Source organism: Staurois parvus, unplaced genomic scaffold (assembly GCF_062004578.1).
Source record: "Staurois parvus isolate SC_StPar_1 unplaced genomic scaffold, SC_StPar_1.0 ptg000684l, whole genome shotgun sequence".
Taxonomy (NCBI): Eukaryota; Metazoa; Chordata; class Amphibia; order Anura; family Ranidae; genus Staurois; species Staurois parvus.
In genome coordinates this window covers 466,270-610,448 of record NW_028318480.1, presented here as the reverse complement: position 1 = coordinate 610,448, position 144,179 = coordinate 466,270, and the positions used below count along the sequence as shown (strand labels likewise).

Here is a 144,179-nt window from a genome sequence, read left to right as displayed (position 1 = left end):
TGCTCTCCAAAACTTAGACTGTGAACACACTGCAAAATATATTGCCATGGGTAACAAGTTTAAAAGACTAAAAATCTAACCTATGTGGCTTACGGTCAAAGTTAGAAAAGCTATAAATAATAAGAAAAGTGCTTTTATTAAATATAAAAATGAAGGAACGCTATCATCGTTTAAACATTACAAAGAATCTAACAGAATATGTCAAAAGGAAATCAAGGTCACAAAAATTGAAAACGAATGACAGATTGCAAAAAATAGTAGGACAAACCCCCAAAAATTCTTCAACTATATTGATAGTAAAAAACACCAGTTTGAGCATGTAGGCCCTTCACAAAATAATCTGAATACCTTCTTCAGCTCTGCATATACAAAGGACTTTGACACAGTTCCCCACACATGGCTAATGTGTAAGGTAAAGTCTACTGGCTTGGAAAAAACTGTATGTAAATGGATAGAAAACTGGCTAAAAGATTGTATTCAGAGAGTAGTGGTTAATGATTCATACTCTGAATGGTGTAAGGTTGTCAGTGGTGTACCCCAAGGTTCAGTGTTGGGACCCTTACCTTTTTAATATATTTATAAACGGTATAGGGTCTGGGATTAAAAATACCATTTCAGTCTTTGCAGATGACACCAAGCTGTGCAATGGAATAACGTCCTTACAGGATGTCTTCAACTTACAAGCCGACCTCAATGCACTGTTTAATTGGGCAACTATGTGGCAAATGAGGTTTAATGTGGATAAATGTAAGGTTCTGCACTTGGGAGCTAAGAATATGCGTGCATCATACATACTAGGGGGGGTACAACTGGGGGAATCAATGGTGGAGAAGGATCTGGGTGTTCTGGTAGATCACAAGCTTAATAATGGCATGCAATGCCAAGCTGCGGTTTCTAAAGTGAGCAAAATCCTCTCTTGTATTAAAAGAGGTATAGACTTCAGAGAGAGAGATATAATTTTACTGCTGTACAAATCAATAGTAAGACTTCATGTGGAATATGCAGTTCAGTTTTGGGCACCAATTCACAAAAAGAAGATTGGGGAACTGTAGAAAGATCAACCAAACTGATAAGAGGCATGGAGGAGCTCAGCTATGAGGAAAGATTAGAGGAACTGAATTTATTCTCTCTTGAGAAGAGAAGATTAAGGGGAGATATGATCAACATGTATAAATACATCAGTGGTTCATATAGTAAACTCTGTGTAGAGCTATTCACCCTGAGGTCATCACAGAGGACAAGGGGGCACTCTTTACTTCTGGAGGAAAAGAGATTTAATCTCCAAATACGGAAAGGTTTCTTCACAGTAAGAGCTGTGAAAATGTGGAATAGACTCCCTCAAGAGTTGGTTCTGGCCAGCTCAGTGGATTGTTTAAAAAAGGCCTGGAGTCTTTCCTAGATACACAGAATATAACTGGATACCAACATTTATAGGTAAAGTTGATCCAGGGAATATCCAATTGCCTCTTGGGGGATCAGGAAGGAATTTTTTCCCCTGCAGGAGCAAATTGGATCATGCTTTGCTGGGTCTTTTTTGTCTTCCTCTGGATCAACTGTGGGTATAGGATTATAACTTTTTTTTTTTTTTGAACTGGATGGACTTTGGTCTTTTTGCAGGTAGACTAACTATGTAACTATGATGTTTAAAATGGAACTCCATGGCTTTCCTTCCCCCCAGATGTCCCCTATATATAAAGTTTATACATATCTTTTTTTCTTCAAGTCTTCTTGCAAGTCCAGTGCTTCCACTTTCTTCCAGGACTAAGCAGGACTCACATAATGTCGGGTGAGCGCTGTTGAGTCCTGGAATGCTGTGAGTCTAGCTTGCATGATGATGACCTGTGTAGCCATTTTCACACACAGCCTGACACTAAATAACTTTCACCTGTCCAGTAAACCTGCCTTTTACAGAGCAACAGAGCCACATAGCCACTATTTCTTAAGATGAATAGAGTTGGAATATTCAATACTAAACTATTAGGGTGTATTCGAATCAATTTGCTGCAAAACATCTATTTCCAGTTAAAGTTTGTTCCTAATTATCACAGATTTTGCTTGCCCAATGCCCATGGGTCATTGTGACACTCAATATATTTAATATTAGGTTTCCATGTCATTGCAGGCATATTTAGTGTTTAGAGCTTAATTAAAATGACCTGAGAATTAAGTAGCTGAGGTGACCTTTTGTTGCTGTATTAGCACAAATGTACACTTACTGTCATTAGGTTTGTATTGTTAAAGGAAAATGTGTGTACTGTGTCACTTAGTCCACAGTGGGACATAATCACTTTCTCAGGCAAGTGGAACTGTGCAGTTTCACAACCACAATGAAACATGCTGTTTGATAGAATAGAAATGTGTATGAGTATTGTAATTTAAGTACCTTGCTTTAACCAGACCTTGGCATAGAGCTTTCATTATATGTCCTTCTGCTGTGCCCTGTTTGGGTGAAAAAGATTCACCCAACTTACAAATTAAATTGTAATTGCAACATGTGAATAACCTGACTGGTGAGGTCTTTTAGCTTATACCCTCTTTAATCATCTGCATTACATGTACCACTATATGTGTAGCTGCTTGGCTTTTTTTCAAGAGCCTCTGGCTCCATGACTAGTAGCAGCTTGGAAATCATTTATGAGGGCATTGAGGACATTCTAGATGAAAGTGGATATCCCCTATAATCGGCAGAGAGATGAGAGGCATTGATGATAATGATGATGATTATTATTATGAATAATGACATTATTATGATTATTATTATTATTATTATTATTATTATTAATAATAATAATAATAATAATAATAACAACAACAGTAATACAATGTTCTTGCTACTACTACTACACTACTACTACTACTACTACTACTACTACTACTACTACTACTACTACTACTACTATTAATATCAATAGCAGATTTTCAGAAATGTACTTATAAACCTGCAGAAAGAATGATTACAGATCCCTACTTGTTACATTTTATGAGGAATTAAAGCTGATAATGTATGCCTGCAATTTGGCAATACAATAAACCAAAAAAGATTTCTCCTGCGCTCCGGGACCCAGGCCGGTGGCGAGTAGATGGAATTAAAACCTCCAGAGAAGCAACCACCGGAGTATCCAAGGTCGTGCAGCTCCAAACCAAGGCTGGGGGAGCCCGAACAAACTGCAAAGTAAAACAACAAGAAGCGCACCAACCTTGTGCATTACCTCAGTAACAAAAATTTATTAAATGAAGGAAAGGTACTCACAAACAGCGAATAAAAATAGGCATGTAAGTCCACCAAGGGACTTCAAAGGTACGAGGTCAGAGCTCTGAGGAAGAAGGCAAGACCTTCGAAACGCGTCAGCTGGACTGAGTACCTATACCCATGATGGGATTCGCGCTGGCCTCGTACCTTTGAAGTCCCTTGGTGGACATACATGCCTATTTTTATTCGCTGTTTGTGAGTTTTTTGTTGTTTTACTTTGCAGTGCAATTTGGCAATGCCTGGGCTTCAATCTTATTCTTTAATATGTAGCCTCATAAAAAACAATATGCAACAATGTCTACTGATGCCAAATACAAAAGAAAAGAAAATTATGAACAAGAATCATAGTCTCACCCAAAGCTGTATGCTATTCACCTATATGGAAATTAGCACGTCTGCTCTATGCCAGATTGACTTGGCATTTTATTATTTTCTGTTTTTAACTACTGTTGTTGTTGGAAATGTTCACATTAGGATTTTAGGGTTAATCTGACAATATTACTGTTCTATTTATACCCAACAAACAGAAACAAATAGTTATTCTAGAATAGTTCAATATATTGGTGCTTGAGCTATTGAACTACAGCCTTCTTTAGCTCAGAAGGTAAGGCTAGTCTGGCAAGGTAGCCCAGAGCACCAAATACTGTAAAGCCCTCTCACCAGTTGGCTAACGTTGAGAAAGAATGGAAGGCTAATGAAGGAAGGAAGGCTAATAAGCTGAAGCTCAAAATGTCAACAACTAGTAACAACCAAGGAACCATGTTGAAAGCAGCTGAATAAGAAGATTCCAGAGTCCGTTCATTATTGATGGCACTATCCGTCATTATCACAGAACCCTTTTATTTCAAAGATCCTATTGTTGTTTGGCAATACCTCTCGACTGATGTTAGGCACATGTGCCCACACACAAGGCAACACTAGCTACTAATTGTGGCTTATGCCAATGTTTGTCAACTTTTTTTCAGTCAAGGCACCCTTTAGAATGATGGACAGTCCCGGGACACCCTTTAAAATTATGAACAATCTTGAGGCACCCCATTCTAAAATTTAAAAAAATATTCTAATAGTTGTTTTATAATGCAGCTGTGACGGAACGCGGCGCCTGACCCCTGTCCTTCTCTCCAACTCATGACCAAAGGACCAGCCGATCTCGCACGGTGCTGTCATTTGCATAACAATGCCACTCTCAGCTGCACCCTGCACAAAGATTTTCCAGCTTGCGGGACCACAATCTATGTGCCAGCAGCCTGAGAGTGATTGTTACTGGGTCAGGTTAATTATGCAATTAACCCTTCACACTGCCACCACCACCTTTTTACAGAGAAGGAGGAAACTCACAAATCTTAGCAGTAACACTATGCTATTAGTATTAGCAACTGTAATACACAGTGTCGCCACAGACAGATATATTCAGAGGATTATTACATACAGTAGCACTCTTCTAGAGACAGGGATTCTTTAGTTTACATTAAAAGCTTTAGAGACAGTTTCAACACTTTTCAAAATAAGATTTATTACTAAAAAGGTCAAAATGGTGCAATTAAAATATTTACAGAAAAAGATGTTAAAAGATATAAAGAGAGCAATAAAACAACAGAAAAATAAAATAAAGGAGTTAAGAAGGCAGAATACTTGCAATGTCCTTGGTTTGAGCAGAGTCCAATTGTCCAAACAAAAAGGTTGCCTTGGCTCTCAAGTCCATTAGATGTTTCCTGATTGATGTTAAATGAGAGCTGTCTTTCTCCAGGCTGTCAGTCTTTTTCTATCATATTAAAGGGGTGTCGCCTGAGAACAAATGACCAATCATCCAGTTTGGGGATGGGTGTTAGGCGGTAACCAAGGTTATGACCAAGTCGCCTTACACTTTCATACTAAGGTTAATAACCTCCAATAGGTACAGGAAGCATCCTAGCAACTGGCAGATTAATATTCAGAATTATATTCCAAATGCAAAGATACCAAACATACCGTACCCTTGTCACCCAGGATAAAAGAGATTGATTTCTTCTCTCTTGTAGGTAGTAATATAGTGATGTAAGGTCTTGTGTGACTCATTAAAATGATCTATCCGAATATATACTTCATATTAATGTGCCCAGTTCCTGCTGAAGTTTATGAATTGTATGAAAAATTTCTCATACGGAATGTACGTTTTATGGCACGCTCTAGCACTAATGGCCTAACAGGTCATGAAGGACTGAGTTATTGTTTTAGGATCGGGCAGAGGAAAGTGGCTTCAAAGCAGACCCCTTGAACCAGACTAATTAGCGGTTTACAGCCCTGGAGCTTTATCTAGCTGTGTTTTATTTAGGATAAGAGGACCTTTTGACCTCCGTTCAACTTACAGCTATACATTCCATTCAAAAAGGAGGAGGTAGGACAGGAGAGAACATGGCTGAAACCTAACAAAATGGCTGTCACGTACAGCGTCCATGTCTCTATTGTGCACAATCATCACAGCAGCAACAACCACACATGTAGGACACCCAACAACAGAGGCGATTTATTCTTCCAAAGCAAATACACTTTTCCACACTGGTACTGACTAGTATTCCAGTGTTTCTCTTCTCCCTCCCTCTCCCTTTTCTCCATCACTGAGCTAATGTGACCTCAGTGCTGACAGAGAGGAGCAGGGGAGGGTCAATCAAGGATGCTGTGCTGACCTCTTCCTTATCAACTAATGATGTAATTGGTTGTCAGGATGCCAGCGGCTAGAAGGTCATAACGGTGCACAATGAAAACCTGTGGCTTTGTGTAGCTAAAAGGCAGGCTTGTTCCACTTGCTTGCTTGTATACAAGTTTTGGGCAATTTTTAGATATTTTGCCAAGGCACCCCTGCAGAAACCTCAAAGGACCCCAGGGTGCCTGGGCACAGTGGTTGAAAAAGGATGGCTTATTCTACATTTTGAATTATGGATGAGATTTATTTTTGGAATTCCTTAGAACTGTGAGGTATTATGTCAGAAATCTGACCTAATTTTTTGAGATATCTCAAAATGTTTACATATAAACTATTTTTTATTGTTTGGTTCCAGAGTACTTCTATATTACACCAATAAATACAGTATATGATACATTTATATTGTGTTGAGACATTTTTACCCTCTAATATGTTGGTGTTCTAAAAATAATTATACTACAAATTTCCATTTAAAGAAAGTGCTTTCACTCTGGGTGTTTATAGAAAGGAACATTTCAGCTAGGATTTTTGATCTTCTTCAAAGGAAATCAGCCAGACATCTTATCAGCATAATAATAAATAACCCAAAGTACAACAGATTTATAACTGGAATACATTACAGTGCTCTGGGATATACTCCAGAAGGGAAAAATAAATCTACCAAAAAGTAGTCTATGTAATCATAAAAGGTACAGTCTACACAAGCTTTTCAAGGCTACAAAAAGGCCCATGGAAATGAGGAAGCATACCTTATAAAACAATTCAACATATATTACTTATTTTTCTACTTTGTAATTTTGCCCTTCATGAGAAATGCAGTATTGTTTATATAACTTTACATTGTGAGGATCCATTTACAAAATCATCATGAAGCCTCTTGGCTCCGTAACCCCTATCTTAAAGGCAACATCATTATGGAGAGGTGTGACATACTACAATAATAACTATTTCTAGAAGAAGTGGCTGAAGCACAAAGCATATTTCTAGAAGTAGCAGAATGCATTTTTACTAAATAATGTTCTGTTATCTGTTTCGGTAGATCCTGCAGCCAGGGAGTACTGGGCCCAAAATCTGGTGTCTCCAACTGTCCCCCATTAGAAGCAATGACTCTTAAAGGTATGAAATTCGTGTAGTTCTATTTTCCCATTGTCGTCAGTGTGCAAACTAAAAATTATGCAGATCACCAGCTGTACAATGTATGTGCCACCCTACACAAGCCTGATAATATTTAATATAAGTATTTTACTTTTATTTTAACCACTTGCCCTCCAGAGAATTTACCCCCCTTCCTGACCAGGCCATTTTTTGCATTACTTTAACTGATAATTGTGAGGTCATGCAATGCTGTATATAAATGATGTTTATGTCATTTTGTCCCCTCAAATAGAACTTTCTTTCAGTGGTAATTGATAACCTGTGCATTTTTTTTATTTTTTTGCACTATAAACAAAAAAAAAACAATATTTTTGACTTTTTGCTTTAAAAAATATCCAGTAAAAAATTAAAAAAATCAACTTTTGTCATAAATTTAGACCAAAATGTATTCTGCTACATGTCTTTATTAACAAAAATCCCAATACATATAAATTAATTAGTTTACATGAAAGTTATAGTGTCTTCAAATGGTGGTATATATAATGGAAATTTTTTTTATACTAGTAATGGCGGCAATCAGCGACTTATAGCGAGACCTGGGGGGGGGGGGGGGGGGGGGGGGGGCTGGCTAACTTCCACTGACATCCCAATGACACTAATACAGTGATCAGTGCTAAGAAAAAGCACTGACACTGTACTAATGACACTGGGCAGAATGGGGTTAACATCTAGGGCAATCAAAGGGTTAACCATGTGCTGTGTGCTGTTTTGCTATGTGTGCTATGTGTGTTTTACTAGGGAAACATGTTGCTGTGTATTTCTATGCTGTGCAGAGAAGTACACAGCAGCATGTTATTGCTGGCAGGAGAGAGACCTTTGTTGTTTACACACAGGTCTCTCCCCTATCAGTGATACTCGACAATCGCTGGGTGCTGGGGGGGAAGCTCTGGTTGGGACCCGGTGATCGACAACTGTAGATACCAATGGGAAATGCAAAATTACGCATATATATTTATATATACGTGATTTTGCACAGCTCTGCTGCCCCATAGCAGTATTTCTGCTATAGGGTGGTCGGGAAGTGGTTAAATTGTAAGTTGGTGAACCATTAAACCCAACCCTGATCTGCTACGACTATATATCAATGTAGTGTTCCAATCACCACCATGACCACAGTTGTGTAAAATCAAGCACCTAGGCATGCAGACTGCTTCTACAAACATTTGTGAAAGAATGGGTCGCTTTCAGGAGCTCAGTGAATTCAAGTGTGGTGGTACCATGATAGCTGTGCAATAAGTTAATCTGTGAAATTTCCTTGCTACTAAATATTCCACGGTCAACTGTTATAGGTATTATAACAAAGTGGAAGCAACTGGGAACAACAGCAATTCAGCCACGAAGTGGTAGGCCATGTAAGATGACAGAGACTTTTTGGGTCACCCGCTGGCACTCCTGGCCCCTGCCAAGTGCCCTCAGAGCAAGAAGCTTGCTATGGGGGCACCCAAGCAGGCCCACTCTTGAGTAGCTGATCTGTGTGTCCATTCACACAAAAAGCAGCTGCACAGCCTTGTCCTTTCTCTCTCTTCATTGGCTCAATGGCTGTGATTGACAGCCAATGAGGAGGGAGAGTCCACAGCCGGTCGAGGCTCTCATGCACATCACAGGATTGTGATGGGGCTTAGGTAAGTATTTTTTTTCTTCCATAATGGTTATTAGAAACAAGAACACAACACAAGTCAAGCATACAGCATAAAAGAGATTTCATATAGATCACAATGGTCAAGGCATGTATAAAGGCACAAGCTTTTAGGCAATACAATTAGTCTGAAACACTCAATCAATATACAATGTGGAAAGAGGGTGTAGATTGCAAGAGTTTACATCCAGACTAGAGGAAGAGCAAATCCAAACCAAGGTTTGGGTGTAGGACACTGCGTAAGGGCATAGACATCTATCTGATCTGAAAGCCTATTAAAATATCCTGGAATCACATGATGATCAATGGGGGATGAAGCGTGGCAAGAAACCAGGTAAGTCTACATAGGAGGGGAATGCAGATCGGAATTTCTAGAAACTGTTTGTCAAGCCAAGGGGTACATATTGTGTTCAGAAATTATATATGTGCCTGGCAATATGAAAGTGAAGAAACTTTAAAAAGGTGTATACGGGTGGAAGCTAAAGATGGTGTGACTTGTACGGCAAGAAAAAGAGAAGAGAAGAAGAAGAAAAGGGAAATAACAAAGAGAGGGAGATGGGGGTAAGGATCACAAACAGGAGGCAAGTGGGGGGGGGGGGTAGGGGGAGAAAGCGGGGGCAAAAGTAGGGGAGGGGTGAGAGAGCAGGGGAGGGGGATAAGGTGAGGAAGAGGGAATGGCAAGGGTACAGAGAGAAAGAAAAGACACAAAAAAAAGGGGGGGGGGGAGAAGAACCCCTGGGAGGGTGTTGGGGGGGGTGGACAAAGCCTAGGGAACAACTCAAGTGGGTCTAGACTGGGATACAGTCATCAGGGGTCTGGTGATAAGGCAAATCACAATTCCCCTGAGTATGAAGAGAGGGGCGTGCAGATCCAAGGGGGAAGATCGGGTAGAACATGCACTCAAGCAAGTGACAATGTGCTTCAGGAGCTATGGCTGTCAGGGACAGAGGCCCATGATGGAGCGATACTCAGGAGTTGTTTTGAAGTGGATCCAACAGGCCCAAGTATGCAAGAATTTAGTCAGATTATCACGGGTAGATTCAATGAGTTCCTCCATCTCTGCCACTCTATTCAAACAGATCATCCAATCTCGAATCGATGGGGTCGGGATGATCTCCAGAGGACAGGTATGCATAATTTGGCTGCATTTAGCATATGCATAGCTAGCAATTTGGAATAGAGGTGCCTAGGGATAGAGGTATGGTGGAGTAGACATTGGGCTGGGGAAAAATCGAGAGGTAGCAAGGAGACTGACGAGGTTATGCAATGAACTTCTTTCCAGAAGGGTTGGATGTCCGGGCAGGACCACCAAATATAAAGAAGGGAACCCACCTCAGAGTCACATCTCCAACATTAATTGGGTAGGCTCGGGTTAAAACGATGAAGTCTGGAGGGGTCCTATACCAGCAGGAAGCCAATTTATAAGCATTTTCTTGGGTTGAAACGTTTAAAGAACCTTTATGCACAAAAGTTAATATCTGGTCCCAATCCAAAGAGGATAAATCAAGCTCCAAATCTCTCTTCCATGCTCGGCAGGCAGGTAGTGCGGAAGGGATTCGGTCACCAAAAACAAGAAGATACGTGGTGGAAACCAAGTGCCGTTGGGGTTCCGTTTTGTAACAAAGGGCTTCAAAGTGGATGAGAGGACAAGTCCAATTGTTGTGGTCGGCTTTTGAGCGGAGAAAATGTCTTATTTGGAGATATGCCCAAAAGGGAAAGGTGCGATCCTTCATGGAGGGGATGAGTAAGGCTAGGATCTTCAGTTGGCCTTTACAAAAGAAGTGTTCTGTATGCACATGTTAGTGAGGCCAATGCTCAGCTAGAAAAGATGGGTGCAAGCCCAGTGGGAAATTTAGATTCATTTGTAGGGAGGTAAGAGGATTAGGGGCATCTGAAATGCAAGCGGACTTGGACACCAACCATAAGATCTTCAAGGTCGCTCTTATCAATGGGTGTGTATGGAGCATCATGGGGGTATGTTTCGCTGGGAGCCAAGGAATCAGTGTCAAAGAAGAGGGAGAGAAAGAGTCCTCGAGGCGAACCCATGCTTTAGTTGATGGATGCCCATTCCAATCTATAATTCTGGTGAGATGACAGGCCCAATGATATCGGGAAGCCCGATACTCCCTTTGGATTTGGGGAGAGTCAATTGCGAGAAGGAGATTCATGGACGTTTATGGCTCCAAAGGAACTGTGAACAGATTTTCTTGCAATAAGCAAAGAAGGCCAGTGGCATGTGGATAGGAATGGTCTGGAAGAAGTAGAGTAAGCGGTGGGAGAATATTCATTTAAGGATTGCAGCCCTTCCGAACCAGGAAAAACAAGGGCGATGCCATTTCGAGAGGTTTTCCTGAATAGTTCGAAGGGCAGGGATAAAGTTTTTAGCATATAAATCCAGGAGAGTACTAGGGAGCTGTATTCCAAAGTAAGAAAGGGCCTCCGATTCCCATTTGAATGGGAAGTGTGACTTACACGTAATGACTACATCAGGAGGGAGGGTAATGTTCAGAGCAGAGGATTTGGAGAATTTTTTTTTTTTGTTCCGAAAATACTTTATTAGAAAAAGTAAGGTATTGCAATATACATACAAATACGGATCCGGACATAGACACAGCATGTAGCATCCTGTTTCGCAGAAGGGCTGTGGGTTTAAACTGTAGTACAAATCGAGGTGAGATATATCATGTCAAATATATATAACAAACCAGCAGATACGCAAAGTATAATAGATAAATCGATGTAGGTATATTGATTACCGATCTATTGACTTGTCAGTCTGCATATTAAGGGAATGTGAAGTGTTAGGTAAGGGAAGCACAGGATGGTGTGTATGTTATGATTTGTGTTTCAACTTCAGAAGCGTGTGAGCCATGTGAAAATCAGTCACACCCTTATACGAGATTAAATGCTATATTTGTTGGGAATATATGAATACGTATAAACGGTGTGAGATAAAGAGAAGTCAGAAAGGAGAATAGTTAGAGAAGAAGATAAAAAGTGGGGTAGTGGGGGGGGGGGGGGGATAAGAGAAAAAAAAGAGGGGGGAGGGGGGAGAAGGAGGAGAACGAGTATGGAGTAAAGGGGATGTTGAAGTGAGTAATTGTGGATAAAATAAATGTCATCATTGTGTACAAGCCAGAAAGATAGTCATATAGCTTAGGATGTAAGACGTGCAAGATCATTCAATGAGGCAACACGTGGGCCAAGAACCCGAAAGGCAGGCCACTATGCTGTGCATCAAATGCGTCTTCGGTGGACAGGGCGCTCTCTAGTACAACATTGTGTCTAATCATTCAGTCAGGTGGTATAGGCTGTTCATGCACTAGGAGGTGATAGGTAGTGGTGGTTTTGAAATGACTCCAACAAGCCCATGTCTTCCTGAATCTCTCGGGATGTTCTTTTGCTACAGAGATCAATTCCTCCATTTCCTCCATTTTGTTGATCCTAGCAAACCATTCTTGAATAGTGGTAACGTGTTGAGCGACAGTGGACTGGGATACATTGTTTTGCCGCGTTGACCATGTGCATGGCGAGTGATTTACAGTACGTCCTAAATGGAAGTGTGGAATGGTGGAGCAAGAATTGTGCGGGGGAGAGGTCCAGTACGTAGTTACTTGCGTGATTATGGGTTGGATTTTCTCCCAGAAAGGCTGCAGCAATGGGCAGTCCCACCAGATATGCAAGAGTGTACCTGTTGCCTGGTGACATCTCCAACACAAATCTGAGATGTTAGGGTCAAATTTGTGAAGCAGGGATGGAACGCTGTACCATCGAGAATATAGTTAAACATTGTTTTCTTGTGTAGAGACACATATGGACCCTTTGTGTATATGTACGTAAATGTGATCCCAGTCTTCTGGCGATAGCTGGAATTGTAAGTCAGAGCTTCAGGCCTTGCAAGCTTTCCTAGATGGAAGGTCGGTGGGGTTTTCGAGCCACGTGTAGAGCTTAGATAGAACATGTCTCTGGGGAGAGTCTGTTGAGCAAAGATTTTCAAAAGGGGTGAGTGGTCTAGTATAATCTTTTAGATGGGAGGAGCTATGTATAAAGTGGTGGAGCTGTCTGTACATCCACGGCATCAGGGTTAGGGATGGCCATTTGTTCAGAAGAAAGTCTCTGGGTAAGAGCGTCTCATCTTGGAAAAGTTGATGCAAATGCAAATTATCTGTGGGGTTAGACCCGGCGAGAAAGGCACGAGACATACCAGGTGGAAAGTCTGGGTTCATTTTAATAGGAGTGAGTGGGCCAGGGGTGGAAGAGAGACCTGTTTTCTGACTTATCTGATGATAACACGATAGAGTGGGGCCGAAGGTGCTCCCTGAACTCAGATGGAATGTGGGAATTTTGCAGCCAAGGGGAGGTGGCAAGCGGGGTTCCCGAAAATGCAGCTTCCAAATTAACCCAAGCCTTGCAGTTTGTAGGCCAATCTACTATTCTTGCCATGTGGCAGGCTGTATAGTAGCGGGTGATATCAGGTAATCCAATAACTCCGCTCGTCTTAGGCATGGTAAGTTGTTCAAAACCGATTCTAGGGTGTTTATTACACCATAGAAATGAGGTGCATAATGTTTTATAAGACTTGAAGAAGGAGTTAGGCAGTCTGCCAAACCAAGAGAAAAAAGGCTTGTCCCATGTCTGTAGATCCTTGGTGATACTACGTAGGATGGGTAAAATGTTTTTGGCATAGAGTTCTGTAAGGTTAGTCGGCAATTGAATTCCTAAGTAAGTGATGGCCTCGGACTGCCATGCGAAAGGAAAGTTCGTTTTCGCCTGTCTGACTGTGTCTTGAGTTAGGGAAACATTGAGGGCTTGGGATTTATTGAAGTTAATTTTTAAACTGGCCAAATACTGAAACAATTTGAAATCGTATTGTAGTAATTGTAGTAAATTAGGAAGTGTAATATGTGGGTCTGTCAGGAAAAGTAAAATGTCGTCAGCAAAGGCCGCTATTTTGAGAATTTTGCCATTGATTAAAATTCCTTTGATGTTGTCATTCTGTTTAATGCAGTTCAAAAAAGGTTCCAACGTAAGAATGAATAGGAGGGGGGATAATGAACAACCCTGTCTGGTCCTGGAGAAACTAATTTTGAGATTGGATAGGAATTGAAAAGAATTAAAGTCTTGAAGAAGGTTGGGCAGGGTAGTTCTGGGTTCTGAAAGGAAGAGTAAAATATCATCTGCGTAAGCGGCGATTTTATGCATGTGTCCATCAACAGGGACTCCCTTGATATTGGGGTTCGCCTGGAGTTTACGCAGCAAGGCCTCCAACATTAGGACGAAAAGAAGCGTTGAAAGGGGTCAGCCTTGACGTGTGCCATTTTTGAGAGGGTAGGGTCTTGACAAATGACCATTTACCTGAACTTGGGCCGTGGGACATGAGTACAAGGCCATGATGAAGTTAAGCATATTCTCTTTTATACCCAAAGCAGTCAGGGAGGCCTTTAGATAGTCCCAAGTCACCCTGTCGAAGGCCTTCTCGGTGTCCAAGGAAAGAAGGAAACTAGGTTGTTGGGAATAGCGGAGGTAGTGAAGGATATTCAGGGCCTTTGTAGTATTGTCCCTTGCCTCCCTCCCTGGGATGAAACCGACTTGGTCCAAGTTCACCAAAGATGGGAGCAACCATCGGAATCCATTGGCCAAGATTTTAGCATAAAGTTTGACATCGACATTCAGGAATGAAATAGGCCTATAACTAGTAACTGAGGTCTCATCCTTTCCCCCTTTGGGTATTACAGTGATATGGGCTTCCAGGAAACGGTTTGGAGGGGCAGAAGGGGAGCTAAGAGAATTGAAAGCCTCAAGACAGGGATCACGCAGGATGTCGATGAATGTCTTGTAGTATGCAACAGGGAGGCCATCCGGGCCTGGGCTTTTGCCAGGTTTCATTTGTTTGAGGGCGAGAAGTAATTAATCAGAGGAAAAGTTCCGTTCCAGATCCTGTGCGAGGTCTTCTGAAATTGCGGGAGGGCTGTAAAGTTGTAGGAACTCCGAGATCAGAGTGGTTCTGGATTTGTCTGATTTAGTTGGGGGGACGTTCTGGAGGAAGGTTATAGAGAGAGGAGTAATACCTTTCAAGCAATATCAGTGTTTGAGGTGGCCAAAGAGACCCTTATTTTGTGGACTGTCAAATTGGCTTTTTTGACTCGGAGAGCTCTCGCCAAGAATCTACTGCTCTTGTTTGCGTACTCATAGAAAAGCTTTTGGGAGAAAATAAATCTGCGTTTGACTGCCTTGCCAAGTTCTGACATCAGCTGTGAATGGGTGGTCGTGAGTTTTAAGGTCGTTTTGTGCTTATGAGCCTTTTTGAGGTAACTGATTCGGTCCATTAGAAGGTTTATGAACGCCTGTCTGTCCCATTTACGCTTGGTTGCCATTGCAATGAGAGTCCCTCAAATTACACATTTGTGTGCTTCCCACTGGGTAAAGGGAGAGGTGTCGGGAGCAGGGGCGGACTGACAACTCATGGGGCCCCTGGGCAATAGGGGATCATGGGGCCCCTCTGTCCTTGCCCAAACTCAAAAAAGCTTATGAAAAAGGTACCAGGGGCATCTCATGGGGCCCCCTACTGACCCTGGACCCTCAGGCGGTGCCCAAGTTTCCAAATGGTCAGTCCGCCCCTGGTCAGGAGTATGTTTGATCAGAAAGTACTCCCTTAGTTTGGAGTGCAGATCAGCCTCATTTACTACGTCAGCAAGGAAAGACGTGTCAAGCCGCCACACTTTAGTACGGGAATGTTTATCAGGGAAGCTTAGAGTCATGGAGATAGGATGATGATCTATGATGGAGTTGTGAAGAAACGGAAAGTCCACTTGGGAAAGGAAAAGGCAGTCGATTCTAGAGTATTTGTTGTGGGGGGGGCGAAAAGAACGTATAGTCTTTGGCATTCGGATTAAGCACTCACCAAGAATCAAGTTGGAGATCTTGGCATTGGCTATGAATCTGTAAAGCAGAAACGAGGAACCTGAGGAAGAATCTAGTAGAGGGCAAAGAGGGACATTGAGGTCCCCCCCCCAGGATCAGCATTACCGATTGAAAGGAGAGTAAAGAGGTGATCTCATGAAAAAAGGGTACCTGCTTAGAGTTTGGCATGTATAAATTTGCAAGAGTGATGGGTCTGCCAGCTAATGTGCCTTTAAGGAATAGCTATATGCCTTCTGGGTCGATTAATGAATCCAAGACAGTCAAAGGAAGGTGTTTGGCAATTAAAATGGCGACTCCTTTGGATTTGGCTAAGGCATTTGGAGCATGAAAGACCGTGGGAAAGCGTACATCGTAAAGTTTGGGGACCGCATCCTGACGGAAATGTGTCTCCTGGAGAAAAAACAAGTCCGCCTGATGCTTGCGCATGTAAGAAAGCAAGAGGGATCTTCTTTCTGGATTATTTAATCCCTTCACATTAAGGGAGATGACTTTTAAGGTCGAGCGACCTGATGAGGTTCAGGGTGATGGTGGTAGTGGGAGGAGGAAGGAAGCCCGGGGGGAGAGAAAGGGGGAAAAAAAGGGGGGGAGGGGAGAGACCAGGAATGGGGGAGAAGGGTAAAGGGGATGGAAGGGAGAGGGAGGGGGGTGGGTGAGCAAGGGGGAGAAAAGGGGTAACAAGAGGGCGGGGGGGAGAAAAGCGCGATGTGGGAGGGAAGGATATCCGGAGGGGGGAAGTAGACCAGCTCTATCCCCTAAAAGAAAAGACAAGAAAAGAAGGCAAAAGAGGGGAGGAGAGGGTGAGAAAGAGGAAAAGCAAAGGGGGAAATGAAGGAGATAATATCCGGAGTGAGCCCACTGTGTGGGGAATGCGGATACCGAGAAACCAACAGTAGGGAATTTGTCGGCCGGGAGATCCAGTTGAGTGCTTTAAATGAAGAGGATAGGAGATAGCAGTGTCCAAATGGCTACAAGCGCATGATGTAGGTGGTGCAGATGATGCTGAGGTGATTCAGTCAGCAGAGGAAGAAGTTTCCCTAACGTGTGAGTGTACTAGGAGCATACTACGAGCATGAGAAAATGGTCAGGGTGGTCTATATAGCTATAAAATCCGGTGTCAGATAAGTTTTGGCTGAGAGAACAGACAAGGAGAAAAAAAAAGGGGGGGGGGGCAGAGTGATTTGTCGGGAGAGCAAGGTTCAAGGGTGTGGTGTGAGATATGACTTCAGAAGTGTATGTATGGTCCCAAAAGGAGAGAGCCTAACCATGAAGGCCTGCTATGGCTGGGCCACGCTGTGTAGAGCCTTGAGGAGCCTTGGTCGGTGGGCAAAAGGGGCCCATACCCACCCAAGTGAGGGCAAGCGGAGGGCCCAGGAGAGAATGAGGCTTCAAATACTAATAATATTTTAACAACAGTGTGAGCAAATAACGTAAGCATTTCAACAAGAAAAACCAAACAACGGAACAAATATGCAATTCACATAAACCTGAAAACCTCGGGAGACCCAAAGGTGAGCAGCACTTCAGTTCAGAAGGGGCAATATATCTCAATTATAGAATGGGGAAGAAGGGGTGGGGGGGAATCCACGGACCATCCCGTGAGCCCAAAAACATGGGAGTCAACAGTGGGATTACATAATCAGTTAAGATATGAGTCAGATGGCTTTGTCATGTGAGAAGGACACCAGTGACACTTGTTTCTTCTTACCCCAAACATGTTAGCCAAACCCCCTCCTAATTTGAAACAGCTTGATGGAGATTTTGATGGCACTGCACACCAGGAAATTTCAGGATCATCTGTTTTTAGAGATAATCGTTGAAAATTTAAAGTGTAAATTTAATATTTGCTGGCTAGCTAGTAAGCGTGCTAGAAAATGTTTGTATTGTGTTTTCAGTGGTTACCATATGGTTTTGCTTGCTAGATTTGGCACTGGTTTCTCCTTGCACCTTTAGGGAGGAATGGGCTACCTCCAAGCATATCTTCCCTCAAAAAAAAATGATATATGTTCCAAGATGGAGGCTCCTGTAGATTGACATTAGGAACCACACGTCAAAGAGGCAGTGTGGGTCCCACATATGCAGTTGTGTTCAAAATAATAGCAGTCAGACATCACTAACCTGATCAATCACTATTTTTGGTAGATATGATATTTCTACATGGCAAATAATTTACTAGCAGGTGTAGTAGAGTAATAGAAATCCAACAGACCCAGCAGTCATGACATGCATGCTGCTGATTCTGTGTAATTGAATCACTATTTGAAAGGGGCATGTTCAAAATAATAGCAGTGCGGAGTTTTATTAGTGAGGTCACTCATTCTTTGAAAAACAGGTGGCAATTATTGCTCTTATTTAAGGAAGGAAGGCAGCAAATGTTGTACATGCTGGTTACAGTGCATTTCTCTCTGAAATTCTGAGGAAAATGGGTTGTTCCCGACATTTTTCAGAAGAACAGCGTAGCTTGATTAAAAAGTTGATTGGAGTGGGGAAAACATATAAAGAAGTGCAGAAAATGATAGGCCGCTTAGCTAAAATGATCGCAAATGCTTTAAAATGGCAACCAAAACCTGAAAGACGTGGAAGAAAGCGAAAAACTACCATTCGAATGGATATAAGAATAGCCAAAATGGCAAGGACTCAGCCAACAATCAGCTCCAGGAAGATCAAAGAAGGTCTAAGGTTACCTTTGAGTACTGTTACAATTAGAAGATGCCTATGTGAAGCCAAGCTATCTGCAAGAAGCCCCCGCAAAGTTCCACTGTTGAAAAAAAGACATGTGCTGAATTTGCCAAAGAGCACATTGACTGCCCTAAAGAGAAATGGTGCAACATTTTGTGGACTGATGAAAGTAAGATTGTTCTTTTTGGGTCTAGAGGCCGGAGACAGTTTGTCAGACGACCCCCAAACACTGAATTCAAGCCACAGTACACTGTGAAGACAGTGAAGCATGGTTGTGCAAGCATCATAATATGGGGATGTTTCTCATACTACAGTGTTGGGCCTATTTATCGCATACCAGGGATCATGGATCAGTTTGAATACATCATAATACTTGAAGAGGTCATACTGCCTTATGCTGAAAAGGAAATGCCCTTGAAATGGGTGTTCCAACAAGACAACGACCCCAAACACACCAGTAAACGTGCAACATCTTGGTTCCAGACCAACAAGATTGACGTTATGGAGTGGCCAGCCCAATCCCCGGATCTTAATCCAATAGAAAACTTGTGGGGTGACATCAAAAATGCAGTTTCTGAGGCAAAACCAAGAAATAGAGAAGAACTGTGGAATGTAGTCCAATCATCCTGGGCTGGAATACCTGTTCACAGGTGCCAGAAGTTGGTTGACTCCATGCAACACAGATGTACAGCAGTTCTCAGAAACAGTGCTTATACAACTAAATATTAAGTGATTCAAAGGAAAGCAAAATCTTCAAACATTTTTCAGTTTCTATAGTGAATGTTTGAGTTTGTAAAGAAGAATATTTTTTTGAACAGTCTAATATTCACTTTTCTTCAATTTTTTTAGAGAAACAACACAAATTTGATATCTTTTTCGTCATGTTTTGATTTGGAATAGAATGTGTAGTGTTTCCAATGCATTTGTGTGTATGGAAATAAAAGCTATTAGAAGGATTTTGAGCTTTATTCACTTTTTTCAACACACTGCTATTATTTTGAACACAACTGTATATACAAGTGTATGCAACTAAAACCTCTGTTTTAATGAAAATAGTTAGGACAAGTGTGGGATTACTATTTTTAAAAATATCATACTTACGTAAATGGATGCAGCATCGGTCCAACGATGTATCTGTCCCCTGCTGGCTTTAAGGATGAGAACTCAGCGATCACATGCTGAGTTCTCACAGCCATTCACTGAGTTCTCACAGCCATTCTGGGCTGTGGAGGGGGACGGAGCGGCTAGGTCAGGATCTCAGCAGATCAGTGAGAGGCTGAACTGGGTGCTGCTCCAGACACTGGGGTGAATCTTGACTTTAAAGTTGGGATCTTTCCCCAACCTGGACTGGCTACGTGATGTTAGCTGACAGTAAGCTTCAGCCTGCTTCAGCCTGCTGTCAGCTGAAAACAGGTCACAATAGAGCAGAACAAACTGCTCTCCAATGATCAACAGGAGAAGTACAGCCAAAAGAGCTTTGGCTGTACTTCTTCTTTAAACAATCTACAATTTTTGTTCTGGCTAATTGGTAAGTGTGCTTGAAAATATTTGTGTTGCGTTTGCCATTGGAGGATTGGCCTAGTGTATGGTTGCAGATGAGGTTTGGAGCATAACAGAGCCTTGTTGCAGCATTCTTGGACCAAAGGAAAGTTGTGCATTTTAACTCATTAGGCCCCAAGTGAGTGCATGGGCAATGGCTGGTGTGTTTATCATGGAATGTGACCTACTCATGGATTCTTTGACTGTGCTGTATCAACTGTTGGAAGTTTTGGCTAGCTGTGGAATCATTTTCTATGAATGTGGACTAAACAATTCACATTTTTTGGGGATTTGTTTCATGTTTTGAAATATTTTCTTAAATTTTAAGAGTCATTGCAGTCTTGTTTGATTTTGGGATTTGTTTTTTTTTTGTTTATTTAACCAAACTGTATATCACAGTATTAAGACATACGTGTATCTTTTTCAGTATGGAAAAGCTTACTAATGGCTAAGCAAATATGGTTACTTAGACAATCAATGAAGATTCTGAATAGAAAATCTTAAAGGATTGCATTTAAAAGCAACATTTATCCCAATTTTTCAGAATTGTCAGAGCTGGCCTGTTTACCTCTGACATTCAGGAACAACCAGTCTTATAGGATCTAAACATCCCAATAACAGAAACAAGATAGCCAAGAGGAACGTATGGTAAAAGGATGAATTGCAATGATTAGGAAAAATATAGAAGTACAAACATCATTGCATTTTTTAAAATTTGAAGTCATCTTTGAACTGCATAAGTCAATGTTATGAACTTTTTACAATGATTGTTATAGAGAACAAGGTATCTGTTATTAGTAATTTCTCATTTTTGCTTTCAATAATAGATGGAGTGAGTAAAGGTACAATTTTTGAGCTGGGAGAGTTCTATTGCTGTTAAGATGCTGCAATACTTTTGATGTTGTGAGTCTATGCTTTTTCCATTCTGAGCAAAGTAACAGGTTAACCCTCTCCACCACCAAGTATACTCATTACCTTTTTGTTTAATTTGACCATTAAATTCAACAATTCAACAAAAGTGACATTGCTTGCATATGTTAATTGCTTTCTCAAGCACTCAGCAATATAATATGTATGGAGGGAAAAGTGGTATAACCATCTAAACCTTCAAAGGCAGAGTAATTCACCATACTCACTTGAGCAAATGAATTGCAGGGCGGTGAATGGAAGGTCTGCATAAACAGAGAATGTGAGAATGGCAGTCAATTAAATCTACATATTAGGCCCCTTTCACACAGAAGGACTCCACTAGAGAATCCACCTTCTCAGCAGGATATCTGTCCACTGATTCCCACTGACCAGGAAGGTGACATGTCCACGTCCGCTCCACTTATGCAGAGTGGACATGGACATAGTCCACTTTTCTCTATGGGAATGGGTAGATGGATGTAAACAAACATCCGACTGTCATCCGATCCGGATGTCTGTTTGCATCCACTGCTCCATAGAGGGCAATAGATAGTCCAATCAGGTTCACCTGAAAAACTGACAAGTGGACCCAATCGTTCTATCTGTGTGAAAGAGGCCTAAGGGTCAATGCACACTGGCTTAAAAAAATGCTGCTTCTACAGGAGTTTTGCCTGTAGAATTAGTTTTATCTTGCTCAGTATTATCCTATGTGTCCATGATGCTTAGGACGTTATGAGGCATATTTTAAGCTCAGCGTTTAGCGGCAGTAAAGAATAACCTGTCTGTTTAGCGTTTTTGAGAGCAGAAAAAATTGCTGAATGCTCCTAAACTCTCCTATAAGGTCCTAAACTCTTATACAAAAAAGCTCTATATGAGAGTTTTTTTTTTCTGCCAAGGGAACTAACTTTTTGTTAAGCCCAGTGCTCATGAACCCAAAGGGGTTCTCCTAAGATTTCCCGTTCTCTCCCACTGTAGAGGTCTTGTTCTCTGATTGGTGTATATTTGGTGCCACAATCATATAAAAGTCTACCTGGCTCTTCCTAATGGTTCAAGGTCATTCTGCTGAAGATGTAAAGAAAAACCAAATGGTCCAAAAAAGTAGAGGTAAAATAGTCCTTACATGAGTTTTTGCTTTGGCTCATTGATGGTGACAGGAAATGCTTTGTGATAGTAGCAATGCCTGTAATTTGTTCACTTTATTATTCTTATATAGATATGAAGGATAAAATAAGCAGGTGACTGTGAATAGTGCTTTGACTGTTAAATAACTGCCTGTTACTTAGCATGGGCAAAGTACAATTGTATAGAGATGTAAAAATGTATTACTAGTATTAGTGTTCATATCTTTTTTTCTTCAATTTATGTAGTATATTATTTAATGAAAATACTACAATCTAATACTAAGTTTGGAAATGCAGTGCCAAACATTGTAATCCTCTGTCAAGTTTGGACTAAGCATTTTTTCAAGTACTAAATAAATAAATTACATTTCTCGTTCTTGATTCCATAATAAATTTGTATATGCATCAGTTATTGCCAAAGTATCATAAAGTATGAAAATGGCAGCAGTCATTCATAACAGCTTATATGTAGCATTCAGGATATATAAATACATTCCCTGGTAAATCTTTAAAATTAAAAAAAGGACATTGGATGGAATTGGATGATTTTAGTGGATGTAGTTTCAGCAGATTCACCAAGAAAACTGAGCTTTCCCTAAGCTTTAACCAGTTGCCCACTGCCCTATAGCAGAAATACTGCTACAGGGTGGGAGGACTGTGCAAACTCACGTATATACACGTGATTTAAATTTCTGGTTAAGGGGCACATGGCCCTACCCGCACCGCCATTGGCTGCTTCGGATGTCATTCACTGGGTCTCGGCCGGAGATTCTCCACCGGCACCCGGCGATCGACAAGTAACACTGACAGGGGAGAGACCTGTGTGTGAACAATACAGGTCTCTCTCCTGCAAGCAAGGACATGTATTTCTCTGCACAGCATTTTTCCCAAGTAAAACATACACAGCACATGTTGTAAAACACAGTTAGCTCATTGATTGCGCCAGATGTTATCCCCTTCCTGCCCAGTGTCATTAGTAGAGTGTCAGTGCTTTTTATTAGCACTAATCACTGTGTTAGTTTCCTTGGGATGTCAGTAGCAGTTAGTCAGTTCCCACCCAGTTTCAGATTGCCCGCCGCAGTCCCACGGTCCCGCTATAAGTCGCTGATCGCCGCCATTACTAGTATAAAAAAAAATTTCAGTATATATACCACCATTTGTGGACGCTATAACTTTCACGTAAACCAATTAATTTACAATTACCAATTAATTACTAATTTAATTAGTTCCTGATGTTACAAGGGAGAGTCTCTTCATCTTACTTCTCTAGGGCCTGACAGCCTCTTTTCTAGTCCCCCAGTAGGGGGTGTCTCTGAAGCCAAGGGCCAATCACCTCATGTGGGGAAGGGGTGTAGGCGGAGACCCAGGCTAGTAGCAAAAATCCCTCTCAAGTTATACCATGGTCAATCACCTTCTATAGGTACATGTAGCATTCTATCCACTGGTAGGATAATATGCAGAAAGATATTCTGAACGTCCAGACACCAAATATGACATATTTGCTTGAGACGGTTAAGGAGATATCATTTTCTGATCTCGGGTAGACGTAATCTAGGGATGTAAGGTATCAGGTGACTCGCAGTAAACTGACCAATCTGAATATATGCTTTGTGTTATTGTATGTATTTCCTACAAGAAGTTATGAAAGTGTATGAAAAAGTGGTTTCCCAAGTGAGATATATGTTTTACTGCTATTTCGGAATGCTTTTCAAGTCCAGTGACTGAGGGGTTTATAGCTTTACGATCAGCTCAAAGCAAGAGTCTGGCAGACTTCATGGAACCAGCTAATTGGGTTTATAACCATGAAGCGTATCGAGCTGGGCCCTGTGCACTCCTGAACTCAGCACACACACAGACCACCGGCCACTCAACAGAAAAAGAGGGGGTCTGATTTTGGAGTGAGAATGACACAAGATGGAGGATCTTTAGCAAAATGGATGTTCGCATCCATATTTTTATGTACAATTGCTACATTGTCAAATATAAAATGAAGGTTGCACAGAGGTGCCTCTTGTCCCCACTGTTAGTATTTATTGTGATTAGGCAATGCACCTTATAGTAGTGTTAAAACCCCTTGCTGCTTTCCACCTCCTCTATTTTTTAAAGATTCCCGCACTTAGATGGGACAACAAGGACTGGAGCTGGAGGTTTACAGAACAAGAACAATAAGGCAAAAGATGTCTGCTATTGCCTTCCTGAGGCAAGAAATTATAACCAGTGTTTTACTATGATATTTGTCATATAGGAACTATCACAGTTTAAATGCTTAGTAGTATTCTAAGTGGACTAGGTTGTTGTTGCCATTTCAGCTACTTTATTATAAACTGAATGAAATATAATACTTAAGAAAATAAAAAATGAGCAAAGAACAATCTTTCTTGATTAATGATTACATCCCAACTCTACTTTTCTATTAAATAGCTCAGCACTAGTTAACACTGAAAAAAAACAGCTTTCACCTAAGCACGACCCCGCAACAGACTCATTGTTTTGTGGTTAACCTTTAATCGCAGGAGATTGATGCTGCATATTTTTTTGCAGGCCCATGAACAGATAGCACATAGTGTCCCCTCACACTAACTCTTCCTCCACCCCAGGTTTTCCTAACCTTGGGTTCATGGACCCCTATGGGCTTCATGTATGGGCTTCAGGGGTCCGTGAAGGTGAGATAAAAAATAACATTAACAATTGCGATATAGTCCTCCGCCATCTACCAATCAATGGTTTCCCATTGAAGGAAATAGAAAAAAAAATGCACCCTATCACTGCTTATAGCGCTGAACGTTAAGCTTGCTGGCCCATATTTACCATTTTAGTTTGTATCATTTTTCTCTGCACAGCCGCTATCTTGTGCCACTCTGTAATAGCAAATGCTAATTCTCATTTTCTAGTAGTATAAGTAGTAATAGTAGTAAAAGCTAATGGCCACTATTCAGTGCTCCTACTCCTTGACCTCTCCGTGGCCTTCGACACAGTTGACCACCCCCTCCTCCTCAAAAAAACTACACTCCCTCGGCCTCAGAAATTCCGCTCTCTCCTGGCTCTCATCCTACCTATCAAAACACTTTTTCAGCGTTATTTATAACGCTACCACCTCCCCCTCACTCCCCCTCTCTGTTGGGGTCCCTCAAGGCTCCGTCCTCGGGCCCCTTCTCTTCTCCATCTACACCTCCTCCCTTAGCCAACTCATACACTCTCACGGCTTCAACTACCACCTCTATGCCGACGACACACAAATCTATCTCTCAACCCCTCGTCTCACCCCCTCAGTCTCCGCCCGAATCACAAACCTACTGAACGACATATCAGACTGGATGTTGCTCCACTTCCTTAAACTGAACCTCTCCAAAACCAAGCTCCTTGTCTCCCCCCCCAGCCCGCACACCACCCCCCATTGACTTCTCCATCAAGTCCAACAATGCCACTATCAGGCCCGCCCCGCAGGCCAGAGTACTTGGTGTCATTCTGGACTCCAACCTATCCTTCCAGCCCCAAGTCCAATCATTAACAAACTCATGCAGACTCCACCTCCGCAACATCGCCAAAATCCGCACGTTCCTAACCCTAGAAACCACTAAACAGCTCATCCACTCCCTCATCATATCACGACTCGATTACTGCAACTCCCTCCTCACTGGCCTGCCTCGCCACAGGCTATCCCCACTTCAGTCGATCCTGAATACAGCAGCCAGACTCATTCACCTTACCAACCGCTCTGTTTCCGCCACTTCCCTCTGCCAATCCCTCCACTGGCTTCCGATTGCCCAACGGATCAAATTCAAAATCCTAACACTGCTGTACAATGCTGTCCACCATACTGCCCCAAATTTCATCACCGACCTAATATCCAAGTACCACCCAACACGCACACTCTGATCCTCACAAGACCTCCTTCTCTCTAGATCCCTAGTCTCCTCCTCCCATGCCCACCTCCAGGACTTCTCCAGGGCGTCACTCATCCACTGGAACTCCCTACCCCAATCCATCAGACTATCACCTACTCTTCCCTCCTTTAGGCATACCCTGAAAACCCACCTCTTCAGGGAAGCCTACCCCACCCCCTGCTAATTTGCTGACCTCCTCCCCTCTTCCTACCACTCCATCCCCCACAGCTATCTCCTCCTGTACCACTATCCCCTCCCTCCTAGATTGTAACCTCGAAAGAGCAGGGCCCTCGAACCACTTGTGTATCGCATTGTATTGTTACTGTACTGTTGCATGTTCTGTCCCCCATTGTAATGTACAGCGCTGAGTGAACTGTTGGCGCTTTATAATACTGTATAATAATAATAATAATAATAGTAGTAGATTTGAGTAGAATCAAAATCGTTTTATTTAATTTGCGCAAGATGATTGTATTTGTTTTCTTGCAATGAGCAGCCATTACATTTTGCATGAAAATGAGAGAGGTTTTTGTATTTAAACTTTGTGTATCTCATATATGTATGAGAAATCACATTTCAATACAATAAAGTACATATATTCAATGAATGCAAAGTTGTGTTTATGAAAATCTTTCTGGGGAGGGGTCCATAGCTTTCATCAGATTCTTAAAGGTTAAGAATCACTGCTCTAGCCTAACTCTTCATTAATATGAATCTATGATTTGTTTATACAATGTTTGCAAAGCAAAAAGTTAATTCAAAGTAACTGTATGCTCTGCGTTTCTCCCCACTGAAGACAACACCATCCTGTCTTTGAGGTCTCCACTGACAGTATGTTAGGATTTTTTATTTTACATTTTTAATCTTTTTTCTTTTGTATTTTTAGCAGCCACGTGAAATGCTGGGTTATCTTTTTCTCTCGTCTTCAGAGAGAGGCACAGGCATGATGACACCAATCATTTATTTCTACTTCAATACATTGTAAGTGTAGGGTGCAATGTTCAGAGATCCTCAATCTGCCTGGTCAAGCAACGTTGGGTGATATTCACCCCAGAAGATTGAGGACATCTTGTAGAAAATAAGGGGTACATGAAAGATAGCTCCATATTACAGTTTTTTAGAGTGACATTTAAAAATAATTCAACTGGATTTTGGCTTTAAATGTCACCACCCATGCCCCCACCCGCCTGCTCATTATTACCTCCTCTTCACGAACTAGCCATTTTGTTCACATGTAGACCAAGGAGAAAACCTTTTCAATCTACAAGTATTTTTTGTCAAGCTTTTATAATGGTAAGAACTTTTTCCTTACATCTATGTGACACAAGGATAGAGAATCACATATTTCCGATACCTGAAACTACTCTTTACTCCAAACATTTAAACAAATTTGCAGAGAAATGAATGAGGTTTAGTGTAATGCAAGTGGGAGGTGAGGATTTTAAATAGAAAAATAGAAACAGAAAAAGACCGTGTGGTCCATTGAGTCGGCTTGTTTTCTTTTGTGTGTGCGTTTTTTTTGTGTGTTTTGTTTTTGTAGAGTTTTTTGTTTTTGTTTTTTTGTTAACTTTTTGTGATTTTTTTTTTGAGTATAGATCTATGCGTGTCCCAAGCATGTTTGAAACTATTTACTGTTGACTGGCTCACTACCTCTGCTGAAAGTTTATTCCAACAATCAACTACTCTTTCAGTAAAATAGTACTTTCTGAGATTAGTTGTGAACTTTCCTGCAGTTAGTTTAAGGTCTTGTCCTTGGGTTCATGATTAGAGATGAGCGAATCGAACCAGGCGAAGTGGAATTCGTTTCGAATTTCAGGAAAAATTTGATTCGTGCCGAATCCGAATATTAGCCAACTTCGGGTGCGCGAATCGGATTTTTCCCGATCAGCCGGCAAAAAGTGTCCCTGCAGAGAGCTCCGCTATTTCTGACAGTTCTCTGACAGTTCCTTCACATTTACAGCGGTTGAAACATTGTATCTATTTGTTTCCATTTAGGATACAGATGTTTTTATTCCGAAACAGAAACAATGTTTCAACCGCTGTAAATGTGAAGGAACTGTCAGAGAACTGTCAGAAATAGCGGAGCTCTCTGCAGATACACTTTTTGCTGTACTGGAATACTTCTTCTTTTCATTCTTCTTTTCATTCTTCTCATTCTTCTTTTCATTCTTCTTTTCATTCTTCTTCTCATTCTTCTTTTCATTCTTCTTCTTCTTTTCATTCTTCTTTTCATTCTTCTCATTCTTCTTTTCATTCTTCTTTTCATTCTTCTTCTTTTCATTCTTCTTCTTCTTCTTTTCATTCTTCTTCTTCTTCTTCTTCTTTTCATTCTTCTTCTTTTCATTCTTCTTTTCATTCTTCTTTTCATTCTTCTTCTTCTTCTTTTCATTCTTCTTCTTCTTCTTTTCATTCTTCTTCTTCTTCTTTTCATTCTTCTTTTCATTCTTCTTCTTCTTCTTTTCATTCTTCTCATTCTTCTTTTCATTCTTCTTCTCATTCTTCTTCCTCTTCTTTTCATTCTTCTTCTTCTTCTTTTCATTCTTCTTCTTCTTTTCATTCTTCTTCTTTTCATTCTTCTCATTCTTCTTTTCATTCTTCTCATTCTTCTTCTCATTCTTCTTTTCATTCTTCTTCTCATTCTTCTTTTCATTCTTCTTCTTCTTTTCATTCTTCTTTTCATTCTTCTCATTCTTCTTTTCATTCTTCTTCTTCTTTTCATTCTTCTTTTCATTCTTCTTCTACTTCTTTTCATTCTTCTCATTCTTCTTTTCATTCTTCTTCTTCTTCTTCTTTTCATTTTTCTTCTTCTTCTTTTCATTCTTCTCATTCTTCTTTTCATTCTTGTTTTCATTCTTCTTCTTCTTCTTTTCATTCTTCTTCCTCTTCTTTTCATTCTTCTTCTTCTTCTTTTCATTCTTCTTTTCATTCTTCTTCTTCTTTTCATTCTTGTTCTTCTTCTTTTCATTCTTCTTTTCATTCTTCTCATTCTTCTTTTCATTCTTCTCCTTCTTCTTTTCATTCTTCTTTTCATTCTTCTCATTCTTCTTTTCATTCTTCTTCTTCGTTTCATTCTTCTTTTCATTCTTCTCATTCTTCTTTTCATTCTTCTTTTCATTCTTCTTCTTCTTCTTTTCATTCTTCTTCTTCTTCTTTTCATTCTTCTTCTTCGTTTCATTCTTCTTTTCATTCTTCTTCTTCTTCTTTTCATTCTTCTCATTCTTCTTTTCATTCTTCTCATTCTTCTTTTCATTCTTCTTCTTCTTCTTTTCATTCTTCTTTTCATTCTTCTTCTTCTTCTTTTCATTCTTCTTCTTCTTCTTTTCATTCTTCTTTTCATTCTTCTTCTTCTTCTTCTTTTCTTCTTCTTATTCTTCTTCTTCTGGCAACTCCACCACGCAGCTCATTTTTGTTCCAGTATTACTGTATTTTGCTCCTTCAAAATCCTGAAACTTTCTTTTGGCAGGTGTACAGACTCAGGTACTCAGTGCAGGAATGGTGGGAATCCCTCACAATGGACACAGCAGGTGTACATACAGACCCAGGAATTCAACACAGGGACAGTGGGAACCCCTAATAATGGGTAAAGCAGGTGGGCAGACCCGGAATCTCAGCACATGGATGGTAGGAACCCCTCATAATGGGCACAGCAGGTGTGCATACCCAGAACCTCAGCACAGGGATGGTGGGAACCCCTAGTAATGGGCGCAGCAGGTGTGCAGACCTGGGACCTCAGCACAGGGATGGTAGAAACCCCTCATAATGGGAACAGCAGGTGTACAGACCCAATAATGTAGCACAGGGATGGTGGGAACTCCTCCTAATGGGCAGAGCAGGTGTACAGGCCCAGGAACTCAGCACAGGGATGGTGGGAACTTCTCATAATGGGCGCAGCAGGTGTGCAGACCTGGAACCTCAGCACAGGGATGGTGGGAACCCCTCATAATGGGCACAGCAGGTGTGCATACCCAGAACCTCAGCACAGGGATGGTGGGAACCCCTAGTAATGGGCGCAGCAGGTGTGCAGACCTGGGACCTCAGCACAGGGATGGTAGAAACCCCTCATAATGGGAACAGCAGGTGTACAGACCCAGGAATTTAGCACAGGGATGGTGGGAACTCCTCCTAATGGGCAGAGCAGGTGTACAGACCCAGGAACTCAGCACAGGGATGGTGGGAACTTCTCATAATGGGCGCAGCAGGTGTGCAGACCTGGAACCTCAGCACAGGGATGGTGGGAACCCCTCATAATGGGCACAGCAGGTGTGCATACCCAGAACCTCAGCACAGGGATGGTGGGAACCCCTCATAATGGGCACAGCAGGTGTTAGGGGGTTTAACTCTCCAGCATCCATTAGAGACTGATATAGTAATATAGTTCATTCTTCTTTTCATTCTTCTTTTCATTCTTCTTCTTCTTCTTTTCATTCTTCTTCTTCTTTTCATTCTTCTTTTCATTCTTCTTCTTCTTTTCATTCTTCTTTTCATTCTTCTTCTTCTTCTTCTTTTCATTCTTCTTCTTCTTCTTTTCATTCTTCTTTTCATTCTTCTTCTTCTTTTCATTCTTCTTTTCATTCTTCTCATTCTTCTTTTCATTCTTCTCATTCTTCTTCTCATTCTTCTTTTCATTCTACTTCTTCTTTTCATTCTTCTCATTCTTCTTTTCATTCTTCTTTTCATTCTTCTTCTTCTTCTTCTTCTTCTTTTCATTCTTCTTCTTCTTTTCATTCTTCTCATTCTTCTTTTCATTGTTCTTCTTCTTCTTTTCATTCTTCTTCTTCTCATTCTTCTTTTCATTCTTCTTCTTTTCATTCTTCTTCTTCTTCTTTTCATTCTTCTTCTTCTTCTTTTCATTCTTCTTCTTCTTCTTTTCATTCTTCTTCTTCTTCGTGCCCCGTGACTGCCCAAATGAGTGAAGTGTGCGGTGATTCTAAGATCGACGGCACTCATCTGCATGTCATACTGACTGACAGTATTATTTCTCTTCCCCAGCAGACTCCAAGGGCATTTAAATTAAAGGTACAGTGTTCTGCACTAATATAAAGGCTCTCTGAAGCCTAGAAACCCTTTTAATTAGTTAAATTCGCAGCGAATAAATTCGCATCGAATCGAATTTCTCCCGCAAATTCGGCGAATCAGCCGAATCGAATTTTTGAATAATTCGCTCATCTCTATTCATGATTTTGATTTTGTGTTGAAAATACTGCTCTTCTGAACCTTATTCACCCCCTTGATGTTTTTAAAGGTTTCAATCATGTCTCCTCTTTCCCTTCTTTCCTCCATACTGTACATGATAAGTTCCTGAAGTTGCTCTTGATATGTTTTATCCCCCAGACTTTTCAACATTTTTGTTAACATTCTCTGGACTCATTCTGGACTCATTCTATCTTATCAATATCTTTTTGTAAGTAAGGTCTCCAGAACTGGACACAGTATTCTAAATGAGGTCTAGCTAAAGATCTATATAGGAGAATCAGGACCTCCTTCCTCCTGCTGGTGACCCCTCTAGTGATGCATCCTAAAACTCTATTCGTTTTCCCCACTGCCTGGCCACACTGCTCATTTTGCAACCATCTGAAATAAATACCCCCAAGTCCTTTTCCTCTGAAGTGCTGGCCCCCAATGTTGTATTCTCTCAAGGGATTCTTTTTCCCAAGGTGCATTATTTTACATTTATAAACATTGAACTGCAATTTTCACTTTTTTGACCAATCTTCCAGCAATGCCACACCTTACCCAACAAACCTTTAGTTATATCACTTACATATACAGTAGATTAAATAGAACAGGACCTAGTAGTGAGCCTTGTGGTAAACCATTAGTGACTGGCTCTGTACTGAAGTGAACCCCATTTACAACCACACTCTGGTATCTATCCTCTAGCCAGCTGCATATCCACTAAACCACCCAAGGGATAAGTCCTAGCTTGTACAACGTTTGTATTAGATCATTATGCGGAATTGTATCAAATGCCTTGCTGAAATCAAGATATGCTATGTCCACAGCACCACCCTGGTCCAAAACATTGGTAATATAGTAAAAAAATACAATCAGATTAGTCTGACATGATCTGCCCTCCATAAAGCCATGCTGCTTTGGATCCAGCAAGTCCTGTTTTTAAGTGATCAATACCTCTTTTATTGTTCGTGCTTATGTACTGATAATTACAGCAATGTAGCTGCCTACCACTCCTCTTATATCCTCAAATGGATAAAGATGACAAAATTACAAACATTTTATTGTGGCGTTACTAAATAGTGCTATAAAACACCTTCCTCCCTTATGTGTGCAACACTTGTATGCTATGTGTGCTTACTCCTCAAATAAATCCAATAATGTGATATTAAAAATTTAAACTAAGTTATGATGTATTACAATACACCCTCCACAGAAATATGAATATGCTACTGTGTGGATTTATGCAACAGTGATTATTTGTGACATCCTCAAAATACAATATGCAAGAAATAAAAAAAATACATTGATAGTGTGAGCTGTGTACTATGTACTACAAGACACATCCCCCCACTGAAAAATTGAATTTGTTCCTATGCAGTCTATACAATGACAAACATTGTGACACCCACAATATGCAATTCCTCCCACAAAGTGCTATAGTTCAGTCCACTTTAAAGTGCTCTTGGTTTTAATGCAGTGTTACATTCCTTCATGTGACACTTATGCTCCCCCCTGTTGGGTCCTCACTCACCAAAAATTTAGACTCCCTTTTTACAGGCGAGTCATATGCACTTTGTATAGCTTCCACCTTCAATTTCTCCGCACCTCTCTTATTGAACCTCTTGTATCCCCAAATCTCATTCTCCTCCACTCCATCAATGATTGACCAAGAGAACCAAAAAGCAGAACTCCAGTGGTGCAATGCTGTTTATTAAAAACTTCATGTACACACAAACTGCACTTACATAAAAGATGTGCAAAGAACGCTTATCTAGTTTCATCCAGATGATGTCATGCTGATGAAACTAGTTGGGAGGAGCCTTTTGCGGCACTTCCAGTTGCCTATTTCTGGTCCGTGGAATGCAGGAGCATCCCAGAGCCACGTGATAAGAGTCCAACTACTATATCTTGAAGTTCTCTTAATGGTCCAACAACTATACCTCAAAGTTCTCTTAGAACTCTGAGATGAATACCATCAGGGCCCATTGCTTTATTAATCTTTAACTGAGCCAGTTCCTAGGCTACCTATGCCTCTGGAAATCCTAAAAATGAACCATCATTACTAGAACCAATATGATTTCCCAACTTATTATTGTTATAATTTATTTCTGAGAAGACTGAACAAAAGTACTTGTTTAAGTGGTTTGCTACATCCAGGTAACTCTTAACATAAGTGTTGTTCCCAGTTTTTATTTTAATGATCCTATCACATTTTTTCTTTCTATCACTAATGTACTTAAAAAAGGTTTTATCTCCTGTCTTAATAGATTTAGCATTGGGATTTTCCTCCTCTTTCTGTGATTTGGCAGCACTGATAATGTGTTTGGCCTCCTTTTGTCTATTCTTTAGTGGACCATAATGTTTTTTTCTTCTATTTATTCTTATTAACTTGCCTGACATATAATCTATAAACGTGCCTCCAGGACGATAGACGTTAACAGTGCCCACTGATTACTTACTCCTGTCGTTTTACTTCACCATTTTTTAGAAATTCACCAATTTCAGCAAAATTTGTCTTTTTGAAATCTAAAACTTTTATTTTTGTATATGATTTTCTGTTCATATTTTAATATCAAACCAAAGACATTGGTGATCACTAGAACCAAAATTTTCTCCCACCTCAACATTAGACAGTCAATCCCCATTTGTCAGTTCTAGAATATGATTGCCTTGAGTTGGACTTTTTACTGTTTTATAGAAAGCCCATTCAGTGCTTCCATTATATCCCTGCTCTTGCTTGTAATAGCAGTTTGAGAATCACAGTTAATGTCAGGCATGTTGAAGTCACCCATAATCAAAACCTCCCCCTTCATTGCCATTTGAGTTATCTCATCAATCAACAAGTTATCATAACCTTCAGTCTGTCCTGGGGGTCTGTATATTATACCAATTGTAATGGAAGATCCCTCTCTGGTTGAAAGGCAGACCCAAAGGATTTAGAGTATCTCATTTGTTTTTTGAATTAAGCCTTATGGTATTTGTGACATATATGGTAACTCCGCCTCTCCTCTTCCCTACTCTGTCTTTCCTGTATAGTACAAAAAATGGCCACTGTCCCAGTCTATGACTGTCCTTCACTACAAAGATCACATGAAAGGGCAACGCATGTCAAACAACAAAAGAGAAAAATTCCTGGATCAACTTTCCAGCCAGCCAGCAAATAAACCGAATTAAACTGTCTAACAGTATGCGTTAAAAACAGGGGTTTAGTTAGCACACATTTGCAAACACATACAGTACGCCTCATCCTGGCACCCTGATATTCTGTAGTCCTAACCAGGGGCGGACTGACCATTTGGAAACCCGGGCACTGCCTGAGGGCCCAGGGTCAGTAGGGGGCCCCATGAGATCCCCTGGTACCTTTTTCATAGGCTTTTTTGAGTTTGGGCAAGGACACAGGGGCCCCATGATCCCCTATTGCCCGGGGGCCCCATGAGTTGTCAGTCCGCCCCTGGTCCTAACTCTACAGAATAGAGTTTGAGAGCCGCCATAGTAGAGACACATGCATTTAATGGATAAACCAAGGGCAGGTGGACCTGAGTGATCTCACCCCTTCTTAAAGGTACAGGAGTGCACTGGACACCCAGCATATTGCACAATGGCAGCCAAGCTGTCCAGTTCGCCCCCTCACCAACAGGGTATAGTATATACCCTGGTATAGCTATTTCCCAGTCATTTGAATCCTTGAGCCACGTCTCTGTAATTGCGACAAGGTCCAAGTTGTCCATGGACATAAGAGCTGTCAGTTCACAAAGCTTGTTGCCTAAACTACGAGGATTAGTGCACATGACATGACAAACACTGCCATCTACTGCTTTATTTTTACCACCAGAAACTTTAACTGAAGTGAACCCATCAGCCCAGTCCTTAGCAACACAACCCCTCACATTTGTTTCAACCTGCTGGGGACATAAATGCTCCTCAACAATTACATCTCTGCCCCCATTTCTCAGTTTAAATGAATGTCCAAAAAGCTCCTAAATTCCATACTAAGAAGCTCAGCGCCCTTGTGTGAGGGATGCAGACCATCTCTTTTGTACAGCTCAATGTCAGACTCCCTGGTAGCACCATAACTAACATAACCAAAACCTTCAGTTTTGCATAAATTCTTTAACTTGGACTTGTTGCCTTGCGCTTCATGAGCATCTGAGATGAAATATGCTGAAGACTAACTTTCCCAAATCTATTAACATGGAAAAGTTAGTCTTCAGCATAGTTGTTCTCAGATGCCCATGTACAGCAAAGCAACAAGTCCATTTAAAATGCTCACTTCCCACCTGCATAACCCTCATTCGAATCTGTAGATATAAAACTCTCAGGACCAAACCCTTCTGCTTCACTGGATTATTGATTATAAATAGAGATGAGCGAAGAAATGAAAAATTCGATTCGACTGATTCGGCGAATTCGTGGACAATATTCGATTCGAGTCGAATAAATTCGCTGTGAATTTAACTTAAAAAAGGGTGTTTCTAGGCTTCAGAGAGACTTAATATTAGTGCAGAACACTGTACCTTTAATGTAAATGCCCTTGGAGTCTGCTGGGGAAGAGAAATAATACTGTCTGTCAGTATGACATGCAGATGAGTGCCGTCGATCTTAGAATCACTGCACACTTCACTCCTTTGGCCAGTCACGGGGCCAAAACCAGTGTTTGGAGCCACAGTGTGGCGGTGGAGGCAGCAGCAATGGGAGGCCATACAGCAACCTATGACAAAATGGAAACCAGCAGGAGCGTGAGGAGACCTGAAAGTGGCACATGGCAGAGTGGGAGCAATGGGAGGCGGTACAGGGACCCAGGTCACACTGTGGGCCCAGCAGCAGCGTGACCAGGCGGTACGGGGGCCCATGGCCGATATGGGGCTTGGTGGCACCTATGGAAGGCCTGTAATCTGCCAGCAACCTATGACAAAATGGACAACCGCAGGAGTGTGAGGAGATTTCAAAGTGGCACATGGCAGAGTGGAAGCAATGGGAGGCCGTACAGGGACCCAGGTCACACTGTGGGACCAGCATCAGCGTGAACAGGCGGTACGGGGGCCCATGGCCGATTTGACCTCATTCATCCCATAGTCCTGCCGACTCACGAATAGCGTGGCCTCCTCAAAGGGCCTGAGCAAGCGCAGGTGTCACACATGAGCTGACAATGGCTGACATCTAAGTTACACAGGGAGTACCTTTATCCGCTTTTAACATCAGGAAATCTGTGATGGCCTTTAGCTGTTCGTAAAGGCGGTCTAACATATGTAGGGTTGAATTACACCTTGTTGCAACGTCACAGCATGAGGAGTCGGTACGGGGGCCCATGGCAGATTACATGTCTGGCAGCAGCAATGGGAGGCCCGTAATCTGCCAGCACCCTATGTCAAAAAATTTAACACACCAGCAGTGTGAAGAGACCTGAAAGTGGCACATGGCAGCAGAGTGTGGCGATGGAGACAGCAGCAATGGGAGGCCGTACAGGGACCCATGAGAGACTCTGGACTTGGCAGCAGCATGAGGAGGCGGTATATAGGGGCCCATGGCAGATTAGGGGCCTGGCAGCAGCTATGTGAGGCCCGTAATCTACCTGCACCCTATGTCAAAAAATTAAACACACCAGCAGTGTGAAGAGACCTGAAAGTGGCACATGGCAGCAGAGTGTGGCGATGGAGACAGCAGCAATGGGAGGCCGTACAGGGACCCATGACAGACTCTAGACTTGGCAGCAGCATGAGGAGGCGGTATATAGGGGCCCATGGCAGATTAGGGGCCTGGCAGCAGCTATGTGAGGCCCGTAATCTGCCTGCACCCTATGTCAAAAAATTTAACACACCAGCAGTGTGAAGAGACCTGAAAGTGGCACATGGCAGCAGAGTGTGGCGATGGAGACAGCAGCAATGGGAGGCCGTACAGGGACCCATGAGAGACTCTGGACTTGGCAGCAGCATGAGGAGGCGGTATATAGGGGCCCATGGCAGATTAGGGGCCTGGCAGCAGCTATGTGAGGCCCGTAATCTGCCTGCACCCTATGTCAAAAAATTAAACACACCAGCAGTGTGAAGAGACCTGAAAGTGGCACATGGCAGAGTGTGGCGATGGAGACAGCAGCAATGGGAGGCCGTACAGGGACCCATGACAGACTCTAGACTTGGCAGCAGCATGAGGAGGCGGTATATAGGGGCCCATGGCAGATTAGGGGCCTGGCAGCAGCTATGTGAGGCCCGTAATCTGCCTGCACCCTATGTCAAAAAATTAAACACACCAGCAGTGTGAAGAGACCTGAAAGTGGCACATGGCAGAGTGTGGCGATGGAGACAGCAGCAATGGGAGGCCGTACAGGGACCCATGAGAGACTCTAGACTTGGCAGCAGCATGAGGAGGCGGTATATAGGGGCCCATGGCAGATTAGGGGCCTGGCAGCAGCTATGTGAGGCCCGTAATCTGCCTGCACCCTATGTCAAAAAATTAAACACACCAGCAGTGTGAAGAGACCTGAAAGTGGCACATGGCAGCAGAGTGTGGCGATGGAGACAGCAGCAATGGGAGGCCGTACAGGGACCCATGAGAGACTCTGGACTTGGCAGCAGCATGAGGAGGCGGTATATAGGGGCCCATGGCAGATTAGGGGCCTGGCAGCAGCTATGTGAGGCCCGTAATCTGCCTGCACCCTATGTCAAAAAATTTAACACACCAGCAGTGTGAAGAGACCTGAAAGTGGCACATGGCAGCAGAGTGTGGCGATGGAGACAGCAGCAATGGGAGGCCGTACAGGGACCCATGACAGACTCTAGACTTGGCAGCAGCATGAGGAGGCGGTATATAGGGGCCCATGGCAGATTAGGGGCCTGGCAGCAGCTATGTGAGGCCCGTAATCTGCCTGCACCCTATGTCAAAAAATTAAACACACCAGCAGTGTGAAGAGACCTGAAAGTGGCACATGGCAGCAGAGTGTGGCGATGGAGACAGCAGCAATGGGAGGCCGTACAGGGACCCATGAGAGACTCTAGACTTGGCAGCAGCATGAGGAGGCGGTATATAGGGGCCCATGGCAGATTAGGGGCCTGGCAGCAGCTATGTGAGGCCCGTAATCTGCCTGCACCCTATGTCAAAAAATTTAACACACCAGCAGTGTGAAGAGACCTGAAAGTGGCACATGGCAGCAGAGTGTGGCGATGGAGACAGCAGCAATGGGAGGCCGTACAGGGACCCATGAGAGACTCTAGACTTGGCAGCAGCATGAGGAGGCGGTATATAGGGGCCCATGGCAGATTAGGGGCCTGGCAGCAGCTATGTGAGGCCCGTAATCTGCCTGCACCCTATGTCAAAAAATTAAACACACCAGCAGTGTGAAGAGACCTGAAAGTGGCACATGGCAGCAGAGTGTGGCGATGGAGACAGCAGCAATGGGAGGCCGTACAGGGACCCATGACAGACTCTAGACTTGGCAGCAGCATGAGGAGGCGGTATATAGGGGCCCATGGCAGATTAGGGGCCTGGCAGCAGCTATGTGAGGCCCGTAATCTGCCTGCACCCTATGTCAAAAAATTTAACACACCAGCAGTGTGAAGAGACCTGAAAGTGGCACATGGCAGCAGAGTGTGGCGATGGAGACAGCAGCAATGGGAGGCCGTACAGGGACCCATGACAGACTCTAGACTTGGCAGCAGCATGAGGAGGCGGTATATAGGGGCCCATGGCAGATTAGGGGCCTGGCAGCAGCTATGTGAGGCCCGTAATCTGCCTGCACCCTATGTCAAAAAATTTAACACACCAGCAGTGTGAAGAGACCTGAAAGTGGCACATGGCAGCAGAGTGTGGCGATGGAGACAGCAGCAATGGGAGGCCGTACAGGGACCCATGACAGACTCTAGACTTGGCAGCAGCATGAGGAGGCGGTATATAGGGGCCCATGGCAGATTAGGGGCCTGGCAGCAGCTATGTGAGGCCCGTAATCTGCCTGCACCCTATGTCAAAAAATTTAACACACCAGCAGTGTGAAGAGACCTGAAAGTGGCACATGGCAGCAGAGTGTGGCGATGGAGACAGCAGCAATGGGAGGCCGTACAGGGACCCATGAGAGACTCTGGACCTGGCAGCAGCATGAGGAAGCGGTATATAGGGGCCTATGGCAGATTAGGGGCCTGGCAGCAGCTATAGGAGGCCCATAATCTGCCAGCACCCTATGTCAAAAAATTCAACACACCAGCAGTGTGTGAGGAGACCTCAAAGTGGCACATGTTTGAGGCATGATTCATGGCGGATTTAGTCAGTTGTGTCAGGAACTGGTGGTTTGAAATCCAGACTAATCCACGCCTGATTCATTTTCACAAACGTGAGTCTCTCCACACTTTGGGTGGACAGTCGTGTCCTCCGCGGAGTTACAATACCTCCTGCCGCACTAAACACGCGCTCCGATGCCACGCTACTGGTCGGGCATGACAGCCTTTCAAGGGCAAATTCAGCTAGTTGGGGCCAAAGGTCAAGTTTCGTTGCCCAGTAGTCAAGGGGATTGTCTACCTCGGTTGGCAGGGTGCTGTCCAAGTAGGCCCAAGCCTGTTGTTTGAGCTCCTGCTCCAGGTCCACCTGATGCTGCTGCTGCTGCTGCGGCTGGTTAGTAGTTTCCTCACTGCGCTGGTGAAGAAAGCTACTCATCATCGACTGCAGACTGAGGCAGCCACTGCTGGTGGAGCTGCCACTGCTCCTACCACCCCACCCCTCCCCTGCTGCCATGCCAGCGGAACGCGAGCGCACAGGGCCCACAGTGTCTGAGGATGGACGTTGGCGCACAAAGGCAGAGACCAACTGACTACATAGGTGGTTTTTATAGTACGTAATTTTGGCCTCCCTCTCAGCAGGTGTGAAAAAGGCCACCATTTTGGACCGGTAGCGAGGGTCCAACAAGGTGGACAGCCAAAAGTCATCCCTCTGTCTGATGGTTATTATTCGGCTGTCGCTACGCAAGCAACCGAGCATGCTATGGGCCATTTGTGCCAAGGAATGCGAGGGACTCCCTGCCTCCATCTCCACAGCATACTGCCACGGTGCGTCTGGGTCCTCTGTCTCCTCCTCCTCCTCCTCTACCAGATGCTCCTGCTCCTCCACTCCTGTCCGCTGAGTGGAAAAACCACCCATTTCACTCAATAATTCCTGAGCACAAATGTCCTCCTCTACCTCCTCCTCTTCTTCCTGTCCTGCCCCCACAGGGGTCATGTGGCGTTGACATCTGTGCGCCACGTCTACCGCACCCTGACCAGCCATTGTTAACAGCATTTGTTCCAGGACGTGCAACAGAGGAATGACGTCGTTCATCCCATAGTCCTGCCGACTCACGAATAGCGTGGCCTCCTCAAAGGGCCTGAGCAAGCGGCAGGTGTCACGCATGAGCTGCCAATGGCTGACATCTAAGTTACACAGGGGAGTACCTTTATCCGCTTGTAACATCAGGAAATCGGTGATGGCCTTTCGCTGCTCGTAAAGGCGGTCTAACATGTGTAGGGTTGAATTCCACCTTGTTGCAACGTCGCAGATCAGGCGATGCTGTGGAATTCCGTTCTGCCGCTGCAGCTCAATGAGGGTGTTCTTTGCGGTGTAGGAATGGCTGAAATGCATGCACAGTTTACGTGACATTTTAAGGATGTCTTGCAGTGGGATGGTGGATTTTAGGAACCGCTTGACAACCAGATTGAACACGTGAGCCATGCATGGCGCATGGCACAACCTTCCTTGACGCAGAGCAGACACCATGTTCTTTCCGTTGTCAGTCAACATGGTTCCGATTTTTAGTTTGCGCGGAGACAGCCATCTGTCGATTTCTCTGTTCATTACACTCAGCAGTTCCTCCCCTGTGTGACTACGTTCGCCAAGGCATACCAGGTGCAGCACAGCGTGACACCGTTGCGCCCTGCACATGTGATATGCCGGTCGGGTAATGGGACTTGGCACGGGGGTGGCGGCTGAGGACACGGCGGAAAAAGAGGTGGTAGAGGCGGACATGCTTGCTGGACCAAGGACGTGCAAACGTGGAGGCAAAAGCGTCGTGACCTGTCCAAGTTGCTGGTGCGGCTGTGCCGGCACCACGTTCACCCAGTGGGCCGTAAATGACATGTACTGTCCCTGACCGTAGTTACAGCTCCACACGTCGGCGCTGCCGTGCACTTTGGCAGAGACCGACATGCTCAAAGACTGGCCCACCATCTCTTCTACATGTGAATGCAGGGCTGGCACTGCCTTTTGGGCAAAGAAATGACGGCTTGGCACTCTCCACCGCGGCGCGGCACAAGCCATCATTTCTCGGAAAGGTGCTGAGTCCACCAGTTGGAAAGGGAGGGACTGCAGCACCAGCAACTTGGACAGGAGGACGTTCAGCTTTTGCACCGTCGGGTGCGTGCTCGCAAACTGTTGTCTCTTGGATACGGATTCCAAGAAAGACTGTTGACGGAATCCGAGAAGAGGAGTAGCAGGAGAAGGAGCATCTGAACGAGCGGAAGATGCCAATGAGCGACAACTCCCCTCAGCAGAGGTGTTGGAGCCTTGACTGGCTGATAGAGGGCGATTGACGACGTCGGGTGACGGAGCAAGTAACGGAGCGGGTGATGGAGCGGGGGCTGGGGCAGGCAGAACCGCCGTATGTTTATCACGGTTTTCCCAGGCCACCGAATGGTGACGCTGCATATGCTGACGCAACGCTGTAGTCCCAACATGGGCCCCCTGGCCACGCTTGCATTTCTGGCCACATAGTCGACATACGGCTACGTTTACTTCCTCGGGCGGCTTGAGGAAAAATTGCCACACCACCGAGTAGGAAACTTTGCCCCCGCTACTCTTCACTGGCTGACTGCTACTTCCTCCGTGCGCACCGGCACCACTACTGGCCGTGGTGGTAGGCTGCAGTGGAGCTGGTGCTCTACTCCGTGGACGTTTGGCTCCACTGACACTGATGCGACCCTGCTGCTGTCTCCTGGGCAACCCACCGACTGTTTTGCTCGCTGCCAAGCTGCCACCCTCTTCTCCTGATGATGCGGAAGAAATTGCCTGATGACGACGAGGCTGCCAAGTGCGATCAACCTCCTCATCATCAAGTAGGGTCTCCGCCTCACTACTAGCCCCCTCGGCTGCGTCTGGGTCAGGAGACAGACCTGTCTCTAGACCGGCTACCGAGCCACTCTCCTCGCCAGTACTTGTTCGCTTGGCTGCTGAAAAGGCCGATGTCTCCCCCCGTTCCTGACCGCCCTCTGTTAGCTCTTCCTCACTGTACAGTGGGGCTGAGCCCACAGCATGCGATACTTCGCTTGGTGAGGGAACAGCAAAGGACAGGGGCAGGTAGAGGACACGTGATTTCAGTGGGCTTGGTCCCGGGCCATGCCAACTAACGGTTGTGTCTGACGTACCCACCGACCGTTGGCTGTAGGTGTCAGAGGTGACCTGGGAAGAGGAAGACGACCGAGCCAACCAATCAATGACGGCAGGGTTGTCGGTGGAGACACGACCGCTGGATGACACCGGGAGCACTGGCCTCTGGCTGCGAATACTGCTGCCTCGACCCCTTCCTCTGCTGCCACGTCTGCTCGCTCCTAAAACATTGCCTCCTCTGCCACTCCTCTGCATGTTGTCTGACATACTATTTAATTCAACGATTAGGTGTCCCTGAGTAACAATTCTCTGGCACTCAGTAACAATTCTGTCTGTCCCTGAGTAACAATTCTCTGGCACTCAGTAACAATTCTGTGTCTGTGCGAGTAACAATTCTGTGTCTGTGCAAGTAACAATTTTGTGTCTGTGCGAGTAACAATTCTCTGGCACTCAGTAACAATTCTGTCTGTCCCTGAGTAACAATTCTCTGGCACTCAGTAACAATTCTGTCTGTCCCTGAGTAACAATTCTCTGGCACTCAGTAACAATTCTGTCTGTCCCTGAGTAACAATTCTCTGGCACTCAGTAACAATTCTGTCTGTCCCTGAGTATGAATTCTGTGGCCCTGAGTAACAATTCTGTGTCTGTGCGAGTAACAATTCTGTGTCTGTGCAAGTAACAATTTTGTGTCTGTGCGAGTAACAATTCTCTGGCACTCAGTAACAATTCTGTCTGTCCCTGAGTAACAATTCTCTGGCACTCAGTAACAATTCTGTCTGTCCCTGAGTAACAATTCTCTGGCACTCAGTAACAATTCTGTCTGTCCCTGAGTATGAATTCTGTGGCCCTGAGTAACAATTCTGTGTCTGTGCGAGTAACAATTCTGTGTCTGTGCAAGTAACAATTTTGTGTCTGTGCGAGTAACAATTCTCTGGCACTCAGTAACAATTCTGTCTGTCCCTGAGTAACAATTCTCTGGCACTCAGTAACAATTCTGTCTGTCCCTGAGTATGAATTCTGTGGCCCTGAGTAACAATTCTGTGTCTGTGCGAGTAACAATTCTGTGTCTGTGCAAGTAACAATTTTGTGTCTGTGCGAGTAACAATTCTCTGGCACTCAGTAACAATTCTGTCTGTCCCTGAGTAACAATTCTCTGGCACTCAGTAACAATTCTGTCTGTCCCTGAGTAACAATTCTCTGGCACTCAGTAACAATTCTGTCTGTCCCTGAGTAACAATTCTCTGGCACTCAGTAACAATTCTGTCTGTCCCTGAGTAACAATTCTCTGGCACTCAGTAACAATTCTGTCTGTCCCTGAGTAACAATTCTCTGGCACTCAGTAACAATTCTGTGTCTGTGCGAGTAACAATTCTGTGTCTGTGCAAGTAACAATTTTGTGTCTGTGCGAGTAACAATTCTCTGGCACTCAGTAACAATTCTGTCTGTCCCTGAGTAACAATTCTCTGGCACTCAGTAACAATTCTGTCTGTCCCTGAGTATGAATTCTGTGGCCCTGAGTAACAATTCTGTGTCTGTGCGAGTAACAATTCTGTGTCTGTGCAAGTAACAATTTTGTGTCTGTGCGAGTAACAATTCTCTGGCACTCAGTAACAATTCTGTCTGTCCCTGAGTAACAATTCTCTGGCACTCAGTAACAATTCTGTCTGTCCCTGAGTAACAATTCTCTGGCACTCAGTAACAATTCTGTCTGTCCCTGAGTATGAATTCTGTGGCCCTGAGTAACAATTCTGTGTCTGTGCGAGTAACAATTCTGTGTCTGTGCAAGTAACAATTTTGTGTCTGTGCGAGTAACAATTCTCTGGCACTCAGTAACAATTCTGTCTGTCCCTGAGTAACAATTCTCTGGCACTCAGTAACAATTCTGTCTGTCCCTGAGTAACAATTCTCTGGCACTCAGTAACAATTCTGTCTATCCCTGAGTATGAATTCTGTGGCCCTGAGTAACAATTCTGTGTCTGTGCGAGTAACAATTCTGTGTCTGTGCAAGTAACAATTTTGTGTCTGTGCGAGTAACAATTCTCTGGCACTCAGTAACAATTCTGTCTGTCCCTGAGTAACAATTCTCTGGCACTCAGTAACAATTCTGTCTGTCCCTGAGTAACAATTCTCTGGCACTCAGTAACAATTCTGTCTGTCCCTGAGTAACAATTCTCTGGCACTCAGTAACAATTCTGTCTGTCCCTGAGTAACAATTCTCTGGCACTCAGTAACAATTCTGTCTGTCCCTGAGTATGAATTCTGTGGCCCTGAGTAACAATTCTGTGTCTGTGCGAGTAACAATTCTGTGTCTGTGCAAGTAACAATTTTGTGTCTGTGCGAGTAACAATTCTCTGGCACTCAGTAACAATTCTGTCTGTCCCTGAGTAACAATTCTCTGGCACTCAGTAACAATTCTGTCTGTCCCTGAGTATGAATTCTGTGGCCCTGAGTAACAATTCTGTGTCTGTGAGAGTAACAATTCTGTGTCTGTGCAAGTAACAATTTTGTGTCTGTGCGAGTAACAATTCTCTGGCACTCAGTAACAATTCTGTCTGTCCCTGAGTAACAATTCTCTGGCACTCAGTAACAATTCTGTCTGTCCCTAAGTAACAATTCTCTGGCACTCAGTAACAATTCTGTCTGTCCCTGAGTATGAATTCTGTGGCCCTGAGTAACAATTCTGTGTCTGTGCGAGTAACAATTCTGTGTCTGTGCAAGTAACAATTTTGTGTCTGTGCGAGTAACAATTCTCTGGCACTCAGTAACAATTCTGTCTGTCCCTGAGTAACAATTCTCTGGCACTCAGTAACAATTCTGTCTGTCCCTGAGTAACAATTCTCTGGCACTCAGTAACAATTCTGTCTATCCCTGAGTATGAATTCTGTGGCCCTGAGTAACAATTCTGTGTCTGTGCGAGTAACAATTCTGTGTCTGTGCAAGTAACAATTTTGTGTCTGTGCGAGTAACAATTCTCTGGCACTCAGTAACAATTCTGTCTGTCCCTGAGTAACAATTCTCTGGCACTCAGTAACAATTCTGTCTGTCCCTGAGTAACAATTCTCTGGCACTCAGTAACAATTCTGTCTGTCCCTGAGTAACAATTCTCTGGCACTCAGTAACAATTCTGTCTGTCCCTGAGTAACAATTCTCTGGCACTCAGTAACAATTCTGTCTGTCCCTGAGTAACAATTCTCTGGCACTCAGTAACAATTCTGTCTGTCCCTGAGTAACAATTCTCTGGCACTCAGTAACAATTCTGTCTGTCCCTGAGTAACAATTCTCTGGCACTCAGTAACAATTCTGTCTGTCCCTGAGTATGAATTCTGTGGCCCTGAGTAACAATTCTGTGTCTGTGCGAGTAACAATTCTGTGTCTGTGCAAGTAACAATTTTGTGTCTGTGCGAGTAACAATTCTCTGGCACTCAGTAACAATTCTGTCTGTCCCTGAGTAACAATTCTCTGGCACTCAGTAACAATTCTGTCTGTCCCTAAGTAACAATTCTCTGGCACTCAGTAACAATTCTGTCTGTCCCTGAGTATGAATTCTGTGGCCCTGAGTAACAATTCTGTGTCTGTGCGAGTAACAATTCTGTGTCTGTGCAAGTAACAATTTTGTGTCTGTGCGAGTAACAATTCTCTGGCACTCAGTAACAATTCTGTCTGTCCCTGAGTAACAATTCTCTGGCACTCAGTAACAATTCTGTCTGTCCCTGAGTAACAATTCTCTGGCACTCAGTAACAATTCTGTCTATCCCTGAGTATGAATTCTGTGGCCCTGAGTAACAATTCTGTGTCTGTGCGAGTAACAATTCTGTGTCTGTGCAAGTAACAATTTTGTGTCTGTGCGAGTAACAATTCTCTGGCACTCAGTAACAATTCTGTCTGTCCCTGAGTAACAATTCTCTGGCACTCAGTAACAATTCTGTCTGTCCCTGAGTAACAATTCTCTGGCACTCAGTAACAATTCTGTCTGTCCCTGAGTAACAATTCTCTGGCACTCAGTAACAATTCTGTCTGTCCCTGAGTAACAATTCTCTGGCACTCAGTAACAATTCTGTCTGTCCCTGAGTATGAATTCTGTGGCCCTGAGTAACAATTCTGTGTCTGTGCGAGTAACAATTCTGTGTCTGTGCAAGTAACAATTTTGTGTCTGTGCGAGTAACAATTCTCTGGCACTCAGTAACAATTCTGTCTGTCCCTGAGTAACAATTCTCTGGCACTCAGTAACAATTCTGTCTGTCCCTGAGTATGAATTCTGTGGCCCTGAGTAACAATTCTGTGTCTGTGCGAGTAACAATTCTGTGTCTGTGCAAGTAACAATTTTGTGTCTGTGCGAGTAACAATTCTCTGGCACTCAGTAACAATTCTGTCTGTCCCTGAGTAACAATTCTCTGGCACTCAGTAACAATTCTGTCTGTCCCTGAGTAACAATTCTCTGGCACTCAGTAACAATTCTGTCTGTCCCTGAGTATGAATTCTGTGGCCCTGAGTAACAATTCTGTGTCTGTGCGAGTAACAATTCTGTGTCTGTGCAAGTAACAATTTTGTGTCTGTGCGAGTAACAATTCTCTGGCACTCAGTAACAATTCTGTCTGTCCCTGAGTAACAATTCTCTGGCACTCAGTAACAATTCTGTCTGTCCCTGAGTAACAATTCTCTGGCACTCAGTAACAATTCTGTCTATCCCTGAGTATGAATTCTGTGGCCCTGAGTAACAATTCTGTGTCTGTGCGAGTAACAATTCTGTGTCTGTGCAAGTAACAATTTTGTGTCTGTGCGAGTAACAATTCTCTGGCACTCAGTAACAATTCTGTCTGTCCCTGAGTAACAATTCTCTGGCACTCAGTAACAATTCTGTCTGTCCCTGAGTAACAATTCTCTGGCACTCAGTAACAATTCTGTCTGTCCCTGAGTATGAATTCTGTGGCCCTGAGTAACAATTCTGTGTCTGTGCGAGTAACAATTCTGTGTCTGTGCAAGTAACAATTTTGTGTCTGTGCGAGTAACAATTCTCTGGCACTCAGTAACAATTCTGTCTGTCCCTGAGTAACAATTCTCTGGCACTCAGTAACAATTCTGTCTGTCCCTGAGTATGAATTCTGTGGCCCTGAGTAACAATTCTGTGTCTGTGCGAGTAACAATTCTGTGTCTGTGCAAGTAACAATTTTGTGTCTGTGCGAGTAACAATTCTCTGGCACTCAGTAACAATTCTGTCTGTCCCTGAGTAACAATTCTCTGGCACTCAGTAACAATTCTGTCTGTCCCTAAGTAACAATTCTCTGGCACTCAGTAACAATTCTGTCTGTCCCTGAGTATGAATTCTGTGGCCCTGAGTAACAATTCTGTGTCTGTGCGAGTAACAATTCTGTGTCTGTGCAAGTAACAATTTTGTGTCTGTGCGAGTAACAATTCTCTGGCACTCAGTAACAATTCTGTCTGTCCCTGAGTAACAATTCTCTGGCACTCAGTAACAATTCTGTCTGTCCCTGAGTAACAATTCTCTGGCACTCAGTAACAATTCTGTCTATCCCTGAGTATGAATTCTGTGGCCCTGAGTAACAATTCTGTGTCTGTGCGAGTAACAATTCTGTGTCTGTGCAAGTAACAATTTTGTGTCTGTGCGAGTAACAATTCTCTGGCACTCAGTAACAATTCTGTCTGTCCCTGAGTAACAATTCTCTGGCACTCAGTAACAATTCTGTCTGTCCCTGAGTAACAATTCTCTGGCACTCAGTAACAATTCTGTCTGTCCCTGAGTAACAATTCTCTGGCACTCAGTAACAATTCTGTCTGTCCCTGAGTAACAATTCTCTGGCACTCAGTAACAATTCTGTCTGTCCCTGAGTAACAATTCTCTGGCACTCAGTAACAATTCTGTCTGTCCCTGAGTAACAATTCTCTGGCACTCAGTAACAATTCTGTCTGTCCCTGAGTAACAATTCTCTGGCACTCAGTAACAATTCTGTCTGTCCCTGAGTATGAATTCTGTGGCCCTGAGTAACAATTCTGTGTCTGTGCGAGTAACAATTCTGTGTCTGTGCAAGTAACAATTTTGTGTCTGTGCGAGTAACAATTCTCTGGCACTCAGTAACAATTCTGTCTGTCCCTGAGTAACAATTCTCTGGCACTCAGTAACAATTCTGTCTGTCCCTAAGTAACAATTCTCTGGCACTCAGTAACAATTCTGTCTGTCCCTGAGTATGAATTCTGTGGCCCTGAGTAACAATTCTGTGTCTGTGCGAGTAACAATTCTGTGTCTGTGCAAGTAACAATTTTGTGTCTGTGCGAGTAACAATTCTCTGGCACTCAGTAACAATTCTGTCTGTCCCTGAGTAACAATTCTCTGGCACTCAGTAACAATTCTGTCTGTCCCTGAGTAACAATTCTCTGGCACTCAGTAACAATTCTGTCTATCCCTGAGTATGAATTCTGTGGCCCTGAGTAACAATTCTGTGTCTGTGCGAGTAACAATTCTGTGTCTGTGCAAGTAACAATTTTGTGTCTGTGCGAGTAACAATTCTCTGGCACTCAGTAACAATTCTGTCTGTCCCTGAGTAACAATTCTCTGGCACTCAGTAACAATTCTGTCTGTCCCTGAGTAACAATTCTCTGGCACTCAGTAACAATTCTGTCTGTCCCTGAGTAACAATTCTCTGGCACTCAGTAACAATTCTGTCTGTCCCTGAGTAACAATTCTCTGGCACTCAGTAACAATTCTGTCTGTCCCTGAGTATGAATTCTGTGGCCCTGAGTAACAATTCTGTGTCTGTGCGAGTAACAATTCTGTGTCTGTGCAAGTAACAATTTTGTGTCTGTGCGAGTAACAATTCTCTGGCACTCAGTAACAATTCTGTCTGTCCCTGAGTAACAATTCTCTGGCACTCAGTAACAATTCTGTCTGTCCCTGAGTATGAATTCTGTGGCCCTGAGTAACAATTCTGTGTCTGTGCGAGTAACAATTCTGTGTCTGTGCAAGTAACAATTTTGTGTCTGTGCGAGTAACAATTCTCTGGCACTCAGTAACAATTCTGTCTGTCCCTGAGTAACAATTCTCTGGCACTCAGTAACAATTCTGTCTGTCCCTGAGTAACAATTCTCTGGCACTCAGTAACAATTCTGTCTGTCCCTGAGTAACAATTCTCTGGCACTCAGTAACAATTCTGTCTGTCCCTGAGTAACAATTCTCTGGCACTCAGTAACAATTCTGTCTGTCCCTGAGTAACAATTCTGTCTGTCCCTGAGAATGAATTCTGTGGCCCTGAGTAAGAATTCTCTGGCACTCAGTAACAATTCTGTCTGTCCCTGAGTAACAATTCTCTGGCACTCAGTAACAATTCTGTCTGTCCCTGAGTAAAAATTCTGTGGCCCTAATAACGTTTCTGTGGCCCTAAGTAACAATTCTCTGGCACTGAGTAACAATTCTGTCTGTCCCTGAGTATGAATTCTGTGGCCCTAACTAGCGTTTCTTTGTCCCTAAATAACGATTCTGTGGCCCTCATTAACAAGTCTGTGTCCCTGAGTAATGGTTCTCTGTCCCTAAGTAACTTCTCTCTGTCCCCAATTCTCGTTTCTGTGGCCCTAACTCTGTCCCTGTCCCTAGTACAGAGCGGTCTGCCTCTGTTCAATGACTGCAGGCAAATGAAGATTTCCAAAATGGCCGCTATATATACCTCGACCATTACACAGTGCTGGCTGGCTGGCTGCTGATTGGCTGATGCGATCACATGTCGTTGAGGAATGCATTATGGGGCAGCGCGCCTTGTCTGCGCGCCTTCCCCGACATCCCCGCTCCGTCGCCGCACATGTCAGCCGCCATTTTCGGAAAAATTTCGATTCGCGCGTCCGAATTAGGCTGTTTTTCGGATTCGGCACGAATCGAAATTTTTCCGATATTCGACTCGAATTCCACTTCGGATACTTCGATTCGCTCATCTCTAATTATAAACTCAACAGTGATAGTTCAAAATAGCATTTCAGCAGTTTGGAATACTTGTTTAGTTAAGAAGGCTAATAAAGATGACATTTTTAGAAAAAGAAATCAAGTAAAAGTACAAGATAAAAAAGATGACAATTTATGGTAGATTGAGAATAGAGCTAGACCCTTATGGTTATCTTATTGGTATCACTAAAGTAATGATGTTGATATAAATAATCTGGCTTCCAAGCAGGCAGCTTCTACACCCTAGAGGATCTCCACTATCTCCTTGGCTTGTAGTGTGATGGAACAAAAATGGAAATTGAAGCACCATGTCACTGTTTAGAGGTCCAGATACAGCTTTATTCCATTAAAAGTCAGGGGAACAATCCAAAGAGTATCTAAAACATATCAGGGATCCAAACATGTCCCTTTCATTAGGGCTTGATTGAAAACAATGTGAATGGCCTAGAAGTTAGCCGGTTGCCAAAACAGTTGCTGACAAGGTCTGTGCTTGTAATCAAACTGAAAGAAATCACATTAAAGGTCTAGCTCACTTCTAGTTTTCAATCAAGCCCTGATGAAGGGGGAATTTTTGTACCTTTGAAATGTGCTAGATACATTTTTGGTTGTCCCAGTGACATTTATTGGAATAAAGTTTTATTCGGACATCTTAGCAGTGGTGAGGCACCTCAATTTCCATTTTTGAGATTTGGAGACATCCTGTTATGCAAGTTGTTTAACTTAAAATGTATGTACGCTCCAACAATGAACTTCTATAACTTGTCCCCGTTCAATCTTTTAAATACACCATTTAAAGTGTTTTTTTTAAATCTCTGCACTAAGTCTAAAAAATACAACTGTTGATCTTGAGAGAAATGCTGTGTCCTGTGCACTCTTCAGGGTTATCTCAAGCAGTCTTATCAATCCTGCCCAGTTCTCCTCTGTGTCCAGCAGCACCACTGTCACCCTAGGACAGGGAGTGTTGGGACTAATGAACATCTTCTCCTATATTATGAAGATGAGGAGAGGGTGAGATGTACTGTAGTCTCAACACACCCTGTCTCGGTTAACAAAGTTGCTCCTCTGTAGACACACTAACTGAGAAACATTAAGTGAGCCTTGTCACCCCATGGCTGCTTTTATCACCAAATAAAATTAAAGAGTGTTTAATGCTGAGTTTTTGAAGATCCTTGTGGGATCTACAATAAATATACAAGCATACACTGCTTGTGCTGTCAGCACTTTGTTGGTGCAGTCTGATATTTGCTAAAAGCCCACACGCAGTATTCTACTAAGAATATTTACCAATGGAGAGGTGGAGCCTGTTGTGACATCATCACTTGAGCAGGAACTGCTGAGATCGGGGATTTTAGACAGCACCATTCTTTTGCCTTACCTGTAATTTATGTGGTTTTAATAAAAGTTAATTAGTTTTCACACTCTGTGGAGCCTATGATCCTCTCTTTATTGGTACTTTATTATTATTATACAGTATTTATATAGTGCCAACAGTTCACTCAGTGCTGTACATTACAATGGGGGACAATACATAAGACAGTACAATAACAATACAGTGCGATGCATGAGGGGTTCGAGGTGCTTACCTGCATGTATAGAGGAATGATGCTCTGCTGCACCTGGTAATCTCAAACCATGCAGAGTTTATTACTAATCTCCATATAAAAGAACACCTGGGTAGAAGTGACCATAACATAATTTCATTTATTGTTAGCTGTAAACAACAAACACATAAAGAAAAATAAAAATGATCAACTTTAAGAGAGCTAATTTTCCAAGGCTGAAAGCTACTCTCCAAGACTTAGACTGGGAGGGAATATTTGCATAATGAACACAACACAGAAATGGGAGTTCTTCAAAAAGATTGTACGTGAACACACTGCAAAATATATTTCCATGGCAACAAGTTTAACCACCTCCCGTATAGTAATTCTCTCATTCTGGGAGGATGTCATATGACGTCCTCCCATTCTCACCGCGCATGCACGTCTCAGGGAGCACACAGCTTGGCGATCGCGGTGCGCTGTGTTCCTCGGACACAGCGGATCACCGATCACGGAAAGAGCAGAAGATGTCAGCTCAGTCATGTGATCAGCTGTGTCCAATCACAGCTGATCACATGTAAATAGGGAAATGCCAGTTATCGGCATTTCTCTCCTCTCGAGCTGTCACGCTGACAGCTCCAGAGGAGAGGGGAGCCAGTAATCAGCTTTCCGCAGAGGGGGCATGTACACTGATCATCAGGGCACTGATGATCAGTGTGCCCTGATGATCAGTGCAGCCCCAGCAGTGCCACCTGTCAGTGTCCATCAGTGCCTTATGTCAGTGCTCATCCATGCCACCTGCCAGTGCCCATCAGTGCCACATCAATGCCACATATCAGTGCCTACCAGTGCACATCAATGCCACATATCAGTGCCCATCTGAGCTGCCTTTCAGTGTCACCCACCAGTGCCAGTCAGTGCCGCCTATCAGTGCTGCCAATCAGTGTCACCTATCAGTGCCAGTCAGTGCCGCATATCAGTGCTAGTCAGTGCCGCCCATCAGTGTGCATCAGTGCCACCTATCAGTGCCAGTCAGTGCCGCCTAACAGTGCCAGTCAGTGCTGCCTAACAGTGCCAGTCAGTGCCGCCTAACAGTGCCAGTTAGTGCCGCCTATCAGTGCTGCCTATCAGTGCCATGTATCAGTGCTGTCTTTCAGTGCCCATCAGTGATGCCTGTCAATGCCCATCAGTGCCACCTACCAGTGCCTGCTCATCAGTGTCCATCAGTGCCACCTATCAGTGTCCATCAGTGCAGCCTATCAGTGCCCATCACTGCAGCTTCATTAGCGCACATCAGTGAAGGAGAAAAATCACTTATTTACAAAATTGTATAACAAAAACTGAGAAAAACTTTTATTTTCAAAATTTTCAGTGGTTTTTGGTTTGTTTAAGAAAAAATAAAAAACCCAGAGGTGATTAAATACCACCAAAATAAAGCTCTATCTGTCACAAAAAAATAATAAAATTTCATATGGGTATAGTGTTGCATGACCGCGTAATTGTCATTCAAAGTGTGACAGCGCTGAAAGCTGGAAATTGGCCTGGGCAGGAAGTCGGTATAAGTGCCCTGTAGGATTGTGATTAAAGGGCTAAAAATTCAACCTATGTAGCTTACAGCCAAAGTTAAAAAAGCTATAAATGATAAGAAAAGAGCTTTTATTAATTATAAAAATGAAGGAACGCTATCATTGTTTAAACATTACAAAGAATAAAGCAGAGTATGTAAAAAGAAAGAGAGCGAATGAGAACGAATGACAGATTGCAAAAGATAGCAGGACAAACCCCCAAACATTTTTCAAATATATTAATAGTAAAAAGGTTCGGTCCGAGCATGTAGGCCCTTCACAAAATATTCTAGAGTGGGTGACCGGGGACAAAGAGAAAGCAAATGTATTAAATACTTTCTTCAGCTCTGTGTATACAAAGGAGCATGGGGGAGCTCTTGGGCATAATATTGACACAGCCAGAGATGATCCACATTGGCTTCCATACAGGGCACTTTTACCCCCTTCCTGCCCAGGCCATGTTTCAGGTTTTAGCGCTCTCACACTTTGAATGACAATTGTGTGGTCATACAACATTGTACCCAAACTAAAATGTTATCATTTTCTTCACACAACTAGAGATTTCTTTTGGTGGTATTTAAACAACACTGGGATTTTTATTTTTTGTTAAATTGACAAAAAAAGACTGAACATTTTGAAAAAAAACACGTTTTTCTTTGTTACTGTTATAAAGGTTTGCAAATAAATAATTGTTCTTCATAAATTTAGGCCAAGATGTATTCTGCTACATGTCTTTGGTGAAAATAACCCAAATTAGTATTTATTATTTAGCTTGTAGGAAAGTTATAGAGCTCACAAACTATGGGATATATCCGAAAATTGATCAATCCTGAAGTACTGATGGCCAATCTAATTTCTTGAGGTCCAAGAATGTTAGAACAGTACAGATATCCCCCAAATGACAGTCCAACGTATTTCATAAGAGGCATGGCGAGTTTTTTGAAGTTGTAATTTTTTTGTCATTTTTCGAAAAATAAAAAAATTAAAAAAACTATTTTCACTATTTTTTTTTTTTTACATACTATCACTAGTGCAGTACAGCAGCATCATATAACTGGCGTGGCAGTGATCAGGGACACTGGTGACAGTACAAAAAAAAAATTAATAATTTATTTTAATTTATTTTTTATTTTTTGATTATTTTTAATTTTGTATTACATTTTTTGTCTCTTTTTTTAAGATTTTTCTTTCATATTTCACTATGACCAAAGTAATATAATGTTACCATAGTAACATTGTACTACTTTGGGGACGTGATCAGTATTTTTTTTTTTACACAATTTGCGTATAGCAAAGAATTACTTTGCTATACGCAAGCATTTACCTGAATGACATCGATTCATTCAGGGTTTTTTATTTGTGCTTAGCTGTGATTTGGCCACGGCTAATCACATGACACAGCTGGGCTGTGATTGGCCCAGCTTGTGCATGTGATCGCTGTGACCATTCACAGCTAGACACACTTGTATACAATGGATGGCATGAAAGGAAGCCATCAATTGTATACAACTGTCATGTGACCTGCAAGTCACATGGTACTGGAAACGGGGCCGGTACACACATCTGTCATCGGCCATGTCCGAGGTACATGGCCAGTGACAGATCGCGCCGCAGAGCGGCCCTGCGGGCAGGCAAACTCCACATGCCTGAAAGGACGAGTTGTTTTGCCGGCCGCCTTTGTGCTATTGGCCGGGCGGGAACCGGTTAATGACTGGCATAATACCACTGGATTGGTGTAAGGCCAATGTGGTGGGCAATGTGGTGCCTGTATTTAAAAAGGGTTCAAAATCTTTACCAACTAATTATAGACCTGTTAGTTTAACATCTATAGTTGTGAAGATACTGGAGAGTTTAATAAAGGCCGAGTTCTTGCTGGAAAAAAATATTTTAAGCAACAGACAGCACAGATTCATGAAAAACAGGAGTTGTCAAACAAATCTGATTTCTTTTTATGAGGAGGTGAGCAAAACCTTGGACAGAGGGCTGGCTGTGGACATGGTATACTAGGATTTTGCTAAAGCGTTTGACACAGTTCCCCACACATGGCTAATGCATAAGGTAAAGTCTACAGGCTTGGAAAGATCTGTATGTAAATGGGTAGAAACCGGCTAAAAGATCGTATTCAGAGAGTAGTGGTTAATGACTCTGAATGGTCTAGGGTTGTCAGTGGTGTACCCCAAGGTTCGGTGTTGGGACCCTTACTTTTTAAAATATTATAAATGATATAGGGATTAAAAATACCATTTCAGTCTTTGCAGATGACACTGAGCTTTGCAGTGGAATAACGTCCTTACAGGATGTCTCCAACTTACAAGCCGACCTCAATGCACTGTTCAATGGGGCAACTATGTGGCAAATGAGGTTCAATGTTGATAAATGTAGTTTAATGCACTTGGAGGTAATAATATGCATGCATCATACATACTAGGGGGGGGTACAACTGGGGGAATCAATGGTGAAGGATCTGGGAGTTCTGGTAGATCACAAGCTTAATAATGGCATGCAATGCCAAGCTGCGGTTTCTAAAGCGAGCAAAATCCACTCTTCTTTAAAAGAGGTATAGACTCCAGAGAGAGAGAGATATCATATTACCCCTGTACAAATCATTAGTAATACCTCATCTGGAACATGCAGTTCAGTTTTGGGCACCAATTCACAAAAAGAATATTGGGGAACTGGAGAAAGTGCAGAGAAGGGCAACCAAACTGATAAGAGACATGGAAGAGCTCAGCTATGAGGAAAGATTAGAGGAACTGAATTGATTTTCTCTTGAGAAGAGGAGATTAAGGGGGGATATGATCAACATGTATAAATACATCAGTGGTTCATATAGTGAACTCGGTGTAGAGTTATTCACCCTGAGGTCATCACAGAGGACAAGGGGGCACTCTTTACGTCTGGAAGAAAAGAGATTTAATCTCCAAATACGGAAAGGTTTCTTCACAGTAAGAGCTGTGAAAATGTGGAAAAGACTCCCCCAAGAGTTGGTTCTGGCCAGCTCAGTAGAGTGCTTTTAAAAAGACCTGGATTCTTTCCTAGATACACAGAATATAACTGGATACTAACATTTATAGGTAAAGTTGATCTAGGGAATATCCGTTTGGATCAGGAAGGAATTTTTTCCTTCCTCCAGGAGAAAATTGGATCATGCTTTGCTGGGTTTTTATTGTGTTCCTCTGGATCAATTGTGTGTATAGGATTATACCTTTTTTTTAGGTTAAACTGGATGGACCTTGGTCTTTTTTCAGCTAGGCTAATTATGTAACTATGTAACTATGTTTGGACCCTTGACCGGGGGATGAGACCTATACCCCCAAAGGAGAACCACCATTGCAGAGGGAGATGCTTAGAGGCTGGGAGTGTTGATCTGTATGCAATCCTAAAGTGGTATATAACTTTTTAAACCTAGAGAGCCATATCTATTTGGTAAGCAGATTTGAGTCTTCTCTTTTTTAGTGACTGTCTACACAGGGAATTATTCTCTTGCAAAACTTTAAAAGGACTCTAATTTGGACATGTTTATTCTCTTTTGTTTTATTCATCTTGTGGTGTATTTCTAGCACAGCACTGAGTTTGTATATACTGTATACCAGGGGCAGACTGACAACTCATGGGGCCCCCGGGCAATAGGGATCATGGGGCCCCTGTGTCCTTGCTCAAACTCAAAAAAGCCTATGAAAAAGGTACCAGGGGCATCTCATGGGGCCCCCTACTGACCCCGGGCCCTTGGGCAGTGCTCGAGTTTCCAAATGGTCAGTCCGCCCCTGCTGTATACAGCCTACTGTTATAATAGATGTTTCAATGGACAAAAATATGCAATATAAACAATGAAACCACAGCTAAGTGTGCATTGTTGATAGTATAACAATAGTATAGCAATTTCAGTGAAAATGTTTGTCAATTGCTCCCTATAGACATGATTGTTCTAATGCAAAAGATTGGTCAGAATAAATCGAAATCAATAAGGCTCACAGGAATGCTATGAGAACTGACAGTTCTGCAATGTGACTATAATGACACTTCATATGCCTCTTCACAGAATTGTCACATTTGTTTCTTCAGAGACTTTATGTACATAAACATCTTAAAATGGACTTCCAAGTATAATTTTTTTTTAGGAAGTGAAGAGAAATCTAAAATATTGACAGAGGTTGTGGTCCATCACACTCTAGCCAAGAAAAAAAAACAAAAAAACACAATTGGCTAGAGTCTTACTTAGATTCGTGCTGTCAAGCTTTCATAGCGGGCATAACCATTTATTCAATGTATTACATTTACCATTTGTGTCAGCCTTCTTATGAAAATATTAACAATGATTTTACAATTTCCTGTGCACTTGTAGAGTCTGCTAAATAGTACGCAGTAGACCTCACTTCCAGCACTTAGCACAGGGCCTCAGTTTAAAGAAATATATCCTCCAAACAGATAACAAGTGTTAAATGTTTAGTGCAGGGAGTAAGTAATAAGCAGAAATCCCTAATTCTTCCCTACTTCAAGCCTCCTCTGTGACCAGTCCCATGAAGTCTCTCTTTTATCCTTTTGTGCAGTCATGGCCTCATCAACATAATCATATACAATTCAGGGACAACTGCAAGTTTTCTATGAAAGTCATTTGTCGTGTCAGAAAATAGATAATTAAAATATATGTCAATCAAACTGCTGAGAATTGCACCACTGAAGTGTAGAAATAAAACGACCTAGGGAAGCATACCCCAATATCAAAGACTAGTCCTCTATGTTTGGAATTGGGTCTGATAAAACTGTCCCTGAAAAAGAGTATAGTCCAGAAACTAGCTTATAGTAAATGCTGTATGTGGTGAACTTGGCAATATCATGGAATTTGACTTGGAGCAGGAAATGTCTGAATAGATCAACATCACTTAGAATAATGAACGAACCATGAAAAATATAAAATAAGCATTTCAGCTCAAAAACAAATTAGTCAGAAAGGTGATGCTGATAACAAGATGATACTTAGGAAAGCATACAATTTTACCAATTCTTACCAAAGCACACCAATTTCATTGGGATGCCACTTTGTTCCTTGCTTTGGATCCCTTCAGCTGTTCACTTGTGATTGCAAACTACAGTAGATCTCACTGTTAGGCTGGCCATACATTATACAATTATCTTCCAATTTTCTGCCCAATTTCCTTTAGATTTACCTTCAACTGTGTAGTGCAAGGGCCTGCCTAATTGGATACAACTGAAAGTGTTGTTTAGGTTTGTCCTCCTATTATATGGTTTTTGGTAAATCTAAATCTCCAGATAATTGTATAATGTATGGCCAGCCTTAGGGACACTGGGGTAGATTTACTAAAACTGGTTCACTAAGAATCTGGTGCAGCTGTGCATGGTAGACAATCAGCTTCTAACTTCAGCTTGTTCAATTAAGCTTTGGCAATAAAACCTGGAAGCTGATTGGTTTCTATGCTACACCAGCTACACCAGATTGTGGACCATGCAGTTTTACTAAATAACCCCCCACTCCACTGTCTATGAGGACAATTGCCAAATATTATCCTGATTGAATCACAGAGACATTGCTGTAAAGAGTCCATATTTATGCAGCTTTTTATTTGTAAATTTTTAACTTATAGGATGTAGAATATCCAGGGGTAAATGAAGTAAAAATGAAAAGATAATGAACATATTGGACAAACAAAATAAGCAAATGTAAAGGAATATAGAGCAGCAAGAGCAAATGTAAAAATAGTAATAAAAGAAAAGAAATGGAAGGGAATGGGAAGACTATGCCTTGAGACCGTGGAATGGAATCTTTGTCCCTATACCTCTATACATAAAAAGAGGAATAAGACAATATGTACAAATGATAGGGCATAGCCTTTTAGGGTAGAGCGTATTATGCAAGGCCTTTACAACAAAAGAAGCCATATGTGAATTATGAAATAGGTGACTACTACAGTTGTTTCAGGAAGAACAGATGGCCTCACTGCCATATTTTTAACAATAAAGTGTTACTAAACCCACAACAATAAAATCAGTCTGTATATGCAGTAAAGCATGCTTGTTATACTCTCTGTGGAATCTAAGGGGTTAATTCTCTGCTTTGTGTAAAAAGGCCATTTGATCCTGACTTCTCTGCTCCTCCTCTTGTTCAAATGTCCACATCTTATCTCCTGATAAGACAAACTAAACCATAGCCATTCTGCACATGCTCAGTTTAGTGTGTATTGCTAGAGGGTTTTTTTTTTCTTGGGAGAGTGCATACGATCAGCACTGGGCCAATCAGCACTGTCCAGACAGAGGTCAGGGGTTTTGCATCCTCCTAGAGCAGAAAGAAAACTCCTCCTACAAGCTTTAACCAGTGCTGGGCTGGACACTGATAGAAGTCACAAGACTACTCTAACTGCTGATTAGAAAAGGTATTCAGCAGTTTATAGTTACTATCATAATTGCACTTCCATGTTCTGTGTACTGTGGGAGACCAGATATAGTGAATGCAGGGCCCTGGGTTTAGTAACACTTTAAATGTCGAAACATGTTAAGAATACTGTGTGGGTCTTCATAGCATATTTGAAGCTTTTAAACAACCATACATCTGTGTCAATTGTGGGAAAACCCAAAGAAGAGATTTACCATCATATCCTGTTCCACGGACATAAAATGAAACAAGAGGCATTCTCCTCCTTGCCACCAGAAAAGGTGCCTCCATCTGGAAACTTTCTTTTACCTCCTGTTCCTGTGACAACAGTCACATTTTGGAGTCCTGTCAATTACTCTTTGACCAACGACAGCCAATCTCTCCCCACACTATGCTAAATGACCAGAGTCCCACTTTAAAAATGTAATTCAGCATTTTGGAAGCATACTTTAATTCTTGACAAGGTTTTCACACAGCGTGAAAATGTGTTTGAAGAGTTCTTTTAGTATGATTTAATATGAACTCCAGGAAACAATGTTTATGTAATACTTATACATAGTAATTTAAAGTGGTAGCTGATTGGATATAATATTGAATATTTAAAAGCATCAATTGGCGCGGTTTAGTGATTAACCTAATTTAAGAATCACTCTATAAAATAAATGTTTATGTGATATTCTATTTCTTTTTAAATAGCAAAGCTTATCTTTAGACAAACAGCTACATGCCCAAATGAAAAACATTTATATTAAAGCTGATCCCCAGGCACACAGGTAAAGAAACAAATGAAATACATATATGGGAGCTGTTTTACCAACCAAATAATTTTTATTTCTTTCCATCCGGTCCAGGGAAAGTGTAACGGACCCCAGACACCCACAACTGAGTATCTCCATCAAGAAGCTGCTTCTCAGGCTCTGGAACAGGAGACCAGTGAATCTGGCTATTGTTACCCCAAGATCCAGATGACACCAGATTTGAAGTAAACCAGAGGTAGACTACTTTATTTGAACAGAGATACAAGATATATACACTCAGGGGACAATCCCCCCTCCCTGCATAATGACAGAGGGCAGGGCAATCTACATTTAATAACAAGAGACACACAGGTATTCAAACTTCACAGCAGCAGACAGTCCCATCAAGAGGGAGGGATGCTGGAAACACCCCCCACTAAGCTAATACACATAAACACATATATACTATAATAGTTTGCTCCCAAGCCAGAAAAACAATAGAACAATGGGATGCAGCCACATAACATTAAACAATCAACAACCCCCACCCCACTTATCTTTTAAACGTGTCTACACAGTCTGAGACAAAGCCCACAAAATATTAGGACAGATCACCCTGTACCCCTAACAGGAACAGGGTTATTTACACATAAGAGGGATATGGGGAGCTGAGACAGGGGTCTCCCCACCTCTCCAAAGTGAGCTGGGTTCCATGGGCCCCCCACTTAAAGTGACTCCCATCACAGAAAGACTGTCAGTGGGTTGTACATAGCTTTTTGAAAACATTGTAACACCCTGCCTCAGTATTCCTTTCAAGAACCCTCAGCCCTGATACACACAGTGGGCCAGCTCTTGGGAAGAGGTATGTAATCTTCAAAATGCCTTGCTGTGATGCATAAGCCAAAAATAATTGAAAGAAATGAAATCCAATGAATGAAAGTGGAGGGTTAGGGACAGTAGAGCTTAGGACTAGATGATACTGGATGTCCTCCAGGCAAAGAAATGAAGTGGGCTCTATTTGATTGTCTAAAGCACACTGTGAGAAGCTTAGTGTGTTCAGTGAAATCAGAGCGGGCAATTTCAGTGCAGTAAAGGAGCATGCACCACTGTGCAAGGCTGAATATAACATTGAACTTCTGCTTTAATATTCAACAGAAATGCATTATTTTTTTCATACAGTGGACAATTTTCTTGAAAAAAAAAACAGCTTGCAATTTCCCTACTTGCAAAAAGCAGTACAGAAAATAATCACATATATCCCTTTAGCCAATCACTTGGCATGCACAGCATTTTAAAGCACTGCAACAAGCTGGCCCTTGAATACATTCGAGGGAATTAAAAAATGCATTGTGCCAGATTAAATCAATCTCTACTGCCCATTTTGGCAACCTTACCGACACGCTTGGTAGACTCGGGCAGTTCTTAATAGCGTCACTTTTACAAAGTGGCACTATTGATGCACCAAATTCAAAAGTAATTACCTCCAGTTTGTAGATAATGAAACTGGAGGTAATTAAGACCTACACTGGTTTGGCTTACAGAGACAAGCAGAGTCCTTGTAAGTAGTGTAGAAGAGCTGCATATTTTCTGCCACTACCCTCTCCCTGTCATTGGTTGTTAAGGAGACTGTCCGCTTTACAGCTAATAGCCTCCTAGCAACCAGCGACTCTGCACTGGGGTGATCATGATGGAGAAACTGAAATACAAGCTCCCCATCAGGTCTACTCACACCTTGCAATTGCCAGCAGGTAGTGAGTAGATTCTATAGGCAATAGCAGGCTGCCTGTTGGCTAAGGATCCACCCATTGCCTGCTGTCAGTCACAAGGGGATTGGGACTGATGGGAAACTATTGTCTGTGAATCCTTATTAGGCTCTACCCTCCAGGTATAAAACTCCCCACCACTGTGCTGTCTGACAGGTAGAGTGGCGAGATACAAGAGTAGTTGCACTAATGGTGGAGTGTTCATATGGACACTCCTGATGGTGCAGTGTTCATATGGACGCTCCTGATGGTGGAGTGTTCATATGGACACTCCTGATGGTGGAGTGTTCATTTGGACAATCCTGATGGTGGAGTGTTCATATGGACACTCCTGATGGTGGAGTGTTCATATGGACACTCCTGATGGTGGAGTGTTCATATGGACACTCCTGATGGTGGAGTGTTCATATGGACACTCCTGATGGTGGAGTGTTCATATGGACACTCATGATGGTGGAGTGTCCATGTGCACCTCCACATTCAGTACATGCAGCAGGTTCATGTACCTGTCTACAACTGCTACATGAATCTGTCACCCGCAACAACATTTGTCGCATATCGGATTTCGCATATCGGAGTGTATTAGACACTCTTTACAAATTCCTCTGATTATGTTCTGAGGGCAGAAGCTGCAATGATCAATGAGCTTCATGAGTTAATCAATGAGTCTTCAATTAGTAGGTGAGTTTTCTTTCCAAATGCATGGCTAATCATCTTTGTTATGATAGAGATTTATGGAAGCAGGAAGTCACTTGCGGCTGAAATAACCATGTTTATTTTTTCTTTACTTGTACAGAGGGAAAGGAAAAAAAGTAGACTGAAGAAGAAAATTTCAAACAACAGTAAGAATAAAAGAAAATAATGAGATGCAGTTTGCTTATATAATCAAACGAGCACCTCTTAGAAATTGAGGACATTGTGAGACACAGCTTAATGTCTACTTCAGATATCTTTTTGTGTTAAGATGGAAAAGCAAATGCTGCAGAATACAAGCATCGCAAGTGAAGTGTTGGCATGAAGTGCAATCCATGAAGCCTTTGCAATTAAAGTGATCCTTTTAGTTAAATGTAAGAACTCATATCACTGAAATAATGGATTAAGTGGTCATAAGGCATCTCTGTAAATTGAAGTGCAAGTTCATGATTGTTCCCTAAAGTTTGCCCTTGCCCTTCTGATTTGTGGCACATTTCAAAGTGGCCAGAACTGGGGAATTTTTTTGCTAAAAAGTTATACTAGCAAAGGTGGCGGCTGAAAATTTACAGAAAAGCTATGATGTTTACATGTTATTCATATATACAGCCCAGGATATGCATTGATGTTCTACCGGGACCAGGATGTGATCTTTAAGTACATTTCCCTATATTTATTTTTTATTTGTAAGGTAGCAACATTTGCCCGCAGCTGTTATTCAATGGTAGGTGGCTCTTACTGTACTATTTTCTTTATGTATAAACTATGGAATGACATGTTCACTGCGCATTCACCAGTCAATCTGAGACAGCACTAATTGGTTCAGTGCTGTCACATGGAGTGAGTCTTATTTAGGCTGGCCATACATTATACAATTTTTTTGAGAATTTTGCTTTAGATTTACCACAAACCATATAATATGAGGTCAAACCAAAACAACACTTTCAATTGTATCCAATTAGGCAGACCGTTGCACTACATAGTGGACGGTAAATATAAAGGAAATTGGGAAGAAATTGGACAGAAATTTGTATAGTGTATGGCCAGCCTTAGACTGGTGATTTCCTTTTGTTCCAGGCACTATAAAAAGTGCATAGGAGTTTAAAAAGTGATTATATTCTAGGGAGAAGTGGGAGATTAAAGGCAAGCCGGTTGCTATGGCCTGAGTGGACAAGATGTGGTGATTACAAACTCAGCTTCACCCTCATGGAGATTTTCCAGTTCTGGGAACAACAATCTTAGTACCCTCAGACTGCGGAGTAATCATTGCTAGAGCAGGTTAACTGAACAGTTTACCCTTTACACACAAACACTGTGGAAGCTATATAATTTTTTATTAGGAATATGTACAGTTCACAGCACCTGCTGTTGCAATTTTGACCTTTAAAAAATGTCTGTATCACTCTGCCACACAAAGACAGTAATGTAACATATGGTAGCTTTTTCAAACAGACAAAGTAATTTCCAATTAGAACATCCAGAGATTCCCCTTCAAGATTGCCAAATATTGTTGTAATGAAAAGAAAAGTAAAATTGTGCAGGAAATAATTACAGAAAAGATACAGAAAACAGACACAAGCAACAGTAAAATTAACGGTTTTAAAAAATGAAAAAAAATACTTAAAAGAAGTCTGCCTGGTGTTCGGTTTATTGCACAGTTCAGATTACTTGCAGATTCCAATCTCATAGATGAGATGCTGGCCCTCAGAAAATTTGCTCTCAGTATTGGTAGCTTCAATAATAAACAAAGCACCAACCACCAAATACAGCAGCTTTTTCTTGTCCCTTAAAAGGGTGTCCCAGATCTAACTACACCCAATAAAGTCAAAAAGTCCTGGGAGTGTGTTGGAGGTGTACTGGAGAGTATATTATAATACTCAGCAGACAAACCCTTAGGGCCAACTATCTTGGATACATCTATATTTATTTTAATATAACAAAGGTTTTACAATCCTGGAATCATACTATTTAACCAAATGAAATTATGATTTGTTAGATATCAAACATGAAAAAGATATAATGCATGTATCTCTTTAGGATGCCTAATGTATCTTTTTAGGTGCATTAGGCATCCTTCTGGACCTTGTAAATTAGGTGTGTTTCATACCTACAGTGGGGATCGAAAGTTTGGGCACCCCAGCTAAAAATTTGTATTAATGTGCATAAAGAAGCCAAGGAAAGATGGAAAACTCTCCAAAAGGCATCAAATTACAGATTAGACATTCTTTTAATATGTCAACAAAAGTTAGATTTTATTTCCATCATTTACACTTTCAAAATAACAGAAAACAAAAAAATGGCGTCTGAAAAAGTTTGGGCACCCTGCAGAATTTATAGCATGCACTGCCCCTTTTGCAAAGCTGAGACCTGCCAGTGTCATGGATTGTTCTGAATCATCGTCTGGGAAGACCAGGTTATGTCAATCTCAAAGGTTTTAAATGCCCAGACTCATCTGACCTTGCCCCAACAATCAGCACCATGGGTTCTTCTAAGCAGTTGTCTAGAAAACTGAAACTGAAAATAGTTGACGCTCACAAAGCTGGAGAAGGCTATAAGAAGATAGCAAAGCGTTTTCAGATGTCAATATCCTCTGTTTGGAATGTAATTAATAAATGGCAGTCATCAGGAACAGTGGAAGTTAAAGCAAGATCTGGAAGACCAAGAAGACCATTTATGCACATTAATACAAATTTTTAGCTGGGGTGCCCAAACGTTCGATCCCCACTGTAACTGATGGGTATTTTTGTACACATCTATGTACAACTACTTATACTAATATTAGTGTGGCCAGTTTTTGGAAGTTAACTCCATTACCATAGGACTTAGGTATTATGAGTTAGATTAATGAGGGCTCCTTGACCCTCATAGGGAAAGGGGGCCTTGACTGATGGGGGCATGGCTTGAAATTGTAGTGGTTACATGTGCTATGTAAATTGGCTGAAGTCTATTGGTTAGATGTCTTAAGGTGGCGGGGTGGGGCCTAAACTCATTTATAATGTTGTTCTGAAGTAAAATTTTGAAATTTGAAGAACTGCGTTTAGGAGGAGTTGGATTCTCATCAGCTCTCCAACATGGATGTTGAATTTGTGCTGTCTAGGGTCAGGGAACTCCTTGAACAAGGTTAGGTTGACTGGCTTCTACCCCCTCATGTCCCCAAGTATGATTTCTCTGTTACCTGGCAATAGGACTGAGAGCTCTTCTGGTATGCCCATGACTTCCAAGGTCAGGAGGCACTCTTGCCCTCCTTCTCATTTGAGCCCTAGTCCTGCCCAGTCTTCCCATGGTGAGGGCAGAGCTAACTCTCCTTCACAGGCTACTTGCACCACTGGTGCTGGCTCTTCATCTGCCCCTGCCTCCCGGTCATCTGCCCGCCGCTGCTGAGGTCCTTCTTGGTGGGTTCAACATGGCTGTGACTTTGGCAGTCCCCCTGTCAGCACCCGCTCTCCAAGCTCCAGGAGTCCCAGAGCCACTTGAATCGCTGCACCGGACGCACCCACTGCCACCTCAGGAACCCCAACACCTTTCAATGCTGCCAGATCCCTGTGTCCTGCGGGGCGGGAGCTGCTGGACCTGTCACAGCCTTGGGGGGGCCCATGCCTCTGATCTGCCTGCTCCCCCTGCTTCAGTTGTGGATACTGTCCCTTCATTGAAGAACAGTGCTGCTGCTCTCTCTCACTTACCTGTGTCTCCATCCTTATGTCATCCTGCAGGGATGACGGCGGCTCCTGTTAGACCAGCCCTGCCTGCTCTCGCTGCACCTCCTCCCAATCAGTGTCATGTCTGGGCATGAAATTTGAATATTCAGCCTGTATGCCATCCTGTGTGTACTGCTCTTGCTCAGACTCTTGCTCTTTCCAACCAAGGGGTTCATGCTATGGACCCTATATGTTTCTGCTCCTGCTCTGCTTGCTGACACCTGGGCTCATAAGTGTCAGTGGTTGGTCCTCCATCCCTGGATCCTTCTTCACACCGTCCTGTTCCTGCTGCAGCTGGATGTCCTGAGCGTCTGCCAACTCTTTCTGATGACAATGCTGTTCACACAGCCTGGCTTCCTGGATCAGATGATGCTCATGCTTTCCCTGCTGTGCCACATAATATTAGTGAGTATTACTATGGTCTTATCTGGGGTAGGTCTCACAACGCTCCTGTATTGGCTAAATCCTCAGAATACCACATATTTGATGTTGTTAAAATGGTTTTGTCCCACATGAGTGTGTGCACAGCGTCTGTGGCTAGCCTTGGGGCTGTCATGGGAGGTCACCTGTGGGCATTGTCACCTACTGGCATGCACCTGCCCGCTAATGTGAAAGATAAAATCTGGCATTGTGAGTTCATTGATTTTCTCGTGCTGGTGCCTGGTGTCTGCATATACGCTGGGGTAATTTGTGAAAAAATCCCCTGAATTTAGCCTGTCCCTTTTTTGCTACTTAGATCTTAGCTGGGGTGCTTACAAAGTTTATGGAGGTCAGTGCTGGTTTATTTACGATACCCAATTTTGCAAATGGATAGCAGCATGCAAAGAATCTCAATTTGACTGTCAGGACGAGAGCCTGTGGCTGCTACTTATGTGTCTGCATAGGCCGGCGTTCTTTCAGTCAACAGCCAGCGCTCTACAAACTGGAGCATCGGCTACCCCCAAAAAAGGTTTCTGTTGGCTGTTTAATGAGAGCCACTGCAAGTGGTACACCACATGCCGATTTAAACATGAATGTTCATTTTGCAGTGGCGCTCATCCAGCCATCCAATGTTTCAAGAAGGGAAAGAAACCAATTGCCAAGCCTGGAAACAAGGCCGGCCATCCTAGATTGGAGGACACAACTGAACGTCCCTAGGAAATTTCACTGGTTAGACCAATGCCCCCTCAGTGTGGAGGCTTTAATTTTGAAAAACGGTTTTGATCGTGATTTCTGATATATATATGTATATAAATGTATACTTGGTGAATTTTCCAGACCTTGACCACAGATTGGATAACAAAAAACAACAAGCAATATTATCTTCCAGTATCTCGTCCTGGAATGACCCCAGTCCTCTCAATCCATCTGTAAAGATGCATCCACAACCCATAGACAGCAAACATACAAGAAAATGTAAATACAGTAGATATGGTTTGTCTAAGTACATTGAGATGCAAATACATGCATGCTTTCCTCTTTTGCTTTAGATTTTTATTCAAAATTACTGATTAGGCCTAAGGCAAAAAACTGTGTGCAGACATTCTCATTGCCACGGCACAATTATCTGTTCTGTTATATTATTTTTGTATTAATAGAAAGACGTAAAAAACATACCAATACGAAAAGATTTTTATTTAGGTTATTTTGCTTAGGATCATAGGAATGAATCAAAATTGATCTTTCACTGATGTTAACGCAAAAAAACTGAAACCTGATTGCTGCATATGGTCTACTTAAAGTGATTGTAAACCCTCACCTTGTAAAACAACCCATTCCATTTAAAATAGAAATGAAAGGCAAAACATTTGTGTATGGATATAAAAAAACATTATAAATAAAATGTTCCCCTTTTTTCCCCTTTATCACATTCCTTCCGTTCATCTGTATAAGAACTAGGGGAGGAGAAACAGCAGAACACTGATTTTCCAACTAAAAGGCTGTGTGCGGGGAAGGGGGGTTATCAGGGCAAGCTTGATCATTGAAGGAGAGCAGGCTGAGTTCTCAGCACAGCTAGAGAACTGACCACGCTGTGCTCTCCTGTCTAGTGTGGTCAGTTTTAATAGGAAAGCAGAGGGACTAACAGGAACACCACAGATTTCATACAAAGGAAACAATGCAAAGAGAACAGGATACTTTTTCATACAAGTACATGGTACAGTAGGCACATATCAGGAATATGAAATGTTGGGTTTCGCTTTCTTTATATATGCAGTATAGCTTTTAGTTACAGTAGATATGTAATGAAATATGTTGCCACTATATAAATCCTTGAAATGTGTTAAAATGTATAGAATCTCTACCTCAGAATTAGTTAAATTTTATTATAATAGTACTAAAGTTTGATGTACATCAACAGCTTTTATATTTCAATCATTTTTATTGCAAATTTTTACATAAAAATACAAGATATACCCATATGCAGTAGATAAACATTCTACAGTCATGGATAAAATTAGAGAAAAAAAAACAGGTAAACAGAACAGAGAGGAAAAAAATCATAAAAAGACCAGTGACACAGTAACGTTTACATTTAAAATGTCACAGCTTAGAGAGATCAGCTAAAGAACTTTCTACCAAAGTGAGGTGTTCACACAGATGGGTTTGTTTGGTACCAACTGAGCCAAGGTTGCCATAGGGCAAGTACTTTTCTATATTTACTTTTGCTAGAGGCCATCACAAGTTCATAAGAACAGTGCCTGTGAACTAATGCGATAGCATCAAACGCAGTGGGCGGATGAGAGGTTTTCCAAGATCTAGTGATACTCAATCTAGCTGCAAAAAGAATGTGGGTGACAGAGTGTTTAGCATGGGGGTTAATACTGTCAATATTTAAATTCAGTAATGCTAAATCAGGATTTAGGGGAACAGAGGGCCGTGAAATAGCAGATATAATTTGAAAAATTGTAGACCAGAAGTTGTTTAGGAGCGGACAACGCCAAAAGATGTGAATAAAGCTCCCAGGGTTCCCACAGTTCCTCCAGCACAAAGGGGATACGTGGTTATTAAAACGCGCCATTTTAACGGGAGTGAGATACCATCTAAGGGATATTTTTTGTGTTAATTCCCATAGTGTCGAGCAACAAGTGGCTCGATAACTTGATTGAAATGCGTGAAGCCATTGTTGCTCAGTATAAATGTAGCAAGATCATCCTCCCATTGGAGAAGTGGTTTAACCTTAGTAAATGTTTTCTTTTGGTTTAAGATATTGTAGAAAAGTGAAATACCTTTTGGTTTTAGTAGCGGAGCAAGAGATATAGTTCCAAGCGGGTTTTGGAAGTTTGTAAAAGGGGTAGGATTGTTTAGATAGGCAATGCAATATCCTAAGGTAGGTAAAAAGTAATTGGGGAGGTAGGGGGAATTCTTGTTGAAGAGACGTGAATGATTTAAGGGAGGAGTTGTTAAAAAAATCCTGAATGTATGCTATGCCGCATACGGATAAGTGGCATATAAGAATATCTGGGGTAAGATGTATTAAAATGTGCAAAGGAAGATTAGGCATCACTGCTTGCATGGAAGGACAAGGAGCACAGATGAGAATCTGCCATGCAGAGATTGTAGCTAAAATAGGCGCGGGGAGAGTGGGTGAGATCAGAATCCCTAGGGATATTCCCAGGAGCCATGCACTTAGATTCTCTCCTTGAATGTAGGTAGATTCTATTTGACTCCACAATGTAGCAGTAGATGAGGTATTAAACCATTCTCTAAGTTGTGAAAGTATCGTTGCTGTATAGTAATCACTAAATTTAATATATCCAAAGCCTCCTACTGATCTATGTTTTGTAAGTGTTGCATGAGCGCAGCCGGGTTTCTTCCCCTGCCATATGTATTTGTTTAACGAGGTTTGTAAGGATTTGAAGTACGAACGTGGGATAGGAATGGGGAGGGTTCTAAATAAATAAAGCAGCTGGGGAAGAATAGACATTTTAAAGGCAGAAAACCTAGCAGCCCAGGAAAGCTCATGTTGTTGTAATGATTGCAATTCTTGTTGCATTTTTGAGAGAAATGGAATGTAGTTGGCAGAAAACAGACCTTTAACTGATTTGGTTAGTCGTATTCCTAAGTAAGATATGCCAGAGTCATCCCAAGCAAAGGGGAATTGATTCTGCAATATATTCCTGGTGATACCATCTAGACCTAGATCCAATATTACGGATTTGTTCTCATTAACTTTATAATACAACACTTTCCTGAACCAGTTTAAAGTACGATATACCTCGGTCAAAGAGGAACTGGATCAGAAATGAAAAGGATAACGTCATCGGAAAAGAAACTTATTTTGTGGGTGCGATGACCAATAGAGAAGCCTTTTATGTTTGGGTTAGAGTGTATATGCTCCGCTAGGGGTTTCGTAAGAAGATTAAAAATTAACGGCGATAATGGGCATCCTTGCCTTTTTCCGCTGGTTATGTGAAAGGGACGCGATAACATGTTCGAGGAATAAACCTGAGCCAAAGGGGTTGTATAGAGGGCTACAATTGCGCTTAGGATAGGGCCCTGAAATCCAAATTTGAGTAGAACCTGATGAAGATAATTCCAATGGACCTATCAAACGCCTTCTCTGCATCCAGGGATAGAAGCAGAGAAGGCGTTTGAGAGACCTCGGCGTGGTGTATAAAATTTATCAATCGTCTGATTGCATCCGAGGTTTGACGAAATTTGGTAAAACCGGATTGGTCATGATGTATTAGATGAGGAAGAATATTATTCAATCTAGTCGCTATTAGTTTAGCATAAATTTTCAAATCAAGGTTCAGTAAAGAGATTGGTCTGAAATTTTGCGGGGGTGTAGGTTCCTTGCCTGGTTTCGGTAGTGTAATTATGAGGGCTTGGAGCATTTCAGAGGGGAAAGATGAAGAGGAAGCGGAGAAGTTGTAAATGGAGCATAGATGAGTTGTTAGAATAGAGAGGAATTGTTTGTAGTATTCAGCCGTCAGAGCATCAGGCCCGGAGATTTGCCAATAGGGAGATCGAATTGTGGAGATAATTTCTTGGTGGGTGAATGGGGCATTGAGAGAATTAAGTTGCGTTTCCGATAAGGAAGGGAGTTTAATTTTTTCAAGAAAAGTGTTAATCTCGATCAGAGAGGGTTGGTGTATGGAATCATCCAATTTGATATTGTATAGTGAATTGTAATAGGAGCTAAAGGCATCTGCAATGTGCTGAGGATTAAAGATTTTGGTATTTGAAGTAGTGTCATAAAGAAATGGTATTCTGGATTTAATTCTACGGGCTTTAATTTTACGAGATAGTGCTTTCCCTGCCTTATTAGAGGTGGAATAGAAGGTAGCTTGGAGCTTACGTTGCATATGTTCAAAGGAGTCTATTAGGAGAGATCGAAGTTCTTGATGCAACAATGTTAATTTCGATTTAAGAGTTTGGGTGGGCTGTGCTTTATTCTGGGTTTCAATAACTCTAATAGAGTTTTTAGTACGAGATCTAAGCATTGTGACTTTTTCTCTTGATTCCATTTGAATTAACAAACCTCTAAAAAATGCTTTGTGATTTCCATACCACAAAGGGGTCAGGGACCGAGTTTATGTTTTGAGCAAAAAATTTAGAAAGAGAATTCGAGAGCTTTGAGGCATACTCTGGATGTTGCAATAAAAAGTTGTTTGCTCTCCATACAAAGGTATTTGGTTGCGAGGGGGTGTCTGTAAGTGATATTGAGATAGGGGGCATGATCAGACCACGTTATGGTATGGATCTCAGACTTATGTACTTTTTGCAATAACCATTTGTCAAGTAAAATCATATCAATTCTAGAGTAAGAATTATGACAAGGAGAGAAATATGTGTAGTCAGGTTCACTGGCATGGTAACACCTCCACGTGTCAAATAGCTCATTGGCATGCAGGAAGGATTGAAGAGATGGGGAGTGACATTTTTCCGTAGCAGATGAATCCATCACGTTATCTGAGACAAGGTTAAAGTCTCCACAAATGAGTAGATGTCCTTGTTGTATTTTCCTAGCTTGACGGATAGTTTTGGTGAGGCGGTGGGTTTCTTAGGTGCATACACATTTATCAGAGTAGATGGAACGTTGTCAATCGTACAGATCAGAATAAGAAATCGACCATTAGGGTCGGCAACTTGGTGGTGTAACGTAAATGAAACCGAGTCCTTGATCGCTATCAAGACCCCTCTTTTCTTAGCAGTGAAACAGGCATTGTAAACATGGGGGAAGTTCTTATGTTGGCAATATGGTTGGGCTGAACGGAAAAATTAGTTTCTTGTACGCATAAAATGTCGAATTTATGGTCATGTGCCGTTTTCCATAATGAGTTCCATTTTGCAGGATGGTTTAGACCTCTGGCATTTATAGATAAGAGTGAAAGTGGCATTATTGGTGGTGTGAATGTTCACAACAGGAGATCGAGGAGTAATTCACAGGGTGCTTAATAGCAAGATAATTTATGGCCGATTGCAGCTGTAGTTGGTGGCAATTGGGGTTTTGAAGTCTACTTCACTGATAATCTTCAAGCCAAAAACAAAAACAAAAAAAAACCAAAACAGTCGTGTCACTGGAAAGTAGCAAGGAGTTGCGTGCGAGAGTCAGTGAGGAAGTCGAGAAAGAGCAGATAACTGCAAACAATACCAGAAGTGTAAAAACTACGTAGCAGAAGCTCAGGTTGGTTCAAACCAAGATGCTACAGATCAAACGGGGTGAGATTTACGTAAACAGTAACTTTGAGCCATAGGCCAGAGGGATAACAACGTATTACAAGTGAAGGCCTCTGTGTGAAGTTACAGACAATGTCTGCGTCTACCAGGTTGCGGTTGTCCAGGGTGATGCAAAGCATGAGGTGAGGCTGGAATGTTGGACTCTTGGGGTGGGTCCAGTATGTTTCCCCATGTATGAAGGAGGTGTAATCCTTTATGGAGGGAGCTGATAGTGTGCACAATGCCATTATGGGAGATCAGCAAGGTAGCTGGATGGCGCCATTTGTATGGAAACTTGTGAGTCTGGAGAGCGTTCATTACTGAATTCAACTGTCATCGAAGTTGTAGGGTGTGTTTGGAGAGATCTGAAAACAGTTGGAGATCTGCAAAAGGTGCAGGCAGTGTAGTCATGGATCTAATGGAAGAGAGCAATTGCTCTTTTGTTTGAAAGAAATGTACTCTCATTAATACATCTCTAGGTATCGAATCCGACAAGTGTGATGCTTTAGGAATACGATGGATGCGATCAATTGTAAGGTCAATAGGTGCAGCTTCAGGGAGAATGGCAGATATCAAATTGCGAGCATATGCGTGTAAATCAGACTGAGGGATGGATTCTGGTATTCCCCGTAGTTTAGCTTTGTTACGTGACATCTGGATCTGTCCTCAAGATCCGCAAGTTTAGCTTTAGTCCATGAATTATCTTCCTTAACTTCTTCATACGCATCTACTAGGTCATTGATGGTTTCTGTACATTCACTTATTTTATTCTCTACAAATTGGACCCTTTCTCCCATGTTATTTAAATCAGAAGAAAATTTGTGGAAAAGAGAAGAAAATTCTGAGATTAATGAGGATTGTAGGGAGAAAATCATTTCCTTTATGGTAGAGTCAATTACAGGCTGACCAGAGGTAGGGAAAGCTGCTGTAGATGAGTGTGAGGCTGAATGGGGATGTGAAGGGCTTGAGCTGATGATATTGATGTTCCAGATGTAAGGGACTCTAGCCTCATGCGGGCTTTTGCTGGGCTACAGTGACATTGGCTGTGTGTTTGCAGCTGTTTGGGGGAGGACTGCATATCAATCACATCAGAAAATTCCTGCTCTGCATCTGGGAGATCAGAAGCAGAAGCAGGAGCATTAGCAGAGGAAGCAGCGACGCTATCTTGGCTGCATTCCTGGCTGTCTGATGTGTGCAGAAAGAATTCAGTGAGCTTACAAGGACGACGATCCTCCTTCCTCTTGTGAGACATCTCTGCTACTTCTGGTCGGGTGTCAGTGCAGCTATGTAGAGGGCTGGGAGGAAGGTCAGAGGCTCTCAGTCGTGGTGATTTATCCCTCTGTGCGGTGGAGCTCAAGGCTTAGGCAGCCATCTTCGTTGCCATAAGCCACGCCCCCCCCCCATCAACAGCTTTTAACGTAATCGCTTCCCTTTCATCATTATTTTTTCTGCCCGGTCCATTATTCCCTATATACTTTTAAATGCAGGAATATTAAAGAACACCATCCCTGAATTTTCCTGAGAATGCTGTTATTTTTCTCAAGAAGTTGGCCATTTGTGGTTGAGTTGCAGAAAACTGAAAGTGATAAAGTAAACTCAAAAGCAAACATTTATTATATTGCAGTTTACCAATTCTTAGACGTGATGGCTGCATTAGTTTCCGTTTTAGTCTTTTTCGTCTATTTACATTTGGTGATCCAGCCAGCAAGTCTGTTGTTTTTCAGAAGCACAAGTTCTTTGCAGAATGTACCAGTTTACATGGATGAAAAGGACCATTTAACACTTGCAGGGGTGTTTACAAGCAAAAGCCTTTATTTATTCATGTAAAAATGTTACCCCAAAAAGAAAAAAAAAATTCTGTAACTGATTATAAGTGTGAGCTGGAGTTTGGCTTCAATTTGTTATTGTATTTAAATCTGCTACTACATTTAACAATCCCCTCCCCCCAGACTGCCAATGCTGATGTCTGGATTTCTGGTCTCGCACTCAGTTTCGTTGTTACAGCAAGATTCTTTTGTCTGCTAGATGTTAAAACGCAGAAGGTCCTTACTTCTCTGTCTACACACAAAACATAACAGCCTCTTTTTCTACCCAAAATCAACGGGGTGTCTCTTACAACAGAACCCAATTGCCTCATTTGGCAAAGAATTGTTAGGCAAGGGGCTCAGCATCATACAATGATTGCATTACTGAGGGAGGGGGAAATGAGGGGATAACATTAAGACTTCTCAAAACAGTGAGGGCCGTGCCTGGCTCTTGTATGCACGATTGCTACACCCCCCCCCTCAGGTGATTGCACATGAGTTTAAGAGAAATACCAAAATGCAGAAGTTTGGAGCATAATGGAGCACCGCGCCTCTCCCTGTGTGCACCTACCGCTGCTGTACCAGGAGCTGACATCACTCCTGTCTGCCCTGTGGATCCACACCGACCACCAGCACAGCTAATGACAGTGCATTGGAGACCTGCCTTGCTTTTATTGCTGCACTTAGATTGTGCTGCTTCTCTCTTTTTTATGGTTCACACAGAGTCTCTTCTAGCTCTTTTTGAATCGGCTGCCACTGAGTCAAGCATTGTTGGATTATCCCTAAACCACCTTTTGGACTTTAAGGACTTTACTTGTGTGGTTAATATACTAGCCATCACATTATACATCTGGTCTTTTTCTTATTAGTGTGCCAAATATTTCTCTTGTTTTATTGGGTGGGCTATAATTAAGTTTGGTTTGGCATATTCAAGGTTATGGCTGTCCTTATATCTTACAATACCTCCATCAAGAAGTACAGAGACCCAGTGAAGGTAAAATGTAGGCTGATTAAATTTCAGTTTTGAAAGGACATGAGATACTTTAGAGCCACAATATTCACTATTTTTTTTTTACTACATACTGTCATCAGTGCAGTGCAGCATCATCATATAACTGATGTGGTGATGATCAGGGACACTGGTGACAATACAAAAAAAAAATAAATAGTATTTTCAATTGTTTAAATTTTTTATTAAATTTTTTTTCTTTTTTAGGATTTTTCTTTAAACAAACCGTGACCAGAGCAATACAATGTTTCCTTTTTTTAATGCTTATAGTAGTGAACTTCATTGCTATAGGCAAGCATTTTACTGAATTAAATCGATTCATTCAGTAAGTATTGTTGTGATTAGTTGTGATTGGCCACAGCTATTCACATGGAACAGATCGGCTGTGATTGGTCCTGTCTGTACAATGTGATCACTGTGACTAATTGCAGCTAGCAAAACAATTGTACACAATTAATGGCATGAAAGGAAGCCATTTATTGTGTAATATTGTCATGTGATCTGCTGTGATTGGTCATAGCGATCACATGATACCAGCAGCAGGCGCACGTAAGCCGTGTTCTAGGAGAAAGTCGTATGATGTTCACCCAGAACGAGGACAGTAGCTCCCAGCTGTCATAGTACAATAGGCCAGGAAGTGGTTAAATCTGCCATGTCAAAATGAAGACTGTATATAGATACCTTTCCTGCTGCCTGTGCCACTAAACACATTTGACACTCCTAACAGATGGTTTTCCAGTGAACTTCGGGGAGAAGCCATAACTATAGAACAAAGCAGTGTTTTGTGGTACAGGCTGTGGGAAAGATAGGTCTTTACAATCTTCTTTTGCAGGGCATTTTCATGACAGGGTGGCTTTAACTACAAAACCTAACCATTAAACTCAGTTAAAATGTAACTAGAAGTGGGCCACACTGGGAAAGTGGGTCATTTAAAGTAGAATGGTCAGATCTTCGGGCTGCCCGGCCATGTGTGCGCTATGCAATAGAGAGGCAGGTCTGCACCTTTGCTAAGTCCTGAGAGTGACGCCTGACACACCATTTTCCCACCAGCTACCATTTCTATCACATAAGCTGGGAGGAAGGACGCACCTCCTCTGGGCTACTTGGTCATGCACACACTGCCTTCCTCTCTGCTCTGTCCTCTACCGCTCTTTGCCTGTGGTGGCTGCCTGTGCCTCAGACTCGGCTTGCTGCTGCTGCCTCCTAGAGTGCTCACATGTTGCCCAGAAGATCTCATCTCTAAAATTTGGTATGTTAGAGGCTGGGATGGGATCTGGAAGCCAAAGGAATGCAATGGGCAATAGATGTAGCAGCCTCTGGGGGCCAAATGAATGCAATGGTCAATGGATAGAGCACAAGATCAGTCTCTGGGGGCCAAATAGTCTGGGCAACGGATGGACCATTCTCTGGGGGCAAAATGAGTGCAATGATCTGATCAATGGATGAAGCAGTCTCTGGTGGGCAAACAAATGTAATGGTCTGGTCAATGGATAGAGCAGTCTCTGGAACTCGGGGCCAAATTATTGCAATGGTGAATGGATGAAGCAGTCTCTGGCGGCCAAATTATTGCGATAGTCAATGGATGGAACAGTGGGGCAATTATTAATACATGCAATGGAGCAGTTGTGGGAACGACTGCAATAGAGCACCACAATGACAGCAATTGAGCACCCACAGCTATACTGTCATGTTTGTCTTTTTTCTTCTTCCTCTTTGTGCCATAAATTTCTTCTGGACTCACAATTACATGGCTGCTATTAACCAGCCTGTTCCACCACTGCTGCCAATGCCTTGCCTGTTGCCCACCTTGGATGAAGTTAACTGCACCAAACACAGCGGTCTGCCTACAAGCACAAATACTGTAAAGTGTCATCGCTAAGAGGGTGCAGGGGGTTCGCACTGCATCTGGGTGATACTCACCAGAGGGGTGACACTAGGGCCACCAATGAGGGGTACCACTGGGCCTCCTGTAAGGGTTCCGGGTACACAGGGGGGCTGCTTGCTGCACCGAATTGTGCTGTGATTGGCCAAAGCATTGCACCTGTGATCAGGTGCATTGCTTTGGCCAATCACAATTCACTATCAGAGCACAGTGCATTGAGGGTTGAGGGGCACAGCGGGCGAACAGCCTGCCGAATGCCCTTATCGTTCATGTGTTTGTTGCTTTTGACTCGAACATCAAGGACATAACTGCAATTCAGTCACATAGTCCAGAGCAATTTTCTTATGTTACCTGTTACTTCAGGCACTGACAATTGCCTAAAAGCCTTATGAGCTGCTTTATCAGGCCAAACCTGTTGGATTCATTGAAAAATGATGCACTGATTGCATTTGACCACACTGTTACTGCAAACTTCAAATCAACTGAGAGAATTTTCATTCAGTTGCAGAAAGTGACCAATTTCCCAAAAATTTGCAGTTGTCAGTGGAACAGGTGTCGAATCTTCACATGGGAACATTTGCTCCACTGAACACGGCTGCAAGGTACTTTCTTATTATTTTAACAAAGCATTATTGTCTCCTCGGCAGCTGATAATTGAAATGTCAGTTGTTTATTGATATCTCTGTGCCTCAGTTGGGGAAATTCACCCTCTGCTTGGCCTGTTTACCATTATCACCAAAAAGTGAGATCAAATCCAGAACAAGAGTAGAGGAGACCTATGTTGTTGATTCTGTTGGCTACCTGGGATTTCTCCTCAAATTCTGTGGTGGCTATGGAACTCAGACTAAAAGGGAATCTCTCCAATTGGACACAGGTGACAAACCTGCTCTGCTATTTTAACCTGACCTTCATGTAAAAGGAGAAATATGCTTTTTTCCTTTTGTTATACCTTAAGCACATTGCTAATTACGTGTTTGTAGCTTAAATATAGCTTAAATAAAAATTAGAGATGAGCGAATTATTCAAAAATTCGATTCGGCTGATTCGCCGAATTTGCGGAATAAATTTGATTCGATGCGAATTTATTCGCTGCGAATTTAACTTATTAAAAGGGTTTCTAGGCTTCAGAGAGCCTTTATATTAGTGCAGAACACTGTACCTTTAATTTAAATGCCCTTGGAGTCTGCTGGGGAAGAGAAATAATACTGTCAGTCAGTATGACATGCAGATGAGTGCCGTCGATCTTAGAATCACCGCACACTTCACTCATTTGGGCAGTCACGGGGCCAAAACCAGAGTGTGGAGCCACAGTGTGGCGGTGGAGGCAGCAGCAATGGGAGGCCATACAGCACCCTATGACAAAATGGAACCCACCAGCAGTGTGAGGAGACCTGAAAGTGGCACATGGCAGAGTGTGGCGATGGAGACAGCAGCAATGGGAGGCCGTACAGGGACCCATGACACACTCTGGACCTGGCAGCAGCATGAGGAGGCGGTACAGGGGCCCATGGCAGAGTGGCGAAGCGTAAGCAGCTTAAATTGAAGGCCATACAGAGGCCTATGTTAAAAAGTCCCCCCAGCAGCAGCGTGGGGAGACGACTATCAAGAGTCCAATGGCAGAGTGGCGGAGCAGAAGCAGCTTCAATTGAAGGCCATACACAGGCCTAGGTTAAAAAGTCCCCCCAGCAGCAGCGTGGGGAGACGACTATCAAGAGTCCAATGGCAGAGTGGCGGAGCGGAAGCAGCTTCAATTGAAGGCCAATAGTGGTTGTGAAGCAGAAAGTCAGTTTATTGTACACAATCGGTCAATTGCAGCTTGCCGTTGGCTGGAAACTGTACGTTTGTGTCACTGGAATGCACTAATCACCCAAAAAATATTACCGCCAGCCGGCGTGTAAATGGATTTAACTCTTTGAACGTACAATAGTGGTTTGAAGCAGAAAGTCAGTTTATTTTGCACAATCGGCAAACTGCAGCACCAACTGTGCACGACAGCCACCAAAAAAAAAAAGGGTGTATGTCACTTTAAATTTTCGATTCTTTGATAGCTGTGGCCCTAAGTAACGATTCTGTGTCCCTGAGTAACGATTCTGTGTCCCTGAGTAACAATTCTGTGTCCCTGAGTAACGATTCTCGAAAAAAAGAAGAAAAAGAAGAAGAGGAAGAGGATGAAGAAGAGGATGAAGAAGAAGAAGAGGAAGAAGAGGATGAAAAACAAGAGGATGAGGAAGAGGAAGAAGAAGAAGAAGAAGAAGAAGAGGATGAGGATGAAGAAGAAGAAGAAGAAGAAGAAGAGGATGAGGATGGGGATGAAGAAGAAGAAGAAGAGGACGAGGAAGAAGAAGAAGAGGATGAGGATGAGGAAGAAGAAGAGGATGAGGATGAGGATGAAGAAGAAGAAGAAGAAGAAGAAGAGGATGAGGATGAAGAAGAGGATGAGGATGAAGAAGAAGAAGAAGAAGAAGAGGATGAGGATGGGGATGAAGAAGAAGAAGAGGACGAGGAAGAAGAAGAAGAGGATGAGGATGAGGAAGAAGAAGAAGAAGAGGATGAGGATGAGGATGAGGATGAAGAAGAAGAAGAAGAAGAGGATGAGGATGAAGAAGAGGATGAGGATGAAGAAGAAGAAGAGGATGAGGGTGAGGAAGAAGAAGAAGAAGAGGATGAGGATGATGAAGAAGAAGAAGAGGAGGATGAGGATGATGAAGAAGAAGAAGAAGAAGAGGAGGGTGAGGATGACGAAGAAGAAGAGGATGAGGATGAAGAAGAAGAGGATGAGGAAGAAGAAGAAGAGGATGAGAATGAAGAAGAAGAAGAGGATGAGGATGAAGAAGAAGAAGAGGATGAGGATGAAGAAGAAGAAGAAGAGGATGAGGAAGAAGAAGAAGAAGTAGAGGATGAGGAAGTAGAAGAGGATGAAGAAGAAGAAGAAGAGGATGAGGATGAAGAAGAAGAAGAGGATGATGGTGAGGATGAGGATGATGAAGAGGAAGAAGAAGATGAGGATGATGAAGAAGAAGAAGAAGAAGAAGAAGAAGAGGAGGATGAGGATGAAGAAGAATAAGAGGATGAGGATGAAGAAGAAGAAGAGGATGAGGATGAAGAAGAAGAAGAGGATGAGGAGGAAGAAGAAGAAGAAGAAGAAGAAGAAGAGGATGAAGAAGAAGAAGAGAAGAGGATGAGGATGAAGAAGAAGAAGAAGAGGATGAAGAAGAAGAAGAAGAAGAAGAAGAGGATGAAAAAGAAGAAGAAGAAGAAGAAGAAGAAGAAGAGGATGAGGATGAAGAAGAAGAAGAAGAAGAAGAAGAAGATGAGAATGAAGAAGAAGAAGAAGAAGATGAGAATGAAGAAGAAGAAGAAGAAGAAGAAGAGGATGATGATGAGGAAGAAGAAGAAGAAGAAGAAGAAGAAGAGGATGAGGAAGAAGAAGAAGAGGATGAGGATGAAGAAGAAGAAGAAGAAGAAGAGGATGAGGATGAAGAAGAAGAAGAGGATGAGGATGAGGAAGAAGAAGAAGAAGAAGAGGATGAGGATGAAGAAGAAGAAGAGGATGAGGATGAAGAAGAGGATGAGGATGAAGAAGAGGATGAGGATGAAGAAGAAGAAGAAGAGGATGATGGTGAGGAAGAAGAAGAAGAAGAAGAAGAGGATGAGGATGATGAAGAAGAAGAAGAAGAAGAGGAGGATGAGGATGATGATGAAGAAGAAGAGGATGAGGATGATGAAGAAGAAGAGGACGAGGATGAAGAAGAAGAGGATGAGGATGAAGAAGAAGAGAATGAGGATGAAGAAGAGGATGAGGATGAAGAAGAAGAAGAAGAAGAGGAAGAGGATGAAGAAGAAGAAGAAGAGGATGAAGAAGAAGAAGAAGAAGAAGAAGAGGATGAGGATGAAGAAGAAGAAGAAGAAGAGGATGAGGATGAAGAAGAAGAAGAAGAAGAGGATGAGGATGAGGATGAAGAAGAAGAAGTAGGATGAAAATAAGTTCTCTGACAGTTCCTTCACATTTACAGCGGTTGAAACATTGTATCTATTTGTTTCCGAATAAAACATCTGTATCCTAAATGGAAACAAATAGATACAATGTTTCAACCGCTGTAAATGTGAAGGAACTGTCAGAGAACTGTCAGAAATAGCGGAGCTCTCTGCAGGGACACTTTTTGCCGGCTGTAGAAGGGATGAAAATCGGCCGATCGGGGAAAATTCGATTCGTGCATCCGAAGTTTGCTAATTTTCGGATTCGGCGCGAATCGAATTTTTACTAATATTCGAAATGAATTCCACTTTGTCATGTTCGATTCGCTCATCTCTAATAATAATATTTGCACTTAAAACGTTCATTTTGGCTAACTTTTTGAAATGTCAGTAAAATTTTTGTTCTGTTCGTACATTTCTCTTGGCGTCTTGCAGCCAATCAATGTACATTGAATAAATACTGCTGGTGGGACCACCACAGAAGTGAACCAAGTTTTCTTTAACCCTATCATAATGTAAAAAAAGATTGAAATAATAAAAGTATCTTGAACGTAATTATGCCAAACCTGTCCAGCATTTAAATTAAAAAAATAAAGAGATTTGGATCTTTTTCCAATAATGCTTACATTTTTAATTCACATTTTTAGCCAGTTCTCGTCTATAAACAAATGATGACTGGGCAGGACATTCACATTCACTGCTGGTACCATGTGATTGCTGTGACCAATCACAGAAGATCACATGACAATTGTACACAATGGATGACTTTCAGGGACAAGCACAGCCCATCTCTACTATGTGATTAGCTGTGGCCAGTCACAGCTAACCACAATAGTAAACACTGAATTAATCCATTTCATTCAGTAAAAAGGTTGCTTATAACAGTGAAATAAACCGGTATAAACAATCATAATGTGTAAAGGTAATATTGTATTGCTCTGGTCACAGTGCGTTAAAAAAGAAAAAAATGTAATAAAAAAAGAAAATACATTGTAAAAAAAATGATTTTATTTTCTTACTTACGGTCACCAGTCAATGTCCCTTATCATGGCCACACCAGTTATATGATGATGCTGTACTACACTGGCGACAGCGTAAAAAACTATTATTTTAAAATTCTTAATTTTTCAAAAAACTGTGCCAAAAAATTACAACTTAAAAAAACTCGCCATGCCTCTTACTAAATACCTTGGACTGCCTACTTTCCAAAAAGGGGTCATTTGGGGGATATTTATACTGTCTTTGTGTTTTCAGGCCCTCAAGAAATGAGATAGACCAACAGTACATCAGGATTGATTGATTTTCAGATATGTATACCATAGTTTGTGAACTCTTTCCTAAAGACTTTCCTAAAGACTAAATAATAAACACTGATTTGGGCTATTTTCACCAAAGAAACGTAGCAGAATACATTATGGCCTAAATTTATGAAGAAAGATTATTTATTTGCAAACTTTTATAACAGAAACTGTCTTTTATAAAAGAAGAACTTTGTTTTTTTTTTCAAAATGTTCAGTTTTTACTTCATTTATTTAGCATAAAATTAAAAAGCCAGTGGTGATTAATGTGTTAAAAATATGATAAAATGTTATGTGATCAATCATATTTTGTATGCATACTTTTAATTTTCAATAAACCTTTTATGGAACTAAAAATGTAATGTAGGTACAGTATTGCATGACCACTCAATTGTCATTAAAAGTGTGACAGTGCTGAAAGCTAAAAATTGGCCTGGGCAGGAAGGTGGTAAAAGTGCCTGGTATTGAAGTGGTTAAAATACACATTTAGATATGTTTTACTATTTTGAAAGATAGAATACTTTAAACAGAGTGGTTGCAAGCAAATGCATATTTAAAACTGAGTCCACCCAGTCTGAACCTACTAGTAAACTGATATCCTCCAATTCTCCTGAATATGTTCACACTACCTGCTAAGAATTATGTGATTCAGGATTCTTGACTGCTTGGGATTCTTCTCAGATGGTAACTGTAGCAAATGTGCACCAACAGAGACTGACGCAGACTCCATCTTGCTAAGGGTATCCATTTCTCCCTCATCCTTCTCCTTCCCTCTCCCTTCCTGAGAGACACAGTGACAGATGTGTGTGTGGGCCAGATCCCAGCAGGGAGTCACGTGGTGCTGCACTGTCCAAAGAACCTGTGTAATTTCACGCCTCGTAAAATGATAACAGAGCCTTCCCAGGAGTTCAAGGCATTCCCAAGAAACCCACAACAGATAAAATTTTTAAAAGATCCATTTTTCCCCTATGTCTCATATCTTGGAATATGAGAGACCTACATAAAAGCCGCACATCTCATCGGATGGACAATGAGCAGGCGAACAGTTTGATGAGTCACTCGCCTTATGTCAGGCACACGGGAAGGCAGAGAAATAGATCTTGCTAACCGTGCAGCATACAATTTCATAATTCATATCTAAATAATCCCCAGGCTTGTCTGCATAATAATATACCCGCGGGTGGACTGTCACTTGTGCAGATGGGAAGTTATGAACCAGAATATGAATTATGAAAGATGTGGGCTCCAGTTTAGGGTCCCGCCCGACGATCCCTCCCTAAACAGGGGATTGGTCTCTTACTTCAAAACCACCCCCTGCTGGGAAACTTTAAAGCAGGCTGTCAAACCTAAGAGAAGTTAGTTGAAAACATTCTACCATTTTTGAATCGTAACACAGGGAGATCAAAGCACCCATCTGCTCTAAAACTTGGATCTGCTAACCCAAGGCTTAATGGCAAGTAACTTAACCCTTTAACTTCTCCCTGTTATCTCTTTGCTGTGCTGTGCTGTTTTATATATATATATATATATATATATATATATATATATACCGTATTTGCCGGCGTATAAGACGACTGGGCGTATAAGACGACCCCCCTACTTTTCCTGCTAAAATGTAGTGTTTGGGCTATACTCGCCGTATAAGACTACCCCTCTTCCAGTGCACACCAGTGGGAGGAATAGTGCCCATCATTGGTGTCAGTGGGAGGAATAGTGCCCCATCATCGGTATCAGTGGGGGGAATAGTGCCCCATCATTGGTATCAGTGGGGGGAATAGTGTCCCATCATTAGTATCAGTGGGGGGAATGGTGCCCCATCATTCGTGTCAGTAGGAGGAATAGTGTCCCAACATTGGTGTCAGTGGGAGGAATGGTGTCCCATCATTGGTGTCAGTGGGGGGTGGAATAGTGCCCCATCCTTGGTGTCAGTGGGGGGGGGAATAGTGCCCCATCGTTGGTGTCAGTGGGGGGGAGGAATAGTGCCCCATCATTGGTGTCAGTGGGGGGGTGGAATAGTGCCCCATTGTTGGTTTCAGTGGGGGGGGGAATAGTGCCCCATCGTTGGTGTCAGTGGGGGGGAGGAATAGTGCCCCATCGTTGGTGTCAGTGGGAGGAATAGTGCCCCATCATTGGTATCAGTGGGAGGAATAGTGCCCCATCATTGGTGTCAGTGGGAGGAATAGTGCCCCATCATAGGTATCAGCGGGAGGAATAGTGCCCCATCATTGGTATCAGTGACACCAATGATGGGGCACTATTCCTCCCACTGACACTTGCTGACTCTGTTCTCGTATGGTGCTGCTGCAGCCAGCATATGTGGTTGCAGCAGCACCTCTACACTGACCACTTACCTGCTGGTCCTGCACTCGATTTTCGTGCGGCCGCTCGGCTCCACCCTCTCGCCGGTGATTGGCCGCCTGTGTACCTTTCCTGAGCTACAGTTCTGGCGGCCAATCGCTGGTGAGGAGGCGGAGCCGAGCAGCCGCGCGAACTCCAGTGGCCGAACTGAAGGCGCAGCCGCGCTTCCTGGACCGGATCGTCGTGGGACCGGAACCAGGTAAGAAATAGCCCCTGCCCACCCCTGTACTTAGTGTCCCTTCCATTAGGGGAAGGGGGGGGCGGCAGCGGCACCGCGCCGCCCCCCTAAAAAGTGTCATGTCATGTTATACCGGCGTATAAGACGACCCCCGACTTTTGAGAAGATTTTTGAGGGGTAAAAAGTCGTCTTATACGCCGGCAAATACGGTATATATATATATATATATATATATATAGTTGCAAGAAAAAGTATGTGAACCCCTTGGGATTCCGTGGAGTTTTGCATGAATTGGGCATAAAATGTGCTCTGCATGTCATCTAAGTCATAACAATAGAAGAACACAGTCTGCTGAACATAATACTACACAAACATTAGATGTTGCCATGGTTTAATTGCACATAACATGTAAAAATTCACAGTGCAGGGAGGAAAAAGTATGTGAGGCCCTAGCTTAATGACTTCTCCCAGAGCTAATTGGAGCCAGGAGTGAGCCAACCTTGACTCCAATCAGTGTGATGAAATTGGATGTGTTGCTGACAGCTGTCCTGCCCTTAAAAAACACACACCTGTTTTGGGTTTACTGGTTTCAAGAAGCACTTTCTGATGTGAACCATGCCTTGCAGAAAAGAGCTCTCAGAAGACCTACGATCAAGAATTGTTGACTTGCATGAAGCTGGAAAGGGTTACAAAATTATCTCCAAAAGCCTTGATGTTCATGTGTCCACGGTAAGACAGACTGTCTACAAATGGAGAAAGTTTAGCACTGTTGCTACTCTCCCTAGGCGTGGTCGTTCTGTGAAAAATGACTGCAAGAGCACAGCGCAGAATGCTGCATGAGGTAAAGAAGAATCCCAGAGTGTCAGCTAAAGACCTACAGAAATCTCTGGCACATGCTAACATTTTTGTTGACACATCTACAATAAGGAAAACATTAAACAAGAATGGAGTATATGGGAGGACACCACGGAGGAAGCCATTGCTGTCCAAAAAGAATATTGCAGCACGTTTGAAGTTTGCAAAAGAGCACCTGGATGTTCCACAGCACTACTGGCAAAATATACTGTGGGCAGATGAAACCAAGATTGAGTTGTTTGGGAAGAACACACAACACTATGTGTGGAGAAAAAAAGGCACAGCACACCAACATCAAAACCTCATCCCCACTGTAAAACATGGCGGAGGGAGCATCTTGGTTTGGGGCTGCTTTGCTGCCTCAGGGCCTGGACGGATTGTTGTCATTGATGGGAAAATGAATTCCAGAGTTTATCAAGACATTTTGCAGGAAAACGTACGACCATCTGTCCACCAACTGTTTGTTTTAACCCTCTGTATAACAGGCCTGTATGCAGTCGATTACATCAACCATTATAGTGGTATAGCTGAACGCGAGTTTCCTCTTTCTCTGATCAAAAAGGAGGTGGTGGCAGTGTGAAGGGGTTAATTGCGTAATTAACCTGACCCAGTAACAATCGATTCAGGTTGCTGGCACATCGATCGGTATCCATTAGCTGGAAAATCATTGTGCAGGGTGCAGCTGGGTATGGCATTGTTACGCACGTCACATCGCGATTTTAGGTCGGCTAGCCCTTCGGTCACGAGTTTTTGTGAGAAGGTCTGGGGTCTGACGCCATGATCGTGACAGTAACAGTCAGCATGTATGTGAATAAGAGAATCTGGGAACTGCAAGAATCACTGCTCATATCTTTCTTTCCTTTTGAAGAGCAGGGTTGGCCCAGTTTCCATCTTGCATGAGTTTTATAAATGCTCTCCATTAAAGTTAAAAGGCTTCATCATTCACTGCATTATAAATTGTCCTTTCCAAGCAGCCATCTGCTGAACATACTCCAATACTATATATGGCAATGGTACAAGGTAGACGCATACTCAGCGAGATAGTCTCATAGACATGCATGCCCATGAATCCATTTATTTCTCGCAGGTACTGTTAAAATGCATTGCTTGTATTACAGTCTACGTAAGTGCTATACAAGCTGACATATATGACAAGGACATTGTGCCACTGAATAGTTTTATTCTCCATAAGGATGGCTTTGTTTCAGTAAGGCCAAGCGCTCTGCTATCCTAAAGCTGCAACCTCATTATTGAGAACCTCAACTGAATCTAAAATCTGCTACTTAGAGCTTGGCAAAGTAATTCCATTAAATTCAGCTACTAAAACCAAGCCTTAAAATCAAGAAAAGCACAAGAAGAAATGCAAAGAGCACACACATTAGCACAGTCGGAAGAAAGGAATGCTTAGACTAACAGCTGTTGTGGTAAATGTGTTTATCTCCAAGAAGGAAGAAGTGTCAATAAGGAAGTATCTCCATGTACATTACTCCAATTACTGAGCAACATCTGTGACCTAACAATTATGGATGACAACACAACAAATAAAAGGGTATCACCTTAACAGAATCACAGCAGTGTAAAAAAATTTAATTCACATTTTCTTTGTGATTCTACAAGAAAGGAATAAAGAAGAACTTAACTGTGCATGTATATTTTATAGCAAAGAATACAAAATAAAACAGCATTAGATATGTTATTTTCCTGGCAGGTAGAATGTTAAAATCTTAATTTTCATGGTGCGACTTGTCATGTGATTTTGTGGCAGCACCTAAATATTGTAGAGTTCCCCTTAAGTTTTAACATTTCTCACATTATCTGTTTGAGAAGCAAGGTCATCAGCTCACTTCCCCCCTCCCTTATTTCCTGTGGAATAATGTGTTCCAGTCTGTAGCTGGTACCTTTATTTTCAGTTGAAGATAAGTTTATCTAGTAAGGCCATATCCTGCACTTCTTAGAAAGTCTTTTAAATGTACAGAAAGTGAAAGAAGAAATATATGCATTGTGACATAATTGCTGACATGTATATCCTGTAAGATGCTTTTTCAAGGCACTTAGCTTTGCAGACATTAGTCTGGCTAGGTCACCAACTGGTTAATAAAGCTTGTTTTCTTTAATTTCTTTAATGTCCAGAGTTTTACCTGGAATTCCTAAAGTTGCCGTTACAATTTGACAATTCCAAATCGCATGATAAGTCGGACCCTATTGTTGGCAATGGAACCCTTCAAATCGGTTGAACTTTGACTCCATCAGAGTTGCACCAATTTTGAAAATAGTTCCTGCATTATTATTTCAGCTGCGACTTGCATTGACGTCTGTACATGAAGTTGCACAGATGTCAGACAAGCTGCATATGAAATCACACCGGATCAGTGGCGTTGAAATCACTCTACTTCAAGACAGCTTTCACAATTTCAGTGTCACATTGAACTTGGGCTTAGAGTACTTTCTTGGTGGCCACAAAATGGTATTTCAAATCATCATTGTATCTCACTGCCTTGCAGTAGACCAATGCCCCCAGAGTCTATTATGATAAATTGAAAATATAATTTTTGATGCAGTTGTTGTTGCTCTGTAGTACACTATCACCAATCAAATTGATAGACGGTATAATACCACATGAGGTATATTACCTAATTTAGTGATTTAATGTATTATATGATGCAGTATATATAATATTATACTCAGTGATGTAAGCAGGGAATCTCTGGGGCTGCATAAAACTTTTCCTCTGGCTAGATTCAAGTTAGCAAGTGATCCCTGAGGTCATCACAAAAGGACAAGGGGGCACTCTTTACATCTGAAGGAAAATAAATTGAATATCCAAATACGGTTTCTTCACAGTGAGAGCTGTGAAAATAGACTCCCTCAAGACTTGGTTCTGGACAGCTCAGTGGATTGCTTTAAAAAAGGCCTGGATTCTAGCTTAGATACACAGAATATAACTGGATACTAACATTTATAGGTAAAGTTGACCCAGGGAATATCCAAATGCCTCTCGGGGTTCAGGAAGGAATTTTTTTTCCCTGCAGGAGCAAATTGGATCATGCTTTGCTGGGTTTTTTTCCTTCCTCTGGATCAACTGTAGTTATAGGATTATAACTTTTTTTTTGATGGTTGAACTGGATGGACTTTTGTCTTTTTTCAGCCAGACTATGTAACTATGTAGCTATCCCCTGGAAAAATATCTTCGTGTAGCAAATTAAATGTTTAGCAAAGTTAACAATTAGTTATCAAACTCAGTATGAGAAAGTGAATCTATATTCACCCAATTGTTTGCATAGACATTTGAAAAAAATGCCCCCAGATCTATCTTGTGCTATACATAGGCTTCACACAAGTCAAGGTGAAATTCCCAATACCCAGGGAAACCAAAATATGCTGCTATCCGAAGCAATCTAGGAACAGAGTTCTGAAGCAGCAAACTTGATGGCTGAGTTAATGAAATGCATCCAATTGAAACAATATACATACCTTCCTTTCCCCACCAATAGAAGTGCCATTCTTGTTTAAAGCGTTTGTTTTTGGAAACGTATGTGCATAATATTAAAGCAGCTTGAAAGTGCTTTCCTTTGCATAGAATTTAAATATTAAATTTGAATTAACTATAATTTTTGCAAGAATGTTCAGCGTATTTTATGTCAGTCCCTACCCATTCTGCTCTTACCTTTTCAGCAGCTCATGTCTTCCAACACCACCACTTTGCTGCTCCCCAGCTGTTGCAGACAATTGAAACTTCTGGTTGGGTGAAAACCTGCACCTCCTGCTGCATTCTATATTTGCTTTTGCTGGCTCACAGATCAATACAGAACCAATGTGCAGGCAGGAGCAACCACAGTGTGTGGCGTGGGGAGCAGGTGTTCAATGCAGGGGAGGACTGACAACTCATGGGGTCCCGGGCAATAGGGGATCATGGGGCCCCTGTATCCTTGTCCAAACTCAAAAAAGCCTATGAAAAAGGTACCAGGGGAATCTCATGGGGCCCCCTACTGACCCCGGGCCCTCGGGCAGTGCTCGAGTTTCCAAATGGTCAGTCCGCCCCTGGTTCAATGCACCCGAAAGCATAGAATACCTGCAACGGCCACGTAATAGCAAAGTCGTGTTGTTTGAATACACCGTTTACTGGAAAGGTAAGTAAACAGAGTAAGTATAGATATAGGTATAGCTATTCCAGTATATTTTCATTGATGGATTTTAAGAGGAATATTTGTTTTGAGATTCTGTAATTACATAATTATAGTCAACAAAAAACATATACTCTACATCCTTTTTGATGTGCAAATATTTAATAAATTAAACTTGTGAACATTGCCAGATATCTGGAAAAGATGCTGAGCCTCTTACTTGCTAGAATTGAAAGAAAAAAAGGAATTATGTTGGAATGAGATAACATGATGCCATATGTAGACTAAAGTGGAAGAATATTTAGAAAAAACTTTTTTTTTTAATCACAGAATGGTTTTGTATGTTAGCAATACATTTTTACAACATTATTAACAGATCTGAAGCTTTTTTCTAAATGTTTCTTTATTGTCTAAACTATTTATTCACACTGGATCTGCAAAAATATTTTGCGGCATGCGGTTTGGGAATTAATGTAGCAGACCTCCTTTCTATAAACATTTCCTAGAATAACTTTTAATAAAACTCTACGTATTGCACTGGTGCAAAGGGAAAGAGCCACCTGCTCAGCCAATTACTATGATGCGCTCAAGTTGAGACTAATGTCTGCCTGTGCTGCTTTATGGATTATTACAAAGTCCGAGTGGCTGTATTAAATCCTGGGCAATCTAGTATATGAAAACCCTATCACTCTAATGCTTCTGCTAAGCCACTTAATACAAATGTTTTTGTGCGTTTGCATCAATTTAATGATATTGTTTTTATTTGTTGCCATTTGCAGGTGCTTTTAAATATGACAGATTGACAGCCAAAAGAGGTCCATTTCAGAGCAGATAAGCAGCTAGAGAAAAATTGTACAATGTATTATGATAGCTGGATCTACTCTGCATAAATATATGGATTGGAGATGTGTGTTACAAATATTGTGAAATCACACAGTTTAGAAAAGTGCACTGTTAAAATATTCATATATTGTACTAAAACAATAACACTTTTTGTTAGCATTGCGTGATTTCAAATGGAATTGATTTATGCCAACGTATGCAGTTGCTACATGACCTGTACGATAGATTTGTAAAGCACATAGGATAATGTTTGTAGGGGTGTGTTGCAGTGGTGTGCGCTGAAATAAAGTATGACCGTCTGTACTTTTTTCCAGTGCAGCGTGCCAGCCAATAGAACTCAATGAAATGTCACTGATTGGTGGGATTGGCTCTTCAGCACTGCACTGATCTCACTGCACACCATTTGCTGCATTGTAACACAGCAGATGGTGTGAACGGACCCTAGGAAATGTTATTATGCCATCGCTGGTGTGAATGCATATAGCAAGGAGCTAACAGGATACAGGAGATCAGCAGCACTGAAATGCAATAAAGGATATTTAACCACTTCAATACCAGGCACTTTTACCCCCTTACTGCTAAGCCCAATTTTCAGCTTTCACTGCTGTCACACTTTGAATAACAATTACTCCGTCATGCTACACTGTACCCAGTACAAACAGATGGAGCTGCCTTTTGATGGTGTTTATTCACAACAGTTTTTTTTATTTTTTGCTGTATAAGCAAGAAAAATACAGGAGTTTAAAAAAAAAACAAACAAACATGTTTTTCTTGTAAGAGGCATGGTGATTTTTTTTTGAAGTTGTAATTTTTTGTCTCATATTTTTGGAAAAAGAAAATTTTTTTTTTTTTCACAATTTGTTTTACATACTGTCACCATTACACCACAGTGTCATTATATGACTGGTGTGTCAGTGATCAGGGATACTGACTGGGGACAGTATGTAATAAAAATATATATTTGTAAAGTTTTAAAACTTTTTTAAAATGTTTTAATTTTTTTTACAAATGTATTTACATACTGTAACCAGAGCAGTGCAGTGTTACCCTAGTGACACAATACTACCCTGGGGAAAGTATCATTTTTTTAACACTATGATTGCTTATAACAATGCTAATCAGTGTTATAAGCAATCATTTTTATGACTTCCATTCATTCACAGCTATTGTCCACAGCTATCACATGATACAGATGGACTGTGATTGGCCTTGTCTGTACCATGTGATCTCTGTGACCAATCACATAGATCACCACAATAATCACAATGAATTAAAGCCATTCATTGTATATAACTGTCATGTGATTGCTGTGATTGGTGACAGCAATCACATGATACCAAATGGTACAGTGACCTATCTTCTGCTGTGTCTGGTGGACACAGAGTGTGACAGATTGTATGGCCCCTGGGGTGCACGACTGGTGGGACACCATATGGCATCCACCCAGTATGAGAGAGCTCACACTCAGCCGTCATTTGACAATAGGTGGGGCAGGAAGCAGTTAAAAAAGGCCCATTGATTATAATACACAGTACTTTAATGAATTGTGAATCAATAAGGTTACATATTTTTTGACCATGCTACAAAACCAGAAACAGTACCAATGGCTGTTACCTAATGTAATATGTAAATCTTTCAACTATGATCAGAAGTTTTTCAGACCTATGAACAATTTGTAATATTTTTTGAATGCTATCAGAAGATTACATCTCTTAAAGAGGAATGGGCTCATCATAGTGAGTTTGAATAGCATATCTTATTTCAAACTACCATTTTATATCACTAGTTTCTTTTTGGTCTGATGTATGAGGCCCCATGCACATTGATGTATATTAGCTCCTGTGTCCTCAACTGTAAAATCCCCAGCATATTCCTGTGTCTGGGAAGCCACAGGTGCCACGTACAGCTGCTAATACAAGTGAAAGGCTGTATATCAGTGGTCTCCAAACTCCGGACCTCTGCTTGCTTTTATCTTGCCCTTGGGGCACTATTTCATTCACCAACACCAATAATGGGGCACAGTTCCTCCCAATGACACCAACAATGGGGCACAGTTCCTGCCAATGACAACAACGATGGGGCACAGTTCCTCCAAATGACACCAACAATGGGGTCCAATGACTCTAATGATGGGACACAATTCCTACCAATGACGCCAATGATAGTGCACAATTCCTCCCAATGACACCAGTGATGGGGCACAATTCCTCCCAATTACATCAACAATGGGGCACAATTCCTCCCAATCTGACTAATGATGGAACACTATTCCTACCAATGACACCAATGATGGGGCACTATTCCTACCATTGATACCAACAATGGGGCCCAATGACACCAATGCATTCAGGAAAATACACCATACACGTGTGCGTAGGTAAATGCCAATTCAGCATTTACTGGAGTACAACCGCATACAGCTATTCACTTGTATTGTGAGCAGTAAGCAGCACCTGGAACTCCTTAGGCACAGGAAATCACAGTGTATTTTATGCTTGAGGACACAGTTGCTAATAAATATCTGTGTGCATCTTATATAACGAAATGATGGATTGAGACCAGGTTCATTTCCAGAATATGACAGTTATCCTTATCTTGATACTGTGTGGCATGGTTTCATCTTGTTTAAATGTGATCTTCCTTGATTCCGTAAAAATCACGCCCAATATATTATACCTGTATATAACCCTGCCTACAGAAATTCCTCATAATATTTTGCAAGATTTGTAAAATTATGTTTGATGTGTAATTTGGAACAATAATACCAATAGGATTAAACACTCAATTTTTTATAAAGCTTTCAAGATGGCCAAATGTGGCAAATTTGCTTATCTCAATGCTATTAAATGGGTCAAAGTAGAATTGAATACGGCTTACCCGGTATCACTTCTGTGAGTGCCACAATGTGATGTCATCTCATATTAAACAGTAATATCTTCATAATTGTTCACACTAAGGATACAAAAGAAAGTTTAGAACTTATATATGTCAACCTTGACTTTCCCAAAAGCATACAAAAATGTTTTGCTACTTTAGCTTATGCACTTTATGTGATATAGCAAATTGTATAATTAAATCTCAGGACAAATGGAGCTACCGAGGTTCTTTGCTTACCTGTACCTCAAAGGTTATGTTTTCAGAAAGGTCTAAAGTCAACTTCCTTAGTCCAAACCATGTCTGAAAAGGAATACAATCAGAATCCAAATAGGTTTGGAGTAATTTCCACTGATTAAGTGGCAGGCTGAAATCTGTTCTTTCACTTAACTCATCCCTTCCCCACTAGGATGTATCTCTCCCTTCAGCTTTCCTCCAAGAGGAATATCAATAGTAGACACAGTCTTCCTACATGGTCTTATGTAAGATCACTATCCCAACTAATTTTCATATTTTTTGCAAACACACATATGCTCTACTCACCCTTATAATTGCACTGCGGTATACATGAGTACAGTGGCACACAGCCATTCATGTTAATGACAAGCTGTATGCTGCACCTGGGCTGCCTGGGAGGAAATATGGCTTCAGTTACGCTGAATGGGCTCAGGCATAACTGCAAGAGCCCTAATTAACCTTTTTTTAGTAGACATGTTTTGAGATCTGGGATTTCAATACTATTTATTTATAACACTAATATTGCAATATTTTTGTATACTTGATGACAGAGTGAGGTTGATGCAATAAAAGCAATAAAATGTCTTTGTTTCTGAGAGATACTTGCTGCTTGTTAGCAGTTGCTTCATGTACAGCACACTGAAATCAATGTGATACTACTGAGATGACTGTGAAGAAGTAGTCAAATCTCTCAATAGCAAGAGGATTTAACGGCTGGTGTAGTCCTAGATTTAGATAATGTTAATGCATTAAGATCTAGATAGGTCTGTGGCCACTGGTCAGTCATTATGTACTGTGAAGTGGCTATTTGAACACAAGACTTCCTTTAGAATGTAGTGAATGTGAATCAGGAGTATGAACAAATCTGAAAGATCAATTTTTTAAGCATGTTTATCTGTACTCATTATAGCAAGGAAATTACACTGTATAGCATTTTAGTTAATAATGGCTTACAAAGTAAAGTGGTGGTCTTGATGGTGGTGTTAGAGCTTCTATATTGAAATACACAAAGCTTGAATCCTTGCTAACATATTTTTCAATATAAAATAGTAACAATCCACTACCCAATCCTATCACATACAACATATTATATAAAGAAACTTGTACTGTGATAGAACTAGAAAGGAGTGTAAAGCCATAATGCAGAATATTGTTGGATAACAATAACCTATACCAATTAAAAACAAAATGTAACATTCTAACCAGCAACCTAACCACCCAGCCCCATGCACAGCTTTAACCAGATTCTCCAGTCCCCTAATACACCATGTTGTTAGCTTTGTGCCTCTACACATGTATCAATTAAAAGACATCTAGCTTGCCTAGAGTGCCCCAAAGTATCTCTGTTCTATACCAGGATGTGTATTGCAAAGTTGATATGGTTGGTTCTACCAATTGGTTCTACCAATTTGACTTTAGTTAATTCAGAATCTAAATATGCAGACCTTAATTTGAAGAATGTTTCAGTGTGTAAAGCCTCATTACTCAGAGTATTAACTTTTTGTACCAACATTAAATAAAATAAAATAACTTCTGTCAATACGATTTTCTTGGTGGTGAAAAGGCAACGGATTTTCAAATGGAAGGGCAAAGTGGCCTAATAGCTAAAACCTGTGTACGATAATACTGTTTGCCAATAAATTGTAATAATAGGATATTATGACATCAGGTATATGTATAAAATTAGGGCGGTCCATATTACAATTACGGCAACAGCTGATTCAATTAAAGGGTATGGTAAAGCATGTTAAAAGCTTGATAAGTCACATTTATAAGTGTAAATTGTATTTCTCAACATTATTTATTAATGACACAGCCTGGTTAATACATAACCAGCCCCACTGGACGGATTCTCAGGTTTTCTCAATAGTATGGTTTTAAAAGGTTGCCCACTTAATAATAAGGTATCATGACAATAGGGGGGGTCCAAACACAAGGCTGATCTTAGGGTTGAGTAAAACCATGATATATTCATTTTTTTCAGTAGTTTCTGTAGGGATCAAATGAGGCCTGGTGAACAGTAAAGTACCAGCAAGGGCCAATCTTTGTATATAGAAAATATTTGATTTGGGCAAAGCCTAGAAGGACTGTAGACTACCTTGTGTGGCTAATACTAGCCTAATACTCTATATATCTTTATATGTTATTACCATTGTCTTAATACTAAGGAATCAGATCCCTACAGTATAAGAGACACTAATGGAGAGATAGGACTTGGGAACTGTAGAATCTTGTCCATCATCTGCCAAATAATGAGTGCAGCATGCAGGAAGAGGTTGTTTTTAATATTTCTGGGTAATTCACCCAGTGAAGTATGTAGCAGGGGAGGACTGACCATTTGGAAACTCGGTCACTGCCTGAGGGCCCAGGGTCAGTAGGGGGGCCCATGAGATGCCCCTGGTACCTTTTTCATAGGCTTTTTTGAGTTTGGGCAAGGACACAGGGGCCCCATGATCCCCTATTGCCCAGGGGCCCCGTGAGTTGTCAGTCCACCCCTGGTATGTAGAGTTCCTAAAAAAGACTATGGTTCCAAAAACCGGGCTTCGAATGATGTATTTATATAGTCTTGTTTTCCCAAACGCAGGCATGATGGGATAAACCAGACAAGTTATATCGCTGTATATTAGGCAAGTTCACTCCCACATGGACTTTCGGCAGCTGTAATTTAGTTGAAGATCAATTTATCTCCTCTTAGCCTCACTCCATGACATCTTTATTGAGCTCATCCTTGTGCAGCTTTTCATTTCACTGTCTGGTTACAAGCTGGGGTAGGTCCAATACAGCCTGTGTTTAGTTTAAATGGGTTGAATGATGCTGAACATACAGCTATCTAGTTATAGATGTATTGTGCTAGAAAAGAAAGGGTTAGCACTGGGTTAAAAGTATATTTTGCAGCAAACTTTGCATTTTGATTTTTTTCTTTTAATAAGCTATTTGGTTCTAATTTAGTGTTATTTTTGACTGGACTTCTTCTTTGTGCTAGCATCCAGACAAAACTAAACACCATTTCTGGGTGGAAGTAGCCTTTACATTTACAGTAGGGCCATCGATTTTCATGCAGTGTTTTCATTCACATATCACTGCTAAAGGTATCCAGAGCTCCCTGATTATTATTTTAATCTATTTTTTAGAAGTATTAATACATGTTCACATTTAATTTAATTATTTTCAGTTCTGCTTTCGATATTCTTTCCTGTCACCAAATCTGTGTGACTTCTTCCACTGGGAACTCAGTCAATCTGGTTTTGCTCATTTCTAACATTTTCCTCTAAAGTGAGAATAACACTGCAACATCAAAAGATGCCATCTGCGTTTAAATATTATTTTGTGTATATAATTACATTTGGTATGCTTTTAAAGGAAAACTCCACCAAAATATTTTAGGTGAATGGGAACTAGATGACACACATGGAGATACAGAGGTAAGTTATGTTTGCAATAGGTCTTAAATGGTTACCTTCCTGAAAAATTTTCAGCTGGTATAATCTTTTAAAGTGTAACCCCAGCCAAACAAATCAATACACAGTTATGTATATGTAAGCTGTATTCCCTGCATGTTGGTTCAGCTTTTGTCAAGAATCTTGGCCACACAATAGATCCAGACATATAGATCCAGACACTCACTCCATAATGAACAAGGCTGGCTGCAGATGTGCAGCTTCATGTATTTTCTCTCCACCTTCTGTCTACTCGCAGGGCTGTACTGTCAGTGAGACCTTCTTTCACCCCGTATTCCCTTTACTCCCCAGACCCCAGTCCATGAGACCTGTTGAAATGTCAGCCTTCTGTATTATAGGTGAGAATGATTGGCTCATAGTGCTGCTACTCTCATCTGCATGTCTGCTATAAAGTCCTAGAAGGAAAACTGCACCCCATGTGTTAAATTGTATTGTTCCATGCTGCATGAACACCCCACCAGACTTCTGAAGACTATGATTAAGCTCTGCATTAGGGTAGATTTAAACATCTACATCTCCTTTGCTTCTGAAGCCTGATCCGAGTTTGGATTTCGCTCGAGAGGCTACTGACAGGTGATGGAGAAGCGATATGATACCTCCTCACCACCTGGTGTTAATTTAATTTTTGCTGACAATCGTGCTGCAACCATGTGCATTGCACACAGTTGCAGAGTGTTTGACGTGCTTCCCCATTTGAATGTGTAGTGTTTGGTGGGCTTACAACCCATCGATCGCTACATGTCAGGTGAACTTTGCCACAGGCCTGAAGCAAAGCATCGCAGCCAAGACATGAAAACATCAACATCAGATGCCTACTGCTGTTTAAGGGACAAGTGGGGGTAATTGACAGGCAGCAAAAACAAGCCTCAAACGTGCATTTTTGCCACCCCTCCCCCCAATAACAAGTCTAAAAGTAGCCTTAGAGACTGAGGTGAGGAGTCTGTCAGGGTGTACATACCATTGGAAACAATGAAGTGCATTGTACATCAGAAAAGTGGACTTTTCTTGTGTGTCATTTTGACTATGAGGGATTTGTTAAGTCTCTGAATTTGCCTGCTTCCCACTGCTGTATTATAGAGCCATAGGCATAGGCCCCAACTGTCCCTCATTACGAGGAACTGTCTGTATTTTAAAACTAAATTCTTCTAGGCTAGGTGTCCCTCCTTCCTCCTTAGTTGTCTCTCTTTTTGGTGTAGAGTTACACACCTCTATAGACAATGTATCTTTTAAGTAGCAAAGCTATTAGACTATGTTAAACCTATTATCCATTCTCTAAATGCTCACATTTGTTATTTTACAGAGCCACTGTAAAGGAGAATGATTGGGTGAAACAAGAACTTGTTGGTTTACCCAATTAGTTTCTGTATTTTAGTTGTTTTCAGTCAGCATAAAAAGATTGTGTCCTTTGCCTACATACTTTGAACTAGAAGGTGTATCTCCTTCTCATCTCATAAAGTTGGGAGGTATGCGGAGGTAGCCTGGAGCTATGCAGCTCATTAAAGTCCTAGATTTCTGGTAAGCAGAGGGTTAAGGAAACTTAGGATAGGATCACACTAGCCCTCACACTGCAGGCTGGTTGCGGTTGCGGGAATCAATGTGATTCCCTCACCTGCGACCACCAACTGCTGCATCACGCTTCTCTTGCAAGTCATGGGGTTGGCACCCCCACGCATCTCATCCCGCAGCGCAATCGTGGCATGATCACGGGTAGGGAAACCACATGGAAACTGCATGGTAAAAAAGACCATGAGGTTTCCGTACGGATGCGTTTTAGAAAAGGTGCATGCACCTTTTTTTTGTGTGAAATAGGTGCACAGCAGCTCATTCAAATGAATGGGCTGCTGTGCCCTTGCAAACACAGTTTTGGCTAGAGTAGGAAGATTTACAACCCCTGTCAGGACACAATGGAAAATTAAAGGATATCTCTACAAAGTGGAGATAAATCCCCTTTTAGTCATTTATGCCTGTAATAAGTGCCAGAATTTGAAGATTCCCTCCCTACCTCCTTTTCTGGTGAGAACCATAACTTTTTGTATTTTCCATTATTTTCTGTCCTGCTGACAATTGTCATTTTCTGTCCTGCTGACAATTGTCATTAGGACAAATAGAAAGGATAACAAATCAGCCATATAGAGTTTTTACCCTTCACTGTATTCAAAACTACAAAAAATATATAATAACTATAATAAAATAAATAGGGTTGTCTTTCGATGCCCTTGGATGGAGTTCAAATACCTTGATTTAATCTCTTTTGGACTGCAAGGCACCACACGGAATGTAATTAAGACCAAATCCAAAAGTTCTATTTTTTTCTGATTGGGGAGTTTTCCTTCACTTCTTATCCTGATAGGATTCAACAAAACGTTAGAGGAAATCTCTACACAGTGGTAAGAAATCCCCTCTTAGACAGTTGTCCTAAGATCTTTTGTTTTTATTGTATTAACATGATTTTCCTTCATTTGCTGTTTTGTCAAATAGATAGGAAATGAAGAACAATTTCCTGCATGGTGTTCAGTGTAAGTAATAATAGTCTGACAAGTTTACATTCATGTTGTGGCTGAAGTTGGACTTCAGCATTTTTCAGAAGCTACTAGAAATATTAGAAAGAATTTAAAAATAGTTTTTAAATATATGGTTACATACTATGAGACATTAATAATTTAACTAGAAATATAAATGAACCAATGTATGTAAATTAAACTTCTTGTCAACAGAAAATATAATTTTATTTAAAAAATCTGACAAATAACTTTAATGAACTGAATAAATGTGCTATTGTTGAGTGAATTGAACCTATTATTGCTTCAGTTTGGGTCAGTAGTATTCAAATGTCATGATTTTGGAGATATACAGTAGTTACTTTTTGGGATTCAAAATCTTCCTTATCTCTTTCCTCCACAATAGTTATCCATTTACATTTGATTATATATCTATATTAAAAACACTACAAAACTACTCAAATACTGTAGTTATCTTGCTCTTAAAGGGGAATGCATATTTTTTCCCTATATTATTTCCCTCTTAGTGTAGTATGATCAGAAGCTAAAACATTTTTTATTTTTTATAATATTTTAACATTTTTATTCAATTAGGATATGAACTGCTTTTAAACATACTGTATATATTTCATTATCATTTTGTATCCAGCAGGTCATGAGTGTGAGTCTTCTGCAGGGTTTCAGATAGCTGGCTTACTACTGTGTTGTACATACAGACCTGAACAGCAAGATCATATTAAACAAACACACATGCTGCCAAAAAGTGCAAAACTAGTGCTGGACATTGTTATAAAAATGTATATTAATAAATAAATAAAAATCCATCCTACTGTTTGCAGGTCGTTTTAATTGTGTGCCCGCTAGCAGCTATTCGAGGTATGGAATGGCCACTGGGGGCTGGACACTTGTAGTGTCCAGCTAATCTTGCAGACAACAGGATGGAGGGGGGGGTCAAGTACCAGTTTTTTTTTCACAGGGAGGCCAACCCATACCTGTATGTGCACTGGGAGCAGGTACAGCATCTGAAAAAGGAGGAACACTGGTATGTTCTATTCAGGGGATATGGATTTGCATTGATGGATTTTTGGAACATGTTGCTGAAGGTGAACGTACAGTTAAAGACAAGAAAAGCTATTATCCACTAGCATAATTTGTTTTCATGTCACCAGTAATGTTAGTTTTAAACACTTTGGTTAGCATTACAGGTTACTTTAAATAACCATATCCCCTTGATAAAGTCATGTGACTAGTGAAGAAACACGTTGGGGAGGAGTTTGCAGATGACATCACGTTACCATTCATTGGTGCAGTGATTATAGTACTGTGTAAACGGCTCCAGGAATAGCATTATAGCTGGCAATTGCATTTACTAAGTGGGCCCTTGCTTTGCTTTTCATTATATTACGGATGGTGTCTGTTTTGGGCATGTACAGGACTCTGCTGCTGAGATGATACTGTTATCTTGTGTATTAACAGTACATCACTGGATGTCCATCATACCTGGTGCAATATACAGCTGCTGAACGTGAGTGTATTTCTTATGTTTAATTGATGAATAAAAGTTTAAAAGGATAAAGCACTATGTTGATTTCTTTTTAATGAGGAATACGGCTGATACCAAGACGCTTATCAAGGGGGAGCTTACTTTGGAGTCCTCATTCAGCAAGCTGATCTTCTGAGTCCATATGGGACCAAAAGTGCAGTTGTATAATGTGAGGTCACACTGCCTGAGGTGAGCAGATATATGCTGGAAGATGTTTTTGCATGGGAATTTGTGACAGCTGCACATATTTTTCGTTATCCAAGGGAGGGATCACAGAAGAACATTATTGATTGAACTTGAGTTTTTGAATGACTTTTGTTTGATACATACTTAAAAAAAAAAAAAAAAATATATATATATATATATATATATATATATATATACATATATATATATATTTTATTTATTTAATTATTTTTTCAATCATTTTTTATTTAATTTTTCACTTTGTTTTTTTGTTATATAGGAATTTTGTAGTTGTTTCGTGTAGCACAGCATTGTTTTCACTTCATAATATGATTTTCCTCGTTTATCTTAACCTCTGGATCCAGGAGAAATAAATCTCCAGATATTGAAGTGTAAAAGCTGTATCTCTGAAAGTTTAATGCAAGACAAAAACTGTTATACAGTAGGTGTTGTTTAATTCAGGATGACCAATGAAACATTCCACTCTTATCAGTATAGTTACTTGAAGTACAGAAACTGAAAATAGCTGAGGGATACCATATAAGGTGAATCAGTTTACAGAGCAATAGAAACTACAGATAGGAAGCAAAATTCAAGAAAGAAATTAACTGTTACATATCAGAAATGGAGGCATTATACAAAATGGATACCAGTTTAAAGATATATCTCCTTACAATGACAGTTTAAACAATTGATGTTACAGTGATCAACAAAAAAAAGAGAAACAAATCTCTGATTACCTCCCAGAACAGGACAGTGTCACTATGGTGACACTGAACTACTCTGATGACAGTATGTAAAAAAAAATTTTTTACATACTGTCACCAGTTAATATCCTTGATCACTGCCCCACCAGTCACATGATGACGCTGTACTGTACTGGTAACAGTATGTAAAAAAGAGAAAATTGTGAAAAAAAACACATTATATTTAATTTCTTAATTTTGCAAATACCGCAAGTGTGACAAAAAATGACAACTTCAAAAAACTTGCCATGCCTCTTACTAATGCCTTGGACTGTATGCTTTATAAAAAAGGCATTTTAGATTCTCATGAAATGAGATAGATCGTCAGTACATCAGGACTGGTCAATTTTAAAATATATATACTATAGTTTGAAGACGCTAATATATATTGTTTTTGGGTTGTTTTTACCAAATAAATGTAGCAGACTACATTTTGGCCTAAATTTATGAAGAAAGATTATTTGTTTGCAAAATTTTAAAACAGAAACAAAGAAAAAACAGTTTTTTTATTTTTGGCATTTTTTTCTTCATTTAGCATAAAAAAAACCCAGTTATGATTACATACCATCAAGAAAGCTCTATTTGTGTTGAAAAAAAATTATATAAATTTCATTTAAGTACAATGTTGCATAACCAAGCAATTGCAGTTAAAATAGCACAGTGCTGAATTGCAAAAAAATGCCCTGGTCACGAAGGGGGTAAAACCTTCCAGAGGTCAAAAGGTTAAATTAGCAGTAACAATCATATCATAGAATAAGATATATGCATAATGTACAGCAAAGTTAATTCAGAATAAAGGAAACCCATGAACAATATAAAAGAATTTAAATACCAAGGGCAGTTTGAATAAATCTAAATTTAAAGAAGGAAATAATTGAAATTTGTACTTGAAAATCAACTTTGAGGTTTCTAAGTCAGTATGTATTATGCTCTTCTGCCTAATCCACTTTTAATTTTAATAACTTAAAAAACAGATTGAATGACGGATAGCTGAACACAATAAAATGTCATGTACTTAAACTAACAGGGGTGATAAAGAACTCATGGAAAACCCTTTCCCTTTATTACATTATGCTGCTTAGTAGCTTACACCAAGCAAAGAACAGAGATCACAAAACTGGTTTTACTCTTTCACTATACAAATATATTTTGTAGTTAAATAAAAAAAAAAAATATTTTAATATGCAGTAGCAACAGTACCAGAACAATCTTAGAAATGGCACATCATATGAAGAAGAAGGGGCTGTGCTCCACATCATTGACTGTGCCAACATTACCATGCCTATGCCCATTATTCAGTTCAAAGGTGTTTTTAACAGTTGCTCACTGCTGACAACAGACTTTGATATGCCAGGCAGCCCTTCTGAGTACTTTTCTCCCTCTTTCTGTCTCTGGCCTTCCCGGAATCCTTGATCTGTAGCCAGCCATGATCAAAAACTCCAAATAATTCAAGCCATTTTTTAATGACTATGGGTAAAGTACTCTGTTCATTTATTTACCAGATATCCCATCCTCATCATCATGACTGGCTTTTAACCATAAATCTTCATAGAGCTCAAGGTCAAATTATAGGCATCCACTTCGACAGGATTTTCATCTATGGCAAGATACTCTAAAGCTGGATACACACTAGTAGAATTTTGTTTGAAAAGTTTGTTTGATTTTTTAATAATTTGTGGGGTCAGATCCTTTTTGACAAGAAAATTTGAAGGAGCAGAATGGACAATTTTTCTTAAGCTAACAGATTTCTAACAGTGAATGTGGTTTCATTTGGGAAAGTCCTTTCATTTAGAAATTGAATGTTAAAATAAAAAGGATTTTTTAACTACTTTTGCATGACATTCATCATGTCATTAAGAATTTTTGTACAAAGGTTTGTTTAAAAAAACTACTACTGTATGGCCAGTTTAAGTCTTTGCATGCAAAAAGCATGCCATAGATGCATTTTTTTTCTTATAACATCAGTTAAACTGATTAAATAATAGTGACAATTATATATTAGTGAAGGAAGATGTTTTTCCTTTAGCAGTTGGATCAAGAGAAAGGGCACTACATCTGCATATGGTCCTCTTAAAATCCCTGGACACTCATGGCAGCAATGTTAAAAGGGAAAAAAGAAGCCTCCCATTTATTGTATTAAAAGATAGCCAAAATTGCATTTCCATCACAGTAGATGAGAATTGCATTCATAGTAAAATAACCCAAAAGTGTCATTGGCTCCCCACTGTGCGTTCCACCAAAAAGGAAGTGACGTGTCATAAATTCTGTCCTATGTGTTTCGTCATATGTATGCGACGTCCTCAGGACCTGCAGTCAAACTCCACAGCTTTCAGCCCTCATCTCTGTATGGGCTGTCACTATGAAAGATGCTGGGCTTGTGAATCAACTATGTGAGCTCATTAGCGCCCTCGCAATTAATTGAGAACTACAAGCCATCTTCTGTGGTGAAAGATGGGACTTGTAGTTCCCTCATTTCCAAATTCCTGTGAATGAATGACAATCTTGAGCTGGCAGAACCCCCTACACAGCTGCATATTTTCAAAATGTGACAGCGGATGCAGGGAGAGGATCCCTGGCCTACTATCTGAGGGGGGGGGGGTAGGAGGACATGTACTGGAGCATGTTACATGTTACACTCTAAATAAGAGTGTAATTTGTAACATGCTCCAGAAGGTGAACTTATCTACAGTCTCCAGTCGGATGCCCTGATGTGTGGTGACCTATTTTATGTTCACAGTTTAGTGTTTGGAGATGAAGTTCAGTAGTTACTGCAGATGGGTAAACTCTTACATAAGCCCACTGAAGTGACAAGGCCTTTTTTGATAAACAGTGATGAATTAAATTTAAATAAATTACTTCCACTGTCTTTTCTACTTCCCTATTATAGTATGACATGCAATATTTGCTTCATGTAACAATGAGCTAAAACAAATTTGTTGTCCTAATAAGAATCTATTTTTTCATTGTGAATTTCAATTTAGCACAAAATCAAATGCAAGGAAAATATCTCTGTGATCCCTTACTCATATGGTATGATCATATGTGTGCAGAAAGAAAACATGGCAAGAAGAAATTACATTGTTCATATACACTCTTTATTAGGTACACCCGTTCAATTGCTTGGTAACACAAATTGCTAATCAACCAATCAAATGGCAGCAACTCAATTCATTTAGGCACCTAGATGTGGTGAATACAACTTGCTGAAGTTCAAACCGAGCATCAGAATGGGGAAGAAAGGGGATTTTTTAAAGTGTTTTTGAACATGGCATGGTTGTTGGTGCCAGATGGCCTGGTCTAAGTATTTCAAAGCTGCTCATCTACTGGGATTTTCATGCACAATAATTTCTTGGGTTTATAGAGAATGGTCCAAAAAAGAGAAAATATCCAGTGAGCGGCAGTTGTGTGGACGAAAATGCCTTGTTGATGTCAGAGGAGAATGGGCAGATTGGTTCGAGATGATAGAAAGGCAAAAGTAACTAAAATAACCGCTTGTTACAACCAAGGTATGCAGAATACCATCTCTGAATGCACACTACGTCGAACCTTGAAGCAGATGGGCTACAGCAGCAGAAGACCACAGCGGGTGCCAGGGTACGCTTCTTCTGATGGCTACTTCCAGCAGGATAATGTCACAAAGATCAAATCATCTCGAACTGGTTCCTTGAACATGACAATGAGTTCACTGTACTCCAATGGCCTCCACAGTCACCAGATCTCTTTCCAATAGTGCACCTTTGGGATGTGGTGGAATGGGAGATTCGCATCATGCATATGCAGATGACAAATCTGCAGCAAATCTGTGATGCTAGTATGTCAATATGGACCAAAATCTATGAGGAATGTTTCCAACACCTTGTTGAATCTATGCCATGTAGAATTAAGGCAGTTTCGAAGGCAAAAGGGTTCCAACCTGGTACTAGCAAGGAGTACCTAATAAAGTGGCTGGTGAGTGTATGTTGGAACTCCGGGTGATTACTTTTACCTCTGTTGACTAACTGAAGAAAAGCAGGCAGTAAGCACACTGCTCTGGGTGAAGATCATGTACTGGTGTAATGATATGAAGTCTTTGGTTTTAACACTTTTACTAATATTCTAACAGGAACAGATAATTGTATTCAGATTAAATTGCTCTAAAATTCTTGCAGCAGTTGCCTATTTATGGTCATGTGCTTCATTTTACTGTGTTCTATTTCAGGGCTACTAATGGTGTTTCATGCAGTGAGACAGAATACTCAATATTCATTGCAGTGTCTCCCTCTAACAGTCTCAGAGTAAAAGAATATATATAAACTGTTCCTACCTTTCAGAACAGCACTAAATTAAATGACTAACTGATATAGGAAGAAGTCAGTAATAATCTGCAGACAGTGCCAGAATGACTAGTAATAACAAAATAAAAAATGTACTTAATTATGCATATTGTAATGGAAAATCAGTTCAGTTGCTATGAGCTGTAATAAAGAATAAATCCGAACTACTCATATAATGGAGCTTACATAATGTGCTAAATAACTGATGTATCCCCTATTATAATACCTTGCAATACCTATGTGCCATGTACTTAAATGTATGATTTCTAAAAAGGTTAAGATATGAAACATATACTATTTACTTTATTTGCAATGATGTGAAATCCATAGAAGCTACAAAAATGTAGTAAATATTTTTGTGATGCAGTTAAAATTTTAGCTTTGTTAGAGTCGGGAACAGTTAAGCTGGTCATAGATGGATAGATACTGTATTGTGCTGGTGGGGAGCACTCCCTGCTGTCAGAATAAGATGATCAGTGGCCCTCCTATTCCTTCTGTATTGAACTGTATTGTAATTGTACTGTCCCCCTTTATATTGAAAAGTACTGCGTAAACTGTTGGCGCTATATAAATCCAGTATAATAATAACAATCAGTCTTGCCAGCTTTAGCCGGCAGCTCTGATCATTTGGGAAAATCTCCTCTGTCCATTTAGGAAAAACCCAATAGATTGACTTGTGTACAACAAGCTAGCTCATATGTGGATTGAAATTCGTCCAGTCCCTGCTGAACTGGCCAAATTGTGACCAATGTATGACCCGCTTAAGAGCATATACCCAACAGCTTTCAGAGACCCAGAGACAGAGAAAAGGACAAGAATCTCTTAGTTGTATTGAATAAATCAACCTTGACAGGAAAAGATATTTGACAAACCTTTCATGATCCGCATGACAAAACAATGTACTCCACCCCCATTATGTAAACTGCTAAAGGGACAATTTGGAGTTTTTTCCAGTTCACTTGTCCCCATCTGGAAGTGGGACTCTCAGTCAGGGAGTGAATAAAATAACATGAATTCACTAATCAAAGAAGGAAAGCAATTGGAAATAACAGGACAAGATTTTCTAGCTGTCATCCCAAGGCAGTAGTAATTCCCTAAGTGGAATCACAGGACAATATTCACATACAATCATTTACAATTATGTTGCTTAACCAATGCAAGACATTGTTTTCTGCTTGCTAATTGATCTAAATATTCCTATTGGTTCCTCTACAACCAAAGTAATGGCCTGTGACAGGCTTCAATAGGGAAGTGCAACTTGCTTTTTACATACATGTGATAATTGTGCGCACAGATATGGACAATGACAACCATAATTTGGATCATACTCTGCAAATGTCATTCTCACTCCAAATCAGTCCCCCTCCCTTTTTTTTTGAATGGCATGTGGTGTGTGTGTGTATGCTGGGGTCACAAGGGCATTGGGCACAGCAGGATACACTTCATGGTTGTAAACCCAATTAGCTGGTTCCATGATGTCTGTCAGACTCTTGCCCTGGCCTGATCGTAAAGCTATAAACCAGTCAGTCACTGGACATGAAAGCATTCCAGGGTGGCAGTAAAACATACATCCCACTTGAAACAACTTTTTCATACAATTTCATAAATCCCGGCAAGAACAAGTACAATAAAAGAAAGCATATATTTGGGTAGGTTAGTTTAATGCGAGTCACCTGATACCTTACACCCCTAGATAACATCTACCAGAGAGTAGAAAGCGATATCTCTTTAACCGTTACAGCCAGATATGTCATATTTGATGTCTGGACGTTCAGAATATCATTCTGCATATTAACCTGCCAGTGGCTAGGCTGCTGCATGCACCATGGTATAAACTTGGGAGGGATTTGGGTCACAGCTTGGGTCTCTGCCTAAACACCCCTCCCTAAATGAGGCGATTGGTTCTCTGCTTTAAGGAGACACCCTGCTGGGTTCCTAGAAAAGAGGCTGTTATGCCTGGAGAAAGAAGATAAAGAGATTCTCCCTTTTAACATCAGGAACCAACTTTGGGAGAAAAGGCACCCTTTTGTTTGGACACTTGAACGCTGCCTAAACCAGGACTTCTGCAAGTATTCTACCCTCTTAAACTTCTTTCTTTTATATCTCTCTGTTGTGTTATTGCTTTATATATATATATATTGGTTACATCTTTTTTGCAAATATTTTTATTGCACCATTTTGACCTTTTTAGTAATAAATCCTATTTTCTGCAAAGTGTTGAATTGCTTGTAAAGCTCTTTAATGCAAACTAAGAATCCCTGTCTCTGAATGTGCTTCTGTTTGTTTTAAAACCTCTGGATACATCTGTCTGCAGTGACAGTGTGTATACAGATGCTTATTCAAACATCATAGTGTTACTGCTAAGATTTGTGAGTTTCCTCCTTCTCTGTAAAAAGGTGGTGGTGGCAGTGTGAAGGGCTAATTGTGTAATTAACCTGACCCAGTAACAATCGCTCTCAGGCTGTTGGCACCTAGATTGGAGTCCAGTGAGCTGGAAAATCTTTGTGCAGGGTGCAGCTGAGAGTGGCATTGTTACGCAAGTGGCAGGGCAGCTTTAGATTGGCTAGTCCTTTGGTCAGAAGTTGGTGAGAAGGATTGGGGTCTGACGTCACGCCCGTCACAATACATTTTAGAGGCTTCTGAGATCATTGAGTTCTAATTGCAGGTGCAATCAACCTGCATTTGACCTACCTTGGCTGCATTTGCATTTCCACAGACTTGTATAAAGAGAGATGCAGTTCTGAAAACCCATTGCTACTGCCAATAAATGGGTATATACATAAGGGTTGATTTACTAAAGGCAAAAAGACTGTCCACTTTGCAAAGTGCATTTGCTTCAAAGCTTAGTAAAAGAGGTAAAGCTTCACTTTGCAGGAAAATACCCAATCGCATGGGAGTAAAATAGAGAAATAAAACATTTTTGCTTGCACATGATTGGATGATGGAAGTCAGCAGAGCTTCTGCTCATTTACTAAGCTTTGGAGCAACTGCACTTGCAGAGTGCAACTGCACTTTGCAAAGGGCACAGTCGATTTGCCTTTAATAAATCAACCCCCATAGTTTTGGTGTTTGGGATGTTGCTTTACTTCATGGAGGACCTAATAAAAAAACCCACAAAATTTAAAAAAATAAAACCACTTGGCATCATGAAGTCCACAGCCATATTAGGCCAATATCACTGACCTAACATGTCCATGTGATCATATTAGATCAGTAATGTCATGAACATCCCCACTCCTTTGTAGTTGTAGGGCAGGAATACTCAAGCCTGCAGCTCATTTTCCCAGCAATGGCGGCTAACTTCCAGGTTCGGACCCAATTCAAGCATATCCCTAACCACCAGCAGTTTGAGTACAGAATCCATGGCACACATTTTAAACAGTTTACATGTCTCTATCAATGAGTTGAGATGCCTTGCAAAGAGATCTTGGCACTAAGGGCCCTAAAAGATGTACTAAGCCAATGGGTAATATTCAGAATGTATCCAAAACTGTAACCTGAGTTTTGGGTGGAATTACACTTTATCCAGATGTTAAAAATACAAAAAAGAAAAATGCAGTAGTGTAATTGTATTAATTTTGTGCCAAATCCTAATGAAAACAAATGAACTGAAATGATTTGTAGCCCTTCAAATGAGCTGCACGGCACACTTGAGTCCTCAGGATCCTTCACAACACACCAACACTATAGTGCAGGAGGCTAGTAACCTGCAATATTATTATTACTCTTCAGCAGAGGGAGGTTTAATGTTCTCATCCTTTTGAATAAATCTTCTGCATATCTCTTGTGTGGTGTCTAGTGGGAAAGGCTAATGTAAACTATACTTTACATTCCTTTAGCCAGGAGGCAGCAAACAACTCTGCCTACTTCTGCAAACAGCTGGAACAGTAGTGACACTTGCACTTACATATTCAAGTCATGAAACAACACATCAGTAATAACAGGAGGAAGCAGTTATTCTTAATCCCTGCCACCAGAAGTAGATAATTGCTTTTGAACACTAATATACCAAAGCTCTACTTCGTTGTCCTGCAGCTTTATTTGAGAGGGTTTTGGAAAGTATGAATTTTTAGCAGGCATTTCAACATGCCATATTCCATAATACGTACACAATAACAGACATTGCATTTGGTTACTGTCCAAACATTTGTACACAACAGGCTCACACAAATGTACTTATAACATTAAGCAGAGAGGCATGGAGGCTCCAAGGTTAGCAATGTGGTCTCTTAGCACTGGGGCTCTGGGTTTAATTTGCACTAATAATTATTGTTGCCTGGAGTTATGTTTTGTATGTGATTAAAATGAGTTTCCTCTGGGTAATCAGACTTCACATCTAAACCACCTTCCACTCAAATATATACAATATAATGATTCACATACATGTGTGATTCTGGTAGAGATATAAGATGTATGTTCCTTCTGAGGGAATGTACTCATGTGAACAGTAATGACCTGTGAGTGCTACTCAGAGTATTGTGAGCCAAGCCTGAGTGATGATGCACCCCTTCCCTAAGGAGCATGTAAATGACAGGTTGGGATTACAGAACATGGGCAGAGTGGCAAGATTGTTCTGCCCAAAATGGACAATCAGCAATAAATGGAAACAGAAGCTGGGAGCAGCACTGTATACAGGTGAAACTCGAAAAATTAGAATATCGTGCAAAAGTTCATTTATTTCAGTAATGCAACTTAAAAGGTGAAACTAATATATGAGATAGACTCATTACATGCAAAGCAAGATAGTTCAAGCTGTGATTTGTCATAATTGTGATGATTATGGCTTACAGCTCATGAAAACCTCAAATCCACAATCTCAGAAATCTGGAATATTACATGCAATCGATAAAAAAAAGGATTATACATTGAACAATATCGGACCACTGAAAAGTATAAGCCTGCATATGTACTCAGTACTTGGTTTGGGCCCCTTTTGCAGCAATTACTGCCTCAATGCGGCGTGGCATGGAAGCTATCAGCCTGTGGCACTGCTGAGGCATTATGGAAGACTAGGATGCTTCAATAGCGGCCTTCAGCTCTTCTGCATTGTTCGGCATCATGTCTCTCCTCTTTCTCTTGGCAATACCCCTTAGATTCTCTATGGGGTTCAGGTCATGCGAGTCTGCTGGCCAATCAAGCACAGTAATCCTATGGTCATTGAACCAGGTTTTGGTGCTTTTGGCAGTGTGGGCAGGTGCCAAGTCCTGCTGGAAAATGAAGTCAGCATCCCCATAAAGCACGTCTGTGGAAGGAAGCTTGAAGTGCTCCAAAATCTCCTGGTAGACGGCTGCATTGACCCTGGACTTAATGAAGCACAGTGAACCAACACCAGCAGATGACATGGATCCCAAAATCAACACAGACTGTGGAAACTTCACACTGGACCTCAAGCATCTTGCAGTGTGTGCCTCTCCATTCTTCCTCCATACTCTGGGTCCTTGGTTTCCAAATGAGATACAAAAGTTGCTCTCATCAGAAAAGAGGACTTTGGACCACTGAGCAACAGACCAGGTCTGTTTTTCTTTAGCCCAGGTAAGACACTTCTGACGTTGTTTGTTGTTCAGGAGTGGCTTGAAAAGAGGAATATAACATTTGAAGCCCATGTCCAGGATCCGTCTGTGTGTGGTGGCTCTTGATGCACTGACTCCAGCCTCAGTCCACTCCTTGTGAAAGTCCCCAACACTTTTGAATGGCCTTTTCCTGACAATCCTCTCCAGGCTGCGGTCATCCCTGCTGCTTGTGCACCTTTTTCTTCCACACTTTTCCCTTCCACATAACTTTGCATTAATGTGCTTTGATACAGCACTTTGGGAACATCCAACTTCTTTTGCAATTACCTTTTGAGACTTTCCCTCCTTATGGAGTGTGTCAATGATGGTTTTCTGCACAACTGTCAGGTCAGCAGTCTTTCCTATGATTGTGATGCCTACTGAACCAGACTGAGAGACTATTTAAAGGCTCAGGAACTCTTTGCAGGTGTTATGGCTTAATTAGCTGATTAGAGTGGGACACTTTGAGCCTAGAATATTGCACCTTTTTACAATATTCTAATTTTCTGAGATTGTGGATTTGGGGGTTTCATGAGCTGTAAGCCATAATCAAATGTTAACCCACCTACCCCCAGCCTTTGTGGTTATGGGGGGGGGGTGTAACATATAAACAGAGTAGTGGCTCTTACCCCAGAGTCTTGCAGAGATTCCTTCCTCTAGGACTCCTCTCCTGGCCCCTTGCACAGTCCACACGGCACAATAAGGAACAGTGTCACTGATGTCATATTCCCCTGTAGTGTCCCGAAGAGTTCAGTTCCTGTCCTGTGCATTCTTTTTTCTATCACAGCAAACTTTCCTGCAGCTCTCCTCCTCCCCATCCGATCCAGAGAAGCTGACTGCTCAGTCTGTGTGCTAGACCACCTCCCCACATACAGCCCTTACTGATGTGTCCAGGAGTTTCATGGTCCCTCTAATTTGGTACACATCCCGCCAGAAGCAATCCATCTGTGTCCCCTCCACTCTTCATCAGAAGACAGCCACATGCTGTACAGGGAGACTGCGACCCCTCAGCCCATGTGTCATGCTGTGCCCAGTAGGGAAGAGGGTGCTGCATTAGGGAACAGACTGGGATTTTACCCCCCCCCCAGCCTGGTGCCCTGTCGCTTTATGCTGGCGTTGGCTCTGGGTGTCACCCCTCTGGCTGTAAATAGAACTTTAGGTGAACACCGCCATACCCATTCTCTCTCATTCTCATGAAGAAGTATATTTGCAAAACCCATATATAATGTATTGATCTCATTCACCACTGAAATACTGTAACACTATACCTGTAACTGTGTAAACATTAACCTCCCTGGCGGTATTCCCGAGTGTAGCTCGGGGTAAAGTTTCAGTACCACAAGCGGTAACCCTGAGCTACACTCGGGCTTACCATGCGGCGCTGCTCCGGGATCTGTTCTTCTCTTACCTTGTCCTGCGTTCCCGCGATGTCCCTCCTGCAGTGTCCCCTGTAATGTCCTCCGGCGGATCTGTCTTCTGGGTTCCATCCCCTGCGTCATCGGGACGTATGGGGACGGAGCGGCGGGAAATTTTAAAATGACAAAAAGTGACATTCACTAAATTCACTAAAATAACATAGTAAAACATTACTGTATCAAACCATTTCACATACATTTTGTCCCGAGTGCTTTGTCCTGTGCCCTGCCTGCATTTTTACTGTCCTTTCTGCCAGGAAACTGAGAAACGTCCATGGCGTCCAAAAAGCGTCCCTTTAGGTCAAAATCGGTTTTAGACCAGCTAGAGAACAGCGATAGTAAATTAGAACTACTTGCAGAATTGAGTGATAATGATTCGTGGGGAAATTCGTCATCAGACACTGAAAACGATTTTGTGACTTTGCTCAGTGATGTGCGAACTTGGCGCTATACTTTAAAATTCTGTGTTTTTGGTTTGATTATATTATTGAATTAAATGTATTATTATATTATTATATTTTATGATTATTTATTAAATTGTATAATTTTGTGTTTCACATTTTAACATACACGGGATGTTTACTAGACTCTTGTTCGGACAGATTTCAGTGAGTTATTCCTAAAAATTACAGGCCTACAATAAAAAAATACATATTTCCATGCAAAAAAAAATTACCACTTTGAGCACAGAAATATGGACATAATTAGATCGCTAGGGAGGTTAAAAGGTACAAATATAAAGAAAGTGGTGGCATGAAGGTTGGAAGGAGAATGGAAGTTCTTATTCGATGGTAACTAAAAAGTCCATTTACATTTTTTAAGTGTTGGTGTATAATAATAACGATTGCGATGGGGTGCCAAGATATCAACCATCTCAACCTGTTCAAGAGGAGTTTATTAAAATTCTTCAGCAGGAATAGTACAGTAAAAAGTTAAATTTCTCCTGCTTCCAATGTAGAGAAAATGAACCAGATAAAAATCTTTGCAGCTACATTATAAAGCTGGCTATACATTATACAATTTTCTTGTACAGTTTTCCTTTAGATATTCCAAAACCATATATTATGAGGTCAAACTTAAACACTTTCAATATGTATAAAATCAGGTGGGCCTTGCACTGCATAGTTGAATGTGAATCTAAAGGAAGTTGAACAAGAAAATTGTATATTGTATGTACAGCTTAATGTGGAAGTAAAATCTATTTTGCATCTTTTACCTACAGGTAAGCCTTTAATAAGTGCACCGTGTAGGAGATATTTACTGTAGATATTTACCACCAAAGATGGTGTGCCATCTATTGAGAGAGCTGTGACGTGGACGAAACTCCCTTTGCACATTCGTGGGAGTGACGACATCGTGGCTTGGCCAATCAGATGGCCGCAGCTTGCGAACCAGGAAGGAAGACTGGGTGAAGATGGAAGCCTCAGGCAGCCATGACAGCACTCCACCGGAGGGCTTCATTTTCAGGTAAGTCTTTCATAATGTACTAGTATGCAATGCATACTAGTACATTATGCTCTTAACTTGCAGGGAGAAGATTTTTTTAGAATTTTGTTTTTGCGGTTTACTACTGCTTTAAGTGTATTAGACAGAGTTTAGCAGATGCATAGCTGACATAAAACCAGGGATCCACAGTAGATATTAATTTACCAATACCACAGTAGCTGTGGTTGACATTGACAGGAGGGTCAGCAAAAAGCTCCTGATGTGTCATCTAAAATGAGCTTTATTCCCCTGATTCAGAAGCTTCCTGGCTTTAGCATGCTGAAGAGGAGTTATGACTAGACACAGGTTCACATTTTGGTTAATTCTTCTACATCTGACTGACTGTTAGAAGCATGGGGATTTCTAAAGAGTAATGGCTAGTACACCCAGTGAGAATAACGGACAAATGATCACTGTGGGTTTTTTTTTGCATGCTAGTCTCATATTGAAAATTAATAGGTTAATCGATTTACTACAATTCTCGTACGACAGAATACAACTTCCCATGAATATGTAATGCATTGTATTGTAATGTAATGTATTCTTTTGTTTCCGAGCATGCGCGGTCTTGGCCAATCTATTTTTTGTAACTAAACTAAAATAGTTTGTTCTGTTATCTTACAAGAAAAATGTTTGTGTTTGTCCCATCAGGTAATTTCACATGAACTATCATGTTCGGCTCTTGAAAGCTGTGTACTAACAATCATACTATCACTCCGCAAATGTTTTGGTTTTTTTTGTCCGATATTCTTATTATTGTGTGTACTAGGCTAAAGGCTCTATTTAGACCTGTGTGTTGCAGTGCAGGTCTATTTTTTTTGTGAGTTGAGAGTTCTGCTGCCAGCCTGTTTGAAAACAATAGACTGTGTGCCTTAAGTGCATGAAAATGTGTATTAAACTAAAGCATAGTATGAATCCAACCTACCATAATTTCAAACAAAGGGATATTGTGTTTGGGTTTGTGTTAAGTGGCCTGTTTAGATGGAAACATTTCTGTACAAGGATTTAACAGTAACCTGCTATACTATATAGCTATAAAAACCATTATCAATGGAAAGTGGCAGAAAATCAACTATTCATGTATTATAATGAAAGTGACATTTACAATTCAATTATATGTCAATGTATTTCTAATGCAAGTGGTACCTTAGTGTGAACACTGTGATATGAAATCCTTAACATGTTACTAACAATGTAAAAAGGCATGGGCAACCTTTTTGCCTATATTTCAAGAACAAAAACACATATGTTTATTGGGGCTTTCTTTTGTGTCGTTTTACCACTGAAAACATGTTAATTATATGTAACCCAAATGCTTGTGTACTGTACTCTATAATAAGTTGCCTTTTTTACTTGAAAAGTAAGTGATGTCATTAGCAGCTTTACCATAAGGGAAGCTGAAGAAAAATTATGATCTGTAAGGCGCTGGCTGTTTCATCATCAAAAGGAAACATTACTTATAAAATTGGTAGAAAACCCCCCCAGGTGGTGCATTGTGTAGGGAAATATCAGAGTTAGGTATGCATGAGTGATGCATTTCCAAATGTATAATTTATATAATAGTGCACATGTGGTTTATGAACAGAGCAGAAAATGCCAGCTGCACGTGGAGGTGTCACACAGATGTAATAATGCTTGCAGTATGTTTAATTCAAAAGCACAAATCTGCTTTACATGCAGCTGCTACTATTTGCATGTTTATGGTAATCTTTATTTAAAAGCAAACGAAAACCCAAAACCTGTACATTTCAGGTGGTTAATCCTTCCCCTGGGCAATGATAGGCTGAAGTTTTACAGAAAAAGAAAGTGGGATCTGTGTACACAGTGTTTATGAACAGAAAATTGGTTTCTTTGCCTGAAAAAAGATCCCATTCCAAGCTGAAGCTCATCCCCAAAAACACTAGCTTGCCTATAGCTAGCCTATAGCTAGATAAAACAAAACATTCCTAAAAGGTAAGTATTATACTGGTGCATGGAATAGATTATGTAATGTGCAACAAGTGTTTGATACAAGCTATAGATTAATATTGGGCTTAGACCCACTTTAAGACCGCTTGGTTTAGTCAGACTTCTGGCCTTTCAAAGATGGTTGAAAAAATCCATCAGCACAGGTATTTCATTCTGTATCATAGGTATATACCTAGTGACCAGTTGCAATGTACATTTCTGAAAAAAAAAAAAAAAACACCGAAAGTGTTGCCCTTCCATGTGGCCAAAACAATGGAAATTAACTACAACAGCCATAAACTAAAATATTTTTTTTATTTAACTTTTATTTGATTTTCCAATATAAAAAGAACAACATATTTATAAAAATAATTCACATATACCCATTACATAATACCCCCTAATACCCCCCTCCCCCACACCCTTCCCCCCTAACCCCTTTTCCTCCATCCACATCCTCTTCCTAACCTATATCCTCTCTCATATTTATCTACTTGTCTCTATATCTCCAACTAAAGTATTTTAAAAGCACAGGCTGATTTAAAATTATAGACAGATACAGATAATTAAAATTAATGGACTGGGATTGGAATACAGTTGTGTCCAAAATTATTCAACCCCCACTGAAATTGAGTGTTTTGGCCAGTTTGACATTGCTTTTGATCATTCAGTCATCTTGCTTACATTTACATTAAAGAGGCACTTGTAGGTCAGACAAATATAACATAACAGTTATAATGAAATAACCACAAATGTCTTTTCTGTGCTCACAGCATTATCAGTTTTATTCAACCCCCAAGTGACATTCAATCTTAGTACTTAGTACAGCATCCTTTTACAGTTATAACAGCTTTTAAACGTGAAGCATAGCTTGACACAAGTGTCTTGCAGCGATCTACGGGTATCTTCGCCCATTCTTCATGGGCAAAGGCCTCCAGTTCAGTCACATTCTTAGGCTTGCGCACTGCAACTGCTTTCTTTAAGTCCCACCAGAGGTTCTCAATCGGATTTAAGTCTGGTGACTGCGATGGCCACTCCAAAATGTTCCAGCCTTTCCTCTGCAACCATGCTCTAGTGGACTTGGAGGTATGCTTGGGATCATTGTCCTGTTGAAAGGTCCAACGTCTCCCAAGCCTCAGGTGTGTGACGGACTGCATCACGTTTCCATCCAATATCTCCTGGTACTGAAGAGAATTCATGGTACCTTGCACACGCTGAAGCTTCCCTGTACCTGCAGAAGCAAAACAGCCCCAAAGCATGATTGACCCTCCACCATGCTTCACAGTAGGCAAGGTGTTCTTTTCATCATAGGCCTTGTTCTTCCTCCTCCAAACATAGCGTTGATCCATGGGCCCAAACAGTTCTAATTTTGTTTCATCAGTCCACAGAACACTATCCCACAACTTTTGTGGTTTGTCCACATGGCTTTTGGCATACTGCAGTCGACTCTTCTTATTCTTTGGAGACAGCAAGGGGGTACGCCTGGGAGTTCTGGCACGGAGGCCTTCATTACGCAGTGTGCGTCTTATTGTCTGGGCTGAAACTTCTGTACCCACATCTGACAAATCTTTTCTCAGTTCCTCAGCAGTCACACGGGGACTTCTCTCCACTCTACGCTTCAGGTAGCGCACAGCAGTCGAAGTCAGCATCTTCTTTCTGCCACGACCAGGTAGCGTTTCAACAGTGCCCTTTGCCTTGAATTTGCGAATGATGCTTCCTAAGGTGTCTCTTGGTATGTTTAACATCTTTGCAATCTTCTTATAGCCATTGCCCTTCCTGTGAAGAGAAATCACCTCTTCTCTTGTCTTCCTGGACCATTCTCTTGCCTTCACCATGTTTGTAACCACACCAGTAAATGTCTAGAAGGAGCTGAGTATCACAGTCATTTTAAAGCTGCCTAATTGGTGCTTATTATGCTTGATTGCTGCTCGGTGACATCCACAGGTGTTTTCAATACCTGATGGAAAGCACCTGTATGAACCTCTGTTCTTCAGAGTGGTAGTCTTTAAGGGGTTGAATAATTGTGGCAATGAAGAAACCACATAAGAACCATTTACTACTGTATTACATAAACAATTGATGTCATTTTAGTTGCATTTGGGTAGTTACAACGTCCTTGTAGGATTTGATTCTGAATACAATTCCAAATGTACACTATAGTCCCTAAACCCCTTTACAGCATTGGGGGTTGAATAATTTTGGACACAACTGTAGATCATAGAAGGAGTTATGTATTTAGAAACTGTAGGCGCAATATGACTTAGCTGATTGGGAAGAGCCACGGGGGTAGGAGCTGTAAAGAGAAGTTGTAGGAGGATGTGCTGAACTTTAACTGCAAAGTAAACCAGGTTCTGCAGCCACCCCTGCTGCTGAAGCTCCTGGCAAAGGGGCAACTCTTTGTGGGAATGGTTCTGCAACCAGTACCAGGGAAGGAAAATCTCCCTCAGCTGCTCTGACTTCAGCCTGGATTGCAAAGTCTCTGCTCTGGCACCAAGCAGGGGGAAGTCACACACGGACATGGAGTGAAAACAGGCAGCAGAGTACCCTTAGTCCCCAGTGAGCTGCAGAAGAAGTACTGGGCAACACAGCCCACCATTGGCAGGGAAGCGTAGCCACTCCTTTTTAAGGGAACAGGACCTGACACCAGCTTGCAGAGGTGCTCATGAACTCGACAGGGCTTCTGGGGGAGTTCCCATTCAGGGCTGAAGAGGAAGCTGGAAAGAACTCTGGGCCATCTTCTTGTAGGTGCGGGCCCCTTAGTTCCTACAGTGCAACATGATTACCCATCCAAGATCAGTAGTAACAAGAGCTCATGATGGTGGGGCGACCACCAATGTGGCTAAAGACCTGGTAGACTGAGGTCTAGTGTGGAGGAATCCTGGAGAGAACCTTTTCATTTCCTGCTCAGCAAGTGGGGACATGGGGACAGACAGTATCGGGTTGGAGGAGTCCTTAGAGATTTCAGAGACCAGTGACCAGTGCAAATGTATATTTCTGGAAAAAAAACACAGAAAGTGTTGCCCTTCCATGTGGCCAGAGAGGGACAGTATCAAGCTGTAGGAGTCCCTAGGGGTTTCAGGGGCCAAAAACAACAGTCAGGTGGGTTAGACAGCTTGGCAAAAGCTGTGCCATGGTGGCAGAGCTTTATGACTTTTTCTGAAATTTACTTTGTGCGGTGCAAATTTCCAAGGCCATTATCATCAGCATCGGGTTCTGTGAAAGTTCAAGGGACCCTCGCTTTCTCAGCAGACAGTTTGAGGGTTGTTGGAACCTTCTGGGGCGAGTCAGACTGTGGTGGCATTTGTTTTGGACATTATAAGTGCTGGGTCTGAATCAACTGGGCGCTCAAAGAATGCAACACTAGTTTGCACTACTATCTGCAAGGACAGAACAGTAAGGGCAGGGACAGATGCTGAGGAAAACAGGGTACAGTTGGTAAACTCAGTGAAAGGTCAGGATTATGTGTTTTAGGGCTACAGCTATTTTCTGTTTTTCTTTGGCAGGCATAATTGATGAATTGGGGCAGCACAGTGGCTAAGTGGTTATCTTTTCCACCTAGCAGAACTAGAGCTGTTGGTTCATTTCCCAACCCACGAGTGGGTTTACTCCGGTTTCTTCCCACACTGCAAAGTGTAGGTTAATTGACTTCTGTCTAAACTGGCCCTACTATGTGTATGTATGAATTTGAGTCAGGGACCTTAGGTTGTAAGCTTACTGAGGGCAGGGACTGATGTGAATGTATAATATATGTATATGTAAAGTGCTGATAAATTGTTGGTTCAATATAAGTACCTTACAATAAATAAATAATTGCTCAGTCCTTCTTTGCTAAATGGACTGAATCTGGCAAGCCTAATGGTTTACGGAGGATGCATTATGATGAGCAGTTCCATCAGCATGAGCCAGTGCATCCTAGTTTCTGGTGGAACCACAAGGACATTAGTTTGTGGATTAAGCTCATGGCTCAGCCAGGGACTGGTGGTCAGTCCTTTCAAGGAATGGCCATGTGTTCGGGGTCCTTGGGAAATTCATCTGAGCAAAAGAAAGGCTACTGTTGCAAAGTTTGGCAAGATGTTTTAAAAAGAGAAGAGACATAGCTGACCAAACCTTCTGCAAAAATAGATGACACCAATAAAACTGTACTGGATAATGCAAAACCTAGGTACTCAAAAAAGGGAGGTTACATTTTATGGCAGATGGATTTCGATATGGATTTGTGGATTCCTGTTTGATATGTCTAAATCTGGTTTTGGCACTCAAGAAGGGAAACTGATGTAAGGGTGGATGATAGTATATGAGGGAACACTGATGTAAGGGGACACTGATTTAAGGGGGGCTCTGGTGAAGGGGGACACTAATGTAAAGGAGAACATTGAAGTAAGAGGGACTCTGATGTGAGGGGGGGACATTGATGTAAGAGAGGACATTGATGTGAGAGGGGTCACTAGTGGAATAAGGGAACCTGGTGAAAGGGAGAACATTCATGTAAAGGGGGACTCTGATGAAGCGGGTGGGACACTGATGTAAGAGGAGACATTGATGTAAGGGGGATACTAATGTAAGAGTTGACCATGATGTAAGGGGGGATGCTGAAGTAAAAGGGGACACTGATGTAAGAGGTCACGCTGCTGAAGGGAAGCCCTGATGTATGTGTTTAAAAAAGTACAGCATACTGCATTTTCCACATCGTTAACTGGTGCAAATTCACCACAAATGCACCTGGACGTGTGCAAACACATGTACATGCAATTTTGTAAAGAAAATAAATTGATGTATGAGAAAATATTCTTCCAAAAAATGACCCACAAATGTAGTGAAAATGTACTGTAAACGCATCTAAACATACTGCAAATGCATTGAAAACGCACCTAAAACACACACAAATGCACATGCAAAAAATGCAGAGTGAATGCAGATGGTGTAAATGAGCCCTTACATGGTTTGCCTGCCCGCAGCATCAGGTGGGTCAAGCTGCATAAACACACAGTCCATTCACAGTCTGTGGCCATAGCACCTGTGTGAATAAGACCTTTCTGCTACAGCTTGTATATTGTATGGGGATCAGGGGTGAACTGACCATTTAGGCACTCGGGCAATGCCCGAGGGTCCAGGGTCAGTAGGGGGCCCCATGAGATGCCCCTGGTACCTTTCATAGGCTTTTTGGGGTGTGGTTTGAGTGTGGGCAAGGACACAGGGGCCCCATGACTTTCTATTGCCCGGGGGGCCCCATGAGTTGTCACTCCGCCCCTGATGGGGATATTAAAAAAATGTGCATGTGTAAGTTGCTGGAGTGTAGCATGGCCCTCCCTTGTTTTGGGCTCACAAGGGTCCAACGTATGACCTTGTTCACAGGCCCACTACATTCAGAAAATGCCCCTGCTCATAGTAGATACTTGCTTTATCCTGAAAAACAATTAACTCTGAGCTAAATCATGATTTAAGATTTACAGATTGCAGTTTTCTTAATTCTATTGTTTGATAAGTGATTTGTTCTAAAATGAATTATTGTTATCTGATGGCTTCATTATGAATTGCACTGTTTAACTTAAAACCATAAAAAATGTAGACCTATGATCACATCAGCAGAAACGTTTACTCAGAGGGCTATGTTATATATACATTCAGTCACCATTAATTATATTAAAATATTTATAGAAGCATTCATGAAGTGTTAACAATGCCATGCGTGATCACTACACTAGCAAAGGAAGGTTTAAAAAAATGAGCCCAACAAAAACTTGCAAGGAATCCGACATACCAAATATGTCTAAAAAAAAAATCTGTAGACAAAAGGCAATTTATAGATGATTTTTAGCCTGCCATCTGATCTCTGTGAGTCTCTGATTGGCTATCACAGTGATCAGTCACTGTGCAGCCTGCCCCTGTGTTTTTGTTCTCTTCTGAATGGGGAGAAAATTACATTGTATTGTATTGTACAGTGTACATTGTATTGTACACTGAGAGAAAGATATAAACAAACACAATGTGTAAAAAAAAAAGAAGAAAGAAAAGAATTTGATGTAGGTCAATGCCAGGGTTTGTGTTAGAGTCAAGGTAGGGGTCAAAGGTCAATGTAAGGGTGAAAGGTTAGAGTCAAGGTTTGGGTCAGTATATTTTGGGTAGGATATTTTTAAAGTCACTTTTTAAATTAGTATCAGTGTCAGTTAGTGTCAGTTTGTATTAGGTAGAATAAAAAAGCAATATGTGCACCATTCTTTTTGGGCCCTACTACAGGTACAAATATCAAATAACATACACATATGTGGTATCCCTGTGATCATCAAGAGCAGAAGCATTTATTTTGGGTTGCTGTTTGTTGGTAAGTTATGGCAAGAAATATACAGCTACATGTTTAAAAAAATATATATTTTTTACAATCTTGGGCCAGTTTTCCCCCCAAAAACCAAGAGATATCCATTACAATTTACCACCAAAAGACAGCCCAATTTGCTCTAAAAAAAATGCACTATAATTCACCTGGATATACAAATTAGTTGGGATGATAAGATATTTATCTTGAGAAAAAAATAGTTTTTTTTCTCAAAATTGTCAGGCGTATGCGAATGTGATCAAATACCACCAAAAGAAAGGTCTATATGTGGAAAAAAAGATGTAAATTTTATTTGGGTGCAGCATTGCATGACCGCGCACTTGAGTTAAAGTAATGCAGCGCCGCAAAGCAAAAAATGGCCTGGTCAGGATGGGGGGTAAATCCTCTGGAGGGCAAATGGTTAATAGATTGTAAAATGTTTGTTTACGTTTATTTATAAGGCTAGGTTCACACTTGTGTGGGTGGTTGCCGCTGCAGGACTACATCTGTTCTCGCAGCCGCAAGCATCCACAGGCAAAAATGCACAGCACTTGAGGAAATGGCACCCCCATGCACTGAAAACTGCAATTTGTGTTCCGGACTGGGAACCACATTGTTTTTGCCATTTCCATGCAAGACGTATTCCCTGCGCTTTCAGGAGGCACATCAGTCCATTCAAATGAACATGCTGCCGTGTCTGTGTCTCGCAGAGCTGCACAAGTGTGAACCTAGCCTTGGAGCGTGCCTGTTTTTGTGTGCGTGTGTGTATGTATACACAGTATATACAGTAAAAAAAAATAATATATATATATATATATAAAATGATGTTTGTTCATCGAGTTCGAAGAGGACCTTGACATCTAACAGGTAGTGGGCTGTGCACAGTGTGTCTGTAGGTGGCTGATAAGGCCTATAGTACGAAATGTTCTACCACATGTCAGGCAGACATATGTAGGCACCACTATTGCAGCATTTGCAGCTCTAGCTTAGCGGAGTGCTCACTTCTCTTGTGCTGTGGCTGTTCTTCTCTCCTCAAATGTCTGGCAGCCTTGGTGGATCAACGTGTGCCAGGTTGATCAATCTTGTGCCAGGGTTTCCCAGAAGGTGATGTCAATATCCAGGGACTTGAAGGAGGCTTTCAATGTGTCCTTGTATTGCTTCCATTGTCTCCCATGCGATCGCTTTCCTTGATACAGCTCACCATAGAGGAGCTGTTTAGGGATGCAGTGGTCTGGCATCCTTGCAACATGGCCCAGCGTGTCTGGGCTTTCATCAGCAGGGTGTGAACTGATGGCAGGCTTGCTCTGGAGAGGACTTCTGTGTCTGTGGAGGCAGGTAATGTGGAAGTGGTTCAATTGCCAAGCATGCCTCCTGTATAAAGTCCAAGTCTCACTGGCATACATCAGGGTAGTTAGCACTACTGATTTGTGAAAAGAAATTCACAGAAAAGCAGCTACATTATGAACAGAACGTGACACTCAGAAAAATTTCCAAAAATTATGCTTTATTACACATATATAAATATGACATTTGGGCGTTCGCCCTGGTTTACCATCACCTCAGTATGAGACAATACACACAGACCTAAAACCATATAAAATGACACCAAGACCGGTCTAAATGCATGTGCAACAGAAAAAATGACTGCAAGAGTCTAATGTCCCTGTAGCACAAACACATAGGTGAACACTTCCCAAAAGAGGTGTATCCAAAAATTATACCATAGGCATACCATAATATTGAATTTTATAAATAAAACAATACCATTATGGTGAATCCCAATCAGGGAATCCAAAAATTGTACTATGGATATAAGTATCACATGTATGCAATGCAGCAAGCACAATATGCGTCAAAAAAGAGACGTCATACGTCAGATACGTCACTTCCGGTCATGCGCATTAGGTGGAACGCACGCTGACCCATAAGGAGGAAGCCATCTTCACATGCCATGAGGCAAGTGTGAGCAGCACAAGCGCCAAGAAGGGGGTGGAACCCGCGGTATATCGGCGGATGTCAGCGGTGGTTCCTAGGCCTCTGTGGCCGTGTATGGCAGTACCCATGAAGGACATCTCTTTCATTCCTAATACCCACAGCACAGGTGGTGAGTGGACTGTTACAGGACATTAGATATATGGTCCTCTGTGATCTATATGACCTATATATCTTATTGAGTGTAAACTCTGTCAGTGACTTCCCACATATCATTTGTCTCACTACAGGATGGGGACATCATGGTGCTTTGTATAGGATACAGGATATACCACATACTGTATATCTCAACAGGCAGAAGATCTTTTGGGATATGTCCTGTTTTCCCTACGAAAGGTGGTGTGTAGTCCACATATAGTGGTGAAGATACCATTTCAAGCAGAGTGCTGCTTTTTGCATCTTTTCTTCCACCCTGGGAATAAATGGGGCATATTTTCATTTAAGAGCTCTAGGATACAGCTGTTTATATTACAGATGAATGGGCCCCAACCACTTGTGCCGGCACAGGAATGTATTGCATCATATATTTGACATTTATGTCTCCCTCCATACAGGCCTGAGGCTTGTTGTTCTCTTTTTTGACGCATATTGTGCTTGCTGCATTGCTTACATGTGATACTTATATCCATAGTACAATTTTTGGATTCCCTGATTGGGATTCACCATAATGGTATTGTTTTATTTATAAAATTCAATATTATGGTATGCCTATGGTATAATTTTTGGATACACCTCTTTTGGGAAGTGTTCACCTATGTGTTTGTGCTACAGGGACATTAGACTCTTGCAGTCATTTTTTCTGTTGCACATGCATTTAGACCGGTCTTGGTGTCATTTTATATGGTTTTAGGTCTGTGTGTATTGTCTCATACTGAGGTGATGGTAAACCAGGGCGAACGCCCAAATGTCATATTTATATATGTGTAATAAAGCATAATTTTTGGAAATTTTTCTGAGTGTCACGTTCTGTTCATAATGTAGCCGCTTTTTCTGTGAATTTCTTTTCACAAATCCCCCTTTTTTGAATGCCTCTTTTGGCTACTGAATGGAGACCAATATTGGGTGACATGATAATTCATTTGACAACCTCTTAATAATTACCTTTAATAGTTAGCACTACTGCTCTGTAGACTTTGAGCTTTGTGGCAAGGCTTACTCCATGGCGGCCAAAGACATTGGTCAGTAATCTGCCAAATGCAGAGCTTACATTGAGGATTCTGCAGGTGACCTCAATATCAATTGTCACTGCGCAGGATAGGGTGCTGCCAAGGTATGTAAATTGGTCCACTGCTTGCAGCTTTTGTCCCTTCACTGTGATGGTGTGCTTTTGGTGTTGGGCTTTCGGAGCTGGCTGATGCATCCCTTTGGTCTTCTTTTTGTTGATGAGGAGGCTGAAGTTGTTGCATGCTGCTACAAATTTGTCCACACTGGCTTGCATTTCCTGCTCTGATCCAGTGCACAGTGCACAGTGATCAGCAAAAAGGAGGTCTCATAGCACAGACTAGGAGTCTTCTCAGGTTTAACAGTTTCCCATTGGTCCTGTATCTCAGGCAAACTCCCAAGGAACTCTTTTGGAAGGCATCTGACAGCATGGCTGAAAACATTATGCTGACAAGGGTCGGTCCCAACACGCAACCTTGCTTGACACCGTTTGTAACAGGAAAGGCCTCTGAAGCTTCTTCATTGTCCAAAAAATGAGCCATCATGCCGTCATGGAACTGACGTACCATTGAGATGAATCTGTAAGGGCATTCAAACTTTGACATGATACGCCACAGACCTTTGCTACTGACAGTGTCAAAAGCCTTGGAGAGATCCATGAAGGTGGTGTACAATTCAAGGTTTTGCTCTTGACACTTCTCTTGGAGCTCTCGGGCTGCGAAGATCATGTCCACAGTGCCATGCTCTTTGCGGAAACTGCACTGTGTCTTGTGTAATAAACCCTGTTCCAGGTAGTCAGTCAGGAGGTTCAGCAACACTTGTGCAAGGATCTTGCCTGCGATGGAAATCAGTGATATTCCTCTATGATTATCGCAGACTTGTCGATTCCCTTTCCTCTTGTAGAGCTGTACGATGGACACATCTTTTCAGTTCCTGAGGAATGAATCCTTGATTCCAGAAGGACTGGAACAGCAGAGTGAGTTTGTCGACAAGCACTGCACCACCATCCTTATAAACTTGCGCTAGGGTCACATGATCCTGGGGCCTTGCCACTGGACAGCTTGCTGATAGCCTGTAGGGTTTCAGTCTTCTTTGGTGGGGCATCCAGGCTGTGGTTGATATCTGCCTGGGGCATTCTGTCGATCGCCTGATTGTTGATGTAAGATGGGCGGTTCAGAACAGATTGGAAGTGCTCAGCCCAATGCTGTAGGATCAGAGTATTCTCAGTAATGAGAGTTGCACCATCTGAGTCTAGTAGAGGAGAGCTCCCTGAGAGTTGAGGTCCATACAAGGATCTGAGGGCTTCATAGAACCGTTTGGCATAAGTTCTATCAGCAAACATCTGAATTTCATCTGCTTTGGCTTTGGGAGTCCTGTATCTTGTAAAGCTTGCTCTGTACAGTCCTGCGAGTGTTGTTGAAGGCATCTTTCTTAGCTGCTGACAACGGGTCATTCTGATAAACACGGTGAAGGCGGTGCTTTTCAGCAAGTAGGGCCTTGACCTCATCATCATTTTCGTCAAACCAGTCCTAGTGTTTGCTGTGTGAGGGTCCAAGAAACTTTAGTGCAGAAGAGTGCACAATATCTTGGAAGCGTTCCCAGTCCTTCTCAGCATTTTCCTCTGATTGCAGCTCTGAGACTTGGTTGTCAAGATCTTCTGCTAGTGAAGTTGCTGTGTTGGGGTTCCTCAGTTTACTGATGCTAATCTGTTTCATCACAGCTTTGTTTCAATGCGGACATCTCTTTGGCTTGATGTGAAAGCTTAATTTGGAGATGATGAGTCTATGGTCAGTCCAACAGTCAGCAATCGGCTGAATATATATATATATATATATATATATATATATATATATATATATACACACACACACACACATATGTGTTTGAGCTTTGGGGTGCACACCCCAATGCAGTAGGCTGTGCACACCTTTGGTAAACTGTATTACTTGAATTAATGTCAAAGCTGTATTCAGAGGGTTAACTATCAATTCTAAAATGAATAGTTAGACAAGTGCTAAAACTAGCACAAAAAAACAAGATTTAAACTGTCCATTTAAATGTTCTCTTCAGTAGTTTTGACTCTAACTAGTTGCTTTAACATGACAGAAATGGTTTTTGTTAAAGCAAATTGATAAACGCGGCCCAGTTTGTTTCTTGCCAAAGGCCACACTGGAATAACACCATAATCATGTTTTACAGTTTGTTTTCATGCTTGCAGATTAACCGTTCGTAAATTGTGCTTCATTTTTATACAGTTAGAACTAAAACAGGTTTACCAAGATTATTGACACGAAAAAAAGATTATCTATGGGCAGCACAGTGGCTAAATGCTTAGCACTTCCGCCTGGCAGTACTAGGGTCGTTGGTTCGAATCCCAGCCATGTCACCACCTGCCTGGAGTTTGCATGTTCTCCCTGTGCCTGCATGGGTTTCCTCCCACACTCGAAAGACATGTTGGTAGGTTAATTGGATCCTGTCTAAATTGGCCCTAATATGTGTATGAAAGTAAGTTAGGTACCTTAGATTGTACACCTCTTGAGGGTTAGGGACTGATGTGAATGTACAATATATATGTGTAAAGTGCTGTGTAAATTGACGGTGCTATATAAGTACCTGAAATAAATAAATAAATCTAAAAAAGAAAATATGTAAAATAAAGATGGTGTGATATTTTCCAACACATGCATGTCTTCCATCCAGGAAATCCAGTGTAAGATAACTGCAGATTACCAGTCTTCAGATATTTCATGTTCTGTGCATGTACAGTACATGTTAGAAGTATGACAGTCATGTAATACACATTGTACATTTTTTGTTTGTTTGAGGTTCTGTCTAGCATATTTTCTGTGGTTTATCAAGATGTACTGTACATTGCACTGAAATCTGTTATTTCATTTATGACCATCCTGCAACCTACATTTACTATAAGGTAACAAAATCTATCCTCAGTTTCATTTAAAATAACTTTAGATTAAAAATATTTTCTCTTCAAATGAAAAGCACCTTGATAAATTATTTATTGCTTGGCTATTAATAGTAGAGCCTGTATACACTTCTTCTGCTTCCATTGTAATATTTTCAAACAAAAACAGGACAGAGAAAAGGTGGTGTAAGATAGACGAAATCCCATTTAAACACAAGCCAAGGCCTAGTGTCACTACCAAGATTACTTACTGTAGTGTTTCCATGACAACTACCAATCAGAAACTCTGACAAGGAGGCAGCCATCCTTAACATGTGCAGCCGATCAGCCTCTTGGCTGCTGCAGGGTCCATAACATTGCAGCATCATGTATTGCTATAGATAATAGAACACTGTAGATATATAACATTTGGAATTCATGAATGTTAAATAGCTACAAACTATACAGACAGTTGCATATGATCTGTAGCAAAGAATATGCCATAAAAGATGCTTTTGAATAGGCAGGCTAATGTACAGGCTAGTCAGATTGCTTTAAATAAATAAATTGTAGTATAATTTTTTTCAGTGAAATGTTTATTTTGGATGTTTTTACTGTAAGCTCTATTTTGAGATCCACATTTGAATTATCTGCATTAGCAAACTCCAATGTCAGTGTATGTCTGTGGCTTTATCTTTGAAGTGCCATTTAGTGATTTTCCTTTGTGAGGAATCTGTGATGCTTTAGTGATGTTTGAATCTGTAATTATGCTTTGTTTTTGAGATGCTTTGTGCATTCATTGTGACTTGTGGCTTGATACATGAATGTTACTTTCTGCTCAGGTAAGCACCAACACTGAGTCATTAACAGCACTGTTTCTTTGCTGATTATGCAACAGAAAAAAAACCCAAAGCAGTCAGCATTGATGGGCACAGTTTGCAATCTCGTGTTGTTTTGGTTTTAAACCTCACCTATATGCAAGAATTCCATATCAATTAACATTCACTGCTTTTATGATTAGGGTCCATGCACTGGGCATAAAAAATGCTGCTTATTCAGGCATTTTGAATTTTTTTCTTCAGCCTGTTGAAGCAGCTCTATGTTAGCCTATGTGTCCATGCACATTAGGAAATTTACAGGCATATTTTTACAGTAGCGTTTACAGGCAGAAAAAAACCCTTCAGAATCTAGTTTTTATGAGGAACTTTCGGGCAGAAAAATACACTTAACATGCAGTTTAGGAGCAGTTGGCGTTTTAAAATGCACATTGAAAAATAGGCAGAGGGAAATGTTTTGGAAAAAAAAAAACATTTGTAAAAGCAAATGCCCATAAATGCTCATAAAATCTTGTGCAATATGAGCCACTGTGACATTTTTTCTGCCACTTTTTCTGCCAGAGATACTGGCATTTTTTTTCTGCCCCTAGTGTGCATGGACCCCAAGAGTTCAAGAAAGAAAATGTTCATGGTGGCATGGAGTAGAGTCATATCATCAGCACTTATTTGTCTTCATTTCTATGCACATTGTCATTTATATCAGTGTAGCCCCCTCCTAGTTAGCTAGGGAGAGCTAGCTGATTATTTTTCAGTTAGAAGGGCTGAGTAGCAGCCTGGGCAATAGTTAGCTGGATCAAATTTGGGTCAGAGTTGAGAGGCTCGGCAGATCAGTTCCTTGATACCTTCCCCTGCTCTAAAATCTTGGAGGAGGTTCTAGAAGCAGTGCACAGGGGTGAGGAGTGAATAGATCACACTCTTAAGGGATCCTGGACAATCCTCAAGCAGGAGGCTTGGCATGGGACCAGGATAGCCAGTAAAGTAATAAAGAGCACTCTGGTGGGAAACCTGATTAGCTCCTTACCCGGGAATGTTCATCCTACAGTGGCAGGCACTAGATTTCCTTGCCCAGGGATTCCCTCAGGCAGCTGGATAAGAAGAGGATTATCTGGGGTCTGGGGTGGTACACCAGGAGAGGCTGGAGAGCTCTCCAAGAAGACGTTCTGCTGTGTAAAGACTTGTACATAGTTGCTAAGGAGTTTGTCCTCGATTTGCAGTTCCATAGGGCATCCCATACACCCTTTACCCAATCCAAGTTCAACACCCCTTAGTAAAACATAAAACCAAGCTCAAGGACTGTTTACTGACTCTGAATTCAAGTCTGTGGAAAATGTGTGTTGCCTGGCTGTGCAGGACTGTAGGGGACACAAATCTTCAGCAGCTCCTAGGGGGGTAGTGGTACATCAGTGATAATGATAGTGGGGAATCTCTTTACTTGTGTCTCAGATAGATTGATGAAATTCGTGGCTTATCCAGGCATGTTACATTTTCATACAGGTCAGTAAGGGTGAGCAAATATTTTTGGCTTTTATGGAGACTTCTCTGAAACCATTGTGAAGTCCAAAAAACGTAAAACCAAACCCCATTAAATTTATGGAAGTGAATCTTAATTACCAATCTTAATCACCATTTAAAGAATATTGATAATCAATAATGGATATTTTAAGGCTAATATGTAACATGAGACATTATTATTATTATTCAGGATTTATATAGTGCCAACAGTTTGCTCAGCGCTTTACAATATAACGGGACACAATACAGCAACAATACAGTTCAATACAAGAGGGCCCTGCTCTTTGGAGCTTACAATCTAGGAAGGAGGGGCTAGTGGTACAAAAGGTAGTAACTGTGGGGGATGTACTGGTTGGAAGAGTAGAAGTTTCCATTATTAGCTGAGGGCAGGATAAGCTTCCCTGAAGAGATAGGTTTTCAGAGATCACCTAAAAGTGAGCAGAGTAGGTGATAGTCTGATAAATTGGGGTAAAGAGTTCCAGAGGATGGGGGAAGCTCTGGAAAAGTCCTGGAGATGAGCATGGGAGGAGGAGACAAGAGAGCTAGAGAGTAGGAGGTCTGGCGAGGAGCGGAGAGTACGGTTTGGGTGATATTTAGAGACAAGATTGTTGATGTAATTTGGGGCAGAGTTATAAATGGCTTTATACTTTATTGTTAATGTTTTGAATTTAATCCTTTGGGCAATGGGAAGCCAGTGGAGGGATTGGCAGAGAGGGGTGGCAGATGCAGAACGGTTAGTAAGATGGATAAGTCTGGCAGCAGCATTCATGATAGACTGAAGAGGGGATAGCCTGCGATTCGGTAGGCCAATGAAGAGGGAGTTACAATAGTCAAGGCGAGATATAACAAGGGAGTGAATAAGTTGCTTAGTGGTTTCCGAGGTTAGGAACGGGCGTATCTTGGAGATGTTGTGGAGGTGAAGTCTGCAAGATTTGGACAGTGATTGGATTTGGGGGTGAAAGGACAGATGGGAGTCTAGAATTACACCTAGCACCCTGGCATGAGGGGAGGGAATGATGATTGTGTTATTGATCTTTATGGAGAGGTTAGGGGAGGGGGCACGGGCAGGGGGGAATACTGAGAGCTCAGTTTTGGAAAGATTGAGTTTGAGAAAGTGGAGTGACATCCATGCCGCTGCTTGGTGCCAAGTTTCTGTAATTGTTGGTAGGTTAAGGGAGCGGGAGACAAAAAGGTCATGGACAGAGGTGAGCTTATTACAGACAGAGCGAGCATACCAGAGCGCACATGAAAAAGGGAGGGTGGTTTTTGGGAGCATGGGGACCAATGTTAAATTGAGGGGATTGCGGTTATTCCCGGAAGAAAGAGGATGCCTGGTGTGGGGGTGAAATACTGGAGGACCAGGGTTTGGGGAGATATCTCCAGAGGTTAGGAGAAGAAGAAGGGTGAGGAAAGTAACATGGGAGCGGGATGTACATGAGTGCACATGCCTTCCAGTCCTGGTGTTTGGGTCAGCAGGAGAGTGAAGTATCAGCAGGAGGTGATGAGAGCAGTAGTAGGGAGATGGTAGCAGTGAGGGTGAGATGTACAAGTGTTGGGGTGGAGCAGAAGGGTAAAGAAGTGAGATTTTGGGAACGCAGGAAAGTAATATGAAAAGGAAGAGTAGAGGGGACATATTAAAAGGTACACAGAGTGAGACTTTTAAGAGATGTTTCCCAGGGTGTTTGCTTGCAGTCCGTCCAGTATGCAGTAGAGTTTCTTGTTGTTGAATCTTCCTGCTGCTTAAGTTATCCTGCTTTAGTTAAACTGCTGTGTTTAACTGTGTCTTAGCACTCCATCAACGCAGCACTCCATCTGTGACTGTGCCCCCCATCTCTGATTTCCCCCCAGTGAGCTGATCTAAATTTATAGGGAGATGGTCAAATGAGCACTCTTGGCTATGCAGAGCCATGCAAAGCAGTGTGCTGGAGCTGACAGGGGAGATAACTGTATTGTTTACAAGCAGTTCTCTCCCCCCTTCGGTATTACTTGGCGATCACTGGGTGCCGGCAAGTAATCACTGGGCGGGACCCAGTGATAAACAGCCGAGGCTGCGAATTGTGGTGCGAGTAGGGCGCACGCCCCTACCAGGAAGTGCGAAATCACGTATATATACGTGATTTTGCGCACCCCTGCTGCCCTGTAGCAGTGTTTCTGCTATAGGGTGGCGGTAAAGCGGCTAAGAAGCACCTAGCAAAATGGAACAAAATACTACATGTTCTTTGATCCATAGTAGACAGAATACTAAAAAAAATTTGCATTGTTTAAAGTGGAACTTCACTCTTCCAATCAGCATTGACTATTTTTGATCCTTATGCTGGTAGCATTAGTAAACGAATTGGAAGATACTGTATATCATATTTACTTGTTTTAAACTTTTTTTTTTACAATTCTTCAGTTATTTCCTGGTTTACAAGCATAGATAAATTATGCCATACATCTCAGGAGTCTTCAGGAGGGGTTTTCTCAGCTAATCACATCCACCTGCCTGCATGCCTGAGCTAAGGGCAGATGGATTCCTGGAAATTAATGCTACATGAATTATCTGCCCTTATTAAGATGATCATCACCAGAAATGCTAGAGGCTATTTTTTAATGCGTTTTCTCAGCAAAATAAAGCACAGAGACATAATGAATAAATCAGTTTGCTTTGAATATTGGAAAGTGAATTAATTTGCGTTTGTGGTGCTCAGATGCAGTGTAGTTCAGCTATAATAAATGGATTCAATAAATCCTCCTTCTCCCTTTCCTTATTGTAACAGAAACAGGGCCTCACCAATGTAAACAGTGCTACAATGTGATGCCCAATCACAGCTATCATATGGCACAGAGCCACTCTAATCATCTCATTGCTTTTAGCAGATGGTCACTTCTGCACACACAGAGTGAAACTAAATGGATGCACAGGTACACCTGACACCTCCAAGTCGGCAGCAAATCATGTCCTTATGCATTTTATCTGCAGCATTCCTTATCTTTTCTTTATCACAGATAAGCACATTGTTGATCTGGCTGCTGGGAACTCTTTTTATAGCGAGGTGCTGGAACATATAAAAGCCCTCATTATTGGATATTCTAATCCACCTGACCTAAGTTCAGAGGCAAAGAGAAGTAGTGCAATTTCAAAGCCGCAGGTCAGTGTGATTTCAGGTGCAACTTGCCAGAGGTCTGTGCAACTTCATGCACAGATATCTACTTTATGCAAGTGGCGCCTGAAATCGGGAACTATTTTCAAAATTGGTGCAATTCTGACAGAGTCAAATCAGTGCGACTCCACTCAGTGGTAAGGTCACAGAGCAATCTATCAAAGGGTAGGCTGCATTGCTTTTTGAAGGTATCTAGTGTTTGTTAAAAAGGATCTGTAAAAGTGGGAGCAGCCTTACATGGCAATGTCCAGAATTTCTTTCAGGCCCAGATATATCTTCAGGAAACTTTGTTGCACAATTTAGTATTTGAATAAGGCAGGACACGTGGCATTTCCCAAGGGGAGGGTAGAAGCAATGTTCAGGTCCCTACTGCCTATCATGTTAGGACACCTTGAGGGAGAGTTACTAAAACTGGAGAGTGCAAAATTTGGTGCAGCTCAGCATAGAAACCAATCAGCTTTCAGGTTTTATTGTCAAAGCTTAATTGAACAAGCTAAAGTTGGAAGTTAGATTCGGAGTGCTCTAGTTTTAGTAAATCTTCCCTTTGTGTCTTTTTTGGGGGTTATGATAAAAACAAACCTCCATCCTCACTTCTGTACTCCAGCTGTCCCACATTGGCTTTAGGACCAAGAACACATGACCTCTGATTGCCTAGCTTTCAGTCTGGTCTCTGCTCTGCTACTCATGCTCTCACTGGTGCTTCAGGGTGGTTAGAGGGTGGGTGCAGCTAACTCCGGCTTTCAGCCGCACACTGAGAGGTAGAGCAAGCTGTCAATCAGGCATACAGGTGGATCCCAACAATATTGGGCTTTGAGTGGCTCTGCCTTGTTAGCTCATAGCGGGCAATAGCCTCTGGGTCACATGAGAACAAAAGTAAGTGCACTCCTGTGACCCACAGAAGTAAGTCCAAAAAAGCTTTGGTCATGCATCTCTTTTTTAAAGTGTTTACAAACTGAAGAACAAAAAATATAATATATTGCAGCTTACATGTTCTTAGATGTGGTGATTGCATTTGTTTCTTTTTTTCATTGTTTTCACCTGGTGATCTGGTTAGTAACACACTTCCTAAGACATTTACTCACTGAGCTGTGTCTATGATGGATCATTGTTGTTACACTAGGACTGGACAACAGAGCAGCTCCCTCTTCTCTATAACATATAGGGGAATAGCGATGGTCTTAACACCCCCCTGTTTGGTTCATAGTAGAACATTCAAACCTAAACAAAGTTCTACCTCGAACATCGAACATAATGCAAGCCTATGGGACTTGAACTTGTAAATTCAAACGTGCCCAGTTTAAAGGCTTATATGCAAGTTATTGGCCATAAAAGGGGTGTGGGTACTGCCCTGAGGGACATGAATCAGTGAAGAATTTTTTTTAAAAAGTACCATTTTTAAAGGGGGAGTAATTTTTCATTGTTTGAACTAAAAAAAAAAACAGAAAAATTCTTTTTTCACGAGCACCCCCCCCTCCCCACGTGCCCTCAGCATTGGGAAGATGTGCCCATGCCAATGAGGACAAGGGCCTCTTCCCCACAACCCTGGCTGGTGGTTGTGGGGGGTCTTTGGGTGGGGGGGCTTATTGGAATCTGGAAGCCCCCTTTAACAAGGGCACCCCCATATCCTGCCCCCTTTTTCCTATGTGAATGAGTTAGGGATACATGGTACCACTACCCATTCACAAAAATAAGAAGGTGTAGTGTAAAAAATGACAGGAGACACTCTTTGACAAATCCTTTATTAAAAAATAACAATAAAAATAATGTCCACGAAGTAGATCCAATGTCAATCTCGATGCCCACTACCGCCTCTACCCGTAAACAGAAAAAAAAACTTGCTCCATCCTTGATGCTGGCTCCCGCCGCCTGACAGATGCACAGGGATGACAGTTCTAAAATAGGGTGATGACGTCCCTTGTGATGTCATCATGCCCTGTGATTGGCCAAAGCATAGCACCTGACCTGTGAGCTTTGGCTAATCACAATGTACTGTCAGGGATCAGTACATTGTGGGGTGCGGTGGACGAAAAACCCGTCAAACGCCCGTGCCGTTCGTGTGTTCACAGAGTTGAACTAACGTTCGATTCGGACATGTAGGGGAGTTGTTTTGTAGTCCGCAAATAGCTGGGAACAATGTACCCGATAAGAATGCAGCACAGGAAGTCACAGCTCACTAGATTTCTGACATGATCAACAGATATTTTTGCACTTACTGAAAAAGATTTAACATTTTTAATTATATACTTACCAGAGCATATAAGAGAAGTGCATTGTTAGGATTTCCATGCACCTTAAATGTAGATGGATGGACCCTAAAAAGGTGAACAGTTTTAGCAGGGTGCAATGGATACTTGAAACATCTGTATTAACCTAATGGATTTACCAATTTAAAAGAGGTTAGGACAGCGCTGTGATTTTCTCGCTTCAGGGCAACACTGTACATTAGTAGCTTCTAAGGGGTTGGAGAATTTAGAACTCATAAGGCACAGTAACAGGAAACCTCCAGCACCTCAAAACAAGCAGCAGTCACAGAGATTAACATACTGTATGTCACCAAATTCCATGCTTATAAGAAAATGACCTAAATGGTGTAATGAACTCAAAAAATACTGTTAAACAATCCTATGTATATAAGCTGCTACATCTGATAACCCCAAATAAAATACAACAAAAAAGTGAGCATATAAATATAAAGAAACTACTGATGCAGTGCTTGACCAGTATCTGTACCTAATTAACTGTGAACTCAAATAAAAACAACAAAATGGTGTACTGAACATGCATCTAAGTCCCAAATTGCAACAAATATTTTAAGAGAAACATCAATCTTCAATAATAAAATATATACATATATATTTAATCCAAATTTCAACACATGTCTACTCGACAATTTACTCTTTCATTCCTCATTGTGGGTCACTTTATCTCTCCATGTCCATAGCCACATTGGACCCTGAATGTTTTGCCAGACTCTGTTTCAGTGCATTTTGTCATGAAAGACATTTTTCAAGGATACGTCTTAGCAATGCATTTCTGCTATTTATTATGGCCATTAACCCCTTATTTGCTTATCCTTCTATATGCACAACTTAATGCATGAAAATCCTCTACATCTCCCTAAAACTACTGGAAAGATTTTTCTCAGTGGCACCCAAACTGGACTATTTCATTATTTCTACATATATTAAATACAATAAAATCATCACTAACTAATACATATATAAACATAAAAATGTTACCAAGCAGTACAAGAATAAATACTGTATAACCCTATATTATACTAGAAACAGTGAAGTGGCGAGCGAGCGACCAGATATGGTTATTGCATCACATCCCTTAAAATTGCAAATATTTGATAGAGAAGATGAGACTTTCAGGATGCATGAACATGAATACCAAACATATTAAAAAGTTATGTAATTTTTATTTAGTATTTTTGTAAAAAACACAACAAGAAAGGAAAAAATACAGAAACATAAAAACAATTTCAGTTCTAAGAATACAACTGAGATTCAAACTTGGTTATATAGTTACTCCCTACATGTTTCACCTTCACGGGCTTCTTCAGGGAAGATTTTTTTTAAAGAAATTTCTACAGCCAAGGCAGTCTAAAGTATAGCAAAGGAAAATTGTTAAATTACCAAACAACTTTAATATATCCAATACAGAGTATTTAATTAAATATATATACATATATATGGGACTCAATGGCTCACCCTGGATGTGAAATCTCATTTTCTTCTCACGGAGCTAGAAGAAAATGAGATTTCACATCCAGGGTGAGCTATTGATTCCCATATATATGTATATATTTGATTAAATACTCTGTATTGGATATATTAAAGTTGTTTGGCAATTGAACAATTTTCCTTTGATATACCTTTAGACTGCCTCGACGGTAGAAATGTCTTAAAACAAAATTTCCCCTGAAGAATCCCGAGAGGGCAAAACATGTAGGGAGCAACTACATAACCGAGTTTGCATCTCAGTTGTATTCTTAGAACTGAAATTGTTTTTATGTTTCTGTATTTTTTCCTTTCTTGTTGTGTTTTTTTACAAAAATACGAATTAAAAATTATATAACTTTTTAATATGTTTGGTATTCATGTTCATGCACCCTGAAAGTCCCATCTTCTCTATTGAATACTTATATTATACTAATACACAATAAAAACAAAAAACATATACACATATGCAAAAATACATCCATGCATATATGTCATCAATGTATCAATACAAGCAATTCCATATACAAATAAAGATACAAACTAAAAATAATTAATTATCAAAATAAATATACATAAATATTACTGTATTTAACTTTCACTAATAAAACAATTAATACCAATTCTACATTCAGTCCTCCTGGGCATAAGCAATCCATATAAAAAATAAATAATAAGGGATCCTCCTGCGCTCATGGGAATAATTGACAAAATACAGCTGCTGTCACTTAGCTGATACCAATAAGTGCAAAATAAAATTAAAAATTAGTGAAGCGCTTGTATCACATGAATACAAACATGTATCTCCATATAGTGTAATTATAAATCAAAGTGACCACTATATATAATAAATGTGTGTTGACTCCCTCTAGTGAAAAGAAAAAATAGTGTCAACCAAAATAGCTAAATAACACACATTAGGAAACTAAATATATAGTGCATAAATCAAATATAATGAACAGAATATATATATACGTGAAAACAGAATATTGGCCACATACAATGGTGTCTAAATTATACATAAATGATATATGCCATAGGTGAACAAGACAATATCAAAGGTGAAAAAAATATTCCATGCATGTGACTGTGCTTTAAGCTGGAACACACACGTGATCTCCACTTCTAAGTGCAAGTACTCTCCTTCAAATGGCAGCAATGCCTGCTCACCTCCCTTCCTCGACCCACACAGGGCCTCAAAGCAGTTACCACCTCAGTGGTGTATTCCTCTGGCAGACTCCTTATTCCTCCTCCTCTCTTATGCAACTCATAAAAAGACAAGAAAGCCTTCCATAGTGGAAGGCTTTCTTGTCTTTTTATGAGTTGCATAAGAGAGGAGGAGGAATAAGGAGTCTGCCAGAGGAATACACCACTGAGGTGGTAACTGCTTTGAGGCCCTGTGTGGGTCGAGGAAGGGAGGTGAGCAGGCATTGCTGCCATTTGAAGGAGAGTACTTGCACTTAGAAGTGGAGATCACGTGTGTGTTCCAGCTTAAAGCACAGTCACATGCATGGAATATTTTTTTCACCTTTGATATTGTCTTGTTCACCTATGGCATATATCATTTATGTATAATTTAGACACCATTGTATGTGGCCAATATTCTGTTTTCACGTATATATATATTCTGTTCATTATATTTGATTTATGCACTATATATTTAGTTTCCTAATGTGTGTTATTTAGCTATTTTGGTTGACACTATTTTTTCTTTTCACTAGAGGGAGTCAACACACATTTATTATATATAGTGGTCACTTTGATTTATAATTACACTATATGGAGATACATGATTGTATTCATGTGATACAAGCGCTTCACTAATTTTTAATTTTAATCCATATAAAAAATCTATTTTTTTTTGCCATTTCCCAAATAATATTACAAGCTCTCCAAATGTTCTCAAATCACTATTTTACACAAAGACTCTGTGCTCCAAATTATCTTCCATCATCACAAGAGTGTGTGAACCAGCACCCCAAAATAGCTGCCGTGGGAGCAGATTAAACCACACACAAAGCAATCTCCAGTCCTGTACATTTCCTTTTCTGTTTCATGCCCCAGTGGTAATGACCAGCATACCAGGTTCAGTACCATTCAGCCCCATTATTGGAATGTTCAGTCCAAGACTGGATTTGGTAACACAACTAAAATCATTATAGACTGAAAATATTACAGAGTAAGGTTACTCTAGTGCTAACACAACAGTGCAGCAGCATTTTCATGTCTCCTTGTGCTAGACTCCTCACACTTACTTTCCTTTTTCCATTAATACAACAGAAGTTCTCTTGCTAGGGGAACATGGCAAACAACTTTGTTTTCTCTCCCTCTCAAAGACTGGGAAAACTATGCAATGGCTACTCACAAACGCATGCTCTACAAAATTGACAGGAGCCCTTCCTTACAGCAGTAATAAATTCAAAAGCAAACATTTGTTATATTGCAACCTACCATTTTATAGATGTGGCAACTGCATTAGTTTTCTTTTGTAGGCTTCCTTTCCTTTATTTTCACCTGGTGATCTAGCCAATAAGTCTACTGTTTTTCAACAGAATTAGCTGTCCAGCAGATGCAGCAGTTAGAAGGTTGAGACAAACCATTTAACACTGGCAGGAGTGCTTATCATGATCAGTTTTTATTTACAACCTTTACCTCAAAAGGAAAATAAGCTGTAATTGCTTAAAATGTGCAAGCTGGAGTTTGGCTTCAATTTGTTAGTGTATCTAAATTTTATAGTACATCTAACACTACCCTCCCCCAGACTTGCAATGCTGCTGTGCAAAAGTATCTTTGTTGCTCCTTCATCCAGGCACCTTAACACAAGAAGTGTGTTACTGGCCATATCACCGGGTAAAAACAAAGGAAAAAAGCCTAAAAAAGAAAACTAATGCAGCCACCACATCTAATGATTGTCAAGCCATAATATATTACGTTTTTGGTTTTGAGTTTAATACTGCTTTAAGCTGCTACCCCCCGCCATTTATAATTTAGATTGATATGGCAACCGCCAGTTAACAGTGGGTGGTCCCAATTCCTGAAAAGGGCCTGCACTCCTTCGCATTACTTTATGGCACATCCTTGTGTCAAGATTCCCACAGCACCAAGCACCAAGTACCACATGTGGGCAACAAGTACCCTACAGCAAAACAGCAAAAAAAAAAAACCCATTATACTTATATATTAGCAAAACTTCAAATGACCAGAAGCAGCATGTATAATTTTTTTATATTCCCTTCAAATGTTTATAATAGATAGAGGACATGCCCTGACTAATTAGGTTGTACAAAAGAAACCTTTGGTATAGAAAATTTGCTATGGCATAACCAAACAAAAAATGTGACAATATCAATGTGCCCAAACAAAGCAGTCTCTGTAAAATTATTGTAAAAAAAGAAGAATGAATCTTCAAAGAACCTCTTCCAATTTGTGCTTCACCACCAATAAAAAGAGACTTAAGCCTGCTTACCAGATGGATATGACTCTCATACCAGCCAGAGTCATATCATGCTCTTTAAAAGATCCATATACTGTAGGTAATCATTCCTAGTCTCCTGGCATGTCTCTTTCTGGAAATGGTCTCTCTGCACCAGAGAATATCTCCAGAGCTTCCACCAGGTTGAGGGTTAGTGCATGAAGAAAAAGAAAATTGCAGGCTCCACATAGTGTGAAAAATGTTGGATTTTAATTACAACTTCTAAAATTACATTTGCAGACAAATAAAAGATACGCAGAGCTGCATATGATATCCAAACTCACAAATCCTCCGCACTTCTGGCTCATTCCTGGTAGAACATGATAATGTCAAAACAGGCTCCACCATAAGTATTTTGTCACAGATGACATCTTCTGGGGCAAAAGGAAGTTTTACATTTACAAAGATTTTAATGAATCCAGAGTAGTTCTGTCCTAGTAGTTAGTCTCGTTAAATGAATCAATTAACAGAGAATTTGGGAACTGGAATGTGAGAATCTCCAAAAATCCCAAACTTCAATTGCTAAAACTATTAATCATTTTTGTATTTATTCAGATAAACATTTTTAAAAGTGCCTCATGGAAACTGGTCAAGGGACAAAGAACACTTTTACCAGCCTGGAGAAGATGGTAAGTTACCTAACACCCTAATATCACATCACCTTTTAGTATGCTGCACTTCATGTGATACCACCCTTAAAGCATTCTCATAACTCTCCAGCCTTGGGTCTACCATCCAATGTGTTCACTATGTTAGGCTGCTGTTATTGTTTCATTACTCAGCAATCAGCAGATGAAAGCCTGGTAGATGAGATCAGAGGGCCAGATTAATGAAATATCCAGTTCAACCAGTTTTTAATTATTTGCTCATCTTTATTTCCAAGCCTTCATTGCAAGTAATAAAAATTAATTTTGGTACTATTTTGGAATATTAATTATAAGACTTTGTATTTGCTATGGAATTCCTATTTTTAATTATTCTTCTATTTTGGTTTCTTTTTCTGTTTCTGAAATGCAGGAATGCACTGAAGGTTGCGAATCACCTTGGCTTAGATATGAGTACATTTATAATTAAGATATTTCGCAGAAGAAAGGGTTCAGTAGCTTCTCTCTATAACCCACAGAAGTAGGCAGTTGTGAGAAAAAGTGTTTAATCTATTGGTTGCAGGTTTAAAACTAAGAAATTTTATTTTTGAATGTGACATTTACCAAATGTTCACAGCAGCTAAAACAATCACTGTAGCTAAAAACACATGCATCAGAAAGATACACCTGTAGTGAATGCTTGGTCAATGTCATGTTAACTACTTTATATATA

General features: G+C 41.2%; 1 pseudogene; it reads right to left on the bottom strand.

The window, feature by feature from the left end:
• Window positions 1–73,318: 73,318 nt before the first annotated feature.
• LOC149447471 (uncharacterized) lies at window positions 73,319–127,549 on the bottom strand (annotated as a pseudogene).
• Between the last annotated feature and the right edge of the window lie 16,630 nt (window positions 127,550–144,179).